Below are 139,878 nucleotides of genomic sequence, written 5' to 3'. Positions count from 1 at the left end.
CTGTTGGAGGTGGGGGGGAGAAATCTGTTTGAGGGTTGTCAGCTGGGGAGATAACTGCTAATTATAAATGGACCACCAGCTAACATCGCAGATATGTCTGGAATGTGTGTATTCAGTAAAATGTGGTTTAAAAAAAAAAAAATACTGTTTGGGTGCCACAAGTTTGCTTAACAGACCTATTCCTTTAACAGGTCTCCGTGTAAGCGGGCTCCATGGAGCACAGATAAGAGATACAGAGAGAAGTATGTGCAAGCGGTCTTTAATGCTTTTTGCCTACACTAAATCTCTGAGTCTGCTCAGCTTTTATTTTTGTTTTTTAGTACATACTAGTCTGCTTGAAATTTCTCTTCTCCCCCCGCTCCCTCCCCCACTTTTTTCCTTTTTTTTTTTTTTTTACTATTTTGGACTTAATTTGGGAAGGTGGGAGGTTAGTTGCAGGGATTTGGATTTGGGCAGGCAGGATATTCTCCCATGACACTCAGCATGGGGAGACACAGATCAATTCCCTATCCTGTGTTCAGCTGGACACTGGGTTATGGTGTGTGTTGATCAAGAAATCCCCTCCTGTTTTGTACTACATAACGCATTCATTTCAGCCACTGAACCTAAATTACTGTTTTGCTTTTCTTTCTTTTTTGATGAAAAGGTAAGAACTCTTTTTCTGTAGGGATGAAGTTAGTTTATCCGTGCTAATGCTTTGATTTTTTCCTTTTTTCTCTCTCTGCCACAGTAGGTAACCAGTTAGGGGCCCTGGTACATCAAAGGTAAGCAGTGGGTTATGTTTTATTATTTATTGATCAATTCTAATTGTTTATTGATCCACCATCTGTAGTAGTGTTAGGAAGTCAGAGGTTGAGAATGTGGAGAAACTGTCAGCTTAGGTTTTCTCTAGGCTGGGATTTCTGCTTACCCTTTAAGGCTGTTTGTTGTGATGAAGAAAGAAGAGTTGATGTGAAACTTGGATTTGGTTCCTGAAAAACTGCAGGACTGAGCAGAATAAATTCTCCTCTCCCTTCCCTTGCCGTGTGGGGGGGGCGAAGAAGGAAAAAGTAAAAAAACCCTCTGGCGTTTTGACAGAAGTTGGAAGTATTAAAAGGGGAAGGTAGTTTGGTTTTTTTTTAATTTTACTTTGGTTGGTGTGATATGACTTGGGGTGACTCCTTTGTCAAAGATGGTTTGGGGAGACTGAAGCCAGTATGAGTTATCATCTAATACAAAAATAAAATTCTCAGTTTTTCTCAAATCCTGCTCTTAAGGAGCTGTCTTGTTTTGAGTAGGAAGGGGAGAGCATTTCTAAAGCTGGATTCACCTTCAGGCTAGTAGTGGTGCGTTTCCATCATAACCAGCTCAGCAGAAGGGACCAGCAATATACACAAAGACTGTAGAACCTTCAACTTTTAATGGTTAGGTTAAAGCTCACGTCCAGCTAGGGCAGCACAGAGAAGGGTGGGCAGCGTTGTCTGCTCTGGTGCCACCTGCCACCTCTCTTGTGCCAGGAGTGATCTTCAGGTAGGGAATTTATTAGGCTGAACAGCCTGACTTTCTTTCTTTCTGGTTTTGGTGGTTGGTTTTCTACTAGGTTAGCTGCTTTGTCCAGCTGCAACCGTTCCTCCAACACAGGGTGGTTCACAAATGATGCAGGAGAGGACATTTTGGCAACAGGCTGGGTTTATTCCAGGTTAAAACAACTGTAATTCTGAACCAACCTGTTCTGTTGCGAGTGTCAATGGCACTGTTTGGTTTTGCGTCTCTGCTGGTGAACCTCAGGACAGTGGAGAGTACTTTATCTGCAGGTTTGCTGATGAAGTCTGCTGTGTATTTTATACCTTCCCTAACTGATCTAAAGCAAAAAATGGGAAGATTTTAATGCACCTCACCACAATACCTGCATTGAACTTACTACGCAGGTGTTTCATTGCTTTTGAGGTTGCTGAACTAATTGTAAATTATGCATATCTAAACCTATGGAGTTTGCAGATTCCATATTCGTTGTGTTGTATTTTCTACGAGACAGAAACAGCTAAGCAAAAAACCAGAGACACATTGCAAAAGTCCAAAGAGTAATAGATATGGAAGTCTCAAGGTAATAAGACTTCAAAGGATAATTGAAGAGAGCTTTTATAAATTCCAAGGAAAAGAGTGATAAGAACAAGCAGGCAAAAAAAATCTGTGCATATCGGAGGGGGCATTTCATATCAGGATTGGCTTTGGTTTGTGTCTCTTGGCAAGAGCATGTCCAAAAGTAGTAGGCAGAGACTGCGACTTGGAGGGTCTAGGCTAAATATTAAAGAAACTTTGCTGTTATTCCGTTAAATCTGTCTGGAGCGAGAATGACAATAAGAGGTTCTTCTGTCAGCTCCATTGAAGATAGTGGAGAGTAGACTGGAAATGTGTCCAGCGTAGGAGAAATTAGGTGACCACAAGAGCTCCCTTCCAAATCAAATGATTTTGACTCTGATGTAGTGTTTACTTGTGTGTGCAAAAGCCTTATGCTGTGCCTGGTTTCCACGGCAGGGACATAGTTGTCTTCCAGATTGTTCTTTCATAGAATCATAGAATCATTTTGGTTGGAAAGGACCTTTAAGATCGAGTCCAACCTTTAACTGAACACTACCAAGTCCACCACTAAACAATATCCCTAAGTCTTTGTAATGACTAATTTTTTTTCTTCCTTTTTTTTTTTTTAGGGCTGTAATAACAGAAGAGTTCAAAGTGCCTGATAAAATGGTTGGATTTAGTAAGTACCTTGGATGCTTTTGATATGTTTCTTAATGTGTTTCTTGGGCACGAATGTTGTTTATTCTGACATGCTCACAAGTTTTTGTGCTTACTAGCCTTGATAAGCCTTGTCTAATGCTGTCTTCATGGGGGCCAGATGATCTGTGTTTAAATCCAGGTGCAAACTGCAGGAAAAAGCTTGGTGTCCTAGTAATAAGAACAAGACTGTGTGGTACAAGTTACTGAGAGTGTTAGTGATTCTCTCCTTTAAATTCCCACTAGCGTAGTATATAAACAAGTCAAAAGTGAATTTATTTCCCCTCACTGAAACATCTTACTTCCTCTGAGTACACAAAACTGTGAGAGTTGAGAGAGGAAAACAACATTTCAATGTTAAAATAAGAGTTGACTCAAGGCAAGTTAAACAGAATTGTAAATCTCTCATACATTTGCTGTGGGGAAACGCAACCAGCATGCATTGCTCAGATGAGAATTTTTCCTAGATTTGCATTCCTGATACTGTTCTCTTTCAAGCTTGATCCTAATTTCTCTTCCTCTTGATGATCGTTACTCTTCCTTTCAATGGCACCTCCTGCTGATGTGTTACTACAGTGATTGCATAGACTCTTCCACTGCTAGATGTCTGTGTATCTCTTCCAATTTCATATGTGGAGAGTAAAAATGAAAATAACAGGCCATGATAATTACTCATTAGTGCGTGATGTTAGTCCTGACTCTAAAGACACTATAAAACTGTAGCTCAAATTCCTGCAAAGGAAACGCTCGCTCTTCTCCTGCCAGACCTCTTAATTTATCAGTGCTGGTACCACACGTGGGGGAACGTTGGAGGGTTGCTGTAGCTCTGTGAGAGGGGAGCTTGCATGGTGTGTTGGTGTGTCATCTCTGGGTTAAATCTAATCCTGGTTCAGGGGCAGACAGATGCAGGAGGGTGGCAAACCCACAGCTGAGAGATGCTTCTGTGGGAGCATCTTGAGCCAGGCATACCTGTTTGACTTGACAGTTTTGCTCTTTTTGCAGTCTGGGAAGGATATGAATGGTGATTGGCACATTGTCTCTCCCCAGCGTGTCTTGTGAAACAACAATGTGCCAACTCCAAGAGTTAAGGGAGATGGGTATTTGTTTTCACTTAAGGTTGATGGAGCATTTCAGTATGTTCTGCCTCAGTGCAGACCAACCAAATAGCATGTCCATTGAAAAGAGGCAGTAAAATATGAATTTTAAAGAAATAAAAGCAAAAGTCTCTGCCTTTTTCAGTACCCCAAATAACTGGTTTATTGGTCCAGGCTGAACAAGATATACTTAAATGACTCTTCTAGCAGCACTCAACGAGTGCCTTATTTCTTGCATGCTGTGTATTTCCATTCCATTGCAAGACAGGCTTTTTTGTTTTGTTTTTGCAAGCAAATAGAGTAACTTTTGGCAGTATTTTAATGTTTTTCTGCTATGATAAATTTGGTCATGCTGTGGATGCCTCTTCTGCAATCCTGGAGTCAAACTGTTCCTTTATAGATAGCTGCAGTGGAGTAAAAGGGGGAAGGTGCTCTGCAGTTACTTGGAAAAACGGTATGTTCTGATGCTTGTTGAACTCATTTCAGTAATCGGCAGGGGAGGAGAGCAGATCTCACGGATTCAGGCAGAGTCTGGCTGCAAAATTCAAATCGCTCCAGGTAAGAGCCTCTTTGTATGGCGGGTGAACAGGTTTTAATGTTGAAGGATGTTGTGTCCATTAGATCAGGCACCTTGCCATGCTCATGGCGTGTTACCGCCGTTAACAACTGATACCTACTAGGCTGACGTGCATGGGAGAGCTGCTGTGGGACTGACCTCCCAACTAGTGTAGGAAACAGGTTTGTCAGGTGGTTTGGGGAATGAAACAATTGAGGAACCATCTTTAACCAACAGATGGATACAGTCAAATGGACAATCCATGCTGTACCTAATTAGACCTGAAATTGCAGCTGTTGAGTTTTGTCCTGGTGGTACCACTTTGCTCAGCTCTGCAGTTTGTCTCTGATTAGTCTGGTCAGCTCCAACTCCTGGCAGAAGACGTTTCAGGAGGATGGCAGTGGCTCTTCCTACAGCTCGCCTTGCATCGAGAAAATGGGACCATCTGTTTGTTCTGTGCTGGTGCCTATTTGCTTTGAGGAAGACGGTGCTACAGTGCTGTACAGGAAACTGTTGATGAATGTAATCTTAAGTTCTTGCCCCTCCCTTTAATTGGTGGGGAAGGCTTTAAAAGAGTGCAGAGATCCAGCAAATCATTTAAAATACGTTGACCCTGGATGTCTTTGAATTCATTAATGTGCTCTCTGTGTGGTGGGTGGAGCGGTGCTTCCATTATTGCTTGATAGTTACTGAAACAGCTACCGTTTAAGTCCATGTATTAAAAGTTTCTTTCTTGTTTCCTTTTTAGACAGTGGTGGGATGCCCGAGAGGCCCTGTGTACTCACCGGGACACCAGAGAGCATTGAGTGAGTTCTGATTTCATTTCTCTCCTTTCTCCTTCTCTCTCTTCTCCCTAATGCTGTGCTCTGTCAGTGGTGCTACTTGGTTAGCCACACCAGCAAATGTTGGCCTAGAGAAACTTGAGGGTCCCTGGAGCATAGAACCTCTTGGTCTGATGCTTTAAACTGTGCACCTCAAAGGCTTTTTTTCCAGTTGCAGTTTGAGACCTCTGCAGAAATTTCCGTGGAATTCCCCTCCGCAGGGCCAGGTTGCTCTTAGGGCACCTAGGATGCAGTTTTCTAACTGCAGCTTTCCAGGATACTGAGCTAAGCTGTTGAAGGACACTTCTCTTCTCCCCTTCGCTTCCCTACTCCTATTGAGATGACCATCCTTCCAGCTGAAGAAGGGCTGCGTGAGGCCTCCAAAGCCTGTTGGTGCCACTCCAGAATAATCTGGAGGTGTTGGTGTTGTTGCAGAGCAGCACGAGGCCCATGGGTGTGCTTGCCTCTGCATCGCTGCCAACAAGAAGCAAAGGACTGAACCAAAGTCTTGAATTCTGATCCCTGCATGGTAGAGACACGTGGCCAGGCAGCAGGGGTTTCTACTCTTTAGACCTATAGAAACTTTAGGGACAGTGTTTCCTCCCTCCCCCTTCCCAGGAGCTGAGTTTGAGACTCTCACAAACCAGTTGAGGACCTCCTGCTGGAACTGGATCCAGGATCCTCAGGCTTACAGGAACACAGTTAACATATGGAGCTGCTCTTTCTCTCCCCAGCCTTTGGGTAGGTGGGTTTTTTAAAATCCATCTGGAAATCTTTGAGTTGCATTTGATAGTGAAAATACATGGGCGCAAAGACTCTCTCTCTAAAGAGAAGGCACTCATCATTCTTCCATTCCTAAGAGATCTAAGGGTACTTAAATCTCCTTATTCTACCATAATACTGCAAGCAGTGAGGCAGAATAAATACGATTGGCAAGCTCACATTATAGGGCAGGCAATGTATTCTTGCTGATATTGAAGTGCTTTTTCCCCTTTAGCAAATGATATTTCAGAAGAAGAGCAAAATATTAAAAAACTGGGATGGCTGATGAGATGCAGGTGGGGGAAAATGGGGGACAGGTATAGTTAAGACTTCATGGTTTTGAAATAAGCAGTTGAATGTAGTCATGTCCAAGCCTGTCTTTAAATAAAATATAAATAATTTTTTTAAAATAAAAGTAAGAATACTCAATTTATGAAACAGAACAAGGTGTTGAGGACATGTAATTAGGTGAAATTTAATTTACTTTTGTGCTAAAATTCTTGTCAAGTTGATTGTTTGAACTATTTTTTCAGGCTACTTGTAGAAAAAGAAAATGAAGTGAGGAAACCGATCTAGATGTCAGACTTCTTTGTGAGGGGTTTTGTGTGAGGAGTGTTCCCATTAGTATATCCAGTGGCAACTAATAGGGTTAATTTCCAGATGACCCCTTCTCATCTGAAATGCGTTGTGTATTAACTGTTGTGTTCTCTATATTGTCACTTAAAGAACTTTATGCAAAAAATGAAGATAGATGAATAAAATCTCTTAAGACTCTTCCAGAATATTTGAAGTGGGCTTCCAGAAATTCCGCTTTTTGCCTTGTTTTGTGAGGAAAGTCAAGAGAAAGCTGATCTGTGTGCAGCCTCAGGTCACCGCTCCCTGAACTGTCTTGGGTGAATGTCTGTTTGTGAGGGATGACTTTGTACTGTTTCTTCAAATATTCAGAGAGAAGGCAGTCCTCCTAGGGTGCCTGATATGGCTTGGTGTGAGGTGGAGAGAGGGGAAGATGCTGCTTTAGACTGAATAGGGAACCAGTGCCTTTCTTCTACCTACTTTGAGAAGGGTTGTGGGAGAAGGGCAGGAAAGAGATGTGGTACTAGGAGCCTTCAAGATGAAGGGAAGCCTTGTCAGATACCTCTGACGTGCTAAATATTTTAGAGAAGGTATCTTTAATCTCCCAAATGCTTCTTTGTGTCTGTCTCTTCTCGCCAGGAGTAGAAGAACCCAGTCTTTCACTGGTTGCTGCTGCAGTATCCTTGCCTCGCTTCACAGTGTAGCTTCAACACCTACTGCTTGGGGCAGAGGCTGTGTTAGAACAGTGTTCTGGTGCTGCTGGTAAGAGCGGGCAGAGAAGAGCAAGGCATTTGCCTGTGACTGATCAGAGAGCGGTTAACCAATGTGCTGTGTTGGTGTCAGAGCAGTGTGTGGTTTTTGTCTTGACCAAGGAGAATAGAGCTTGAGTTTTGCCAAATAGTGAGTATATATGTTACAAAAGTTTAGAACATAGAGTATCTTCATCCAAAATAAGCACTCCAAATGCTATAGCTCAGCTGTTACCCTTAAATTCCAAAGAGGTCAGAGCATGCTGCTGCTCTTCCTTCTCTCTTCCCCTTTCAAAAATCAGACTGCTTATAAGTAATCATGGTAGGGGAAACTATACATCAGAGTTGAAAATAAAGCAAGCATTGTGCTAACTGTGGTTTCCTTCATCTTTTCACTTCTTCTCCTTTCCCCAATCGCTTCCCATTCCGATGGTTCCTGGTCTCTTGGTCACATGGAACAATGTTGTCTAATGGTTGTTTCCCTCGATTCTTTTCCAAAGACAAGCAAAACGGCTACTGGGGCAGATTGTAGATCGCTGTCGGAACGGACCTGGTTTTCACAACGATGTTGATGGCAACAGTACGATTCAGGAGATTTTGATCCCGGCATCCAAAGTGGGTCTAGTCATCGGCAAAGGAGGTGAAACAATAAAACAGTTGCAGGTGCGCAAGATGCATTTACTTTAGGGCTCTCTTCCCTACTGCAGCTTCTCTAGATCAACAAGAGCGTGCTGAAATGGAGAGCCTTAAATGCTCTAACCTTCTACAGCAGGGACTACTCTTCTGCCTTCGGAGAGCTGGACTCAGATCCAATCTTATGTTAAAAAAGAAGTAGGTTTGGCCCCAGCTACGCATGTCGTGGAGTTTTACCAGAACTGTGGAAGAAACTCATGTGCTTTAGATAACATTTGGCGCGTGCTGTTCAGGAGGGGATCCTTGTAGCCAAGAAAAGGCTATCTCTAGTCTGCTGCTGCAGTAGTTTTTAATGCCAGCCATGCTGTTGTAGAGTGCTGTGCTTCTCTTTTGTTGCTGATCGGTGATAAAGCTGGCACATGTCTTCCTTTTTTTTCCTCATCCCACCCCTTTCTAATTAAAAGTGTTGTGTTATGTATAAATCTATGTTCCTAGACATTGTTTATTCCTCCGTCTGGTACAAGTGCTTTTTAAAGAATAGAGGGTTTCAGAAAAGCACCTAGGTCCAAAATGTAGTTTTTGAGTGCCCTGATTAAGCCTCTGTCATCCAATAGTTTTAAGGCTGATCACTTAATAACTATTATATGCAGACAGCTAAAGATTTTGGAAAGGGCTGAAAAATCAATTGTTGAGCTAGAGTTCTCTTTTTGCAAGGGATTCAGCTATTTGAGAACTTCAGGAGTAGCACACTTTCTGGCAGTCCTTTACACTCTAGGACTATTACTGAATTTGTACTATAAGTACCTGTGAAGAGCTAAAGTAGCGTTCTGTAAAGCTGCTGATTTGACCTACGTAGTGTTTAGTAACCGAAATATAGTCCCTTGTTTGAGGGACTCTGCTTAGCAAAGTGCTCTGTGCTTTTTCTTCAGGAGCGAACAGGGGTGAAAATGATCATGATCCAAGACGGCCCGTTGCCTACTGGAGCAGATAAACCTCTCCGTATTACTGGAGATGCATTTAAAGTACAGGTATGTAATAAAAGTAAGCAGTTGCCCTAGAGAATTGAGGAGAAATTTAAACTTTAGAGTATTTGTGAGCATCTAATGGAGTTGAATCCCAACTGGAAGTGCAGTGATCCTTGCTGGTTTTGTTTGTTCTATAAGGTTGAAGTTTGAGTAGAGCAAGTTAAAACACCAGACTAGCAAGTGTTGGCTTGTTTATAGCGTAACCCAGGAGCTCTCACTCCACATAGATATTACACATGGGTAGGAGAAGAGCTGAGGAGGAAGGTTTGGAGAAAGTAGCTTTGAAATGCTTTCCAGTCCATGAAACAAAAATCATAGCTATATGTTACTTGAGCAAATGGGTTCTTTGTGACTAACTTAACCACACGTTTGAGAGAGTTTTGTGGAAGGTTCATTATCTCAGACAGCCAATTGACGCAGGTAATTAAAAAAAAAATCCCATGACAACTCCTGAAACCAAGGGGTTTGCTTAATATTGGTACCTCAGTCTCCTTGTGTCAGGGTTCTACAGATATGTTCATACCTGCGGTTCAAAGCAAAAACCCATGATCAGCCAGAGTCTGGAATATTGCAGCATGGTGGCAATGCTTGATTTGAAGAATTAAAGTTTAGCTGTGGCATGTTCCACTTCTCAGCAAGTGCATTTCATACCTTGCTAAGTACTTAAATGTAGCTTGGCATTCCTGTATCTAATAAAAATAGTTCTGTTTCATAGGATCTCCCTAATCATTGCTGCAACAGTTGATGTTGCTCAGGGATAATATGTTTGGGTTGTAGTTTTCAAACTTCTTATTGCAAGTGGGCTTTTAGATTTAAATGTTTGGGTTTTTTCCAAAATCCTTACACTTATTGTGGAGGTATAGATATGCAAAAAGGAGTTTAATGGCAGTCTTGCTACTTTTAACAAAATCACACTTTTAAGTGCTGCTACTTCCCAGGTGGTTTCTTCTGCCTTGCAAGATTTGCTGTTGTCACGTCTTCCGTGCTGTAAATCGTGCCAAGCAATCATGGAGACTGCGTAGGCTGGAAGATCTTTGAGGCACTTAGAAAAGTTGAGCACGCTTAGAAAGCACTTAAGAAGCTCGATGAATCCTTGGGTTGGTGGGATTCTCTGGATGCTGCAACAGTGTTTTTTAACTGTGTTAAATTCCTATGAAATCTCTTAATTGCCCTTATTTCTGTCTTGGCATCTCTGGTCTTTAGTTTTTTCCTTCTGAAAAAATACCACGGGGGCTTGGAAAATATGTAAAAATGTGAAAGGAGTCAGATTCACCAGTGTCCGTCAACCTTGGAAACAGAAACAAAATGTCAAAAGCTTTACTGGTAATACAGAGAAACAAAGGCTTTGGGTTTGACATGTAGGCTTTTTTTTTTTTGATGGTGGCTACTGTTGGCTTATTTCCAAGGTACCCTTTTACTAGCTGGGCTACATGCAAGCTTGTGAATGGCTTTGAGGGCTGCAAGTAGGTAGGAAGAATATTCGTTTGTCTCAGAAAATGTCTTGCTGGATTGCTGCAGACTTGGGCTTAACTTTTCTGTGTGTCAGTAAGGTTACTACTGCCCACCTGCCTTCTTGGTGCGTGCTCTCAGGCTCTTAGTGGACATGTTCTCTCTATGCTACCACAGCTTCTACCTTACTATATTTGTTTCAGTTCTGCCCAGTAGGAAAGGGCCTTCCCTTCCTTTAATTTAAAAACCAACCGAACAAAAAAACCCATCAAAGATATTAGCTAATAAGGGCCTTTTTGAAAGACTGAAGGAAGCAATTGCACACAAGAAACTGCCACCTTGCACACTTGGCAGGTTTTGTCAGATGTGGAAGATGCCATTGAGAACAGATCTCCATTGACTATGGTAAAGAAATTCTGAATCAGAAATGCTATTTCTGTTAAGCAGACGGAGATCGCTTTGCCTGAAGCGTGACCATTAGCCACTGTTGAGGCCCTAACACCAAGATGGCAAGCAGAATCATTTTAAGCTAACTGTAACTTCTTTCCCCATGTAGCAAGCGAGGGAAATGGTACTGGAGATCATCCGAGAGAAAGATCAGGCAGACTTCCGAGGCGTACGCAATGATTTCAGTTCTAGAATGGGAGGAGGCAGCATAGAGGTATGTTTTCTTCACGAGTACTCTGCTAACCTCCCCGTGGGATGGGTAGTGGGTGGAAGTCATCAAATTGCACATGTAACCTGTAAGCTTATTTTTAAATGCGTTGTGTTCTGTTGCCAGAAGAGTGAGTCTGGCTGCAAAGGAGTTCTCATGGACTCCCAGATGGCACTTTTCTAATTGTACTGCATTCTTGTAGTGCAGAGTTCATTTATCAGGGAAGGGATTTGTGGCCACATGTTTGTTTTTCTTAAGGGATATGGTTCTGTAGCCTGGAGCTGCTTAACGTGGCCTGTCCTTGTAGTTAAGAGCATCTCCTTGTAAAATCAGAGTAATTCAGTCCAGTTCTCTGAGCTTTCATACTGCTTTGCCTTTCCCATCAGGTCTCTGTGCCCAGGTTTGCTGTTGGAATTGTGATAGGAAGAAATGGCGAAATGATCAAAAAGATTCAGAATGATGCTGGAGTTAGGATTCAATTTAAACCAGGTTTGTGTGAGGATGAACAGCTGTTACTTTCTGACCAGCATTCCAGTTTGGGATTGCTAAAGTGAACCTGATCTGAGGTTACAGCAGCTAGGCTTTCCTAATTTAAAGGTTCATTGTGTCTCTTTCTGAAACCCGTTTAAATATGATGTGCTCGTGCACTCTCTGTTTTTCAGAGAGTAGGAGTATATACACCTCATTTGCAAACATTAGATGTCACAACAGTCACGTCTTGAGTGGTAATTATACGGATAAACAAAAGAACAATAACACAACCCCTTTTATTTCCTGTTAAAGAATTCTCCTTCAGGACATTAAAGCCTTTGGGGATCAGGAGTTGATTAATTCTAAGTAACTTTCTCTGGGTCCTTGGCTGTCTGATCACCTATCAAAGCTGCCTTTTGTCCTCTTAAAATTATACCAATCTCTTTCATGGCTTTTTGACATTTGAAAGTGTTGCCTTTTGAATGTTGTTCCTTCTGCAGTGTGGGTTGGGTTTTGTCTTCTTTCAGTCCATGGAAGAGGGGCTGAAGATGGAAGGAAGGGGTAGTTATGTTACATGAAAATGCTGCTAGCAATGGTGGTGCTAGAAGGAAGCTTTTGTTGGCGGGTAAATGTTGTCTTCTTTTAATTTACTCTTTGCCACCTCTCTTCACAGATGATGGGATTAGTTCTGAAAGAGTCGCACAGGTCATGGGGCTTCCCGATAGGTGTCAACATGCAGCACACATCATCAGTGAACTCATTCTCACGGCACAGGTGGGTTCTGGAGCCTCTTGGGAGGAAAGTGCTTGTATGGGAATGTAGCTGTATGGATGCCACCATCTGAAGAACAGCGGTGTTAAATTTTCCCTCTGGTAGGCCACACATGCTGCTGCCTAGGGCAGAACTGCTATGTTTGGTTTTTTGTTTATTTGTTTTTTTTAATGTGATATGGGCTGAGTGAGCTATGGGAAGGTCTCCTATTCTCAGGCAGTATTATGAGACCTCATTGTAGCTCCACGTTTACCCCCCAGGTTTAGTTCTTAAGTTATTTGAAACTGGTGACCTGGTGGAATGGAGTCCAGCAGTACTGTGAGACAGTGACTGGAGGCCCTGCTCAGTAGGGCTGAGTAACGCTGACGCAGCAGAGCATTAACAGTGTTCGGTGATGCTTCAGCTTCAGACTCCAGCCCTCTGCTCTAGTGGCTGTGGGAGGCAGGGGAAGGCAATGAATGCTCACGTATGCGGTCACTGTGCTCTAAGAAAGACACCAACATATTGCATTGCCCAAGAGCAAGAAGTACAAAGATGGGTGAAGTAGTAGGGCAGACTCACAGAGGAGGTTGTATATTCCCTTTTTAATATGAGAAGTAAAGATGTTGGACCATTCCAGACCAGATACCTGAGCATAATTTCTCCATCAAGGGTAGGTCTTGATATCTCTTCTTGCCCTGAGATCTGGTTTGAATATTTGATTCCATGTTTTTTTTAATTATCCACTTAAATTTTGAGGTCTGTCATGATAGCCTCTGGCCCGTGACCTTTGCTTTTGGAGAAATCAGTTACCCAAAATAGGTATGGCCTTTAAGTGTCTTTGAACTTAAAAGCTTCCTTTGGAAGTTTTGGAAAGCGTGCATTTCAGCTGAGTAATTCCAGCAGTTCTTTAAAGAATGACACAAGAAATTTCGAGTTTGGAAGCAGCTTCTGTGTGTGTCAGTGCCAAGATCTATTGGTTGCTCTAAGGAAAGCCCCCATTACAAACTAAAAGTCCTTTAGTAGTTGCTTGTTTATTGGTTTGTTTCAGCAGATATAAAGGCATGCATTTAAAAAATATAAATATCTTCCTGAGTCAGGAAGGCAACTGTAACCTACGTTACTTGGCATTTCTTTAAAGTGCTTCAAAATCATGAATGTGAAACTGAAGTCCAAGAATATCTTAATTCAATGCCATTGATTATCATGCAGTTTAACTTACCTTGCTGTATTTTATTTTTAATGTGCATTGGGGCCAGCAAAAAAAACACTGATACAAATTTTTTGCCTTCCAAGGAACGAGATGGCTTTGGAAGTTTGGCTGTTGCCCGAGGAAGAGGTCGTGGCCGTGGGGACTGGAGCGTTGGAACACCTGGGGGCATGCAGGAAATAACCTACACTGTGCCAGCCGATAAGTGTGGTCTCGTTATAGGCAAAGGTGGGTCCGGTGACACTAAATACGAGAGCTTGCAATCTTTCTCTCTTGGGATGGTCACATTCTTGCTGCCTGACAGTGAGGCTTTGGAGTTTTCTGTAATTGCAGGTATTTAGCGGCCAGTGAATGCAGCGTAGGAATAAGCTGTAAGCGCTTGTGGTTGTTTCTTTGTGGTGCTCTCACTCATAATTGTACTCTCCAGGCCCTTGTTCACAATATGTAAGAGAGGCTCTTCATGCAGAGCTGTCAAGTAAGCTTGTTATAACAAGCAGCTGGCTGAGAAAAGGCAGGTTCATTTGTGGATGCTTTTTATAGAGATTTCCTTTAAACGACAGTTTATCAGGGACAAGCAGAACAGTCATTTCATCATGCTGGATTTCTGTGAGTGCCATGTGATAAAATGGAAGGTCTCTGAATGTGGTAATAACAGTAGCTGCTTCCAGCCACGTACCTGAAGTGTCTGATGAATAAAGTGAAGTAGCAGGATTTGCCTGTATCTGAGCTTGCATCTGAGCATGTCACAGAGCAGGCTGGTGTCCCTCATCTTGCTCAGATGAGTATGTTCACTGCCATGGAGGCTGCTTGGCTGCCTTAGCCATTGAATGTCTCCATGGTAAGAAGATGGACAAGGAGTCACTGGCCCAAGACAGTTACGAAACCAGAGCATCAGCAGCAGTCTCAGTTTGTCATAGAGCATGAGCTACACATCAGATAATGGCAGTACTTAGATTACAGCCAGGAGTAGAAAAGCTCTCTCACTCTGAATTGTTGCAATGCTTCTGAGTTAATACACTGACATAGCAAAGGAGTTGTGTTTAATTTTTCTGTCTGCTTATTTCAGAAGTAATGACATATGCCTTAGTGAGTATTTAAGTAATCACAGTTGGCTTTTAGCCTCAGCAGAGATGAGGTGAATAGAACAGGAACAGATTAGCTACAGTGGTAAAGGGGGCAGAGACTGAGAGCATTGTGCCATGTTTCAGTGACATTTATTTTACTGCCATCCTGTTGGGCAGGAGTGAGCTTGCGATGAAACGTGTTGTGGCCTCTTTCCCCTGCTGCATCTCACTTGTTTCCTTCTATGTGCCTAGCCCCTATAGCACCCTGAACTCCTGCCTTAATGGGTGACGAGGGACACGGGCATGTCAGCAGTGTATCTGCGGCCATGTTCAGGTGTTGTTCTTTGCCATAAACCTGTTCGCAAACCTGAAAACTTTTTTCAATATGAAAGAACATCTGCTCTCCCCATTATGCAGAGATTACAGAGTGATTGTCCTTGATTTCACTGAACAGTCCAGTTGGGCAAAAGATCAAGCAAAGCAAATTTTAAGCCCACAAGTGAGAGTTATATGTATGGAAAAATCAAATTATAATGAAGCTTTATTGCTGTATCCATTAGTCATCCGTAATAAAGGAACAGAAAAGGTCACTTGTTGTTCAGCAGTGCGCTGAAGTGGAGCGTTTGTGACTACAGAGAGCAGTGTGTGCTGAAAAGATAAATGCAGGTAGCAGAGTTGGATGTCCTAGCACTCAAGCGCAGGGCCTGGCACGGGCTCACGGTGGGGGTGAAGGGTAGCTTTTTACCTTTGTTTCCACAACAGCAAAATAGAGATTCTTACCCGGCCAGATCAGAAGCTTTCTGGAGTGACTAATTACTAGTTGTATGGTGATTTGAGTGCTTGTAGCTTTGTAATACCACCTTGTAATCGGTGTTCTTGCAGTGCCTATGCTCTTAGTCTATGGCAGCCTTCATTTTTGTCAAGTGAGTGATGGCTGTAGCATTGCCTTTCGGGGCCTGGACCAGGATGGCTGCACTACACTCACCATATGTTGATGCAAGGCACCTGATTCTTCTTATTTCCTCTCCCAGTGCCCATGGGGCAGTGTTGGGGAAGAGGGGATGTTAGTGGGGTTTTCTTAACAGTGACCAATTGTAAAACCTTTGCTCCCACCCTGTAGTTTCTGAGCAGTTTTCAGCAGGTTTTGTGTGTTTGTTTTTTCCCCTGTGATACAGGATTTGGCTGTTCGCCTTCTCTGTAAAATCTGTCCGAGTCCTCTGGGCGCACACAGCTTGGTCTCTGAGGTTAGCACCCAAGCAATGGATATCTTGGGCCCCCGGGTGTAGTGTGTGCAATATGGCCAGGTAACTGCTGCTGTGCTTCCAGCTCAATGTCACCACTTGAGAAGCAAAGAAAAAAAGGGAGATGAGGAAGTTTCTCAGCTGAATTTCTGTAGCGTATATGACAGAAGATCTAGGGCCCTTTTCTCATGGGCATCACTTCAGCTTGGGAGCATGAGCCTTTCTGAGCTGGCAAAAAGTGCTTGGCTCCCTGCAATTCCTGTGTGTAGCTTTTTCCTCTAGAGGGTGGGTAGGTGCAGCTTTTCTATTCTGAAAGACTCGAGGAAGGGTGGAGACGAGCGCCATACACATGTCAAGGGCTTTCTCTGTTTGGTGGTGCTTGGAAACAAACCACAGCCTCTCTGGGCCCCCGCTGGATTTCCATGATAAATACAGCAATATTGACAGATAACGTGGCCGGCCTGGCTCTTGTCAGCTCTGCCTTTTAACGGGTTTGATTAATTGCTTTACGATTTCACGTCCAGCTGGGGGGCCACTCTTGGATCGCTTCTGCCCCCCATCAGGTAGAAGAATGGAGCAGGCTGCTGAATGCAGCTATAGACAGCCACCATGTGCCGAGCGGGTCACCTCATTATGGGGGAAGAGGAACTTCTTCCGGCACTGGGCAGCACCATGTTGGCTGCGTCACTTCATTTGCATGCTCTGGAGGCAGAATTGGGATAGCTTGGATAAGAAGGAGCACTTTGGCATGTACCAGACTGGATGGTAAGGAGAAGGGCACCAAGTCCTAGTACAGGGCGTAGGAGCTTGCAGCCTCTGACCAAACCTGGAGAGCCAACTAAATATGACCTAGGAGGGAGCTGATGTGGAAACAGCCCCAACAACTACCAACTTAGTGCTGAATGCTAAGTGAGGAAATGATTTGAAATCTATATTCTCCTCAGTTCTAGTTTGATGAGACTGCTTCAAATTTTAATCCCCTTTTGGAAAGAAACCTGGTCTGCTGTGCAAGGGGCAACCCATTGTTATGCCTCTGTCGCCCAGTGAAAAAGTTCTCCCACTCCTTCATGATCCAAAGTGTGTTGGCTGAAAGTGTCCTGTGTTTTTGTTAATCAGATGAAGTGGCTGTTCATTCAGATCTCACCTCAATATGTAAAAACCAGAGCTTCAAACAAGTCTGCATCAGACAAAAGCATTACATAAAAAAAAACTTCTTGGTTTTGAAACTTCATCTTACCGCTTTCCCATGCTTGACTGAAAATAAGTGGCTTGGCTTTTGGCTGCACAGTACAATCCCTGTTGTCTGCCCAGGGATGTGACACGATTATCTTTTGTTAAATGCATCTTCAAAAATTCATTTAGAAAGAGTTAATTGCCCTTTGGCAACTTTTCCTCCTCCCTTCCCCAAGAAGGCTTTAAAATGTTAAAAAGGTCACGAGTCCATTACAATGAAATGAACAAGTGTCTTCAACATCCACAGTTTGTTTTGAAGTTGTGTTGGATGTATAGAGATGGAAATGCGAGCAAAATTGAGGAGGTTATTTTTGGACACTCTTTTTAATTAAAACCAAACAAAAATCTCCAGTTAGTTTCCTTTGCTTTGTTTCCTGCTTTGGGCTGGTGACTTTTGGTTTGTGATTTAAAAGTTGTAAAACCCCTTCCTTCCCCACACCCTTTAATTTCTCCAGTTGAGTGGAGCTGGTCTGTAAGTTGTGTGAGCTTCCAAAAGAAGAATTGAACCATTGTAACATTGGCTGAGGCTTTTGTTAAGCAAATTTCATTAAGAGACCGGGACCTAGCAGGTCTTGGGGAAATCGGATCTGCTTTGGCTGGCCCTGCCGCATCCTGCTCGAAGCACTCCCATGCTCTGGTGTATCCAGATGGCAAACTAGCCAGATATGTTCACTGCATGCACAACTAGCTCTGAAATAGCAGAAGAATCCTCTTGGAATCCTGCGCTGCCGCGGTTGTGTGGAGGGATGCGTACACCGCGGTGCGAATGGGCAGCGCGGTAAGCAGAGGCTTCTTTAAGGGAATAAACAGGATGTGTTTGTGTTGAGCAGGATGTAATTGTGAGAAGGCTTGAGCTTTGTTTGTAAGCTACAAGGTATGTGGCTGGTGGCTTTTTGCCTTAGTGGAATGAAATGTCTAGTGATGGAAAAAAAAAAAAGCCTCATGGAAGGAAAAAAAAGCATGTTTCAGTTGCAGGTGACTTTCTTTTCTTGAGGATTGTGGACAACTGTGCAAACCCACCAGAATTCAGTCAGTAAGCTTTTTGCTCACAGTTTCAGCTCACATGTTATGAGGCGGTTGGAAAGAGCAACATGAGCTCAAGTACTGTGGCTGCTATTGCCATCCCCAGCCCACCTCCCTTGAGGCACGCAGAAGGTAGTTGAAACTATTCCATTACCAGAACCTGACTTTGTTATGCTTTTATGGAAGGAGATGCTGAATATCCCTTCTTATGTCTTGGTTTTCTTTTCTTCAGGTGGTGAGAACATCAAGAGCATAAATCAGCAATCAGGAGCCCATGTGGAGCTCCAGAGAAACCCACCTCCGAACACAGACCCTGGTGTACGAATATTCACAATCAGAGGAGTTCCCCAGCAGATTGAACTCGCTAGACATCTCATAGATGAGAAAGTTGGTGTAAGTTCCATCTCTGTTGATCTTGGTCTGTCTCAGACATGGCATTTTCACTCTTAGGTACATGTAGGCCTCAACTTACAGGATGGCACAGAATACACACATTTAACGTTATTTAGCTTCAAAACTATTTGCCTGTTAGCAGCTGTCTTGAAGTTTGGTGGCCCTCCAGCATCTATTCGACTAATTTTTGCTGTGGTCCCAGAAGGATCTGACTGTTTGCTGACATAATCAAGGGTAGTGTGCAGCTGTATGAGAGGGAAGAACAGCAATAGTAAGGTATGAGAAGGCTGTCAGAGGAGATCTTTTTGAAGGGAAGACAATAGTGTCACTGCCTGAGAATGACACAGTTCTGGCATCATCATCCTGAAAGTAACACTCAGCTTCTTGCTCCAGTAAATCCAGGATGACTTTTACCTTCCACTTAATGCAGTGCTGTGGTATTGAAGCTTAATCATGTCAGGCTGGAGTACTACTGAAGGGGGAGATTTGGGTAAAAGAAAGTGCGGAAAATACTGAACTGGGGCATGATAAAGCTGAAAAGCAACCTTTATGCTGAGTTGCCTAAGAGGAGAAGGCTTGACACCAACCTCAGGATCCAAGCTATTCAAAGGAAAACTTCCAACTGTGCCGTAGTCCTGTTAGCCCCTTTGTGGGCTGGCCAGAGTTGCTTTTGAAGCTGGGCTCCTGGAGTGTGCTGTCAGTCCTGAGAACTTCGTCCTTGGAGAATTAGTCATTTCTTTCAGGTGCTGGGGTTTAGTGGAATGTGTCCCAGGCTGTCTTCTCCCCTTTCTTACTGCTCATACTAGCTGCATCCACCCTGTGCTTAGAGCTGGCATTAAATATTTGTGGATTCTGTGACAGGGTACCAGCATGGGTGGACCTGGAGGATTTGGTCAAAGTCCATTCAGCCAAGCACCCGCTACACCTCATCAAAAGTAAGCTTCTCCATCTCATCACGGGTGGGCTGTGGGGAATGATTGGGAGCATAAAAGCATTGGGAGGAGGGTGGAGGGCCCTGAAGGGATGATGTGTAAGTGGAGCCTTTTAAAGATGGAGCATTCAGAAGCAAAAAGCAAGTGAGATGAAACCTTTAAGCTTGATTGCAGGAAGGATTTTAGCTATTAAATTATAATCAAGGTAGTATTGGCATCTCCAAAATTCCTGTCTCTAATACAGTGAGAGCATGGAAAGAAGCCTAAACTGCATAGATGACAAGGAGTGCTGTTCAGTATGATGTACCTTCATCTTGGCTTCGTGAACAGACCAGTATCAAGACAGTTAGCAGTCACACCTACACAGCGTTTCCTTTTGTTCCCATGTTCGTCTGTTTGCTCAGCAGTTGCTGACTATAAGTAACAATTTTGCTTCCGTGGGCAACTGCATGTATATGGTCTGTTACATATTTTATTGGCTACTTCAGTGTGCCTTTTTGTCCTCCGCAGTGGTCCTCAGGCGTTCATGACGCAGGGTTGGGGCAGTACCTACCAGACGTGGCAGCAGCCTGGACAGCAAGTCCCAAGTAAGTGTCTAGGACCTGGGCTGGAGAAGGGGTGGTGTTCCCTTTGCGATTGCTGCTTCCTTTCTGCAAAACACGGCTTCACCCATGAGACCACTTGTGTGAAAAGAGCAAAATAATTTCCTGAGCAGAAGAGGTGTGTGGAGGCATGCTGTGGTGTTTGAGCTCAGAATAAGCTGAAGTCCACTGAAAACTGTAACTGTTTTTGTGCACTGAACTGCTTACTGCCTGTTTCTGCTCTTTGTGTAGAAACTCGGTCCTTGCTGTCTGTTCCTCTCTAACAAAAAACATTTCTGCCTTAGACTCTCTTCTGCCAGGCAAGCACTTGCCAGCCTCACTTCCCACTAACAGGCACGCCACGTCTGGTGGTGAACCCTGCCATCTCTTTGTTCTGGACCTTATCAGTTCTTGCTTATTATCTTTTTTTAAAAAATGTTCCTTATGAGCTCTTTACACTGTTCAACTCCCAGTCTGGTGGAAAGACTGGGAAGGGAGATGCAGAAAATGGAAGAAAGGATAGGCAGGGCTCCTGTCCTGGTTCATCCACACCAGCTGTAGTAGTGTCCCCGTGTCTCCTTCTGGGAGTTGATGAGAACTGCTCAGCCTACACAGTGCTAAATGCTCAGGATGAGGCCAGCGGGCTAGCTGGCTTTCAAATAAATTAAAAAACCCCTAACAGTGCACACGTGTCCGTAGTTAAGAGTTTGAAAACTGAACCCAGATCACCCCTGCTGCTGGGCTTTCCACTTCAAGCCACCGGCACTGAGTCAGGCTGGCTGTTATTCTTTAAGGTTCAAAGTGTCATTTCTTCCTAAAACCCTGTTCAGTCAAAATTCAGCAGGTTGGAATGGGGAGTCCCCCTTTGCGGAATAATTGAAGTAGCAAATGCTAGTGGTGACATTGGGAACTGCATCATCCTGTGTCCTCGACAGCCAAAGTAATGGTTTGCCCTAAGCAGAGCAGATTCAGTCTGCTTGGTAACCTCAAAGTTCATTTGATGGGCAGTAGTGTCCAACAGACACTTTTCAATGAAAATTTTTCAGGAAATGTGAGTTTTTTAATGGCCTGGTCCTGTGAAATCTAAAGCTAAGCACCAAAAAGTGTGTGTGTGGGGGGGTGATTTTAAAGGGGTTTAATGACAGGTGTGTTTCAGTGCTAAGGCTGATTTAGCTATGAAGTGGGTTATTAACTTCAGTATAAATTCCCACTCTTTGAGGTTCCTGAGGTAGAGGAAACAGAGGAGCAATGCCTGCGGCTGCACTTGTGATTCCCTGTAGCAGTAATCACATTTTAATGTTTATGAAATTTGGAAATCCTCAGTACTGCATTGTTAACTTGGTGCATTTCTAAAACACGTGCTACAGTAGGACATAGGAACCCTGCATGGGAAGTGTGTGTTAAACTCTCAAAAAATGCTGCTGGAAGAGTCCTGCTCCTCAGCAAGTACAGTCTAAAAATCATGATTTTTTCTTTGAACTCTGGAAACTTGTAGAAGGTCAATAGTTGTTGGGTTTTCATGACAGCAAAATGCAATGGTGGGCTTGAAAGGACTTTTTTTTTTGTACAGGAATGGAATAGTATGGTACTGACGAGTATTTTCCCATTAGCTTGCTTTACAGGAAAAATTGTTATTCCAGTGTTTTCCTGTGCACCCCCAAGGGTACTGGACTTCCCTGAGCTTTGGGAAGCAGAGCAGTCAGCGCAGCAGGGAAAGCTCTACAAAAAAAATGTCATTTTTGTCTTCCTGTAAAGCCTTTGAATAAATGCTTGTGAAACGTGCGTTGCTGTTTGCCTCGCAAGATGCCTTTAGAAACTCACCTTAGTAACTGCTCTTCTTCCTCACCTCCCTGAAACATCCTCTTATCCTGCCCACCAGCCACTGGGGAAAAAATCTCCCTTCCTGCAACATATGGTCATGCCTCAAGCTCACATCTCCTGGCTTTGGAGCCTGGTATAAGATGCACAGACACTTTGAATCCCCTGGTTACCGATAGTGTGGCTTGTATCCCACTGGTGACTGCTTTGCAGTGAGTTTGTCAGGTTTCTGGTGGCTCCCAAGAGCAGTGAAGCATCCTGCCTTGCCATTATCCTTCCCCTGTATGAGTTTAGTACCACAAGGCCGTGTTTTGGGGCCAGGTGTGTTAGTTCTGCTGTTGAACCTGATGGAAAACGTTGGCTCTCTAGTTTCGTGTCTACGTAGCATCCTCCACGTTCCTGTTTGTAACCAGGCACACTGGTGCAGTCTTGGTAAGGAGAGAGGACAGACAAGGTAATGCTGTTCTTGAAGCAGCCTTCACCACTTTCTTCTGCTGAAGATCACAAGGGTACCCAGTCAGGCCAGGTGGAGTTCACCAAGGTGTGGGAGGATTATTATAAGAAACTAGGTAAATACCTGCTTTTGCACTTCAAGTTTTCATTCAGAAATAGTCTTGTGCAGGGTCCCTCCCCGAGTGCTGCAGCCTGTTTGTTCACGGCTCTGCTAGCCCTGTCAAAGAGCCGGCTGAGTCCTTCTCTGAGCAGGCTTCCTAGGGACAGAGCCGAGAGTGCCCTCCTTGTGGGAGGAGGGGCAGACCCCCACCCCCTACACATGTATTTAGATTTTAATTACTTCCCCCATCTTAAATAAATTAACTGACTGGGGAAACATTTTGCTGTGAAATGCATTTAGCTGCGTGTCCTTTCAGCCTGCTGCGGACTGTAATTCTCCTAGAAGAAAAGGCATTGAAGGAGGTCCTTTGTTGGCATTAGCAGGTGGACAGTTGAGGCAGCCTTGACCTCTGCCAGAAAAGGTCCTGACTTGCAGCGTTGGTCAAGTCTTTTAACCCGCTTTTATGCCCCTGGACAGGACACTGCTGCCCTGTTCCCTCCACCCACTTCACACTTGCAGTGTATTATTTTCCCCCTTCCCCCCACTTCAAAGCCCCCCTTCGGCCGGCGTCGCGGGGCAGGGCTGCGCGTGGAGTGCGGGCGGATGGGCTGGGGAGGGCTCTCCTCCACGCACATCTCCTCGCCTGCCGTCCCTGCGTGTAGTGGCTCGTGCTCAGCGCTCAGGCTCTCGCTCTGCCTGCCTCTCTCTGCAGTTTTCTGATTGCTGCGTGTTCTGTTCAGGGCTTTTCTTGCTCGCTGTGTGTCTGGCTGAGGGCTCTTTGCTCTAACTGTGACTAAGGGACGTGTGGGCATCCCACCTCTGCACCCAGCTGGCTGGACTCCCCCCCGCAGTCGCACTTAGACATGCTGGATCGAAGGGGTTTTAGTGCTTCGAAGAGGGGGAGTCTGTGCTAGGTGAAGTCCAAGGTTTTGGGGTCTGTGAGGCCTCTCTCAGTGCAGGTGTTGGCACCGCTCAGTGCAGTGTGGGAGCCTGGAGGCCACCCCGCAGAGGGGTGTCATGGCTGCCTCCCTGTTCAGTGCTGGGGGGGCTTTGTGCAGGCTCACGGCTCCCCTCGGGCCTCAGGGCTCTGCAGGCTGTAGCAGTTTGGCTGCCCCGGAACTGTGTGCTGGGGCTGGGGGCACAGAGAGGCACTGCCCACGGGGGCTCCTGCTCTGCTGGTGAGAGGAGGGGTGAAGGATGCAGAGCCCCGAAAACCAAGTGAGATGACTCTAAACATGGCCATTTCCTTGGCAGCTCCATGGCTGGAGGTCGAGGTGACAGGTCTCAGTTCTGTCAGGGGTTTGAACCCTGCAGCCCTGTGCAAGGTGTGAGTGGACTGACAGCCTAGGGTGGCTGATACACAAACCGAGCAGCTCCCAGGCAGTGTGCTTTGGCTTGAGCAGGTCCCCACAGCGGGGAGACTTGGCTTAATGCCCTTTAACAGGGCACACGCAAGATGAAATCAGGAACTTGAGCTTTTCCTCAGTTTTCCCTGAACTGAGGATGCCCAACACTGTAGAAAGGTGGAAGCTGAAGAGTGAAGTCTGGGCAAGTGAGGTAGATCCAGGACCTGTCTAGTGGAAAGGCAGATGTCACTGGCTGGAAACTGTCACCTGTTCCATATTGACGTGCCCCTTGTTGTCATCTTTGCACAGGCCAACAGAGCCAGCAGCAGAACAGCCATCCCGATTACAGCAAAGCATGGGAGGAGTATTTCAAAAAACAGAGTGAGTGAAACAGGATTACTGGAGATGAATCAACTCTTGTTACAAACAGAGTTAACTCTAATCTGATGACCTGTGTCTCCATCCCCTGCCATTATTAGCTTCTAGTCCTCTACAAAACCCCTTTGCTCTTCTCCTGTTGGTGATGGTGCATGTAGTTCTCCCACTGAAAGCTCTCAGTTTTGCTGTCTGCTGTCACGCCTCGGGAGAGGTGCTCCCATTGAACCATAGCCCACAGCAGACCTTGTGTCCATGCTGACAGTTGATCTGCCTGGGGGAAACATAGCGCACAACAAGAGCTGGTGCTGACAAAAATCAGAAAGCTGAAGCTGGGTTGTTGAGAGGGTAGGAGCGCTCTGCTCACATGGAAAAGCGTGGGCCTGGCTTTGTCCACTCTCTTAAGAAGTGCACGATGCTGACTTCTGGATTTGCTTTTGACACTGTGCTGCTGGAGCCTTTGGGCCGAGGATTAAGGGTGCAGGCCATCAGACAGTGTCCCTGCAGCGGGAACTTGTCACTTGGAAGCCAGCTCAAAGCCTGTCCTGTCGTATCCCAGCAGCAGGTAGCCAGTGTCGCTCTTTCAGACGTCTGCAGCTGTTGGAAGGGGGCTGGCTCTTCTTTAAGCTTTACAAAAGGAGATCCTAAGCCTGGGCTTGGTCTTACTGAATTGCTCATCTCTCCCTTTTCCCTTCTTTTCCTCCAGGTCATGCTGCCAGTGCTGCTTCTCAGGCAAGTTCCCAGCCGGACTACACAATGGCTTGGGCAGAGTATTACAGACAGCAGGCTGCCTACTATGGGCAGACACTAGGGCAGGCTCAGGCCCACAGCCAGGTCTGTATTCATGTTCCCTGAACCCCAGTGCTCTTTCCCTTGGGGAGTTGGGTACGTTGGCCTTGCCCTGGTGTGGGGACTCCGCTTTGGGTTCACATGGTGAAGCTGAGGGAGTGATCACAGAAGTGAGAAATTGCTCACTGCTCCCGTCGTGTTGTTTCACCGTCAGAGTCTTATATCCCTGTACGGGGTGAGGGTTTTTTTGGGAGAGGACTGGGAGGTTATTTGTTTCTCCTGGGGCCCTTTCCATATAACCCCCAGGCTGTTTTGTGGCTTTGAGGAATTAAAGTAAAAGGAATGATGGAGCCAGGCCGGCGAGGTGGCACAACACTGGCCCGTCGTGCAGTCTGGGACCGTGTGTGCAGGCTTTGCCTTTCTCTCGCAAGCTTTGTGCTAGGACAGGAGCTGTGCGCTTGCCTGGGGAGGGGGCACCCTGTCCTGAAAGGGAGCGGAAAACTGTTGGAAAATAATTCAGATTAACCAGCAGCCAAGTAAAATCTCACCTCACCTGTCACTCAGACCAGCGGAGGGTTGGGTGGGATTTATCCTGATCGTACCCACAGGGTATGTGAACCCACCGGGTTCGTGTCTTAGTATTTGGCGAGAAGTGTGCGCAGAGCACGCGTACGGTGGAGTGGGCTGAGACGCTTCTCCCCGCTGCATCGGAGCAGGAGCTGGTGTGGATGCAGGCGGCGCGGGCAGCCGGCCCCGTGCGCAGGCAGCTGCAGCCTCCCCGCTGGCCGGCACCGCCGGGGGCGAGCGGGGCGCAGGCATCGCCGCGGGCGCTGGCCAAGGGTGACCCAGAAGCGGTGATAAAAGGGAGTTCTCTTCATTCCTCTCTCAAAGTCGGGCCCTCTGGAGAAGGGAGATCTTGTTCGATGAGAGGCGCGAGCTCCTGGAAGGAGAGCTCAGGGGTGGCGGGCGTTAGAGCTCTCCGATAGCGTCGTTTGAGGTGCAGATCCTGCGTGGCTGGAAGGGGAACCAGAGACCCGTCTGCGCCGGGGGAGGAGGGTGCGAGCTGTGAGAATTTGCTGCCGCTGAGTAACTTTTCCTTTCCCCCCCTCTCTCTAGGAGCAGTAGAACAAGGTCCTCGTGGCAATTTTTTTTTTTTTTCCTTGGAATCATTGTGGAAGAAAACCTTTTTGTAACAGAGGTTTCTAGATTTGCAACATTTTGATGAAGACTTTTCTGTTTGTTTGTGAAACACTAGTTGTAGGATAATCTATACTGAACTTTTCTAAGAATCAGGAACAATTAGTAATGTACTAAACTTATGGACATGCTGGTAATTTTGTTTCCAAATTTGTTTTAAAAAAAAACAAAAAACAAAACCTCCGGGATTCTTTTTGGAGAGAAGCCAGAGAATTTGCAGGCACCAAAACGCACCCCAGAGCTGTGACATTTCAACATGTGGGTTTTTTTGTGTGTTTTTTTTCCTTTTAATTTTCATCTTTTCTGTTGCAACAGAAAGAGTGGCTTGGAAGTCTTAGGTGGTATGTAACAAATCCTAAAAAAAAAAAGAAAAAAAATTTTAAACAGTATTTAAATATTCTTAAATATGTAAATTCATTAAATGTTTTACTTCTAATTTCTTGTATCTTGGCTGTCTTTGATTTTATTGCATTTTTTAAAAACTGAACTATGATATGTATTGTAATTAATTATGTGAATTCTGTTTGCGACAGTTACTGTTTTGCTGTCAGGCAAGTTACGGGCTGGGGGGGGCATTTTGTAGGGTTTGTATAATTTCTAGAGTCTAAAGGGGGTAATATAAAAATGTGTTAATTTTTTTAGCAATACATTTTTTCATGTCTCCATTGCTAGTTGCATTTATGTATCTAAGACCTCCAAGCTTGTTTAAAAAAAAAAAAAAACAAAACAAAAAAAAAAGAAAAAAAACTTTCCTCTATGCTCTCAGAAATATAAATACTGTTATTTTTAATATTAAAATGAATCTGCTATTAGTACCTTTAACAAACACTGTGGAACATAAAACCATATAAAAGGTAGTAACTATTTTTTAATTCCAGGGTGTTTTTTGCTTTTTCATTTCTTTTAAATATTTTCTTATCTAATATTTGTCAAATTACCTAGAGAAATAAATGAATCTAGTATTAACCACAGTATGCGCTAAATAATTTTGATTTAATAAAAGGGATAATATGATTTCCAATGTTTACTGTAGTGTTTCTTGTACAGATAACAGTGTATTTTTAAAGGAAAAAACGGAATTGAAGCTATTTTTTCTTGCATTTTTAATTGCCCTGCGGGACATTCCGTTTTGAAATGTACTGAAGTTACTGTTCTTGGGTTCTTTCCTTATTTTTTCCTTATGCTTGAAATGTCTAACTATAAAGAAACGCGATCGGATAATGTTGAGCATGGTGTTTAAAGAAAACAAAAAGTGTTCTTTTTATTTGACTGACAGTTGCATTTTACACTCTATATAATAAAATTTCCACAAGGTGTCTTGTGGGTCAAGTATTTCCAGTCTGGTTTACTCCGTCCGCTCCCCCTGCGCTCGCCGAGGTCCCCGCGCGCCCCCGGCTCCTCTCCCCTTGAGTGGTTTGGGATGACTCCGTTACATCGACTTGAGCCTTAATTCCAGCGAAACTCTATTAATGTCACGTCAAAGCGTCTCTTGGCACCGTGACGCTGAGGATTTCCACACTGAGGTGCTGTAATTGTGGCTGTTTGGGCCAGAAAGAGCCGTTTTAATGAAGGGAAGATTGCTGTTAGCCAGAGGGACGTGGATGTGCAGCCGTGTAAACGTTTTATTGCCTGTCGAGGAGGCGACAGCCCCTGGTTTTAATACCCTGAACTTGTTGCTCTTCCACAACTTTGTCTTGGCAGCTGAATCTGTCCAGGACTCACCCTCCGCCCTGCAAATGGGGTCGCTGGAGCAGCGCTGGCCCAGGGTGGGAGCGGGATGCGGAGGGACGCGGCTCTGCCACAGTCTTGTCTGTTAGATGTGTTAAGGAGCAGTGACTTTTGGTTGTAGCCAGGCCAAGTTTGGCGATGACTCTCGTCGCTTCGGAGATCTCGTCTTGTAAAACGTGAGTTTTGTCGTCCTCCAACATAAAATAGCTCCGTCCACCCCGCCCCAGCCAGCTGTGGGGGTTTACAGACTGGGAGGGAGGCAGGGAGGGGAGAAGATCCCATCTGCAAAGCAGGGAGCGGGAGGCATGTTGAGAGCCGGAAGAAAAGGAGATGTAGCATCTCTAAATATACCTCCAGAGAATCAAGAGAGACAGTGAAAGATGGGATAGTAAAAGCCACTTGGAAAGAGGGGAGAGGGGGGAAAAAAATGGCTCGAGGAGGGCATAAAGGCTGCTGATGGGAATTGGGAGCGGGCATTACCGAGAAGACTTCCTTCTAATTCATCTTCCAAGCTCTGTGCCAAAACAGCATTTGGCATGGTTCACAGGGAGCAATTGTGTGATAATGAACCCTAAGGTGTCCCTTAATTGAAGACTGAGTATTACAGATTGTGCCAATGGTCGTAAATGGCGCAGGATTGTGGGAGGATGCATTTTCTTAAATGTATCTGTAAGTACAGATGAGTGAGTCTCCCCAGTGAAATACCCATACTATAAATTATGGAAATATCTCTTTCTGATGCAACCTTTTATTGAGGGGGTGGGGCAGTGCAAGAAATAGTTTGCAAGCCTTTGAAATTTGGCCTGTCATTAAGATGGTGCCTGCAAAGCTGAGTTTTCATCAGCAGTCTGGTGTCCTGGAAGGCTGAAGTGCTCGAAACGTTCCCAAGTTCAGCAATTTGTTTTCCATTATTGCTGCCTGCTCGGGGCCGCAGCCATTGTGCTTCTTTCTGGTGTGAGTCCATGATAGGCTGGAGAGGGGCAGGGCGGGAGGCGACGCGACGCCTTGGCACCTCACGAGGGGCTGAGGACCTCCGGGTTCCTCCAAACCCCCCCCCAGCCCTGCTGCCATCCTGCTCTCTGGCTGTCTGGGGGGGCCTGGGGACTGGTGTGATGGTCATCCCACCCCAGGGCCCCTCGCCCTCCACGCTGGGTCTGTAGGCAGCTCCTCGTGTCTCCTGGCTCAGGTGCATTGTGCAGCCCAGAAGCTGCTGTGGTGCCTTCAAGCCGAGTCTGTGGCCTCCAAGAGAGGAACAGAGTCTACTGCTCAGATCTGGGCAAGCTTAATCCCCAAAACGAAGTGGATTAGGCACTGACTGCGTTAGTTTTCATGGCAGGGAGGGTTCATCTGCCCCTGGGGTAAGAATGTTGGACACTGCGAGGTGCAGGGCAGGTTCCCAAGGCAGCAGCATCTGGCACATGGGCCACGTCTGGAGCTTTGGGGTCTCTGAACGACGGTGGGGACGGCACAGCCTCTTCCTCCTCGCCGGGGAACCAGTGCCTGGCACGGGGCCGTGCCTGGGTGTCAGTCCTGGGGTCGGCGGGGAGCTCCTGCGAGGAGACCTTCAGTGTGGGGAACACTCTGCCTCCGGCGTGCGGTGTTTGGGGACAGAGGAACGCGAGTCAAAGGCCATCCCAGGTGAGTGCCCCGGCGGGAGGTCCCCAGCCCCGGCTCCTCAGCTCCTGCTCTTTTCTGTCTTCTACAAATCATGTTCCTTCGTTCAAGCACGATCCCTTTCCCGAGGCCTCAGCTCAGGCGCGCGGAGGCTTCGCTCCCCCCAGCACGAATCCATCACAGTTATATTCAGGGTGCATCTTTCACGGGAGGGTGTGGGCATCTCGGCCCCGTGTCCCACAGACTGCCCGGGCTGTGCGGCACCGGCCCCGCTCGTCAGGCACAGACACTTAGTTCTAAGTAGAAATTTATTGTGGTCCGTCTGCAAACCATTTCAGAGCAGCAGCCCGAAAAAGCACATCCCTGAAGCATCTTGTTGGGCTCACCGTGACCCCGACGCTTCCCTGTGCTGTATATTCAGTCTGCCTGAACAGGCAAAGGCTATTTTGGGGGCAGAGGAGAGACTTGAAGGTAGTCTGAAATACTTCCTTTAATTTTGCATGAATTGAAAACAAACTACGTTATGGACAGTGCGAGATGAACCGAAATGGTTATTGAAAGAGACAAGCAGGCGTGGGACTTGTTTTTTCTTCTCCAAGTATTAAATATTTAATTGCACCAGAGCAACAGTATCCTTACAGTAAGCTGGGGGGGGTGACGGGCGGTCGGAGGGAGAGCTCGTGGTGTTTAACGTGAAGGTTTGTGACGTGAGGCAGACGTTCGCGAGGTCCCACCTGTGCTGTCGCTTCTCCTGCAAACCCGCTCGGTTCGTCGCCCTCTCCGGGGATTTTTGGGGCTGTTGGTGCTTGTCGGGTTGTGGCACGGGGCAAGGAATTAGGCTCGTGCAGTGTCACGTTGGTCCTGTGCAGATAAAGGTGTCGGTGTCCCCTGCCAAGCAACACATGGGTGTTTTATTCCACGACAGGAGCTGTTTCACCTTTGGTTGGCTGGTTTGGAGGTTTTTCCCCTGGCTTTGCTGTGAGTAGCAGCGGTGCAGGGTGCCCATCCCAGGCAGGGCGTTTCCCTGCCCTCTTAGGGCTGGAAAAGACACGAAGGGAATTTTCCACAACGTTTCATGCTGGAAAACAGCAGAAAACAGAGTTATGTGATGTGAAGATGAGTTGCAATAGGCACGGCTCCCTGGTCTGTGGGCGAGAGGAGACAGCAGCCCCCGGAGCTGAGGGCAGCGGGCGAGCGGGCACTGAGCCCCCACCCTTGTCTCGGCGGCACCCCAGTGGGTGCTGGGGATGGAGGGGGACGGTGGGGAGGGACCAGCTGCCCCTGGGACGAGGGGGACGGGGCAGCGGGTCCCCCCTGCCACCTCCCTCCAGGTCTGGGGCACCAGATTCAAGGCAGGTGACCCAAAAAGAGCATCTCTGGGGTTGACGTGGGGGCAGGTACCAACAGCCCCCCCCCGATTATCTTCCCCCCCTGCCCCTTATCACTTGAGCAAATCCTATTTCAAGGCCGCCATGAAGAAGCCTCTGATCTTCGCAGAGGCCAGCTCGCTCCCCTTTAATCCCGGCCAGGCCAGGGCGCAGGTGCTGCTGTCCCAGGGGATTAGATGGTCCCATTCCCTTTGTGCGAGCCATCACTCGCCGGCGGCCAGGTCCTGGTGAGCGGCACCGACCTGCGGGGCTCCTTGTTTGGGCCATTCACCGGGGAATATTAAACTTCGCTGCCGTGGAGTTGTCACACAGGGAGGCAGGGGCTGTTGTTCTGTTTGTTTTGGAGAGAATAGGGCCGGCGAAGGGCAGGAGCCGCGGCCGGGGTCACCCGTGCAGGGCAGCCCCGCTCCCGGCACCCATCCCTGCCCTCCGCCTTGGCCAGGCATGGCCCACGCTGCCTCCCCCAGCGTGCCTGGGCTCATCCCTCCCCTCGTCCCCTGGCCCCGGGGACGCTGCCCAGCCACGGGCCAGGGACGCCAGCGTGGGTCCAAGTCCAGCAGCTGGAGCTGCTGCTGCGGGAGAGACGGTGATGGGATGTGGCAGAGACAGTGGTGGGATGTGGGAGAGGTGATGGTAGGATGTGGGAGAGGTGATGATGGGATGTGGGAGGGACAGTGGTGGGATGAGACTGTCCCCTCCCCAGGTCACTGCCAGGGGGGAGGAAAAGGTGCAGAGACTTTCCTGCTTCTGCAGCCCCAATCCCCCCTGGCTCCCTCCTGCTCTGTGCTGTCAGGGAGGAGCCTTTCATGGCGGGGAGCACCTTTGGCATCCAGCCTGGGTGCGGAGACCACAGAGATGAGGGCAAGCAGGCGGGGCTGTGCCTGGCCCCACAGCCTGGCCCGGCCTCGCCAGGGCCCCTGCGAGCACCCGGCCGCTTCGAGGAGGTTGAACCCCTCAGTGCCTCCTTCATCCCCACCCAACACGGTCGATCGTGGGCAGAAAAGCCATCGCGAGGGCATTTCACACCGAGTGTTTCCCAGCAGCTCAGCGAGGGCCCCGCGGCGCTGGGGCTGCCTCAGTGGGCGCTGGCATCCGGCCACCCCGGGCCACTGGCCCTGCTCGCCGAGCTGCAGCACCGCAAAGGCAGCCGAGGAGTTACAGCCACGATTTGCCACAGTCATGTTTCGTTTCGAGGCTGCCTCATCCCTGCGAAGTGGTGGGACAAAGCTGGGAAGGTGATTTTTTTTTCCTCCTCTGTTTGCTTTTGTGCACCGTGACCCCCCTTGCCAAAATACTCCTGGAAATACCGCTTAAAAAAATGGAATGGGGAAAAAAAAAGGCAAGAAAGCGAGCAAGAGCAGAGGGGCGAGCACGCAGCATCTCTGCTCGGCTCCGCGGCCTCCCGCAGAGTGAAATGGAGGCAAATAATGCCCTAAAGCTCGTTTGCCGAGCAGTGCAATCAGCCCGCCTGGCTCGGAGGGGCTGCAGCCCTCGGTGCCGGAGCGCTTGCCGGGAGGGTCACGGCTTCACCGCACCAAACCCCCCCCAGCCCAGAGCTGCTGGGGACCCACCGAGGGGCTGGCACTGCCTGGGGGCACGCCGAAGCCTCCCCGCTGCTCCTGGCCCCCGCGCAGGAGAGCAGGGACAGGCAGCATGCGATTTGGGGGGGGCGAGGGCCCGTTCAGCTCCATCCCGTGGATGTGGCACTTTGGGGACGGCTGCTCTCCTTCTTTTTTGCTCCTGGGGAGGTGGCAGTGCATCCTCCACACCACCCACCCGCGCGTGCCCTGTGTTGGCACAGGGAAGGGGGGGACGCTGGGGGCTGCCCTGGAGCAAGGTGTGCACCCATGGGGACCCCTCCTCGGTGCCCCAGGCCAGCAGCGGCCCCATTGGCACATGGGGCAACACCCCACGCCACGGGGCAGGGGTGCTGGGTGGGCCCGGAGCAGGGCAGATGGTGGCACAGGGGGGACTCAGCTTATGGGGGGGCACGGGGGCTGGCGAGGGACCCCATGCTGGGGTGGGGGGCAGCCAGCCCGCCGGACCCCGCAGCCCAGATTCTCCCTGGGCATCGCCTCGTCCCCCCACGCCGCCTGCTCCAGGGCAGCCGGTGGCAGCGGGAGCGTTCCCGGGTGCAGGTAACATTTGGGCACATTCCCATAACCGAGTGCCGCCAACTGCGGCGGCGGCAGGGCCCGAGCCCCCTCTCCAGCGCCACTGTTTGCTTTGCAGCCTCCTTAGCCCCTATTGAGGCTTTTCAGCTTCAGCCCCTTCAGGGGGTTTAAGTAGGTAAAACCTGAGGAAGAGGCTATTTTCCTCCCTCCCTTTTGAGCCCTGCCTTGTGCCCAAAAGGCCCCCTTGTTTCACGCGTGCCAGTCACCTGGCTGGGCCCCCAGCCCCTTTCTCTCCCAGCCTCCCCTTTCTTTCTCCTTTCTCTCTTTTGACTTTTCCAGGAGCCCTCGTTCTCCAAACGAGCTTCAGATTGGATCCAGATTGAGGTCCCTTTGTCTTTCAAGGGTTGTACTAAGCTAATTAAATGTGATCCCAACAAATAAACGCAGATCTCCCCATTACATTCAGGCCTGCCTTTCAGGCAGCACCGGGCGGCCCCTCGCCCCCGCCCGCTGCGCGCAGGGTCCCCCTCATTGAGTCCTGGCCATTGAAAGCACTGCCAGGATTTCTTTTGTGCCGGGGGTCTCCGAGCCCTTTTTCCATCAGAAAAGACCCCCAAACAGCAGCTCGGCCTTTGTGAGTTTGCAAGCAAACGCCAAAGAAAAGCCCCCTGAATGCTTTAATAAATGACACATTTAGCAACTTCGGAGGCGCCTGGCTCCTGTGGCAGCCGCAGGGGTGCGATGATTCCCCCTGCCCCGGCTCCATCAGGGGTGTGACGATCCTCCTGCCCCGGCTCCAGCAGGGGTGCGATGATTCCCCCTGCCCCGGTTCCCCCGGCACCATCCGGGGTGCGATGGACCCTCCTGCCCGCCCCCTTCCCTCCGACTCCCGGGGCATTTGCAGCCCGTGGAGGTGCGGGGGATGCAGCCATAGCACCTGCGCCCCTGGGCTCCCGGGCCGGCCCCCGCCGCCTTTCCCGCGGCGCTCGGCGGGGCGCTCGGAGCCGGGGATGGGCTCGGCGGGTCCGGCCGCGCCGGCCGCGGGTACCAGGGCCCCGGGCAGCGGGCAGGGCGCGGCGGGGCGGCGGGGGCCAGGGGCTTTTGTACTCGGACCCCGTGTGTCCCTTCGCCTGCTATTAGCACTGGCAAATCCAAAATCGTCTTTAATGACACACACCCCCCGCAGCCCGGATCGGGGGCTGCGCTGGACTTTTCTCAGCTCAACTAATATCTTTTTAATGACTTTGGGAGAGGGCAGAGCTCTGCCCTAGAGCCTGGATTGCTCCAAACAGATGTTGGGGCAGAGGGAGGGGGATGCTCTTCCCTGCCAGGGACTTTCTTCTAGAGTTCAAACGAGAAGGGAGCTTTCAATCACCGCTAAAAATGTATTTCTCCCCATTGAACAATGGGCTCCTTTCTGCGCCCGCGGGGACTCGGCTGCGATCGCGTTTCTGCCGCCGGGGAGGTGAAACCGCCGGTTTTAGAGCAGAAAAACTCAGCTCCGACAAGAGCTCTTCCCTGCACCGGTTATTTCGTAGCTCCGCACCCCGCCTGCCTTCACCTTCCTTACAGAACAACAACAAAAAAATTATCGTAATAACGACGAAATACTAATAATTTCGCGGCTGCAGCCGCTCCCCCGCCGCGCACGGGAGCCGCCCGGGGATGGTTGCGGGGGAGCCGGGCAGTTTGCGGGGCTGGAGAAACGACCATCGGCTGCGGCGGCCCGGGGCAGCGGCGGCTCCGGTCCCGGCGGCCCCACAAGAGTTAAATTTTAAAGCAAATCAAATTCCCATTGGCCACTGTATATTATCTCAGCAGTCTTCATTTGATACCTCTTTAATACAGAAAGGAGCTTTTCAAACCCCTTTTCTCTCTTTTCTCCCCGCCACTCTTTAAGAGCAATAAATGTTCAACTGCAATAACTATAAATCAATCTCCGCTCTGTTCAAATCCTATTCATGCGAAGGGCTGGAAGAGGGGAGAGAGCTCCCCCCCCTCCCCCCCGCCCCCCAAAAAGCAGCTGCTGGGCTCTAATCTCCTTTCTTGCACTGTCATTCACCCTCATTTTTCCTCCATCACCCCATCCCTGCAATCTTTTCTTGTTTTGCTTTTCTTTTCTCTCTTTGCTGCATTATGATCCCATGTCTCCCCTCATCAGACCCCAACCTTGTCCAGATCCTGACCATCCCCTTGTAGGCTGTGAAAGAAAAGAAGAGTCCATGGATGTCAAATTGGTCTCAAAAAGACCATGAAAGATTGATTTGCTCCACTTTTCTTCTGCCTGACATTATTTCTGAGGGTCCTGAATGGGAAACCAGAAAGTCTGGGACTGGAATAAAGATGTTCTCTCTGTAAGGGGGAGACGGGGGGGAAAAAATGCCCATTTACTCCTGGCCCATCAACCCTGCAAAACAGAGCAAAAGAAAAGAGGACTGTGGCTATTCAAAGTCAGACCAATATGTACACCTCCCAACAATATGCCAATATACTGAGGGCTTCTCTATTAACACCCATGAATATTAAAGTGCTCACTAAACGCTCAGAAGGAACTTTGGGAATATACACATGAAAATACAAGCAGCATTGTGCGGGGCTCAGAACAATGGGGCGGCGATAATGGGCCTTCTCTATTAACAGCCATGAATATTAAACTTGTTTCCTCTTAAATGTTAAAAAGGAGGGATAGCTGCGATATTAAAAAAAAAAAGAGAGAAGCGAGGAGAGGGGGGGCGGTGATACACACCAAAGCACCTTCCTAGAACCGGGAAGAAGCTTTGGGAAACAGCTGGGGATATTTAAAACCACGCAGAAAATAGAAGGATTTTTTTTCCCCCCACCTTTTTCCATCACCTCCGAGCCCCCCGCACCCCGAGCCCCCCGCAGCCCGCACCGGAGCCGCAGGGTTTTTTTTAAGAGCACTTTTTTTTTTTATTTTTTTTGTCCCGGGATAACTTGAGGGTTGATGTGTTTCCTGGGGTGGGGGAAGCAAGGAGCACTCCGAGGGGATCGTTTTGCCCCGGCGGCCGGGGGAGACGTGTGCTGGGAAAGCTTTCCACCTGATGCGTTATATTTAGCAAAGGAGAAATATTCACAAGGCTCCTATAGCCAAAGTCCAGAAAAAAACAAATAAACTTATTTTTATGCATATTAAAACCCAAACCAACCCCTAGCAGGTTATTAACCTCCCCTTTTTAGGGCAGCGCTGCCTCTCTCCGGGCAAACACCCTCAGGAAGCGCAGGTTTGGGTTGATTCCTGACATTTGCGCCTCTTCTTGATTAGGTTAATAGAAATAATTGCACCTGGGTTGTAACATCCCTTTCGCCGGGCAGCCCTGCCAAGGGGAAAAGCCGCCCGACAACCTCACTCTATCAAATACCCACCCGGGGGCTGGGGGGGTGGATTGGGGGGATGTCTGGCTGTACCCGGCTCCTTCTCCGGGCAGGATTTGGACCCAGCGGGGCTGCCCGGGGGTTTGGAGCGCAGGAGCCGGCCTTTATGAGGGCTGGAGGAATTTGGGGGCCCATCCTTCTTCCCCCCCAGCCCAGCCCTTTACAGCCCCTCGCCCCCATGAAAATCAAAAGAACAAGGCTGAGGAGAGGGCTCTAAGCTCCGACACAGCAGGATTGGGTTTAAATCCAGGAAAGATTAACCCTTTGCTGAGCCGGCAAAGCTGCGGGCCCTGAGGGAGGGGAGCACTGAATGGTGGGGACCGCTCTGGTGCCACCTTCCTGGGGGACAAGGGGGGCTCCAGGGGCTCGGTGGGGTGGCGTGGGCACCGTGGCTGGCCAGGGGATATGTTTGGGTGCGGAGGTGGGGATGCTGCGGCGACAGAGCCCCAGAGATGCTGCAGCCTCCCCCCGACGCGGGGGTCCGGCGCCGGGGAGGACACGGCAGGACACGGTTGCCGTTGTGGGGAGGTGAGGGATTCACTCCGGCCCCTTTCACCCGTGGGCACAATTCCCGGCCCTTCCCACCTGCCCCTGGGAAATGCAACGGGGACGCGCGTTTGGGGACCGGCTCGGCTGGTAGTCGCAGCCGGGCGAGCCTGGCCCTGGGTGCAAGCGGGGACTAGACCCGGGGGCGCGCACCCACCCCGCTCTGTGCCTGGGGACCCTCCTCGTGGTTTAGGGGGGCCGCGCCGGCTCCTTGCGGGGCCGCCGGTACCGACCCGCCGGGCCGGGGATGTGGGGGACAGCGGGGAGCCGCGGCGGCTCGAGACCCGCTGCGGGATCCCGGTCCCGTTCACCCGGGGCCGCGGGGGCCAAATACTGCCGAGCAGCGGGGGCTGGCGGCGTCGGGGCCGCCGATTTCGTTGTAGCGCGCAACGGCCCCAAAGCGCCGCGTTTCACCCCCAAAACGAGCTCGGGGGCCAGGCAGGGAGCAGGACCGTGCCCGAGGGCGCGCCCCGTCCGTGGGGCACCGGCGGGGGCATCGCTGCCCGTTTCGTTGCTTTTTTCGCCCTGCCCGGCTTCTGGCCGGGGGTGAGTGCCCAGGTTTGGGTTTGCCTGGGCCGGGGGGTGCGGGGGGCTGAGCCGGTGCGGGGGTGGGTGTGTGGGGAGAGTGCGGGGTGTATGTGTGTGTGTGTGTGTGCTCGCCGTGTCCCTACCTCCCTCCCTCCAGCCACCCCACCCCCGAGGAGGGGAGGGATGGGAAGGAGGAGGCGGGGGGGCTCCGACGGCTCGCCTCGCTCCGGCAGCCCCAGTCTCTCCGCCAACGTCAGGGAGGTCATTAATAACCAATTAGGAGGGTCAATGAAGCTCATATATAGCCGGGCGGGAGCCGCCGAGCGGCACGGAGCCCGGCCCGCCGCCCGCGTCCCGCCGAGCCCGGCCCGCCCGCCGCCTCGCCCCCATGATGGGCTCGGTGCTGCCCGCCGAAGCGCTGGTGCTCAAGCCCGGGCTGAAGCCGCAGGGGCTCTCGCTGGCCGAGGTGATCACCTCCGACATCCTGCACAGCTTCCTCTACGGCCGCTGGAGAAACGTCCTGGGCGAGCAGCTCTTCGAGGAGAAGAGCAGCCCTAAGACCGCCTTCACGGCCGAGGTCCTGGCTCAGTCCTTCTCCGGAGGTGAGTGGAGGCACCGGACCCCCCCCCCCCCCTCCTCTCCATCACCCCGGACCCCCCTATCGGCCCCGGGACCAGTCTCCGGTGCCCGGCGGCGGGATGCGGCTCCCGGCGCCCCGCTCTCCCCAGGCGTGTAATAGCAGTTGACTGGGGGAAAAGGGCTTTAAATTCATTTGGTTAACTTGGGCTTGACCTGAGAAAGTTCCCACTTAAACCGCGGGCTGGGGAGGGGGCCGGGGCCGCCCCGCATTCAGCCGCCCGGGACAATCTCTTTTCTCTCGCCCCGGCATCGCCGGGGCGTCCCGGCTCCCTTTTCCCTCCTCTCGGATTTCTGTTCCTCTCTTAATTTACCATGAAGGCTAATTCCATTTCCATTCACGATATGTCAACCATCTCATCTCCCCATTTTGTAAGAGGAATTCCTGGGCCCTTTTAAACAAGCCCTTGCGCCATTCAGGCACAATGTACCGCTACAGCATTCCTAAAGGACTAATGAATTTAGAATTAGCAATTTCTTTCTAGTTGAGTTTAATGAATGCAGATCACTTTAACAGCATGACAAATTGCTGGATGGGCCGAAATAGACACCATTTAACCTCCTTTCTCAGCCCCGCTCCCTCGCCCAGCCCGGGCTGCTTTTCCCAGGTACCTCCTCAATGCCCCGGGGGGAACCTTGTACCGCTTTGTAGGAGCCCGGGTGGGCGTTTAAAAGGCTCAGCCCCGCGATCCGGGCTGGGGCCGGGGAGAGGTCCCCGCTGCCCCCCTCCCCGGGCACCCCGGCGGCTCCCCGGCCCTTCCCCGCGGCCAGACCGGGGGCGGTGGGACGGGCGGGGGTGGAGGCGGCGGGGCCCCGTTCCGAGCCCTCTCCCGCCGCCCGCAGAGGTGCAGAAGCTGTCCAGCCTGGTGCTGCCCTCGGAGGTGATCATCGCCCAGAGCTCCATCCCCGGGGAAGGGCTCGGCATCTTCTCCAAGACCTGGATCAAGGCCGGCACCGAGATGGGACCGTTCACGGGCAGGGTCATCTCGCCGGAGCACGTGGACCTGTGCAAGAACAACAACCTCATGTGGGAGGTAACGACCCCCCCAGTCCCGGCTGGGACGGGGTGCTGGGCCCGGGGGCTTTGTCCTGTGCTGGTGTGCCGTGAGGCACCCTCCCCGTGCCTTAGTTTCCCCGTTCATGCAAAGACCTGGCTTCCTCCGGGGCAGGTGAAGGGCAAGGCTTCTCCAGCCCTCGGGGTGCAGCCAGCGCTCGGAGGAGCCCCAAAACGCTGTTGTTCGTGTCTCACTCGGCAGGATCACACCCTGCTCTTCCCTGTCGTGGTGAAACACCCAGCTGGCAGCTGCCTGCACCCTGCACGGCGGGCGAAACCAGCTTTGTCCCAACCCCAGTGTGGTTAGCCTGGGTCTGGGGGGATCTGAGCTTCCAGGACATCACGCATTAATGCTCGGCGAGTAGAGAGGGTTTTCCTCATTTTTTTTTTTTTTCACTGAGTGTCAGACTTGCACTTTTAAATTATTAGTAATTATTATTTATTATTATTATTATAATTTTATGCCTAATAGAAACTTGCCTCACCTTTCCTGCCACCCTGCAAAGCATCTTATCCCGAGGGCCAGGTCTGGCAGGCACCTTCCTCCTCCACCCATGGGTACCCCCGCTCCTGCGGGCAGCTGCAGGATGCTGAAGAACCCCTTTGGGGTCGTGCAGCTGGCGGGGCTCTGTCAAGAAGGGGTTTGAGGCAGGGAGCTGGGTTATCCAGGTGGGCACGGGCTGGCCCCGCCAGCGAGAGTAGGGCACCCTTCCTCAGCCCCGCTGTGGGTGCACAGTCGAGCACCATGAGCAGGAAGGGTTCGGGCATCTCCTGGCTGCTGGCCGGGCCTCAGCCCCGAGGCCGTGCTGGCTTTGAGCTTGTCCCCAGCCGGGGGACTTGATCCCAGAGGCAGGAGGTGGAACCACTCGGTCCATTGTGGGCAGCATCGCTACCAACTGCTCTCTTCCCCTCACAGGTCTTCAACGAAGATGGCACGGTGCGGTACTTCATCGATGCCAGCCAGGAGGACCACCGTAGCTGGATGACCTACATCAAATGTGCCCGGAACGAGCAGGAGCAGAACCTGGAGGTGGTTCAGATTGGGAACAGCATCTTCTATAAGGCCATTGAGGTAAGCGGGGCTGGGGGGAGCCAGGCAGCTGCAGGAGGGGAGCAGGGTGCTGGGACCCCCACACCACAGACCCTCCCTTGCTCCTTGGGCCATTGCTGGGGTGTCTGTGGGAGCACAGGGTGGCTTTGTTGTCCCTGGCACCCAGATCCCCTGGGAAAGGCCATTGCAAGGGATTCAGGGAGACCCAAGGGAGTAGCGAATGGCCTTTCTCTTCTCTGTCCCCTTTTGGTGGGCTCATGGGGTGATGTGTGCTGAGCAGAGGGAGAGCAAACACTGCCCAGGCTTGTTTTGGGGTGTAAAGCATGAAAAGAGCTGCAATCCTGGCCCAGCCGGGGCTTCGGACAGGAACGGGGTTTTGAAAAATGGGATTTTGTGCAGAACCTGCTTCTCTGCAGCAGGGAAAAGTTTAGGCGGTTGCTGTGAAAGCCAGATGCTGAGTGCAGGCGGTGCCTGACTCTGCACAGCTTTTTGCCCAGGGGGTCACAAGGATCTCTGGCCACAAACAGAGCATGAGAAGAGGATCGGGGCTGCAGAGGGCAGGGTGCGGTGCTAGTACAGCTGTGCCTCAGGCTTTCCGCAGTGGGCTGTGGGGAAGGGCCTCATCCTGCCCAGCTCATCCACACACTCCTGTATGAAGCGCTGGTGGGAGCAGGGGCAGGCGCTGGATCCCAGGGACATCGCAGGGCACAGGCTACCGTGCCATGGGGCGAAGGCTGGAGGTACCCCCGTCCCACAGCTCCCCACGGGAGACCCTGAGGGAGGTGAGTGTCTGGCTCCCCGGCATTACTGATGTGCCTACAAGTCACACAATGCCAGCGGTGTGACGGCGGGGACCAGCCCTGCTTGTGTACTGTGTCCCCATCACCCGGTGCTGTTGCAGGTGGAGGAAAGTTGTAGCCTGGGGATGTGTCCCTGTGCAGCTGCTTCAGCTTAGAGTCACGAGAGGGATTGTCTCCTGTTCCACCCCAGACCAGCTCCGTGGGGCTGTCCCTCTCCGATATGGGGTCCCGAGTCCCTCATGCTCAGGAGCGCGGGCTCCCACGGCTGCTTGCAGCTGGGAGAGGGTCTTAAGCACGAGTGCCCGCTGGTTCTGTGGGCAGGGGCAGCTCCCAGGTCTATCTGGGCTCCTGCGCTGGCTTACAGAGGAGCAGATGCTCCGATGCTCCACAGCACAAGACCACAGCTCCATCCTGCACTGAGCCAATATCAGGGCTGGGTTTGGGATTGCCGCAGTGGGATGGGAAAGGCGAGTGGGTGGGTAAGAGAACAGGTATTTTCTCCTGCTGCGGGAGAGTCCTGTGTGCCTCCTCGGGGCTCTGCTGCCTTTCCCTGCTCAGCGCAGCAAGAGCCCCAGGTGCTTCTGTGCTGCTCTCCCCACCCCGGCCACCCCTCCATAGGCTCCAGCTGCAGCCAGTTTTAACACCTGATATTCCTGTGGGCAGCTGTGCCTGTTGTGACAGCAGCTTAATTGCTTTTTATTACTGTTCTTAAATGATGCAAAGTAGTAAAATAATTCCAGGTAGCTGTGGTGTAATTGGGAACACAGCCGTGTTTCTCACACCTTGTGCGTGCACAGACAATGGGGCAGGTGAGCCGATATTTGGGGAGGTGCGTGTCGGGGCCCCGTTCAGCCACAGTCAGCCTGCAGGCTCGCTCCCGGGGCTGAAGCAGCGAGCGCCGGGGCAGGATGAGTTTAATTCCCTCAGCACAAGCGGCAAAGTTGAAATGTTGAGAGTGCAGAACCCCGAGTGATGGGGAGATGAAAGTGGGGATGAAGGGTGCCTGCTGTCCCACTGCGGCCATCGTCCTGCTCCCTCCGTGCCGGCGTGGGTCCCTCCGTGCCGGGAGGAGCAGAAGGCGCCGGGGCTTTCCTTATGAGAGGGTGAGGAAGGGAAGCAGGGAGTGTGCGAGGAGCTGGGTCACAAGTTGGAAAGACAGGGTCTTTCATGGGCTCCCCATTCCCCCCTGTGCCAGCGCAAAGCGCCTGCAGGCACGCGTGTGTGCACACACATGCAGTCCAAAACCGATCGCTTGTTCAGACTCGTTGGGGTTTGTGCACCCAACAAGAAAAGGAAAAGTGAGAGAGGATTTTCCTTCTGGGGTTCTCTCGGTGCTCGTTAATCCCCCAGCATGGAGTCACGGGCACACAAATGCAGCATCTCGGACCCGAGCGAGCTCCCTGCTCGCTACCCACCGCTCCTGCCTTGTCGCCTCCCTCACCACAAATCCTGGACCGAGAGTGCAGAGACCAGCTGGAAGAGCTCCGACTCGGGCAGGATCTGACCTTAGCGGTGTCTCTCTCAGCAGCACATGGGTGCTGTCACCCTCCATCCCCTGCACAGCCTCGTTCCCCGCGCCCGCTGCATCCCCTGTCCGGCGGGCACTGGGAGCTGCCTGGCTCCCGGCGCTCTGCACCCACTTCTGCTGCACCGTGACTCCAGCACAACATTGCTCAGGATGCCTTTCTCACCTACCCACCACAAAATCAGATTTATTTGGTGCCTTTTTCACTATTTGCCTTTAATACTTTCATGTGTTTTGCCTGCTCCTGCCCTTACTTGCTGGTTTGTTTTTCCCATCCTCTTCCTCAGCAATTTCAAGTTGCTGCTGCTGGAAAAAAAAAGTGAGGGCAGCAAGTTTTGGCCTTTGATCTGAAGGCTACAAGATTCCTGGGGGGCAATTTAAAATGCTTTGGGGTGTACGCACGTGGGTGCTCACCCACTGCTGCCATACGTGCACCAGCTCCAGCAGAATACAAACATGCATGTACGCACACACGCAATGTGTTTTATCCTTTTGGCGATATTTTATTCTATTTGCTTGTATTTAAAATAGCTCATTTTCTGTTAAGAGAAAATGACACCAAGAAACAGCACCAATTGGGGACGCGAAATGATACCGGCTTCTCTCGCCTCCCAAATTCCTACTGTGCAGCCCCAGTGAGGTCTTTATGCAGAGGGATACTTAAACATATGAAGACAAATTCCCTCTGCTTTCAGGTGCTTAAAATGAGACAAATTTTCAGCGCTCGCGTGATCTAACTTACGATGTGTGTTTCATGTGGATGATGCTTCTCTCGGACTACTCTGTGCATGGAAAGCCGTCCTCTGGAACAGGGGACTTCCCAAGTTCTAAATTAGGTTCTTAACACTAGGGACCAAAGGAAAAATATGAATTTTTTTTTTTTAAAGTGATGTTGTTATTAGCGTTGCCTGAAGCAGCTGCACTGGTTTGACAGCATCCGTCTTCCCGGCCACGGCCGCTGCACGTGGGGAGGCTTGAATGGCGTTTCCCGGCTGCTCGCTCCAGCCGCCCCGGCTGTGTGGGAACATAACGGGAACAACGGGGGAAGGAGAAGTGCCATCGTTTCAGGGAAACGGCAGCGTGGGTGGTGTAAAAGCCCTTCCCTGGCCCTATAGATCTCCTTGGGCTGTTGCAGGCACCAGGGCTTTGGTGTGGGATGCAGGCAGCATCTCGCACCCGAGCTGAGCTCTCCTGTAGCAGCTCCTGAGCTCTCCAGTCCTCAGGCTGACGAACCCCTTGCTGGCACATCTGTATTTTCACCAGCTACGATAAGTCCCAGCGGGGCTGTGTGGGAGATGCTGCCTGTGCCCCACAGCAGGATGGTGACGATGGCTCTGTCTGGAGCTGAAATGCTCTGCAGGGGCACTGAGCTGGGGCTCCCTGTGACAGCTCCCTGATTTGGACTCTCTCACTCATGCCTTGCTGCAGTTCATGGGTCCACAGATGGTTTATTTCTCTCTGTGCCGCCATGTCCCTGTCTCCCCGAGCTGCAGGGACCGCTGGATCCTTCAATCCAGACACCCCAGCTCTGTCTGTGTGCTCTGTAGCTGCTTATTTGCCTGTCACGTTGTTTGTGGTCCAGCCTGGGGGAGATCATGGTGCAGGTCTGTGCCAGTGGTGGATGGTGCTGAGCTGTGCCATCGCCTCCAGTGCTGTAGCCTGGGCCATGCTGTGCCTGCCTGGGGGGTGCTGGGGACTGCTGGCAGGTCCTGGATAGCAGCAGGGTCTCACAGGAGATGGAATATGGCCAGGGTAGGTGTGAAGTGACCAGCCGAGGGTGCACGCGGTTCATCGCCCCTCCTGACACCCCTGTTTGTCTCTTTCTAGATGATTCCTCCAGACCAAGAGCTGCTGGTCTGGTACGGGAACTCCCATAACACCTTCCTGGGCATCCCGGGTGTGCCGGGGCTGGAAGAGGAGCAGAAGAAGAACAAACATGGTAGGTAACATCGGAAACAGCCATGGGTGCAGCATCCCTGCCTGTTCTCTGTTCACCCTGTCCCTAGTCCTGAGGCCATGGGGTGGGCACGGGGCAGGGACATCCCAGGGGTTATGTCAGAGCCCCCAGCTCTCTGGGGACAAACACAAAGACTATGAGACAGATCTGTACAGCTTGAGCAGGTCCCCAGTAATTCAGGGGGTCACCTCCGGGCCGGTTTGCCTGCGGCTATTGCTGGTGTGGTGGCCAGTAGTCGCTGCCCAACCCCGCTGGGCAGGGAGGAGGAGGGCAGGCGTGCGAGTGGGAGGAAGGCAGCCCCGACACACTGCGAAACGCCAAGCGGATGCAGCTGCCTATGTCCCCACTCTGCATTTGGCAGAGCTTTCCCCAAATCACCATCTCGGGAGGCTTTTCTCTCCCTGGGCTGTCATTCTCTGCCTGTCTTGGTGGTTCCTGAGGCGCTCCTCTGCGGGCAGGCAGCAGAGCTCTCGGGCACTTTTGGGGGATGCTGTGTTCAGACCCAGACCCCATCTGTGCTCCCCAGCCCTGCTCGCTGCTCTGAGAGAGCCGGGTCGGAGCCCAGCAGAGCAGGGGGAGAAGCTGGGACCAGCGCAGGCACAGCGTGCTGCTGCTGAAGAGCCCGGGCTGGAGGCCAGGGCAGCGTGGCTGCGGGCTGGGGGCTCCTGCGCTCACCCCCTCCAGCTCTGCTTGCAGTCCAGGGAGGGGAAAAGCCCTTTTTTGTGCCCATTTATAGAGGAGACAGGTCAGCTTGATTGTTCCCCCTCACCTAAATTTGGGTGAGCCCGTTCTCAGCTCTGGCCCCATCCCAAAGCCCTAAGCGCCAGCCTGCGACCCCGCTGTGCCCGGGGTGGGTGTCTCCCCGACAGCGGGCAGGGAGCCAGCGAGGGGGCATGGCGTGGTTATTTAGGGTAGCCAGCACTCTTGGGGTTCGGGGAGGGGGTGAGCTGCCGTGCTGGAGGGCAGCGCCTGACCGTCCCCTGTTGTCCCCAGAGGATTTCCATGCGGTGGAGACGGGGGCCAGCACAACGGGGCGCATGCGCTGCGTCATCTGCCACCGCGGCTTCAACTCCCGCAGCAACCTGCGCTCCCACATGCGCATCCACACCCTGGACAAGCCCTTCGTGTGCCGCTTCTGCAACCGCCGCTTCAGCCAGTCCTCCACCCTCCGCAACCACGTCCGCTTGCACACCGGCGAGCGTCCCTACAAGTGCCAGGTTTGCCAAAGTGCCTACTCCCAGCTCGCCGGGCTGCGGGCACACCAGAAAAGCGCCCGCCATCGCCCCCCCAACGCCTCCCTGCAGGCTCACTCGCCGGCCCTGCCCGTGCCCCATCCTGCATCCCTGGCCCACCACATCCCCACCATGGTGCTGTGAAGTCCCTGGCACGGCAGCGGGGTTTTGGACAGCAAAGACTGATGCTGAGACATGCAATGAACTGGGCGGGTGTTGGTCCTTGGCAGAGCTGGGGGGCAGAGGCAGGGCTGCTTTGTGTATTGAAGGGGGGGGTGCTGGTTTATTGTTGGAGCATCACCGTTTGCAGGGGGTTTGGCAGGCTGTTGGGTGAGCAAGGGACCCCCTGCACCACACGGGATCCTCCCTGGAGAGATGTGGTGTAGGGTGGGCTGCTGGTCCCTGGGGTGGGCAGGGGGAGAGGGGTGAAGGGACACACTGGAGTGTCCTGCGTGGATTTGCCAGTGCACTGGGGGAAGGCTGGGGCAGTGTAAAAGCTGGGCCTGGGTGAGTCATGCCTGGGTTTTACAGATGATTTGATGGAAAGAAAAATTGCTCATAGCCCTCCTCCTCTCCTCCAGCGAGCGCCCAGGGAGACACGTGCCCCGGCGGAAGGCTGGCACAGCCCTGTTGCAACCACCCCATTCATGCGTGTTTACCCCAGGGGTGGCTTTGGCCCTGGTGGCCCTTTCCAAGGGACACATTTCCCTCCTCTGCAGCCCTGATTTAGCAAACCATCGTGTTTCCTCCCCTGAATCCCCTTGCCTGCCCTTCTCCAGCTCGACCCATGCATTGGGGTTTGCCCGACACCTCCGAGCAATGCCATGGGCAGAGGGGACAGGCCACGTGCCGCGGGGACACCCCCAGGATGATGTGCCAGCTGAAAATGCCCATCCACGGGCAGGTTTTGTGAGGGACACTGTGCTCTGCCGGGCTGTGCCTGCTCCAGCCCCGGGAGCACCGTTCCCCACGGCTCCCCACGGCTCCTCGCAGCCGTGAGGGAACATTTCGGCTGTTACTTCCACTGCCCTCTGGGGACAGACAAAACCCATCCCCGGGCCAGCTCTGTCCCCAAGGACAACTCTAAGCGCCCTCTGGAGTCCTGCCACATGTGAGAGGAGGGCTGTGTATCATAATGCTTAAAAGAAGGTATTCTAATATTAATTATAAGTCTAAGATGTATAAAGTTCTCACAAACTGTGTTTTACTTCCAGGAAAAAAAGCAAACAACAGTCACTTTACCTTTGTAAATATTTATGTAAACATTATTTACAAAACTTTGATATTATATATTATTTGATTGTATATGTACACAGTGTAAATACATTTGTACCTCTCTCTTGTATTCTAAATAAAAATTACTTGGAACATTTATCATTTAGAAGATGGATAGTTTGGAGAGCTTTGTTTTGCTCTGTGCCGGGGGAAGGATATAGCGATGGGGATGAGTGAGGCTATAGGCTAGCACAAGGTGAATAAGGAGATGTAGCATCGTTTGTTGGACCAAATAGTGCAATGGGGATAAGAAAAGATCAGCTTTGAGAAAAAACAAACCCTTTCGCAGGTCTGAAAGAGAAGGGGTGAGTGCTGGCTAATTAGGGAGTGCGTGCTATTATTTGGTCTGATACCTCCCTGTCTCCACGTGTAGAGTCTCTATTTGAAACAACAGCTGTTGATATTCTTTGATATTTTTCCATGAATTAATGGTCATATTTCAGCTGTGATGGGCTACTGGTGCAAGTTTTGCTCAAAAGAATAAAAAATTTTATTTTGGTCCTGAGGAAGCAAAGCATTCGCTGAAGGTCATCGCTGTCTTCTTACTGCTTGGTATTTTCTCAGCAGCTCTGAGATCCTAACTGCTGTTTGAATTAAATGAGTAAAACTTCCACATAAACATATTCTTTACCATTGGAACAGCTTTGCCAGGGGAAGGGGTAAATTTCTCATCCCTCGGAGATGTTTGAGTGAAGCCTGAGCACCCTCCTGCCGTACGCCTTCCTGCAGGCCCCAGCTGTGGGCTTGCTGCAGCCGTCCCCGGGTGAAATCCCCTGGCCCGCAGCCTGCTGCCCCCGTCCCAGCCAGCGCCCTTCGGCCTCCCCGCACCGCACTGGCAGGGCTGCGGGCGCAGCTCCAGGAGCCCACCCTTCACCTTGGAAAAGAATTAGAGGATTATCTTCAGAACATGGGGAGGGGAACAACTTGTGTGTGCACACAGGTGCACGGGCACCCCCAGAAACTGGAGGTGCTGCTTCCCTCCGGGGCAAACGCACCCTTTGCCCGCAGCACTGCCCTTCATTTGGGGTGGCCACCCAAAGTGAGGTGGGGAGCCCCAGGCTGGGGACGCAGGGGGAGGCCCATGGGGGCTTGGGCCCCCCTGGTGCGGCAGGGCGGGGTCCCCGGGAGCTGGCCCTGGCTGGGGGCTGCCTGCCCCGCTCAGCCCCACCGCCTGCCCCACCGGGTGCCCTCACTAAACATGGCCCCTCTCTCCCTTTGGTTCCCAACGGAGCGAAGCCCACGACTCCCTTTACTGCCAGGAACCAAAATGGCTGCCCAGACACCTCACCGCCGCCCTCACTCAAGATGGCGGCGCCCGCGCCTCAGGCGCGTCCCCGCCAGCAGCTAACATGGCGGGCGGAAGGAGCGTGTGGACGGGGTCGCCGGCGCTGCGCCGCCCGCACTCAAGATGGCGGCCATCACTATGCGGCTGCCGGTGGCTCGCGGGGTGGTGGGGCCGGGCGTGCCCCGGGGCGGCGAGAAGCACCTGGTGGCCCCGGGGGACACGATCACCACGGACACGGGCTACATGAGGTGGGGGCAGCGGCGGAGGGGAGGCGGTGGCGGGGGCGCTGGCCGGCCGGCCTCGGGCTGGCCGGCCTGGGGCTCTCCTCAGGCGGCCGCTCTCTCCACAGGGGCCACGGCACCTACGTGGAGGAGGAGAAGCTCATCGCCTCGGTGGCCGGCACCGTGGAGCGGGTGAACAAGCTGGTGTGCGTGAAAGCGCTGAAGACCAGGTGAGTGTGGCCGCCTGCTCCACGCAGGGAGTGTGAGGCCGTGTCCGTGCCACGCGAGGGCCGTGGCTGGGCAGGGTGAGGTGTTTGACGGGCCGCTCTCTCTGTCCCGCTCCCAGGTTCAACGGCGAAGTTGGCGATGTCGTGGTTGGGAGGATCACGGAGGTAAAGCTGGGGTTTCCTGCCGTGCCGTGGAGGAGGAGGAGGAGGAGGGTGGCTCGCTGGCCAGCCGCCACACTGGCGTGGCTTGGTCCGATCCGGAGCGCTTCTGACGTTCCTAAAAGCACATTAGTGTCTGTGCGTGGAGGCACTGTGAGCGCGTGGGCTTTAAACAAGATGAGGCTGGAAGCGGTCAGCAGAGCTGTCTTCTCCTGCAGGCTCGGCTGGCTGCAGGACCTCCCGCTCTGCTGAAGAGCTTCTGTTCATTTTTTGAGCATATATCAACAGATACATTTTTTTCTTCTCCAGGTTCAGCAGAAGCGATGGAAAGTGGAAACCAACTCCAGGCTAGATTCAGTCTTGTTGTTGTCGTCTATGAATTTACCTGGTGGGGAACTGGTGAGTGTAGTTCACGCAGAGCAGTGCCAGAGCCCCGTCGTCTTCTGCTTCCACGGCAGAAGCTGAGGCGCTGGGAAACTCTGGAGCCCTTCCCACTGTTAGCACAAGGGTAGTGTTGGGTTTTGTGGGTGGGTCTGTAGTGCTCTGATGTCTTTAACTCTCAGTGTTATTTGGACATCAACACTTCAGTGATCTGAAGTGTGTGCTAGTTTGCCTGCTTTTCCTTTGGTGACCAGATTGCGTTCTGCATGGCAGCCTAAAGTCCCCCCGCACTGTAGGTATTAACTGATGTTTTCTCATTCTGAGCTACACGTAACTTTTCTTGCATTGTGCGTTTCAGAGAAGGCGATCAGCAGAAGATGAGCTTGCGATGAGGAACTACCTGCAGGAAGGGGACCTCATCAGTGTATCCTTCCACTGCTTGTGCTCAGACAGAAGAGCCAAGGGCGTGGGGAGAACAGCCAGACCTCGGCTAGCCTGGCTGGCAGCGAGAGCTCCCCGCCGGGGCCATCCAGCGGCTGGTGGCACTGGGCAGCATTGGGGACCTTGTTTCCTTAAGTGGCGCTGACAGGCAGAGGTCCAGTCTGTATTTTCTGATGGGGCTCTATCATTGCACACCCGGAGTCTGAAATACGGGAAGGTGAGTTGTTCAAAAGCACTCGGTCTTGGCCTAATTCTGCTCCAGTTGACTTGTATAAGGCCTTTTGGAGGGATTTTTAAGAAAAAAGCTCTGGAGTACAGCAGGGTGTTGTTATAACCCATCCTGCAGGTTAGGAAGAATCTTGGCTCCTACCTAGGAGCACTGAGCAGAGTTTCCCCAAAGCACAGGGAGTGCCCTTGAGTTGCCCCTTGAGCTGCTGCTCTCCCTGCCCACAATTACAGCCTGTGAGTCCTGTTTCCCCCACTAGCCGCTTGCGAATTAAACCCTGGGGAGAAAAATCTTCTGACTCAAACTTCATCACTCCTCTTCTGCAGGCCATTGCCCCTGTGACTTGCTTCTCTCTCCAGGGCTCTATTCTGGGCTTTGTGCTGTTGGCATTTATCTTTGGTTTTGTGCGTTGAAATAAGCCAAGGGGCCATTGGAGCGTAGGCTGCAGTTTGGGATTACCAGACCAAGGGTATTAGCACTTAAAAGGTGAAAGTGAAGTGTGCTTATTGCACAAAGGGTGAAGGACAGTGACTGGATTAAGAGGGAAAGTGTTCTGCTAAATTGGGCCTCTCACTTCTCATTTTTCTGCAGGGATGGTTGAAGTGTAGTTACAATCAAGATATTAACATTTGTGGTAAGCACTTGGAGTATTCTTTATCTTCAAAGCACTGCACAGGCATTAGCTAGTCCTCCCAGCACGCCCAGGGGCAGGCAGGTTTTATATTCACTGTTCCAGAGGAAAAGGTGTTAAAATTGACTGGCTCCTAGACCAGGAGTGGAGCGCATGTTGGTCACTTAATGGTATATACAGTGGCTCATGTCTCTCATGCTGATTCTCATGGGCTCTTCTTCAGCTTGGCCAGGGTGTGCTCGTTCAGGTCTCGCCCTCCCTTGTGAAACGCCAGAAGACTCACTTCCACAACTTGCCCTGTGGTGCATCTGTGATCCTCGGCAACAACGGTTTCATCTGGATCTACCCAACTCCACAGAAGAAAGATGAAGAGGCAGGGGGCTTCACCACCAACTTGGAGGTGAGGGTTTGGGGAAGATGAACCTTCTCCTACCAACGATGTTTTGTTAGTCTAACATAGTCAGAGGCACATGAATAACCTGAGACTTTCCAGGTTTGGTATGAGGTGGCAAAGCTTTTTTACGGTAGGCTTGCATTATTTCGCTGTGTATTCATCTCTTTTCCTCTGTCCTTCCTCAGCCCGTTTCCTTGTCTGACCGGGAGGTGATCTCACGGCTCCGAAACTGCATTGTGGCTCTGGTTACTCAGAAGCTGATGCTCTTTGACACCAGCATCCTGTATTGCTATGAAGCATCCCTTCCTCATCAGGTACAGAAAGCAGTGGCGGTTACTTTATTCCACACTGTGGGGAGGGAGTGGAAAGGCCACATCAGTTGCTGCTGAAGTCAGTACGTTAGGTGGTAGGGCTTCCTTTCACCTTTCCAAAGCATCCTGTAGTGACAACGTGACCTTCCCCCCTTCTGCATAACATAAATTGCCTTGCATATTTTTCAGGGGTAGTTTGAAGGGTTCTGCCTCTGTCAAAGTCCAATTATTCCCGTAGAGGAATAGGTCCATTTTCTGATAGAGGTGTATCCCTTGCTGGGATTATGGACCTTCTGTGATCACTGTGAAAACAGTGTTAAATTTGGGTTTGTGTGAGGGCACGGTGCACTTTAAGAACAAATGAAAAAGCAAGTATCGTACAGGGATCAGTCTTCTGTTTGTATCTACATCCTGCACTGCTGGAAGGCTCCCTCAGTTTGACTTCTTGCTGTACAGCTTTTCTCTGTGACTTCTTCCAGCACAGTCACTGGCAATTCTCTTCTCATAAGTGGATAAGATCTGAATTGTCTTCTGCTTTCACGCACTACAGCAGCCTACTCAGCTAGATGGGATGTTCTTTTGAGCTATACTTCTGTTTAAGTAATCTCTCCCCTTCCCAAATACTGGTGTGTGTCCTTCAGGAGAGATTAGGAGTTGTCAGTAGCATCTCCTTTGATTTCTTACAGTCTCTGTAAGAATTGCAAACTCTGGCCAAGTTGACTTTGCCTTGGACCCTCTGCCATGATGGTCTTGTTTGACCACAACCCTCTGAACGCACTTGCTGCTCATTGCTGTGTGCTAGGGACCCTCGTCCCCACAGAATGTGCAAGAGTAGTAGTTGCTTTTTGGTGCCAATGTCATTCTTCTTTCCACTCCAGATCAAGGACATTCTCAAACCAGAGGTGATGGAGGAGATCGTTCTGGAAACCCGACAGAGGTTGCTGGATCTGGAGGGATAGGACACGTGGCCAGAAGCAGTCATTTCAAGTCCCAGTATGGCAGCTTTTGATTCTCAGTATTTCTTTTCAGTGTTCTAGTCCCCAACATTCATTCCACACTTGAGAAACCACCAAATTTCCTCATTTCAACTCCTAGGATACCTCCTGAACCCTTTTAGCACAATAGTACTAAATAGTACTTAAGTACAATAGCCTTCTAGTGCAGCAGCCTGAAAAATTGATACCTGACCTTTATGAAGATGGAGATGCACCTGGGACACAGGTCATAGCACTTCTTGCTGTGTCTAGTGCCCCTGAACTTTGTGCAGAATGATAGAGAGGAAAGAATGTGTTTTGTGATGTTTCTCACTCCCTAAAGGCTTTCTAAATGGTTTTGATTTTCCTTTACTGTGATAGAGATCTGCCAGTCTGTCCTCTGAGAGCTTTTGCTTTTCTCTTGAAGACTGCAGATCACAGGTACAAGTCTTTAGAGGACAGGAGTATCCACACCCTTGCTAACCACATTTTGGGTCTGGCTGTTCATGGCTTCTGTGTCTCAAGGACATGATGGATGTGGCATGATGTGGCTGTCCACATGAGCCAGGAGCCATGGGCGAGCAGTGCCTTCTCAGTCTGTGTGCATCCTGCTGGTCCCTTTTATATGCCTGACGTGGTAAACTCCTCCTCTGAGGAGGCTTCAGTATTGTTTTCTATTAAATATTTTACATTTCAATAAATTTTTCAAAACAGATCAGTCACTCAGGAGTGTTTGCATTAGCTTGTCTTTCTCCAGAATGAATTGGGTCTAGCTTGAGAGCTATGGTTGGCTGAAGTTTCCTTGTGCCAGGGCACTCAGAGTTGTTGCAATGTCCTGTTATCTCCTTTTCAGCTGTTGCTTCTTATCCCATTCAAGCAGGACTTGACTTTCCTCTTCAGCATATCTTCTGTGCAGGGTTCCACCGTAAGCAGATTGCCTGGCATTGTTCACAGTGGGCTGTCAACATTGCTTCCCTGCAGGATCCCATGGAGAGGAGTCAGGCAGCAGTTGTGCCTGGGGAATGACAGAGAGCCCAGTATGACGTTGGTGAAGATCCTCAGGCCTGTGGTTAGAGGTGGGCATGCCAAACCAGACGTTGGCAGTCAGTCACTTTCCTTCTTTGTGCAGAATGGATGTGATGCTTTCCTTAGAGCATCCTCTCAGATCTCTGGTGCTGTATTAATTAGAGCTGTTTGTATTATATATGTGTTGTGTGTATATATTGTGTTTGTATAGTATCACAGCTGCTTACACCACAGTGCTGTAATTCTTCAAAAGGATGAGAAAGCAAAATGTCTGCCTTAATTGTCCCTGAATCTAATTCTAACGTTGCAAATTCTCACGCTTGTCCCAGGCAAAAGGAAAAATTGTTTGCTCAATGTTTTCCTGGGAACTAGAAACATCCTTCGTTGCTTATCATCTAGTTCAGAGTGCTCTGCCTGCAGCCTGCAGCAGGCACTAGGTGGCAGCTTCGGGTCGTGTTTGTAGCATTTACCTTCCCCAGCAGCTCTGCCTCATTGCCCTGCCTAACAGCAAAGGCTGGATGTCTGCCACCAGTGCTGCCACCTAAATACGAGAGCATTATGGAGCTCAGTGGCTAAGGACAAGCAAGGACATGGGTAATCCGTTCTGCTGCTGCACAACTCAACCTTCTGCCTGTGCTGCCTCTCTGAAATGGGACCTAACTTCTAGGGAATATCGGTGGAATGCTCCACACAAGGCTCAGGAATTGTTATTTTTGAGTTTTATGAGGATTCCCTAACAAGTGTTGCAAAAATCACATCCTCGAGATGACTTGGGAAATTAGAAAACTAAAGCTTGATGGTGACACTTTCAGGTCTGTGTGTGAGGCTGGTAGCAGCATTATCCATATCTGCGTGGACAGGAACTGTGCAAAAAGGCTAAAAGCTTTAGCAGCCTCTGCATCTTTTAATTAGATAAGTACCTCTTTTTTCCCTACCTAATTGCTGTCATTTAGCAGCTGTTTATCTTATTACCATATGGGGAGATTCAGGGATTTCTGCTGTGAGGCTTCTAGGTATAAGCAGATTGGGGATATACAAGCAATGATATAAAGTATCTGATGTTCCCTTTTTTAAAAGCATTTTTGAAAGCTGATGGAGAGTTCTGTTGTTAATCCAGCAGATCTCTGCATCTCTGCCACTTAAATTTAAAGAACTCTGTGTCAGTTGAAAAGGGGTGAAGAGACTGTACTTCACTACCCCCTAGAGAGATTTGATATTTGGAAATGGTTTTGCTGAACTGGTACACAAATGCAAAATACTTCTCTATTCTCAAGCAGGTCAGAAAGGGGTTGAGGGGGTTATGAGGCTCTTGAAAGTGCTGTTGGTAATGTGGTGGAAATGTGCTGAGGAAGTGCATTCTGGAGGAGGTTAATTTAGAGTTGGATCATGCTCATGAGTACCAAGCATGAGCTGTCAGACCTGCAAGGTGAGACAGTGCCAGGCTCTTATAACAAAGGTCTTAGGAAAAGGGCGTTGGTGTCTGCAGCAGCCTGTGTGGGCTGTACAGCTGAGTGATTACCTTCACCCCCCACACCTTATTTTTTTTTCTTCTACATAGCAGTCTTTAAAACTATGTGCTCTATTTCCAGGCTTCTTATGCTAGCCCTCTTTCCACATCGTGAACCTTTTTTGGTTATTTATGCTTAATAAATGAGTGTACAACCGGAAAAACAACGAGCTCAAGATCTGGACTGCTTCAGCTCTGAGCTTTCTGATTTCTTCTGCTTGCTACAGCATTCCTGATATTTTGGCCTTGGGGATGTATTACATGGGGGACAGTACGTGACTCATCCAGCTCCCGTGCTCCCGGATACCTGGCAGTTTTGTTTTTGAGCCAGAGAACAAGAGCAGCAGCTGGTAAGGTCTGGTTATGGATCTTTTCTGATGTGTGGGGGCAACTGAAGGTCCCGGTATTTTCCTTCCTGGCCACGAGGAGACATTGCGGTTCTTTGTGAATTCAGTCAGTGTTTTGCCAAGCCCAGACCTAAATTCTGTAACAAGGCTTCAGCGAGGGCATTGCTGGCAGTTCTGCAACCCCATCAAGCACAGCGTTGCAAGCCATCAGGTAACAAGAGAAGGGAGTGAGAACCTTGCATGGGAAGGGAGAAACTTCCTGAGCAGTTTCAAAGGCATCTAAGAAAGGTACGAGGCCAGCTGCCATTTACTGCTGATTTGGCTGAATCCCTGTGACTTTTTGCTCTCTTGACAAATGTTGGGGGCCACCAGTGCTCATCCATCTCGAAAGCAACTGGATGTGCTGCTGGGGCTCACGGTTCCCGTATGGAGAGGCTTCAGGTATCACTGTTCAGTCATGACCCACAATATGGCAAAGGACTTTTCCCCAGTGCCCAGCAGAGATGAGTGAGGAGTCAGACGGGGCCTGGGGGAGGCTCTGGCATCTCAGGTAGGTGGGGGACCTGGGGCCCCTTTTTCTGTAGGCAGGTCTGCAGGGGAGAATGGGCAGGCTATATAGAAAATGCCTTTGAAATGGGAAGTGCTCGAGATGTAAAGGAGGACTCCAGCAAAAGCAGTGTCCTCTTGAATTCTTGAAATAGGCTGTGGAATTTTGCTAGGCAACTTCTAAGCACGAAGGGTGAAAAGCAAGAAACTATGGCTTCTCTGGCTTAAGAACAAAACCATAGTCAAAAACGGGGTGGGAAAAACCTAGTAAGTGTTCATTTTTATATGAAGAACTAAAATGCCCATGCAGGCATTAAAACATCTTAGACCAATCAGATGTCTTTGGTCACCCGTGTCTGATGGCGTGGAGACTGTTTGTAAACGCGCTGTAGCACCTGCCTGTGCTGCTTACTTCAGGATTAATGCACAGACATGCTTGAAAGTGGAGCTAATAAATAGTGCCCTTGCTGGTGAGTGCTGCCTGCAGAAATGAGAACACAAAATCACTCGTCTGTAGAAATAATTCTCCTGTTTCTTGGTGGCAGTGTTTGATTCATGTACTAATATGAAGAATGGCAGCTCCTCCTGTTACTCCCAGTAATAACCATTGGGATTTTAAATTGTGCTAATGGGTTATTAATCCAATTACTGCTGCTTATTACGTTACTCCTCTATCATCCGCATGCAGTTTTGCTGTTCAGTTGGGGTGAAGGGTGTAAATACAAAGCTTTGAGCAGACCCTAGAAGATACTGAAACCCCACTGAGATTATAGGCAGTCTTGAAATGGTTGTCTCAGGTTCCTGAGGACCACTAATTAATATGCTAAGGTTTATTATTTGGTAAAGAGGTTGAAGCTTCAAGATATAGTTATGGAGGAAGCATCACTGCAGCTGTTGGGTGTAAGAATCCACACTTAATTGAGAGTAAACAGAAAAAGTACTAGGATTTCTTTTATGAAATATATGGGATGTACACCAGCCACATGCAAGGCTCGATTGAAAGAAACTGTAGATTTTTTAAAAAATCTGTTCTGCATTCACACAATCTTTCTGTCTCTGTCTTCTCTAATAATTTCTGAACCCACTGGTCGTTAACAGGAGACAATCATGTTCACAAAAACTGGCAGCAGGGTCACGGACAGAAAATATAATACCCTTCAGGAAGGGAAAGAGGGCAGAAATCTTGCAATGATATTTGGGAGTGACCCGCTGGCCCATCTGCCTGCGTATAGCCCCAGATTAACTACAGCACTACTTTGGGAAACGGGAAATGCTTTTGGAGCAACTGCTGAGTGGAAGGAGGTTGGGGATTGCTGGCAAAGAACCTGCTCCACTTTGCTGCTTATGATTGCAAAGCATCAGAAGGAATACCTGACTGTTGACCTGAATGATAAATTCACCTAGTCTGTTAAATAAAAAGTAAGTACATTCATCTGCATAGATCTCAGGCAGGGAGAAGTGTATATACATCCTGTCCAGAACAAAAGGTATTTGCAATTACCTTTGCGTATTTTGATCAAGGTTTTTTGAGTATCACAGACCTGTGGTAGCCTTCTGGAATTCACTCTGCATCAGCCCTGCCATGGCAGGAGAGATTATCCAGGGTGCTCCAGTCACACCCAGAAGGGAATAACTTTTTCAGTAAAAGATGGTTGGTATTGTCTTTTCTAACAAATTTCTCTTGGGCTGCTTGGTCTGCATTGACAAGACAGCTCTGTTTCCTCAGTTTCCTCCAATCTGTAGGAGCTGAGCAGGGGTTAGACCCACCGCAGTGCGAAGCCGATCTTCATTACTGAGACAGATAAACCTGGAGAAATTCTGCTGAGTTCAAGAGATGTGACCCTGGCTTTGTCTCAACATAATGTACCAGAATTTCTCTCTCCTGCGTGTGTGTAGCACAAACAGCCTCAGTACCTGCAATTTGAGTCACTGATGGAGAAATGCAATAAAAATGGTTTGTGATCAGTCTCCTGGCTAAGAATTAGTGATGTAGGAACAGACTGGCACAGCAGAGGTGGAGGATCCCATAGGGCCGTATCAAGTGCTACATTTCAGATGCTATTGTTGGAAGATGAAAAATACATGTCTGCCAGGGACCTTGAATATGGCGTAGGAGACATGGAGTGTGTTTGGATTTGTCACAAGGGAAGAGTCAGTATAAACAAGCCGCTCTGTGTCCAGATGGTTACCCTGAGCAGGAGGCTACTGCACAAAACTGCATTTGTGTGTTCTCCCGTTGTTGAGTGGGAGCCACTGCAGACCTTTGACCAAAACACCCTGACCTCAAGCTGCTGCCTCAACCCTCTTCTATTCCCAAGGTGAACTGGAGAACATACGAGAAACTAAATATCTTCAGCGTCACCGTCTGTGCTGTTTAGCTCAGGGAACGCTCATGCTGCACATGTAAAGGCACCACAGGGCAGGCTGAAGAATTTGGGGGTTTAACTTCATCTTTGTAGCAAATGGTGCACTGAAGTACATCAATAAAATATTTATTGTCACATTCATTGGCCTCTGTGGCTGTTTTTGGTATCAGGTTCTGCATATGCTCTGACAGCATTAAATAGGGAAGTCCTTTGTGCAAGCAGGGTGACTGATCCCAGGTTGTGGAAAAGCTGATGGTTGGGCACACAGCTGACCCCGTAAGGATCTCCTCTTCCCTGTCCCTCTCTCTAACAAATCCAGGGTCCGGAGCTGGCCAGGGGCCTCGAGACCCATGGACAGGGTGGTTCTCTAGCTGGCTGGAGGGCCAGCCATCTCTCATTGTCAGAGCTAGGGGAAAACAACTTGGGTGGCCCTTGCAAAGGGGTAAAGGATTTGACATGAGCTTTCTGGGTCCTTGGTTAGTGTTTGCTAGTGATGTTATACCAGCAAATCCCTCTTCCACCTGTCATTTCTGCCATCTTCCTCTTCATCCCACTCCCCTCGTGGCTCCCCTTCAATCTTCCTCATCTTCCCCTTTGTGCCCTCTCCATCCACCTCATCTTGCTGTCAGATCCCTTCATGGCACCCCCATTTCCTTCATGGCTTCACCCTGGAGACACCTTCGTGTCCCCCTGTTCCCCCATCCTCCCCCATTCCCCTCACGGCTCCCCCCCCCCGCGATGCCTCCCCATGGCTCCCCTCACCCTCTCCTTCACGCCCCCCTCTCCTCACGGTCCCCCCAACCCCTGCTCGCTCCCTCATTCCCCTCAGAGGTTCCCCCCATCTCCTCAGGTGCTTCCCCCTCACGGACCCCACCGCCCCGGCTCCCCTCACTGCCCCACGCCGCTCCATTACCCGCCGGCCGGGTCCCGTCATGGCGCCGGGCCGGGGCGGTCGCCTGGAGCGGGCAGCGGCCGGGCCGGTCGGGAGGCGGGGGCGGTGGAGGAGGAGGAGGGGCCGGAAGGGGATGTGACCGCCCGCCCCGCCGGCTGGGGACGGGGCTGCGCCGCGCCGGGGGTTCCGGGATCTCCCTCGCCGCCTGCAGCCGCCCCCCGCCAGTCTCGCTCCGCACCGCGGGTGCCCCCGGCGGCAGCCCCCGGGCTCCCTGCGGCCCTTCGTCCCCCTGCTACTGACCGGCCTGGCGGGGCCCCCCCCGGGCGTGCGGCCGCCCGGCCCCGCCGCCCCCCGTTCGGCCCCCGCCGCGCCCGGGCCGGGCTCGGCTCCGCTCCCGCTGCCCGCCCGGGCCTTGCCCGCCGCCGGCCTCCCCCGCGGGGATGCAGCCGGCCCGGTCCCCCCCGCTTGACCTCTTCTGGCTGCTGTGCAGGAACCGGCCTCCCGGAGCGCGTCCCCGGCCTCGCACCCCGTCCCCGGCACCGGGCTCCGTCTGAGGCGGGCAGCAGGCCGGGAGGGCGGCCACCTGCGCCGGCCCCGCGGCCCCAGCGTTGCTTCGACGCCACCATGGCCCCCCAGGCCCCGCCGGCCCGCTTCGCCTCCGCCGGTGTGCGGGAGAGGTAGCGGCGGTGCGGGAGGCCCGAGGCTCGCGATGGAAGGCGGCGAGGCGTTGTGAGGCTGGACCCCAGGAGCCCCCCGACCCGTCCCCTCGCCCCAAGGAGCGTGTGAAGCCCACCAGGCCCAGAGCCGCCTCTGCTGCGCCTTGCCAGCTGACATGGTTTCAGCGTACTTGATCCTGCTAGACGTCAATGATACTTGAAGCCAAATACGTGGCTCTTTGGCCTTTGCTAACTCAATGCTATGCAAAAGAAAAGGAGAAAAAAAAAAAGAAACCTTGACACTGGTTGCAGTGGGAATGGCTGTTTCCTGCCCTGGGTGAGCCTACATGTGGTTTCTTGCTTGTGAGATGAACTAATTCTCCTTTACGCCGTGGAAGACACTCTACATATGGCAACCTGAAACTTTGGTAACGCTTGGTCATTACTAAGCAGTTGGAACTTGTTTTTTGCATAAAGTCACCTAAGGAGCCTTGTTACCATCTTCAAAAGCACTGGAGGAATCTGCGCTTGTCTTAATTCTTCACCTCAAGTGACTTTATCACACAGTGAGTGCAACCAGCGCACCCACCTAAAATACGTTCTCCTTCAAAGCTCCTTCCCAGCCTGGAAGATCAGGGATCATAGACTTCTTCAAAAACTTCTCGTCCTGGGAAAGGCTGCCCATAGTTACTTTATGGGGCAGCAGCCTGGAAAAGTTCTTGGGGACCAAAGGAGGCCAAGTCTGCCTGCCCTGCACTTTATCAAAGGAGCAGGGAAGAAGGAGTCATCGAGGCATGGGGGCCCACACTGTAATGTCTTCGTTGAACATGGTAAGAGGTTTCTATTGGTATTTCTTTTGGTTTCATTTTGATTTGCTGAGCTAGATGCAATATAGATTTATTCAAGGGCACGGTGCAGATACAGAGAAACTGTACTTTATGGAATTATTTTGTTTTCTCTCCTTTGCTTCTTAATGCAAATCTTCTGTGATTGTTTATTAAGAAAATACTTGGGTCAGGTTGCTTGAAACCTGAGGAGAGGTTATTGTGTAGCTACATGTGAAATACAAGGAAGTAACATTTTAACATTGTACAAGTTTCTCATTTCTGCCTTAGGTATGTTCTGGTTTACAGTCTGGGGAAGTGTTTCATCCTTTTCGAGTTGTTTGTTCATAGATACAGACCAGCCACAGCTGATGGTGATGCTATGGTCAGTGACAAGCGTTCTTTAATTATCATTACAAAAGGGACTCTCTTACTTGGGGAAAAAAGAAAAAAAAAAAAAAAAAAAAGACTTCTTTTGGAAAGTTTGTGGGTACTGCTGTTATGAAAACTGGCTGGAATGAAACAGTTTCTTGTTAATTTGCTTAATGCATTTACAGCACTTTTGGTTAGTGGTTTCCCGTTGCTGGTTAAGCCTTTGTCTGGTGCTGTGATGGATTTAAGTGCTGGAGGCTGAAAGTGGCCAGGTTAGGGGTACAGCAACGCTGTCACTTGCTTATCTTCTGCACATTAAGAGGGGACTGAGAAACTCGGGAAAGCAACCAGATGAAAAGCTCAGCAGGACTCAGAGGTAGGTTTAGTGGCTGTTTCAAATGTTGCCTTTTTTTTTTTTTTAAAAAAAAAAAAAAACACAAAGAAATTGTAAACAGAAGGCGTCTCCACAAAAGTAAGGCACAGAAATGGATTGTTTTGCTGAAAGTTTTTTGAATAATCCTTGATTTTGCACAAAGCTTTTTGAAATTCTAATATTCTTTGAGAAGACATGCTATTGGTCCCTGTCTTCAGCTGGAGAATGGGATTTTGACAAAGCTTCTTCAGCAGTTTTGTCCTCTCGAGGAAGCTTATCTCTGACCCAAACAAAACTGCATCTGTAATCTTCGTATAACTGAAAATTGGAATGTTTACCATGTCTGAGAACACAATCTAGTTAGTGGAAAAGTTTTGATTCAGTTTTGTTTTAGCTGGGCTTTGCTTTCAAACTTTCTCTCATTCTGTGTTTCTAGAAGGGCCCAGGAAATCCTGTGCAGTGTTCAGCAAAGACACAGGCAGAGAACCCATGTATGTGCTACTGTGTTGAAATACTGGTTTGCGTTATGTCAATGTTATTTCTTTTAATTTCCCATACAATGTTTGTGCACAGAGGAAACGGAAGGTAATTAAGGGAAGGTTAGAGAATGTAAGGGCTAACTTGGCCCTCTGATGATAAAGTTGCTGCTGGATTTTTCCAAGCCATGCTTTCAGTCCTGTGATACACCTGCTCCTCCACCCCCAGTGTGGTTGCTGCTTTTACTACTTTGGACAGAGTTTCAAGGTCAGATGAGATACAGCAAGAGCGCTAACTGCAAGCAGTACAATATTCCAACTACCTTCGGTGTTTTGATGTAGCAGAAGAGCCAGAAACGCTCCTTTTTGATCATCTAACAGGGATAGGCAGATGGTAACTTCTTGCCAGTATGACCTGAGGTCAGAAGATCCTAGTGCATTTGCAAAGAAAAATAGCATCTATAATGTCCATATACCATATGTCCACAAGAGACCTCAGTGTCTTGATTTAGAAAAGAATAAACTTGAAAGGGGACATCAAGGCCAGTACATCTGTTAAGAGAACTGCAAAAGATCAGCCTCGCGTATCCACATGAGGAAAAGTTTCTTCCTTTGAGTGTATGAAATGGTTCTTCGAAGTGCAGGCAGTAGAAGGCTGTACCACCCTTGCTTGTTATTCAGCTCCGTTTTGAGTTTGGGCTGCTCCTATCCTGAAAAATGCTATCTTAAAATATCTGGAAAAATACAGAGGGAACAAAGTTCAGTTTAGAAAGTTCTTCATTTCCCTCTATTTTTTTTGAATTTATAAAGTGTCTTTGAAATATATAGTCTGAGATACTTTATAATTAACGGACAGAATAGTATTTAATGTTTTCAGTCCTACTTAGATATGGTGCCATAGGTTGTAGCTCATAAAAATAGATTGGTGTTTTTTCAGGGCTTAAATTTTTGCACGTTTGTCTTTCAGTACTTTCATTTCACAGTTTCTTCTAAATGCCAAACACTGTATCTGGTTTCTCTGTCGCACTGTGGGAACTCGTTTGTCCCAGGAAAATCATGTTTCTTGCTTTTCATAACTAAGAAATGCTTAAGGAGAAATTCCGGGGTGGGCTGCTTAAAGCAAACCCCGAGAGATAGTCGAACTCTTAAAGGTACTTGTTTGAAGTTCTTGTATATTAAAATCCCTGATAAAACAAACAAGCAAACAAAAGCAGTGGAGTTGGTGGTAGCATGACTTCCCTGTTATGGTTGTGTTTTTGTAAAGCTTATTTCATGACCCGGTGTCAGTGGGACCACTACCTGCCACGTTCTACTGAGGCTCATTCAGCAGACACTTCAAAGTGATTTTCAGAGCACTGAAGATCTGAATTGCTTTAGCGGTATTGAATCTTAGCTGAAAGGGGTAGTGAATATTATCAGATACTAACAGTGTAAGGCAAAATAACTTTAAGGGAATTCCATTTCTCAGTCGTTGCACTCTCCCTAGCACTCAAAGCAACGTGAGAGGCTCCTGAAAAGCAAGGAGGCAACTGGCCAGAAATCAGCTCTGCTGGCGGTCAAATGTGCTGTGAGAATAATGCAGAAAGGCTCTAAATTTTGTCATGAGTTGACAATTGAGGAGTGCGTTAAGGGGGGGGAAAAAAATCTATGGGCAAGTTTTGAGCTTCTTTCTTTGTATTGCTGCTTTCTCCACTAAGGGTGTTTTACAAGCAGGAGTTCATGCTGGTGTGGTTACCCTGGGCAGCAGAGCAGCATGTGATGGGATTTTACAGATTTCATCTTGCGCAGATCACTGCATCTCTTAGATTGCTTGCAAGCTTGAAATTGAGAGAAAGTATAAAGGCACTGCTTGCCTCTGTGCTTTTCTCGGCTGAGAAATGAGTCTATAGTCACTGCTTTTTGGGAGTATCCAACTGAGAGAAAAGCTGTGGTCAATGGACAGTTAATGGGAGAGACTTTGTCAATGCATTTAAAGTTTGCACACTAGTGTATCTTGTGCCTTTCCAGAACATTAATCTCAGCAAAACTCAAACTTCTGAGAAGAAAGGTGTATCCCCACAGGGCTCAACTCCGATCCCGGAGTTGGCAGTAGTTAACTGGAGTGATCGGCAAACACCACACCTTCTCTAACTGTCTCGGATAGGCGTTGCCGTGCTGAACCATGAGCAGATTCCCTGAAGCATCTTGGTAGAACAGTATCTCCAAGCAGAAGCAGCACCTGAAGGCTTAAAAAATGTATTCTAATCATTAGACCTGTGATGCTGAGGTGAAGAAGAGGTGCTAGGATGACTCTTCAGCGAGGTGGTGGATTTGGTCCACAGCTTTGAATTTCATTTACTGTCATGATGCTGCTTGGTCAGCAGCAGAGCAGTGTTCTGAGAGGTGAAATCCTGAGTGGTGTCTCCACTTGTGCAAGGCCGAAGGGTTGAGTTTTAGATATACTCTTTGCTGTGTAAATTGTGACAGTGGCTGGGAATGGGGACCATCTTTCCATGGGCATGTTGATGGGAATTTGAGTGTGATTTTTGGATTTCACAATGCAAAACGATGGTAAATAATATATTGAAATATAGGTCTTTCAAATTATGCTACAGTTTGATGTACATATTTGCTGTCGTTGGTGCCAGTTTTGCTGTGGCAGTCAGAGAAATAATTTGGGAGGAAGAAGAAACCTTCTGAAGAGGTTTAGAGTATGAGACTTTCTTATATGCTGCTTCTCGTTACATTTAATGTATCACTGATAGATATCAACTTGGTCTTATAACTTTTTAATTGTTTTGTGTTTGAGACATTCTGCCAAGTGATACAGCTATGGCTAACTGTAAAGTTGGTAGAAAGAAAAGGAGCTTCTCTTTTTGAATCTGTGTTACACCTTTACACTACCAGGGAGTGATAGTTGTTCAGCTTGGAGCTTTATTTTAAGTTTCTTTAGAATATAGTTGATAAAGCACTCGCGCAATAATGTTCTTTTCTTAGTCTCTCGCAGTGATAAACTGTGGTCTTTCTGATAGTTTCTCTTCCAGCAGACAAGTGATAGGGAAGCTTAAACGAGCTGTTTACCGTACCGTAAAGAGAGATGCACTCCAGGAACTGGATCCATTTTTCTTATGCCTTTGGTGCTGAATATAGCTGAAGTCAGCCTACTGCAGTCCCTTTCATATTGGATCTGAACTTTTTTTCTTACAAGGGTGCTGAAAGTTTTAGTGCTTTAATTAGGAAGTAATTGTACAAAACAGATCCATAGCATAAGCTTGCCACAGCTGCCAGTTGGAGACATGCCCTATGACATTCCCTATTAGAAAAAAACAATGAAAAGTATATTTTCCTATATTATTGATTAAAAATCAATTTTTAAGGTCTTTAGGTTTAATGATCTATCTTGTTTTACGCTGTAAAATTTCATGTTTCGACTGTTTGGATTGTGAAAATGAGTAAATTACTTTATAATTGCTTTCTTCCTCAGGACTTCATGATTGACCAGCATATATGAGTATATACAACAATATATACTGTTATATTTGTGTTTATTATTTTTATGAAATGCCGATTGTTTTCATATCATGTAGGAAAATGCATAATTCCAAGAAGTTTTTTTTTTGTTGTTGTTGTAAAATGTTATTAATAACTGTACAGCTTTGTAATTTACTTTTATCAGCTGGGTGGTCCAGAGCAGGTTGTGATCAAGCAATAGTATATGATTTTGTACTCATTATCCTACAGGTGAGCTCAATATATCTTCTTTATATGCAATATACATTTATTAGATAGTCAATTGCCCATACATGGAAATGATTTAAATAAGATTCCTTCCATACTAGAACTCTGTTTCTTGAAACCCATGTAGTTACAAACCCTCCATTTCTCTCTTCCCATTGTTCCTTAGGGCATTTTTATATTCTGTCTCTGCTTCACCAACTGCAAAACCTGAGACTTGAAAGAAACTGCTTTACTGCTCCTGATTCCGCTTCAGACCATTCACCTGAAATTGTATCGTTAGCGTCGGCCTAATAGGGGCCCATTATTTAGAGCCTGCCTTCAGTGTCTCAGCTCTGCATTCTAAACTGACAAAACTTTCTTCGTTGTTAGGCTGGAGATTTGGCAGCTCCCAAACTTTAATTTCCATCTCTATTAGGAGAGACTTATCCCCAGCTTTTGAGATCATTGCTTATGTATCCGACTTTGTGCTTCAGTATTAGTCTGGTTAATGCTGACATCTGCTGCACACCAAACGCAGATTTGTTTACTGCCTCTGACTATATCCCTTTTCATCATACAAAGCTCTTGCTATATATTTTTCCTGCTCCAATTATCAAATACCAGTAGGTTTCGCTAAGAAGCTCCTCCACAAAACTTGATCTAGGGTTGGAATATGTTAGGAAAGAGACCTAAGACTTGCTAAACTGCTTTTCCACATGCTGAGGTGGAGGATAATGATGGGGAAAGGCTAATCCTTTTCCTGGGCAAAAGTAGTTCTGTTTTGTGCACTGACTAATCTTTGATAACTTGACGTGTTTAAGCAGTTCATCTCCATGTTGAATAGGTAGTGGTTACTTGCATGCTAGACTTTCATTAATAGATTGTGCTGGTTCTGCATTCTTATTTACACATTTTAGTGGGAAGTTTCTGTGAGAAGATGAGGACAGAGAAGCAAGAGAAAGCTGCAGGGTATTAGAATAGAAGTCATTGCTTGTAAGCAATCATCTCATCTCATTCAGCACACTTGAACATTTACCAACAAATTTGCAGTATTTGGAATTGAAGAGTTTAAATCTTAAGCTTGAAATTGAAGAGTTCACACAGTCCCATTGCTGAGAGGTGAGAATCCTGAGTTTCATCCCCAGAGCTCTCTGCGACGGGCTCTGTGGCACGTGGCAAATCATGAGGGCGCAGGAAGGTGAAAATGGCCTTGGAAAAGTCTTGTCCTGCTGATTATCATTTTAGGGTGGGGATGCTGTTGTGTTGGGTCTTGGAACAATAGGGTTGTGTTTCCAGCTGCGCTTATAGAAACTCTGATAAAGCAGCCAAGAAATAAATGGGTGAGATTGTCAGTCCTGGGCAGTTGCGCTGTGTTTACTCGTGTGGATGCGACTGTAACCAGTATCGTGGCGAGGTGTCGGATAAGGAATGCTGTTAACTGATACCAGGCAGTCTGAGTGCATGGCTGCAGTATTTGGTCCAGCTTTTAACATCCAGCTGATACCAGTGGTGTGTTCAGTAAAGGTGCCTTCAGCCTCGCTCCCTGTTTGGAGTATTTTAGCATCCCCAGGTTTCCCACAACATGACTGCAGCTCCATCGGTGTACTCGATCCACACCGTAAGGTTTAAAACAGGTATTGCCGTGGTCCTGTGTGGGAGTGGACGTTCGGTATGTTACAGGTGTCCTCTCTTTCAGCTATATAAAATGCTCTGATTGATTTGCATTCATGCAGACTGAAGGAAGTGTTTAAAATACTACTGTCCTTCTGTAGTTATTGTTGGAGATGGACTTTGCTTTCCTTTTCTTTTTGGCAGGGGGAGGAGGCTGCCTTCTCTCTGCAATGTCTGTTGATAGCTGTATAAAGAGCGCTAGTGTCTTCACCCAGCAGTGTTTTGTAATTTCAGGCATACTGTGCCATTCTTGCGAGAAGTAGTAAGTCTCCTTATAAAAAGGTCTGTTGTGAATCGCAGGAGTCCATTACTGTAGGGACGTGCAGCGCAGTTTCAGCAGAAGGGAGAGGGACTCTTGTTGCTTTGCTTTTGTTGACTGGTTTATCAGTCAGCTCTTATCTTGCTCTGTGCTGGTTGAAGATCAATCTAAACAACCTGTAGAGGTTATTAATCTGCTTGCTAGAGTATCTGTTTATCAGTTTAAAGAGGAATCTTGGACAGAAAGGGGAATGAACACCTAGACAATTTTAGTAAGTAAAGCTGCCCAAGGCAGTGTCTTTCCTTAGTTCTTAACTTTGTTCTTTCTTTAAACTTGCATGTTTAATCCCAGTTCTGCACTTCAATATTAAGCATAACTTTCTGTGACGTGGCTGGAAGTTGCACTGCCCTGATGGCAACATTTGATACGAATCTGCTCAAATGGTGTGTTATGCTCTGGGGGGAGTCCCGAAAATGTATCCTGGACACCAGCTTGCTTTAGTTTTTGCCTAAAGTACCATCTGAAGTTAGTGTTGAAACTGGATTGAGGTTTTTTTGTTCTTTCCCAGCGTTTCTTCCTTGCTATTACCAGTTAGGTTGTGAAAAGCATGAGCTTGCTTTTCAGTGGAGTGATTGCTGCTAATTTACACAGATGCAAGCGAGATCATCATTCTTTCATGAGTGAGGAGTCTGCCTGATTTATGTTGTGTCATCTCTGTGCTCAGTTTTTACCCAATGAATAGAATTTCACAACAGATTATTAATCATTAAGACTTTGGTTTCATTGTGTGTATTAAAGAATCAATATTGCCAGGCATTGCCTGCCTTGAGAAGCTTCTTGTCCATTAGTGCTGCTTTTCTAAGGCGTTTTGGTGCATTCATCTTTTAGATTGACTTCAGTTCCTACCTCATTCCTACCTTATCAACTCAGTGCTTCTCGTATGCCTTTCCAGGCCTGAGCTGTGTCCAGTCTGCCTCTCTGTAGGCTCATCCTTTGAAGTGCCATCTGACCAGTAGCAAATCCTGTTTGGTCCTGTCTCTCCTTAGAGCTCATAAAATAGTAAAATGCTGAACCTGATTCTGCTGTGGTTTGCACTCCCCATTTGCATTAAAGAGGGAATGGTGGCCTCAGAAGTTGGAAATAATGTGTGATGAAGACTATATTAAATTACATATCCTGCTGCCTGTTAAATGCCTGGTTTTGGGATGGCAGAGCTTGCTGAAGTACAGAATTCCCCCCTTTGCTGACCTGCTGTTTGTTCCCCGTCTGACGTCCGTTGCCATTGGAAGTACGGAGTGACCTGGGCACGTTCCCCGTGTTTCCCGTCACACTGATGCTGTACAGGAGGAAATTTCACTTACTCTACGCATCCAGAATCTACCACCACACACATCAACTCCAACTCATCAGGTTCTTGCAGTGACCCCAATGCGCTGCTCAGCTGCCAGTCCACACCTGGTGTAACCAATGGCTTTTTCATGGCCTTTTTTTTGGTCGGTGTTCCCAGAATAAACCATGTTGTTTTTCCAGAGGCTGAATGTGTGAATGGTAGTGGGCTAAGGACAAGGAAAGTTTAAATAGGAAATTGTTTGGGCTTTCAGGAAACGTTTGCTATTTCGTTTGTGTTCAAGTTGCCCAGTTTCAAAGGCAGCTTTTTAGGTGCTGTCTCATTTAATGAAACTGCTGAAAGGCTGTTCCTGATTTCTCAGTTTTCTCGGGTTCTGGCATGACCACAGTGCGTTATCAACAGGGCTGTTATGCAGTGAACTCGACTGTTTTCGCTTGGATTTTTGTGATACCTTTATAATAAACCTTGAGAAAATGAAGCTGTCATTTGATGCACTGGCCACCAGGTGTCTTCTTTGAATCTTTTTAATAACTTGCTCTGGTTAAAACAAACCCCCTGCAGTCAGAAGAGGCTTGGAATCAAGCAAAAGCTAATGGCAAAAGCCAGGGGCAGAAGTGACAGCCCTGAATTTCAGGAATAGTGGCTCTCAAGTCTTTTTAGTTACTTCTAGAGCCTATAATCTTCCTGAGCTTGCTTGCTGATGAAAAAGAGGTTGGTAGGTGATGTTTGCTTTTGCTGTTAATGGGAAAATCTTGCTCCCTCACCTCCTCAAGCTCTGTTTCAGCCCATTCTTCATTTTTTAAAACAACAGAAATAGTTTGCAGTGCTGTATTCTTTTTTCACTTATTGCTGTCTTCTGCGCTTGATCTCATTCCTCCACCTCTTCTGTTATGCCACACTGACTTTTAAAATTATAGACAGTTTTTATTTCTTTATATGAAATTGTGTGGTCCTCTCAGTATAGAAATTGATTCTGTAAATCCTCTTGTAGCATTGTGTATGGCATTTCTAAACATGAGCTTTTCCTGGCGAGGATGCCCAGGGAACAACTGAAAACAATATTCAGCCTGTTACAGCTATTTACACAGTTGGTGTTGTCTGGATGTCAGAATTGCTATCACAAAGCTAATTGTGGAGTTAAACTTTTATGAAGTCATAACAATGCTAACAAAAGCAAAGCTGTAATCTAGTAATACTCTGTTTCACTCAAATCTCTTTTGGGTGGGAGAATTTTATAATAATGAAGAAGATTTAGTGCATCTAGCAAAATAGTTTAAGCTATAAATATGTATGCTTGAATGGTATTTTATTATTTTTCTTAGCTCTAAGCTCTCTTCATATCCTCTGTAAATCTGACAACACATAATGTTCATTTAAAAGGTGCATTCTAGTTTAGCCAGAATTACTGGAACAGCTATTAGAGCTATTGTTGTCTGGCTGCACCTAATGTTTGCAAATAACTTAGGAAAGCTCAAATGAAAAATTTTGAATTAATGCCAAGCTGTTATTTCTTCTTAAATATATTTAACTTGATGGATTAGAAGATGCATTTAAACTTTTCTGCAATCAAACCTTTACTTATTTTAAGACTACTGATGGATTGCACTAAATGCGTTTGCTATATACACTTTTTTTCCCCAAATGTGTAGCTATTTAATACAAAATAGATGTCCTTTACTGGAAATTAACCGGAGGGAAGACGAAGCCATTCCCATCATTTGATACTGTTGATGTTCATATAGAAGCTGCAATTTCTTTGGCTTCTGTGGATTGTCTGCTATGTCTAAACAGTGCCTCCCACACAGAGGTTTGGATGTCAAGGTGCTATCATGTTTCAGCTATTAAGTAGTAATTATTGTTATGGGGTGATCACATAAGACAGTGTAAGCGTTGCTCAACCCTTCACATGCCATGTCATTAGGAAAAAAATCTGTTGGGGAAACTTCAGTCTAATTAGACCTTGCTGCAAGAATTACTGGTGCTTTTTACCTTGCGCTTGCTAGAGAGTGAGCATACAGCGAGGCTTTGTGTGACGACATGTACGCCACCAGGCGCGTTGTGTGTTTTGTATTGCTCACTAAGTACAACTTGCAGAGGTATTCGAGGAGTTCCTTCTGGAACTGCTGCAGCAATGGGTCTGGAGAGGGCCAAATCCTGTTTACTGGCTGTTACTGGTTAGCAAAATGCACAGTGCTAATAACACCTCTTAAATAAATAGGTAATATTTTTAAGCCAAGCAAAATGATGAATTAGAATAACAAAGATTGGATTTTTGGAGGCAAATACTACTTTAAATGCTAATATAATTATGGTCACTGCAGTTTTGCCTCTGCAAAGCAAAGGTACTGCATGACACTTCGTTGGAGACCTGCCGCAATGTTGATACGCAGACCTCTCCTGAGAGTAATTGCGAACTTCACTGAGCAGTAGCGTGGCTTTGTAATCGTGGGTAAAAACACCGGATTTGAAGAACATTAAATGAAAATAGTGATCAGTGCTGCATTTAGTATCAGGTAGGGATTCAAAGAACCATGGAACGTTAACATGAAATATTTGCATTCCACCCATCGGAATAAATAGCACAAATCCAGTTTTTGTTCTAATTTGATAACTTCGGTTACTTTTCCCCAGAAAAGTGAATATTGCAGTGTGTTGGCCATGTTCACATCGTTTAGTCCTGCATAACTACAGAGGCATTAAAAACATCGAGGTGAAAGACGCAGACACCAAGAGAGCAGATGCTTTCCAGCTCAGACATCTCCCTCATCTGCAACGTTTCCTAATTAGGAAGTGGTGGGCTTCAGCTGGCCTTCAGGACCCGGTGATCTGGAGCCCCTGGTATGAGATACGTTTCATGGCCACCAGATAGTCTTGAATCACCCGGTGTTGAGGGTGCCTCATCACCCTGGTCTCGGTGAGTCACTCAGCGATGGTGGAATGCTGTCTGCCAGTTGATAAAGGGTGGATGTTGTGGCTGAAATGGGGAGATTGCTGGTGAGCCACATCTGAAATAACTATACCGTGTGGTATCTGAAGTGCCTGGTTGGGCTGAAATATTTTGGCTGTTTTACCTTTACATTAGTTTAAATTGCCCTGTGGATGTCACCGTTTTTAAATTCCAAAATTAGAAGGATGGCAGCTCTCCTGTGGTTATGAGGCTTTCGTCTGCTGAAGGTGTATTTCAGAAAGTTGATGTGCTGTTTGTGAAATGCTCCCTAAGGCAAATCAAGCCCTTTGGGGAGGGGGACTGAGGCCTGGAGCGAATCAGACAGGCATTTTACGTTTCAATTATTAATATAGTACTTTTTATGATTCTCAAATTGGAATTGCTAGCAGCTGAATTTTAAAAATGTACTACTTGTAAAAATTTTAGAAGTAAAACTAGCCCCATGCAAGTAAAGGTGCTCTCTTCTACCTCGGCGACCTCTTTACTGCTGTCTTACACAATCACACTTGGATTTGAGTTCTCTTTATCCTTGCTTCAGTGTGTACTGTGGTCGTATCTGTAGCCAGCTGGTGTGGAGGTACCCGTTTGAGCAGCGTGCATGAGGGATGAGTACAGGAGAGCTTTGCAGCCTCCTTTGGAGAGGAAGGTCTTACCTAAGGGGAGATGCATTGAAAAGGTAATTGTAGGGTGCACTCCCGACGTGTAAAGAAATTCTGATTTATTTAAAATGGATACAAATATGCAGTAGAATTAAAAATTATCACAATTATGCCGAAAACAGAGCTGAACAAATGGATTTCTTTAGACTACAGCAAAATGGAAGAGAGTAGGTTGGGCACTTTCCCTTGCCCCTCTCTCCCCATCAAAAAAGTGTTGTTTTTTTTTTTAAAAAAAATCTGACTGTAATACTTTAGGCAAAGTGCTATGAAAAAAAGAGTGGGGGGGAAGAAGTTCTGTGGGTGAGCTTTTCCCAAGAAGTTCTATCAGTGCACCTAAACCCTGACACTATTGCTGTGGCCCAGCTGTTTATCAAAGCTGTGTGACTGCAGGTCCTGCCCAAACGAAGCCCCACCAGAGCCAGGGACTTTGGTGCTGGCAGCTGCTTGTGTTCATCCCCTTGATTCATCCCCTTGCATGATGCAGCACCTCTGAGTTCTCTTGAGGACAAATCCCCTGTCCTGACTCTTGATTTCAGAGGCTAACGCATCAATCTGAGCATCCCGAGTTTGCTGCTGCGGTGAGAGAATGGCTTTTAGCCCGGGATCATACCTGGGACGTTTTATGAAAGGTCTGGCTGGAGGAGCTGGCCTTGCCAGGGGTCAGCCTGGGGGCGTTTTATGAGATGCACAAGTAAAAGCAGATAAGGTGGTTGGAGGGAGGAGGATGATGGAAATAAATGTGCACGGTTTCTCCAAGGCTCCTCTGCCGCTTCCTGCTGCGGGGGTGGTTATGAGCCAGCCTGGATGACAGAGCTCCTGTTATTTTGAAACGTAGCGTACCGCAGATAAACCGCGACAAGGACCTTCGTTCCTACTTTCCCTTATGCCACCTACGCTTTTCCTCCCACATCTGGCTCTTGCACATAGTAGAAATGAAAACTCTTGCTACGAAAACCAAACCAAGTAAAACAAAAAAAGACAAAAGCCCATCACATGCAGCTTTTTCTTTCTGCCTGGCATCAACTAGTCTTACGTTTGAAAGAATATTTGAGATTTTATTTTTTTTTCCCAGTCATTTCCCCTCAGTACAAGGATTGTTCTTGGATAAGCGAAATATATATTTTCACGCTGGGTAATTGAGGTTTGTGTAGGTAGTGATTCCAGGGATGCGCCAGCGCCGAGGCAGATGAAATGCTGCATTCTTCCTTGTAGCAGGGAGCAGCAGTGCACATCACGGGGGGTAGTTAAAAAGTACCTGCTTGGTTTGTTCATAAGGCGAAAACCAGATCCTTTGTCGTTCTTTATCATCATAAAGCTGCAACTTCTTGCTCTATAAACCCATACAAATAGGTAATAAGACTTATTCATAGGAGTGGGTTAAGAAAAGGGTGGAAGTGCTTGAAGGTACTCAGGGATGGGATAATTTGTGTTTGGTTTCAATTAGAAGCGCTGCCTTTTGTGCAGGTAATAGTGCCGAGACACAGAATGCTGCACACATTCATTCTGCTTTGGTTTTTCATTGGGGTGGGGGAAGATGAAACTCTTCTTGTATAACGCTCTCTAGCAGATTCCTATCCGATAGCCACCCGTCCTTTGCAAATTTGTGTAGTATATCCCCTGACATTTCACACTCGTCTTGTAGCTGCTCACCTTTTGTCTTCCAGTGTGCTAAAGCTGATTTTTTGTTTTGTTTTGTTGTTTGTTTTTTTTTTTTTGTCTCTACCAAGTTGTTGCTTTTTCTCTTGGAGAAACAACTGTCAGTCTTCAAATTGGATGCTCTGGCAGGTTGGCTGATTGTTTTATATTCTGTCAGACTATGAAAATCCTGCTGTTGAGCTGAAGGAACTGAAATTCTTGTTTAGACAAGAAAATCGTAGTTTCTTACTGCCTGCTAGAAAAGCTGTTGGCCTATACTTGGCAGGTGACCTGCCAAGGTTTTAAAAAAGAAAAATTGGATTTTATCCTCTTTTTTTTCCTAGTTTTAAGATGGCCAAAGCTGGCATGAAAAATGGTGGTTTTCTGAGAGGGGCCTTGTCTGCCCTAAGCAGCAAAAAAAGAACAAACCTGACCTTGTTTTTCTTCTTGGGTCAACTTTTAAGCTCTTGGATATACTAGCTCGCTATTGAAAATAGTATTTCTTTCTTTCTGCCCCTTTATGTAAAGGGAAATATATGCCTTGCTCACTCAGTTTGCTATTTTGACATCTTCCTTCTGGAGTGCTGTGTTCCTTCCTGCTGCATTTGGGGAAGATGGTGCTTAGAGACTGATCACGTCCTTTTGGGGCAGCTGTACTTGAAACGCCGGTGGCACCCGGGTAGGTTGATGTGCAGACATCCCTGCTCTGCTCTGCCACCGCAGCCTGTGACTCGTAAGCTATTGCTCTAATCACAGCAGTGTTGTAATATCAGATTGCTGCTACTTTAATTAAACATACAAGTTCGTGTAACTAATGTGCAAAACCTCCAGCTGCTTAGTGGAAACAAAAAATCAGACCTGTCCTTGGGAAACTTGCTTTTCAGCTTTCTTGGTGAGGCTGATCAAAGTTTTTACCCAAACTCATTTGTATGACTGCATCATACTGCCTGAGTAGTGGACAGAAGGCTGTTGTGCATTATAATAAAAAGCTTTGTTTTGGAAACCTGTGTTTTTCTCTTAGATTGCCATTACATGGGATGGGTCTTTGATTTCCACTTTGTTCTCGCCAGTTGTTGAGGTCTGACCTGGAGCTTGCTGGGAGGCTGGCGGTGCCATTGCAGCACTTTGGTGCAGGACAAACACTCAACGACTTCCAGTTCAGACACCTTCTTTCTTGTTCAGCCTGCTGATTTTTAATTATTTTAACAAACAGTGGCAGAAATTGAAGAAATAACGCACAGGTCCACCTCTCGGCAATTTCCCTTCTTCCATCAGCCTTGACCAAAACGGAGATGGGAAAGAAGAAACATAATTGTAGCAAAATGTTATGTGTCTCTTTCATACCGTAAACCCAGTACTTTAGGAGAGATTGTACTGCTGGACTCAATAGTCCCGACACATTATCCTCCCATTTTTCCTATGTTGTCCCTTTCCTGCAAATAATATTTTCATAAGATGCTGTCTGAATTAATGTCTTTTCTTTTTATATGAACAGTTGTCTTTCTAGTGTTGTAAAATAATCCTTCCAGCTGAGACTGAGTTCATCGTTCAGCATCCGTGTTCAAAGAAAACATCTTCAGGATTACAAAAGCTAAAAGCCGGGAGAGGCCATCTTGCTGTTGCGATCCTTGGGGCTTTGAGATTTTGGTTCATAGCACTTGGTATTTTTTTTGCCTCATGTCTAGGGACATTTTATCATCCTCCTCTTTCCTGTTCCAAGCAATTACCATTTATTTTATCTTCAAGCAGCAGCCTGTGGCAATAAATTTTAGGAAATTCCTTCCCGCCCTTTATTAAGCCCTACATAATAGCTTCCGCTACTCACTCGTACATTCATTAAGAAGAATTAAATGAGTGCTGGTGGCCATTAGCAGAGCGTTTAATAACCTCTCGGAGGGAAGGTGCAGCAGATTGGAATAAATGAACAGGAGCAAAAACAAATGAAATAACTTCATAGAATATGCTCAACTAATTTGTTCTTAAAAAAGCGACTTATTTACATGAATGTAGCACGTTCGAAGGTGCCGGTTTGAGACCCCTGGCAGAAGAGTCCCCAGTTCAGAAGATCCGCAGGCGGTGACAGCGAGCACTTGGCTGTGGTGCCTGGTGGAAGGGCTGTGGGCTTTTTAGGGAGAGAGAGGGCATTTTAGTGTGTCCTGCCCACTGCCCCAGCTGCTGACACTGTCAGCAAGGCTGATGGCTGTGCTTACAGATTGCAGTGAGGACATCTGTCCTGTAGGAACCAGGCCATAACTAATAGCTTATCTCATCTGCTATCAGCCACACAGCACTCTGCGGGTGCTAGTGACGGCTGATCCCTGCCGGGCTGGCTTGCGTGAAAAACTGAGACCTGTCACCAGTAAGCAAATTACCCCCTCCTCCATCGGTCCTTAACTTCTGTTTTAAAGAAGATTCACTCTCAGCTGACATTTGGCGTAGGAGGGAGTCTAAATACCCCTAAACGTCTTTTCTAAAATAAAGATAATTTAGCAGGTATCATTGCAAGCAATTTGCTTAGGAGATCTCAACTTGCAAAGCAGCAGGACTCCTGATAGACCTGGAGCTGCACGTTACAGCATGCCGAGTGGCTGAGAGGCTTTGCCACTAGCTCTAGTCCTTTCCACTGTTTACAGTATTTTAATGTCCGTGTGCATAGTCTATCTGTGCAGACGAAGGAGAGTCGCTGTGGGTTAAAGTGCTCTTTTAATAGTTTGCGAGGGTGCTTAGCTGGATATGTGCTTCCCCTTGTCTTGATGGAAAATAACCAGAGCTTTGAGATGACACCAGCTCCTGTCTCACCAGTCTGCTCCTGGGTGTAAATTGTGACAACTGGGCACACCGCCTTAAACACCGTACACACGTTGGACTTCCAGTGTCATAGTAAGTGTATCTCAGCCTTGCTCAGTAGCCTTTAGTGCTCGAGGATCTAATCCTGCCACGTTGTTTTAGCACACTTCAAAGCTTCAGATGGATTTTTACTTGAAAAATAGAAGAATTCTAGTAAATAAAAAATGGGAAGACTGTACAGTAGTAGTTTTTATGGCTAGTGTTTCATAACAGAAATGCTGACAACCTTAATTTAGTTTCACTGTTACCTGTTTTAGAGGTAAAAATACCGTGACTCAAATGTTATGCAGGTATTGTGGGTGACAGATTTTTGTTGAGATTTTGTCAGGTTTTTTTGCTGTAGTCATTTCTGATCTCATTTGAGGAGTTCAACGACTTGAAAACAATGACATGGTAATTGCTGTTATTGAACCAAAGATGCAGGTTAAGACTTTTGCCTGGTTCACTACATTTGATTGATACTTTAATTTGTTTTTTTGGCAGATGAAAGATAATGAGAATCAGTTTGCAGTTGGAAATATTTGCACTGGAGAACCCCTAATTTTTTTTATTATTATTTTTTTCCCTACTGTCTAGTACATATGCAAGTTTCCTGTTTTAAATTATTCATTATATTTTAAGCATCAACAGTATACAAATGAAGCGAATCTGCCCAAATCATTTCAATACGTGATATGCTGCTAATATGCTCTGAGTATCTTATTCTAATCTCTGTGCCAGATAATAGCTCAGATAATAGCTTTCAGACACGTTGTAAATAACATTGGAGAGAGATGGTACGGACATTTGTTTTTAATGTACAAATGTATATATGAACCTGGTTATTTGCATTGCTTTTTAAATGGCCTAATCACCTTGCATCTAAGGGAAGAAGTAACTGGGAGAGGGCAAGATTTTGATTGAGCAGATTGGGTTTGGATCTAACTCGTGCTGTGATACACGGACAACAAAGTGTTACTTGTGGCAGAACTGAGCCTACAGCTTAGAAAAGAGCAGGATGAAATACTGATGATGAGCTAATGTGTTCTTCTGGGGTCACTCCCCTGCGAGTAAATAGCAGCGTTGGTAATTCTTGCTATTTCCTTGCAAGTTTGCAGTGTTTCACAGTTGAGCCTTGCCTTCTGAAGGCAGGCAGTAAAAGCATTAAACACAACTGACGAGCCCTCCTACCTCCATCTACAGTTCTTCCTTCTCCCCCCACCGCTTTCCTTGTGGTGTGAGCTGGTGGTACTGGAACAGATCTTTCTCCATTTTAATTATGCTGAAAGCTTTTGTCCCAGATTTGAGAAACTTAGTTAAAGGGACAATGTAAATTGCAAATAGTTACCCTCGTGCTAATAAAAACTAAACATTGTAATAATATCTTTATCAGTTTGAAACAATTCCCCCATCCTTTCCTCCTCTCAAGTAATATAAACCATTCGGCGCTCTGACATTTGATCGGGAGTTCAGGCAGCCGCAGAGGCGAGCGGCAGCTTGCTAATGGATTTCTGATTGTTCTCCTGGTCCGTTCTCCTCCTGATGAATGGTGCAGAGTCGGCTCATGCAGTCAGGGGAACTGATAAAAAACACTTTGCCAGCATGTCATTACCTTTCTCCGGGAGAGGAAAAGAGCAGATTCCCTCTGCGGTCCCAATGGCTCGCTATCCTGCTCAATTAGAGAGAGTTATATCGAGGAGCAGCCTCCCTGTTTGAAGCTAAATTAGTTTTACAGCTTATGTTAGGTCTTTCCTGGGCGGCTGGTGGAATCCCTGCTTGCTCTGGGGAGGTTTGAGCAGGCTTTCCTACCGCTGTGTCACTTTGCGAATGCCTTAAAGCACTGACATTACGTAGCTGACTGATGTAGGGTTTCTTGTGGGGAGGTGTGTGTTGGGTGGGGGGGTGTTTCTCTGCCTCCTGGACAAAACACCTTTTTATGCCGGATCTCTACATTTCAGGCAAATACAGCCTGGGGTCAACACACAGAGTCCCCCTCCAGAAGTGCCTTCAATGGGGCTATTATGCAAGGAGCTCTTAAATGGATTGTGACTGTTGGTTTAGTAATTCAGTTTATACGGGTTTGGGATGCCTATTCTAGGACTTGTGGGTGCTAATGCGAAAATTCAGGATGATCTTTTTATTTCAGTTGTTATGGGATAACAAGCATCTTGAAAATAAAATAACAATGTAGAAAAACCCCTTAATCTTTGGAGTGATTCATTGAAATGTTTTTATCAGCTTAAAAAGAGCGTTTGCAGCCCCTTTACCATCCCTAACAACTTTAACCAGCTCATTCCTTTCCTTGGAAGGATTGATTCCCTTCCCACTACTCCTGGTGAGCTGTGAAAGTGAATTTCAAGCTTTGTAATTAAGATATCTTGAGTTATTTCTGATTTGTCAACATGACTAATGAAAGGGATTATGCGTTACGGCTCCTTTCACTGCTATGCTCTTGCACATGGAGGCATTTTGGGGCCTTTTTGGGTGTAAATCAGCAGTGTGCCTGCCTGCCGACTTCGATGGCTGGAGTAATGGCACAGCTTAGCCCAGTGAGATCCCCTTCAGGCTGTGCACCCATGTGTTTTATTTTCTGGAAAACTTCAGGGTAATTTAGGCATGAGTTTTGAGGTTGTTGAAGACAGCTGGTGATAAACTGTGTTGTAACAGACCTAAATGATAAACATTAATAATGCCTTGCGATAAGTTTTATTCCCATGCATCTGAGAAATACCTGCTGTGTGATTTAGCTTGTAGTTCAGTAGATACATCTTCTCCCCCTCCTAGTTTTAGAAAAAAATAAGTAATGAATTGTTGGCTTATTCAGAGCTGGTTTGTGGCTTAAAAGTCCAGGCTGTCCATTTCTTTGCATCACAATCTCATTATATTCCACATATACCTCTGTTGGCCTAGTTCGGATAAACAGTATTAACTTGTATTAAAACCCAGCCCCTGTATGCATAAACTGTGCTGCCTTTCCCTTGCACAGAGGGGTTGTACCAAGGTGAAGTCCTTTCCATGCAGTCAGTTGTCTCTAGGGAGAGTTGATGTACAGTGTGGGAGCACCCTGTGCTGGGTGGGCTTTCAGAAGCTGGATTTATTGGACTCATCTTCTTGTGAGGAGAGCATCGCTTGCTCAGCACGTGCTGTCTTTTGGTAGGATTGTGAAATGATCACTCCCATAGTGTAAGAAGCTTTTAAGTGAGATCTTCTTGCTCCCCTAGAAAGGAGGCCAGTTTATCTTCTTCTCATGCTGTTACTCCCTTGTTTTGACTGGTATTCTCGCCGTTCCTGTTCCTCCTATTTTCCCGATCTTTCTGCCTCTTTGTTTAACCTCTAGTCACTTCAGAAAATGCAAGCTGGCATGATTTCCTGCAAACCTAGTACGGCTCATGGATCAGTTTCAAAGTCATCGAATCTGGACCTACTGAGTGCTCGTCACAGGAGGGCTCATGTTCAGGACGTAATATCTGACAGTGTCATGTTGCCCAGTCCAGTCCCTGCTGAGATATGCAGCTGGAGCTCTCCTCTCTGCTCTTTTGTTTGACTCCTTGATAAATGCAAGTTGATTATTTTGACTTGTAATAGTTATACCCCTGTGCTGTGGACAGCGTAATACCAGATATCTGTACAGGCTTCCATTATCTCTTCTTTCGTAGTGGAGAAAATGTGAAGAAAAGTGCTTCTTTTTCCCGTGGATCCATAATGCTTCGGTTTAGTAACTGGTTTGGGGCCTTGTTTGCTCTTTGAACTACAGCCATTTGGGCTTTTTCTTTTTTTTTGAAAGGATGCCAGCAAAACGGCATATTCAAATGTTTCCAAACTTTCCCGATTACGTAGAAAATAATCACTGTGCCAGAACCACCAGGAATCTTTCTTATCATACATGGGTTTTTCTTTGATTACAGTCTTGCTGAAGGGCAGTGTTTAGGCAAACATTCCTCTCCGTGTTCCCTGGGATGGGTTGTCAGTTTGTGAGACTTCCAGCAGTCCTGTTTATTCACGTGTGCCTTTGGAAGAGCTGGGCCGCAGCAGGTCGTTTTCTGCCTTTGTTCACTGCTAAGCAATTAGATAATAATTTATGGCTTTGTTTTTGCTTTCAAATCCCTTAAGAAAATGATGACATATTCTTAACCCAAGAACTCCAGCACTGAGATCTCTGCAGCAGAGAGAAGCTGTTCCTCACCTGCGTTAGCACAGCACTGGGGCACTCTGCTGCTGATTGGGCCCTTCGGCTGTTACTTAAAATTAAACGAATAATGAATTTTCCTATTCAACCAGAACTGGGTAAGTGGTAGAAGTGATGTATGTGCTAGATCCCTGCCTGGGAGCAGCAATGTGACTGAAAAATCGAATGCAGTTCAGGCAAGATGGCTGATGTGCACGTGTACGTGACACCGTTAGTACTTTAGGGTCTGTCTGCCCCCCACTAGCAGGTAGTTGCTGTGTGTAACAAGCAATTGAGGTTTTATCCTAACCCAGTAAAATGTTTGTGTTGTGGGTATGGAATTAGTGCCTAGGTTTATTGATTATCTAATAGCGTGGTCTTCGGATGTTTAACCTGTTGAAGGTTAATTAAAAAAAGGAATGGCAAACATAGCAAGCTTATTGTTAATCTAAGTATGACTGGGCAGAAGTAAGAAGTGCTTTGTGTGCTGAAATTGGTTTATAAGCCTTTTCTAGATTGCCTTCCCTCCACCCCCTGCTCTGTGCCTGGCATATTTTTCCCAGCTTGACATAAATATTTGGCTAAGGCTAAAGGGATGAACAGAATTACATACTATCAGCAGAATTAGAGGGGGGGAAAAAAAGTCATTCTGCCAATCACATCATGCGCTGGGTAGAGCAAAGACTTGACTTAATGCATCTTATTGTATTTGGCATATGCTAAGCAGGATGAAGATACAGTGGGTGCAGGTCATCGCCCACTGCGCGTTTCCCAGGCTTCGGGAGAGCCCTCTGTCCGGGAGTCTGAGCAAGCGTGTGCCGGTACCCACTCTGCAATGTGACCTCCACTGCATTCCCCAGGCTCATTCCTGGCATAACTTGGCCTCTCCATCCCCACCCCCTGTCCTGGCTGGTTCATGGTCAGGCTGGAGAACCGTGGTAACCCCAGCAGCATGGCTGCTTCATGGTAGAGCCAGACCTGAGGCACACTTAACTGTTTGCTTGAAGGCTAGAGATCGGCTCCGGGTCTGAGCCCACCATGGCACAACAGAAATGCTGTGACAGGAGGGGCTGGCACGTCGAAAAGGCTCTTGTCCTGTGTCTGGTGTGTACCAGGTGTGCTAAACCTGACAGCCAGCACCGCTGTCCCAGCAACGTAGAGCTCATGTAGCAGGAGAGGTGGAGAACACCTGAAAACCATCTGGCTGAAGCAATGACTGACATTAAATTTTATTTATGTGGAAGAAAATAGATAACTCTGCCTGTGTTGGCTTACCAAGCTTTAGACCTGTGCAGCCTCACCATGTGAAAATGCTTATCCTTGTTGAGGGTAGAGTAACCTCTTCCAAAGTAATTTAACCAGAAAAAGAAATCCATAATGATGCAATAAGTGTCAGATAATGGGTTATGCATCTTTACGTGTGACCCTTGGATGATAGCAAAATGTCTAACAGGCAAGACCTATTGCCTTGGGTTTTCTTCTAGGGTGCGCTCATCAGCCTGAGAACAGCTGTTGGTATGAGACATAATTAAGGTTTAATTGGAGATGTCCATTAGGAGGATAAAGTGAGTAACACTGGGAGAAAATAAAGAGAATAAACTGTGAAGGTTTAAAAGAAGAAGAAAGTTTAAAGAAGAATGAACTGAGAAAGGGAAGCTGATGCAATATTGGTGCAATGGAGGAGCAAAAAAGGGCTGAGGAGCCACGCTGGAGCCAAAGGGCATTGGAAGAGCTGAGCTGGCGGGTCAGATCTCAGAAGTACAATTGCCTGAATTATTCTGGGATGGAAGAGAAGAGGAGCTGAGGAACATCAGGGTATGAATTTGAAGAGCTTGGAAGTGAAAAGGAGTGTTTTTTGGATGACAGAAGCATAAATGGAGAAGGGCAGAAGGCCTGTTGGGGTGAAGTGACAAGTGGGAAAGTGGTTTGCTGGAGGGCCCTGCAGTTCTTGGAGGCTGTATGGTAATGCTCATGCCCCGATGAGTGGGAGTGGGTGTTGAATTACTAGCAAAAATGCCTTTTCTCCAAAATATCATTGTTAATCTCTCTTAGTGTCAGTGCTGCGTTTAAATAGGAGTTTACAGCCCTTGCTTTTGTCATGTCGGAGTTTCAGGGGGTTTTGTTTATGTCGAGCATATTTGCAGTGGCACAAGGTGGGTAAATTGCTTTTCAAGTGGTCTGTGTCCCTGGTGCTGCTCTGGGAGAACAAAACCAAACCCCACAAATCAAAAGCCCTGCAGCCAGTCCAAAAAATATGCTCCTGCAGTTTGTCCTGGTGGATTTGTAGGGGTGGGAAAACCTGAGTGAACACTCCTTATCTTCCCTGTAGCTCTGCAGAAACCGAGGCACTGAGGAGTGCAATGGATTGTCCTTGGCTGTGTCAGTAGTCCAGATTGGGATGAACTGAAGACTGATTGTGGATTGCCTAGGATGTTTTGCTCTATAAATTCTAGCCAAAATGAAAATAGTTCCCTTAAACAAAATATTTAGGCAGACTCTATTTAAACATCCCCTGGAGTTTCCTTTCTTTCAAATCGCATGCCGAAATACGTTTGAAAATTCTGCTGTTGAAAGTGGAAAACTGCACGTTAGCAGTTTCCATTGAATTTTCTAATTGTGAGCATGTGCGTTCAGTGCCTTCAGATTTTCATCACGCCCTTTTGCAGAGTCGCTTCGAACCCTTTATGGAGGGAAGTGCCTTTTCCTAAGAATCCAGGAATGTTTGAAATGCTGAGAACAGATTTAGTATCTTTTGATGAGGAGGTTAGCCTGGTGCTTAGAGCAAAGTCCTGGGAGCTGTAAAAGTGCAGGGCTATTATGCTGGCGGAGCCAACTGCCTTTCCTCTCTCTATGACCTCCAGCAAGTCCTCAGACCTCTTTGCATATCATTCAACCCAGCTGGAAAACCTAAGTAAACAGCAGGAACCTTGCTGGAAGCCAGAAGCCTTGACTGACTGAGTTATTCTGGGGAAATGAAATAAGTCATGAATTAGAATCAGGTAAACAAGATGTAGATTGGATTGTTTTAAAGAGGAAAATAATTCTGTAAATATCCAACACTGCTTTAATTTGGCTTAGTTTGAATGGGTGAAGTGATTGCTCTGTCCTACTTTACAGCAAAGGAAAAAAAAATTATGCTTGCAGTTTCCCTTTTCATCAGACTGTTTACAGAGTCTGCAGAAATAGAGTTAATCAATATTTCTATTAGACACATGCTTGGGCCCCATGCCACAAGCACTCATTTTTAAACCCTTCAATCTTGTATCATTTATGGAGATTGTATTGTCAGAAATGGTGCTGTAAATAATTTATTTTGCTGCCAGTGCTTTTCTAAAGGTCTCTAGGCGTGAGGCAAGATTTCCTCCAGGAGCTGTAAAGCTTCCAGATCAGTTTGCTATGGCAAAGGGATTTTTCTTTTTTTTAGAGAGAGACAAGTAGGATGGTGGAAATGATTGGTTATTTCAGGGAGTGGCTGGCAGCTGTTTCTTGTGCATCATTATTCTAATCTAGATTAGAGCAATTAGTAAGTGAAATCATCGCCATCTCCTCGTTTCATGGGCTGTGTGGAATGAGTCAAGTTTCTCGGTGCACACAACCCCCTGACACCGCATATGTCCCCGTCTGAGTTGGTGCCCCTGAGCGCGGGTTCGGTGTGTACAGCACGGCCAGGACAGTACGTACCCTGGGGACGCGCCGGCCAGCTCGGGTGCTGGAGGTGGCCGAGGGGCAGCGAGCGGTGGGAGCCGAGCCAGCTGCTTTCGGCCCTGCCGGGCTGGGCTGGGGGCTGTAACAGGTAACGCGCTTCAGCGTCGCAGACTGTTTTTCAAATTGTGTTGTGCGGCTACAGCAGAAGTGCGGAGGCTCCAGTTTACATATTTGAATTTTTCCTCTCTCTCAAGCGACGCCGTTTCTAACCGGGCTGTCAGTTGCAGAAGAAATGTGGCACCATCTTCTCTTTGTATCGCTCAGTGCAAATCCTTCGTGGGCTGCCTGGGTCCCCTGTCCTCCGGGCAGCCGGAGAACACTCATCCTCAGCCATCCAGACCGACTGCAGCTGGGTCTTCCAGCCTGGAACAGAAGATTGAAATCTGTCAAATTTCTGTAACCTCTCAGAGACTAGAAACTTTGCTGGTTGAAGAGAAAACCCTATAGCGGGCCTAGATAAACATCAGCTATGTACTGGGAGGCTTGTAGGAAAGTCACTATTTCCAATTTACTCTTGAAAATCTTCCCAGATCTTTAACACTGTTATGGATTTCTGGGTAATGAGAGTGCAAAGAAACTTCCATGTAACTGGCTTGGTTTCCTCCCCAAACAAATCAGAAGGCAAGTATCTAACAGGAAAGCAGGCACAGGTAGCCTAAATTATCTCCACAAGCTTAATTTGCTGAAAGTTTAGACCCAGAGAGCTGATGTAGCTTTAGCAATGGTCTATCAAAGCTCTTTGTAAAGCACTGACAGCCAGCTGTCCTGAGATTACTCGGTATCACGTGCTCCATCAGTGTGCCCTGCTAGTCTATATCCAGCAACAACCTGCAAAGGTTGGTTGTTGCTGATGTAAATCTTCATGATTCCTGGAAATGCCCTTGCCTGCCCTTACCTTCAGCTATGTGTAGAGAAATCAACGACTTCCAATGAATTAAGACTATAAGCAATTTAAAAGAGAAACTCTGGGCTTTGCTTGGCAGGGATAACAAAGAGCACAGCCCGGCTCCTGTTGTATTGCAGATGGCGATTCACAGGTATGGGATGGAGCAAACAGATCCTGAACTTCCTACGTGGATTGTGGTGCGCCTGGTGCAGCTGAGGAGCCTCCGTCCCCATGGGCATGATCTTAGTGCCGTCTGCTAACAGCTTAGCCAGCCAGGCTCCAGCTTGATTAATAGATGAGTCCTCAAATGCCTGTTTTGCGTAGCTGTATGTATTAAAAATTGCTCTTTTTAGTGCTTTGGCAAAACACTAAGTATAACAGTTAAAAATATATCACTTCATGTCAGGGGTAAAACACTGCATTTTGACTCAAGTTGTAGATTAAAGGGGGAGGCTGTGTCTTTTCGTTTTAAACAAGCCACACACACTCTCCTGTGTGCCTCTATTTAGCCCCCAAGGTGGCTGTTTCATATGAAACAGTATCGTAAGACTTTGTTGTCAATGATTTTTGTGCTTCAAAGGAAAGGATCCGAAACTGAATTTATCAGTTTTGATACTGAAAGAAGAAACCTCACAGTATTTGAAGTTTCCTTCTGAGATAATTTTTTTCATGGCTTATTTTGGTTTTGTTGTATGATCTATCCCAAGCATTTCCATCAGCGTGCTTAGACACACAGGGTGTCTTGGGATGGTGAATTTTTTGGTCATGTCACATCAGCCGATGATGTGTTTGTATCTCTGCTTTTCCAAACTCCATGGCGTGGTCCGCTGACCCCAGCACAGCGGTTCGTAGCTCTGCCACTTGGTGACAGTCTTTCAAAATAAAACCATCACTGGTGAAATGAGGGTTTGAACTTACTGACTGGCGTGTGCTTCTCCACAGCAAATCTTGGTAAAATAACTACTAATGTATAATAATTTATTTGTATGTGCAGTAGGGGTGTAGATGCTTAGCTCTCTGATGCCAGTTTGCTTTAGATGCCATGTCGTCAGTTCCCATCCAGTCAGTCCCTGGAACAGTATGCGCTGGTAGGACTTTTTTGTGGAGTAATCAAACGTTGGTGTTATAGAAGAAGATTTTCCATTTTCAGCATGGCGAGACCTCTGTTTCTGAGCTGTGTGACCGGGAGCGCAGGTGCCCGCACACCGCTGGCCAGTTGAGCAAGATTTCTCCCTTAGCGGAGGGCTGGGCTGCAGGTGAGCAGGAGAAATCCGGGCTTCTGCCAACCGCGAGAGCAATCCCCTTATGTTTCCATCTTGCTCAATTCCAGACAAAAGGTCATTCCCAACACAAACTGAGGGATTTTGGGTTTTTTGCAACCTGAGATGCACCAGCCTCTCCTTGGGGTGTACACATCTGCTGGTCTCTGACACTAAGCTGTCTTTATGTCTCTAGCAGCACTATATTCTCTGTCTGGGCAGAGGATACTGTCTGCACTGCTGCTTCAGCCGCTACTTTCAGACAGCATCAGCTCTCAGCTTCTGTTTCTTAATGGTTTGGAGAGGACAGAAGCGGGAGGAGAGGCAGAAATCCTCCATGTTCCTGATTTTGACGTGGCACCAGTGATACAGGTTGGTTTTCATGCCCTATGTTTAAGGTAGGGCATAGTTCCCTACTGTAAATCTTCTGATGCAGAGAGTAATACTCAGAAAACAGACCTTTATTACCGAAGGTGTAGGATGCTTTAGGGTTATCGTAGTGAGCTCAGCGTTTCCAACACAATAAAGTATATTTCTGAGCGCCGTGGATTAGCAGCACCGAGGGCACAGTCTGGCCCTCTTTCAGTAGGCTGGTATCTGGCTTTGGATTGAGTAACTCATTGGTTTGGGACAGTTGGCACATGACCACAGTCAGAGGACAATATATTGGATTATTTAGATGGCTTGATGTGCCAGAGAGCTGAATTTTGACGCCATTCCTTTCAATCTCACTTGAGCCGGTACACTGGAGGAGCAGAGGAGCAGCTTCTTCAGCTCAAAGCTGGTCTGCTCCAGCTGACCCAAAAGAGCACTCGGTCATGTCACCACTGGAGACTCAACCCACTTGGAACCCAGGTCGTGAAGGATAACATGATGCCATTGTTTCTGTGTTGTTCCTCTCTTCTGCATTTCCTGAAATATCAATAAGCTGTTCTGAAGTAATTGACATCGGTTTCTAATCAGCGGTGTCCGCGAAGCAGCGCTCCGTCGCTAGCCGTGATGACGTTGTTTGGCACGAGCGGCTGCCAGGTGAGTGAAAGTCGATCTGGAGTTGTGGAGTGAGTGGAAATAATGTGGCCCGGGACATGTGTATGTAATTTGTTCAGGTGATTCAAGTGAGAGCCATGGCAACTGAGATAAACAGAGGAAAAGATACTGGAAAACCAGCAGCGGCTTCATTTTAATAGCACAGCCTTTATTCCAGACAGCTCAGATGTTTACTATAAGAGCTCCATCTTCCTGCGTGTCTCTTCCTCCCCACCACCCCCATCGCTTTGCATGCACTTAGTCATGAGATTGGATGGCTGCTTGGGTAAAGCACTGCAGGCCAAATTCCACAGCTTCTACTGAAGCAAAAAGCCATCGGCTGTCTTCAAATATGGGCTGCAGAATTTCTCTCCCTGTTTGCACATCCGTGATTCAAAGGGCCCTAATAAAAACGCATCTTATTTGAGTTTCCTGTGGATCGAAATACGCTTTCTGAAAGCGTTACGGATTATTTGGCTAAGTGTGATGCCTGAGCTGGGGATGTCCCTTTGCTAGAGATAAAACTTTGTAAAGTCTGTGCTGTATAAAGGTAACGTCTGAAGTGGAAAGAGCAGAGTAAAGCACACCAGCACCGCTCTTCCCGTGTGAAGTTAGAGTAAAGTTGGCTAATCTGTGGCTGTTGAATAACAAACAGCTCTTGAGAAGATTGAGTACGTCTTCCATGCCAGGGCTCTATCACGTGCTTGGCAGCGGGGCCGTGCTGGTGTGTGGGCTTCTGGGCGACTGAAACCTCAAGCTGCAAGTGGAAACAACCCAGCAAAGGCAGCAGGCGCCTTGTGCTGTGCCGTGGAGAGAGGATTGGGAACGAGGACCTGAGCTCTGTCTCCAAGTAAACGATCCTGATGTCTGTGCTTGCTGGCCAGGGTTGTGTAACCTTGAGTAGGGCTACAGTTGGGTCTGCTTATCCCAAATCCCACCCCCCAGGGGAGCTGCTGGTGATTCACCTCTCTGAATCATAATTCCTGACAGTTTTCTAATCGCTGTCCTTACTGCGTCCTTGCTTCACAGGCTGCAAATCCAGCCTGATTGGGAGAGACAAGCTTTCAAGCAGTTTAAAAGCTGGCCAATTTCCGACACCCATACATCAATCCCCCATCAGAGTTATATCTTTGTGGCTTGTTGTTTCTTTTTCTCTGTTGCTTTAAGAGTGAACTAAGAGACTCAAAAATTTAGAAAAAGACATTTAGTTAGCTGTAGAAATGTGATTAAATATCCAGTAATTTGATTGTGAGAAGCAGCATGCCCTGTATACAGTTTTCAGTTCACAGTTTAAAACTGAGTGTATGTATCTGTTTAGAAAATCTGCTCTTTTGGTCATGAATTGGCAGGATCCTCAGTTCTCTGTCGTTCCAAGATACTGCAAATACCAATTAAAAATAAATCTAAATCTAAATGAAGTTGTTTGAGTATGCTTACACTCTAGAATACCTTTTTAACATATGGTTCAATATAAAACTCCCAATGTCTATACAGCAAATGCTAAGCTGTATGTACTTTTTTTGAATGACTGAAAATAGGGTTTAAAGCTAATTTTGCAAATATCCTCCAGGTCATTGTTTTGCCGTAGGAATAGAGCCAGGGCACTGCTTGCTGAACTCTCTATTAACTAACCATGTAAAGCCAGTCTGCGTTTCTTAGCACATACGTGCTCCAGTCCCTCTGCCTGCTCTTCTGGTGGCTCCAAGCTACCTGTCTGCTCCATATTCTTGGTCACAGGTACTGCAGTGTCTGTGACAACGCTGGCTGTGTTACCCTGCGATGCGAGAACATGAATGTTAGGTGCTGCCTGCACATCCCTTGCCTGCTGAGGTGTGGGTCTGGTGATGCTGCCTTCACGGTGACTGCCTGCCCTGAGCCTGCAAGCCAATAGTCGGGAACCCTCTGCTAGCAAAAGATTTTGCCTGTGTGTTGGGTACTGTAGAGAGTGAAGTGTGAACAGGTTTGTCTTAAACATTTATCTTACTTAATTTGACTTGAAGGGAATAAGCAGGCTCTCTAGCCAGGATGCCTTTTTCCTTAAGGTGTGTATTATCGATGTTAGTGTAGGTGATAAAACAAGACACTCTCATCCTTCTCCCTGAATTTTTCTTCACTTCATTATTCAGTTTTACATTTTTATGTCACTTCCAGTTCTCTTGTCACAGTGAAATCTTTCAGAGTGGATAAAAGCTGAAAGCTGCAAGCAGCAACCAAAATTTTTCAGCTGCCTTTGCTATCAAGCAGCAAAAATAAGTCAGAAGCCCAGAGTTTGTTTTGCTTTTGTTACCATTCCTGTATGAAAAAATGTACATAAAAGGTCTGTCTGCTGCCTTGCAGTGATTGGGGGAGCACGAAGAGCTGAGTGAAGGGATTCAGAAGGAGGAGATACAGAGTGCGGTCTCGAGTCACGGAAGATGCTTTCCCCAGTCCGGTGGCTTTGCGTGCATCTGTCCCTGTGGTGGCTTCAGGTCTCTTCATAGAGTTCACTCACTAGAACAAATGCTCTGCCCGTTTGAGTGTCCCCTAAATGTTCCATCCCAGACTGGATTTTCTCTGTCTTTGCCTGCCTGCCCTTGCTGGAAGGTAGAGTGGAGAAACCAGGAACCAGTGTGGAGAACTTGAGAGGGGTGTTGTATTTGCAGGTGCTTTGAAAGGGTGCAGCTTGAGAGCAGAGGTTGGTACAAACGCTCAACGGCACAACTGGAACCACAAACCGACAGGGAGAAGGGGCTGAGCTGGACGGGTCAGAGGAGGTGGTGGGCCAGCTCTCGTAAGTGTTCAGTCAGGAGCAAACTGTTTTCCACAGGATTTCAGAGTGGAAACTTAAGCTTTCCTAGAAGTATTCCTGAGGAGCAGAAGTGCCAGTGATTAATACATTTACAATAAGGGTAGGAACTGAAGCTTGCTCCCTGTTTCACGGGGGTGATGCCTGCTCAGGAAGAACACCTGATTTATATGGTTCTTTGGTGGCCAGTTTCTGACTGGAAACGTTTGGAGCCTGTTTTGAAGCTGTGCAGAAGAGCGTGCTTGCGTCATACAGAAAATGCAGTGAGTCAGTGGAGTCCTGAGGGAGCTGTAACGGCTCAAACAGAAACTTGGAAAACGAAATGGGGGCGGATTTAAAGATACAGCATTTGTGGCTGCTGCTCTGTTTAGGGACGGTCTGCGTTCGTCCAAGGCATTGGTGATGAAGGGGTTCAGCGAGGACTTTGCTGCTGCAAATACAAGTGGAGCTTTATAAGCGTGATCCACCCGGGGCAGGGTGTGGAACTGGAAGAGGGTGTTAAGCTAGTTCTGCTTGCCATTATACTCAGTATTTTGGTATTCAGGGAATCTCCATGAATTCTTCATTGATATGTGTGTTTTGGTATGTTAATGAATAACTTATTGGGAGGGACAGGAAGGAAGGCAGGCGGGGGGCAGCCTCTTGGTTTGGCCCCCGCTCATCCTTTTCCTCAACGTTTTCAACCGCCTTCAGATTTGGGATGGTTCCTACAGCGTTACAAGCTATGCTATTGCTGCAGTGCAGCTGTGTTGGGATTGCTTTTGGGCAGTTTCATTCTGCCCTGGGAAGACAAGGTCCCGTTAAGGAACCACCGTGTGGTTTGTAAACGTGTGCCCAGACCCTAGCTGGGTTGTGGCTGGGGGATTAGAAGCCCTTGCTGGTGCCACCACCATGGGGAGGTTTGCTGTTAATGGACGCAGCTTTTTTTCTTCATGTCCACCCCCAGCTAGACAAAAGGGATATGGGATACCTCCTTCCTTCAAACCAAGTGTTGATTCACAGGAGGTCGTTTCAGGGATTAGGTGTGCTCTTAAAACACTTTCGGTTCCTATTGCAGGTGAAGTAGCCAAGGTCTGTTTGTGATCCTGTTGGTGTATTGGTTGTTTTATTTGAAAACTTTCTGTGATGCTAACCACCGTAGTATTTGGGCACCTCAAAACGACAGATTAATTAATGTTTATGATATATTTCTGGAGGGAAAAAGTATCCATACAGTGGCATAACAGTGAAGTCAAAGATAATGTCTTGTGCTTCTTATATTCCCTATTGAATGCCTGTTATTTTTGCTTTGGAATTGAGAGCCCGTTTTCCTCATTTACAAGGCCAACAGACTGAGGCCGTTCCTCCCAGCACAGGTAGTAGAACATAGCAAAAAAAACCTGACGAATCTCCCCTCCGGGTAGGCTTTTCCCCTGCTGGGATGGAGCACTTGTAATGCAGCTTCGGGTGCTGAACTTTGTTGATTTTTATCTGAGCATGACAGAGAAAGATGCATCAAAGCTAGCTGTCCCTGACAGGTAAGGTGATCCTCCAAGTGACTTTTCCAAAAATAAAAGAACCAGTTTCTGGAGAGCCAAGTCTGAAGAAAAATGAGAAAACTTCGCTTTTCCCATGTGTTCGGTTTTTTATTGAGCGGGGCAGCTCAGACTCCGGGCTCCCTCGGGAGTCCTGCCAGGGCGGCTCGGTAGCTGCGTTACTTAACAGGGTGCTGAAGCGTTTTGAATGAACGTTCCTGCCTGTCCCACCAGCCTGGGCTCGTCCCGCTCTGCAAAGCTAAAGAAAAGATCTTCCAGCTCCCAGGGTTTGCTGCTGTCTCTCTGTGTTTAGCTCATTTCAAACTCAGATCGTCTGAAGGAGTGCAATGGGATTCCTCGCTGGACCTTCAGTTCCTCTGTCTCTGCTAATTCGCTCTGAATATACCCATTCCTCGTGTTTGCTTCCATTGGGTGCATGGTGACCTGCGTATTATTCTGTGTGTATAGGCTATTCTGACAATATTATCAGGAATATGAAAATGCTTTGTGACTACAATGTGCATGCACTTCAGTGTTATCGTTTAGCTTTAACTCTCTTGCTGTAGCTATTCTATTCAGACCATGAAAGCTTCATTAGTTCGTTTTGATGGAAGAGTGATACGGTCCCCAGCAATGCTTATGCAAAAAGATGACGCATTTATATCTTTAGAGTTGAATTTAAACATCTATAAAATTTCAGACTTAAGCAAGTAATTGCATTACAGTTTGGCAAGTTCTGTGAAGGATTTTTTTTACACCTAAGGCCATGTTTCAAACCTGTGACCTCATTCCCATAAAGCAAAGCTATTTCATTACATCATAGCTGTGCAATTTCACTTTTGATAGCTGACATTTGCATTTATGTTGGATCCATTAAATATTTGTTTGCTTAAAAAGCTGCCAGGCATTAACATGTTAGCATGTAAATGTTAATAAAAAAAAATGAAAATTGGTATTCTTTTGGCCTTCTTGCTGACAGTTTTGTTGAAAACAAATGAGTCGTAGTTTTCCCTTCCATCATCACCCTCTGCTCGGTTTCCAGAAAAAATGATTAATGATTTTTTTGCCTTTGCAGCTGCAATATTTGATTGCAGCCTGACTTCACTAGTGATACATATGGAAATATTTCTGCAGTTAATTGGACGTTATCAAAGCCATAGCAGGTGACTAAGACCGTACTCAGATGTAGCTGTTCTCCCTCTGTTGCAGTGAGCAGGATCTCGGAGGGCGGCTTCCCCTCCGTGGCACTTTCCTCCTTTGTATTAGTGGTTTAATTTACATTGTCTAAGTAAATACTTGAAAAGCTTCGTGTCTAAGATCTGCTGCCATTCATTTTGCTTTGAGGCACTGTGGTTTCCATGCTGCTCTGATTAAAGTTGGATAAGTTCAGATAACTTGGATGAGACTTGGATGAATCCTTTGAGATGGGAAAGGATCAACATATATTTGAAACAGTACAACGTGTCAGTCTCTTACAAGGTGCCTGTCTGCAGACTTCATATAAATGTTGAATATTTTAGCTTAATATTTATTATCCTTAGCAATGGCCAACTGTCTTTGAATCCTATTGAATTCCAGCACTAACTTCCCCCGCAGATATGAGTTAAAACACTTCTTTGATCACTCTGTAACTTTAAATTGCCTTTTTTTCCTTCCCTGAACCTCTTCTGTCACCTATCTTTTGCCAGCAAGTCTTGTGAAAGCAGCATCCCTTGTGATTCAGATCAACTGACTGTCTGGCACCCGGGACTGACGCAGTGCTAGGGAGGACCCCTCCCGTGGGGAGCGAGGCAGGGACGATTGCCTAACCCCCTGTGCCGGACTGCACGTTGCTCAGTAGTAGGATGCTGGGTGAATGGGATTGAGAAGACGTTCCTCTGAGCACCAAGATTAATTGTAATGTTTTCTTGGCACCATAGGCTCTGGAGCTGTAGAGTTAAATTCCTCCCTCAAGCTGCCCCCCCCTTGGTAACACCTACGTGCCACTGATTATTCATATTAAAAACAAAAACAACAAAGGGATGATTGCCCAAATTTTGGAAAATCGCTATTTTTGCACATTCAGCCTCAGATGGCGTTTGACCCTTAATACAGATGGTTTCACTTAATGTATTTTGTTTAAACAATTCCTGTTCCTGGAAGTGGTTTCAGAATAGGCTGTTCCTCATTGCTGTTCATGTTTGCTTTTTCTTATGATATTATAAGAAGCTTGAAGAGAGCAGATTCAGAAAAGGGCAGTAATCGGTGTTAACACGCATTTGCGGAAGCCTTTGTATTTTCCAATTAAGGTGCTGCAACTTTGTTGACTCCTCACAGCTTTCAAGACTGAAGTGGTTTGGAGCACTGTTGTCAGGCTGTAGAGCTCAGGGCATTTCTGTTATTGCTCCGTCTGTGTTAGAGACCTTGGGGAGCCCCAGCACATTTATGTGGAACAGCTTGTCAGCCCAGATATCTGCTTTCCCCTGGTTTTCCCCATGGAACAAGCTGCTTGGTGCTCTGACACACGAAAACCTTCTCTTTCTCTTGAATATAAACGAAGCGTTTCTGTACGAGGGGAAAAAAAATTGTCTGTTATCCTTGGATCTAGCTCCTTTTCATGTCTGTTATAATTTCTGCATGTGCAGGCTTTTCACAGATCGTGCAGGATGTGTTGTTGATACTGAACACGTCCTGGGCGAGCTGTGAAAAGCGTGCATCAAGTTCAGCATCAGGAGTCTTTATACCCTGTCCTCTGCCATAGCCACGCTGCTGCGGGGCAGCTCCACTTGATGGAAAGAATGTGAGTGCCCTCGAAGTACATGAGAAATGTGTTCTGTAAACTGGAAAGTGGCGCATTGGGTGTGTTACTGAATGTTTCACATCCCTGTAGTACCTTCTAACAGCGGAGCTCAAGGCTGGGACCTGATGTGCAGTTAGCTTGTCCAGAAGCCAGGTGGCATGAAAAATCTTTTTACATTTGGCAAAAATGGAGTCACGAGTCGGGTAATTGGTTTATCTACAATTACAGGAGAAATCTAAAGAAGAGTTGGAAATAAAACTGTGGCATGTCTGTTCCTAGAGCGTGTGATTAAGCAGAATGGTTAATTTTCCTTTCATTTATTTCTTTTTTCCCTAAAATTATTTTCACCTTAAAATCCAGACCCCGTTTGAGGGGTTGACAGCGTAAGCAAAAGTGAACCAAGCTATTATCAGCTCTTTCCAAAGCAATAACCTGCTAATCCTCCCGACGGCGTTGTGACATCCTTTATATAACACTTCAGGTGCAATTAAAAAATGAGAGATCACATAGTCTGTGGGATTTTTCCCCTGTGCTTTTTCTTGCTCTTATAAATGCTGTGTTACAGGGCTTAAAATCCTTTTGCATTACCTCCTTGGTATCTTCTATTACCCATGCAATATGAAATGATGCATTGGCTTCCACCCGCCCCTTGACTCCAGAGCTGCTGGAGATTTCTAGTCCTGTTTCTTTCTCGAAACCTTCCTCTGCTTTGAGATTAATTTAAAAATAGGTTCTCCTGGCACCCTAACTGCACTGCGTGTTGGAGGGAGGGATTAGGGGAACACAGCAGCTCTTTCACCCTGTGAAAATCCTCTGGCCATGTTCCAGGCAAGACTTGCAAAGACTGAGCTGAACCAAGAGAAGGGAAGAAATTGGGACTTGTGGCCTAACAAAAACCAGTTGGCTTTTGCTCTGTGTTTTCCCACCTCTTGTTGGTTCAAGCCAGAGCCTTCCTTCCCCTTTAGTGGTACGTGTTCTAGGCTGCTTTTGTTTGTTCCCTTATTTTGTAGACTTTAGTCTTTATTCTTGCAATAACTTGATGTAACGTATCTAACTTGGCTGGGCAGGCAGAGGAACTTGCATAGAGAGTCTTGAGTACCCCGTGGACTAGTGAAGTGAAGTCTGGGCTTTCTGCGCTACATTTCAGGTATCATCCAGGTAAACCCACATTTTTATATCAGATACCATCTGGTAAAGTCAAACGAAGGAGTGTCAAATGAAAGAGTATTCTACCTGGGCAATATATGGTATTTTCTGTTCCTCTTGCAACATGTTGGGAGAGAGATGCAATTTCAGAAAGTGTTGGATATTGTTTATTTTTACTGGGAGTGTTGCATGACTTTGCCTTCATGGAGAAAGCAAGAACAAGATAATACAGTGAGAGCTTGTACTAGAGGCTCACAATCTGCAGAAATAACATGGAGTGTACCTCATCTGTGTATCACTGACACGAGACCTCAATATGGACTGGAGCTCCATCAGAAACAGGAAAAGCTGTGAATTTAATTACAGGGCGGTGGTATCTTCTGCCTGGAACTTTGTGGAACAAACCAGAATCAGGAGAGGCTTACAGAGGAGCTACAGAGGAACTTCTTACTCCAGAAAGGGTTCCTCACACAGCTGTATTTTCAGGGTGTTGTCTCTTGCAGCAGTGTTGTGTATCTGGGTATCTGTCAGCTCTCTAGGGATTTGAGGCACTGCCTTCCTCAGATCCAGACTGGAGCGTGGCCAGTTACTCCAGGCTGGCTGAAGTACTTCCATTTCAGGTGGAAGCAGGTCTCCTGGCGCAGAATGACTCTGTGGTCCGTTTGATGGTCTCTGAATGATTAATGAAATGCATCTATATCTGTCCACTCCTAAATTCACATTTATTTCTTTTGGATTTGTTTGTAGACCTTTCAGTGGGGAAGGTTGGTAAGATTAAGCTGCCTGTACAACTCAGTAAAGTGCCAGTACAGATGATTTTCTCAGTATGTTGGATTAAGAAACAGCTCTCCTGGCCCCTTCATGATGCCAGTACTGTTGTTTGTGTGAACATGTAGTGAGGAGAATCCTCACATTCTTGAACTGGGTTGCCACACAGTTGTGTGAGCACCAGTGCCAATAAAAGGGAGAAGATGGGAAAGGTGGGACCAAGGCACTGTGGATTTAGATGGGGTTAACTGGCTGAGGACCCATGATCTCTTCCCAACTAATCTCAATGTTTGCCCGTAGCACTTTCCTGCTTCCTGCCCCCCTCGTGCTCCATTGTGCAAATCTTCAGAGCGGTGGCAGGTATTTTACTTAATTATTTTTTTTGTTTAATCATTCGTGCGAGTCTTCAAAATCTGCTTCTTTCCCTGTGAACAGTGAAGTGACTCAGCTGAGCCTGAAATGCAAGATGGGGCAGCTCTAGGGCCAGCGTGGAGCAGGGTCGGATAGCTTAGAGGGTGCCGACTGTTGCTATTCATTTATGCTTCTGCACTTCTCTTTATGTTCTGTCTGGTGTGCGGGCAGACAGAATCTACAGTCTTTATTCACGCCAACAGCTGTAAACCTCAAACCACATGTAATATATCTGCTCTGTGAATGGCTCTGATTAATGATGGACAGGTAGGGTGGAGAGCGAATGAAGAGAAAGGAGCTTTGGATTTCCCACAATGCGCGGAGAGGCAGTTTGGGGTTACTGGAGATCAGTAGCGCTGATTTATTTTTTACACCTTTCTTTATCTTCTCGCCTCGTTTGCCTGGAAAGGCAGAAAGCATGGAGGTATTCCCCAGTCTCATGCCATTTTCTAAATCTAAATGCAAATATGGCAAGTATTATACTCTACGCATACCAAGGAAACTCATTCCGAAAGGATTTAATTCAAGAAACTTTGCGCCGATGAATTCAGCATCGGGTTTTTGCTTTATCTTAATGGTGCAACCCAGAGGGAATGTAACCTAGCTTTTCCAAAAAAAAATCAAATTAAAATGCTTCTTTCAATGTGTTTTTGTGTTTGGTAATTGAAAAACAGTGTTTTAAACCCTTGTGAAAGTTTAGCACTAGGTCTGGCGCTTGAACTGCATCTGTCTATGCTCAGCAGTGCATGAATAAAATGGATACCTCTTTTTCTGCATCCTTGCTCCAGTTTGACCAGGACAGAGGGGTACATATAAATTTTTACACTTGCCTTTCTTAACAGTGAAATAGGTTATTTCTGTCTGAAGTCTGTGCCTGTTGGCCCCAGTCTTCACAAGAGAAAATACGGGTCCTGCCTTTATGTCACAGTCCCAGCAGGATTCTTGAAACTTCTTATATTATGGCCTGAGAACAAAATAAAATGCTGAACTGCTTGGAGGGAACCATTGCTGCAGGCAGTTCTAATTAACTGGAAGCTTTTCCTTTCTGGGAGCGTATATTTAATTTCTTATACTGGGAATAATAAGGAATTAGTGCTGTGGAGCACCAGGCACTTCACCTGCGTATCTGAGGGAGGCTGTGAATAGATAGTGAGCGTGGTAACTACTGTAATTCAGATCAAGTTATTGTAGATTCTTTTATATAGCATCTTTCATACTTATATAGATGGTTTTTTTTATTTATATAGTTACAAAGGGCTTCTACTTTCTCAAAATAATATGTACTCCCTTGTGGATGAATTAGCGAAGTCTTGAATTCCTGGTTGGAAGGCACTGTTTTTTGGGTTTTGTTGTTGGTTTTGTGTTTTTGTTTTTTTTTTTTTTAATTAAAAGAAAAGTGCACTCATTACAGTGTCTGGAAATGTGTGTGCTGTGATCCTGTAAAGGTTTCTGTCCATCGATAAAGATACTGTTCAAAGCCAGAACCCTGTTTAGGATTAGATCCCTAGAGAAAAGTGATCCTTGCAGTTGAATTTATCCAAGTCTCCTGTTGGTATGTGTGTGACTTGAAATGTTCTGCAGTTCAGAAAATGATCTTAATTTTTGCTGAATTCATTAAGAAACAGCTTAGGTAGGGGAGGACTAGAGGGGCAATATATTGCTGGTAGGGAGCCCTCGTTTACTCTGAAATAGCTGTGAAAATGTTAATATCACTGTGAGACCTCCTTTGTGTGATCAACTTCAGGGCAAAGGAGTTGAATTGCTACCAGGTTTGATGGATTATTTGTTTATGGATGGATTATTATTTGTGGCTGCTATGCATGATTTTTTTTTCTTTGCTTTTCCAGTACTTTGGTGATTCCTATACCTGAGGCAGCAGCAAGTCTGCTGGACACGTTCAGAGAGCTGTGCCCCAAGTTAAACTCTCCACTCGGGAGAGAAAATGCAGGTTGGGTGGAGAGAGCAAGTGGATGAAGGAAGTTTCAGCTGTTCCAGTAATATTAACTCAACTGCTGATGCACAAAAGGCTTTTCGTCTTGGCCAGAGTGAAGGTGTTCAGTCCAGGTCCACGTTCCCACAACGCGAATGACAAGATGTGGGTAACAACCAAGCGTGTGCGTTCACGGGCACTTGAGCTGCGGAGATAGTGCTGGGTAAACCTGGCCTCCTCCCGGCCCTGCTGGGTCGAAGGCAGCAGCCGCTCAGTAATAACTTGTTTTCTTTTCTTCTTCTCCCCTTCCACCCCCTCCTCATGTGTAATCTGATCGCTTAGGCCTGGTCTTCTGCTTTGGCAGATTGTTCAGCGCTTGAATGGAAGAAGTTAACCACTTAGTTACTGTCGGGACTAAAACACGTTTTACTGGTCCTCCTGGCTCTTCCTGCGGACGTGCTCAGAATTACACAAGATACCCCGTGAAGTCATCAGCTTTGAGCTCCCCGGTTTAACCTCTTCTTTTAACTTTACTTTTTAATCTGCATTTCCTTGCCTTTTCATTTGAAAGAAATACGGAAATGCTCCCACTCAAGATCTGAGTCAGTATTTGGCAAAGAAACTTCCCTAAAATTTATTTTCTGATACTTTCCAAGTATGTATCTGTTCTGATTGTGTCCTGGCTGGCTGTAAGCCCTCTCTTCTCTGGTCTGGCAGAAAATACGGAACTTCAGTAGGATCCCTGAGCTGATGGGACTCTACCTATCGCACAGAAACTCTCAGTCCCCGCTCCCTCTTTCCCAACCTTAATAAACTGCCCAGACAATGGAAGTTAAGTAATTACAGTAAGTAGGCGTTTGTGTGATTTTTATGTCTTTAAGGTAAGCTGCTATTTTTTTTCAGATCTGAGAAGTGCAAGATGCTTCTTTTTCTTTGCCTGCAGATGTTTCAAAAAGCGTTTAATGGAAGAGGCCCAAAAGTTTTTCAGTGATTTGTGAAGAGCCCCTTTGGACTTGAATTTAACCTTGCAGACTTCAACTGCTAATACCCCACGCAATTCCCTGTGGAGCTCACAACCCATCTTGCTTTTTCACATGAGTATGGTGAAGAGAGACCACCATTGCAGGAATTTAGTAGTACCCTCTGCCTTGCTACTGCCTCAAAAAAAAAGGATTCTGCCCTGTTGCTTGAAAGGAATTTCAAATAGTTGAACATCCCATCGCTGAAATCCCAGCACTTCTCAGCCGCCTCCTTCACTCATGAAAATTGCAAATAACAAACATCTGTTCGATCAAGGAGAAAAAACAACAAATGCACATGCTTTGTTGCAAAATCTTCTGGTTTTCTGTTGCTGTGTACAGTGGACTTTTTGTAACCTGGCTTTTTTTTAAAGTTTCTTCCTGTGAGAGTGGGACTTGCTAAGTCCAAGTGCCAGAAGTGTTACTATTTCATTGTATGTGCGGGTATCTCTCTGTGCTCTTGCAGGGACATTCAGGCTGGTCTGTATGGTTTCTGAAGGAAGGAAAACACTCTCTGCCCTCAGGTGTTAACTAGCTTTTGTTCAAGTTCATGTGTGGGGTTTTTTTTTATTTATAATAATGCCTATTGTAGAGTGGTCAGAATAGTAGCACGAGGCTTTTGTTTTTAACATGCTATTTTAACTAGCTGTTGTAAACATGTCAGCTGAAAAGAGCTTCCATGGAAAGGTACAAGACTGGTCTCTATAAAAACGTTTTGTACATGAACTGGAAAAGGAAAGGCAGAGAAGTCTACCTAAAAAGCTGAAAGAAAACAGACACCGATGGCGTGGTTCTGAGGTAAGGCAGTGCTGGAGAAGCTGGGGTGGCTTTACATGGATCACTGAAGGCATGAAGGTTCATCTGAGCGAGGTATCTGGGCAGAGCAGTAAAACCACCGGAGTCCTGTCTGGGTATACTTCATTAATGCCAATGATCTTACTGATTCCTAGTGATCACCAAAATAAGTGGTAGTCAGAGATCCTTCAGCATCTTGGTTGCTTAGGCTTTCTTCTTAGGTGCGTGAACAAACTTGAAAGGTTTTAATGGGCTAATGGAGTCATTCAATGTGCAAACACCACCAAGGGCTTTTCTCACCCTCTGCCTGTTAGGTGGCGGGTATTACAAATAAATCCCAAAAGAAATTGCCTTTTTGTGTAGTGCTGTCATTGCCAAGTAAGCATTGCTGAGTATCCTGGAAGGCTTGTTTTCACTTGGTTTGGAGTAGTTACAAGGTGTCAAACAATTATTAAGATTAAGAGGTGACTGACTCAAGAGACAGTTATTTGAATCTGAGGTGGCTTTGCACGGCTGGGTGTGGGATGTGGGCTCAGCTCTAACCCTGCCAATCTGGGACTCGCATTCTGCCCTGCTTTCTTTGGCATACCATAGCAAAGCTCTCACACCTTAACGTGCACGACCCGCTGAAGTTCATTGCAAACAGCTTTACAAGACTCCACCGGACAGTGTTTTGTGCTGCACGTGCCAAGAAGGTAGAGTATAGTAGCCAGGATTTTAAAGGTCCTAGTCTTCTCCATCTAATACACACCACTATCTTCCCAAAAGTTTGGCACATGGTATCTAAGACTGGATGGAGTCGTTTCATGGGGGAGGATCTGAAAACCCAAAGGAAAACTGGAATCTGTCAGGCAAAGCTGGACCAGCCCCCAGGAAAACAGGCAATACCACATTTGCTGTCGGATCAAAGCCCAGCTTCCCTACAGCTGTGTCTATAGCACATGCTGTGGTCATTCATGGAGTTCAACGTAGGCTTCTTTGATCATTTTCATATACACATACATTTTTAATCAGGTGATGGTATTAGAATGTGTTATTTCACTATGTGAAGGATGTCATCAGAAGAGAGCTGTATGGCAGTGCTCTGTGGCATGGACCTATTTTTAATCATAAAGACAGTGACCCGTGAATGCCCAAAATCACGTGTAACCTTATCACGTTAGTCTTTTAACACCTGTGGGGAAATTCTCTGCTTCATTTACAGAAGAGCAAGATAAGGCACAGGTAACTCGTAATTGTAAGCAAGGATCTGCTCTTTCTGATTCTTTTGAAGCAAGAATCTGCTCCTTTGCTTTAACCACCAGTTTGTGGTACTTCTGTTTCAAGTGACTTTTTCCATCCCAAACCAGCTGAACGTGCCTATCAGAAAATACCCAGTGTTTGGGCCTTCAAACTCTGTTATCTTTCTATGTTTCAGAAAAGGATTTGAAAATAAAATTCAGCTCTGCTCTTAAATGGGTGATGAGCACTCAAGCTGTTTTTAATGGTATCGCAACAAAATTCACTCCAGCTGCTAACGTCGTGGGATCATGCCAAAACTCACTTTCTGCTCACGGAGTCCAGTCCTTTCATGGCCACTGTCGTGCCTGTGTGTGATCGTTCTCTTTTGGAAAAATCTGTCCTCAAATTTTGGGTAGCTTTAAGAAAGGAAAGAATAAAGAGCTGTCTGCTAGAAGAAGCTCAAACATGAAGGCAGTTGGCTAAATAGGTTTATGCTCTTGTGTGAGCATGAACAATAAAGGCTAATGGATCCTGGATTGCATTAGCAAGAGCAGAGCCAGCAGGTCGAAGGAAGTGATTATTTCCCTCTTTTTGGCGCTTGTGAAGCCACATCTGGAGCACGGCGCCCAGCTCCCTTCTTCCCTGTAGCAGACGATGACAAACTGGAGGGGGTCTGGCGGGGGCTGGAGCAGGCGGTTTTCCCCGGGGCCGAGGGAGCTGCCTCCACCCGGTCAGGAAGAGGGGGCTGAGGGGGTCCCAGTGCTCTTGTAACCACCCAACTGGTGGCTGGAGAGACTCTTCTCAGAGGTGCACAGCAAAAGAAGAAGCAAGGCTTACAACTTGCAGCAAGGCAAATCTGGATAGATACAAGAGGATAAGAAGTGTTTCACGCTTCCCAGCAGACTCGGTTAAAGTTTAGCGGCAAAAAGCCTGTAACAACCTGATCTAGACAGATAGCTGCCCTCCGAGCAGGAGGTGGAACTGGAGACCTTCCAAGTCTGCTCCCAACCAAAACTGTTTTGCTGTTCTGCAACTGAGAGCCTGAGTTGAAGGTTGCATTAGTCCCTCTGTAGCCCAAAAGTCTGCATGCTTTTCATGACTGATTTTATTCGAAGATGTGTGTGTGACAAACAAACATGAAAGGGATTAATAGATGTGAGCCATAAGAGTAGCAGTTGGTGTGATGCTACCACTATAGCTTTTATTTCTGTATCACCCGTTAATTTCACAGCATGCAGGAGAGGCAGAGGGTATTTGCTCTAAAGTATTTACAGCCTGGTTTGCCATGAGACAAAAGAGGAAATGTTGAAGGATGAAGTTTGTAGCAGAGGGGCCACACAAGCTTGTCTGTGTGGAAACAGAAAGGGAATTAATTTGTTTATCTACAGAGGAAGTTATCCCAGGATAGCTCTTTGTGTTTAACTCCCCGAGTGGATGTGTTTCTCCTACAGTGAAGTTCCACTGCAAGCGGGTTAATTTAATTTGAGATGAGGCATTCTTCTTCTGGAATAAGAACCCCAGGAGTTCATCAGGAATGTAATCCCCATTAATTCTGCTGGTGCTCGTTGTATTAACCTTGATTGTAACGGCTGGGTGGTGTTCATGGGGGGCAGCCTCTGTGCTGCCGGGGAATGCTGTGGGGATTCTGCATTCCTACAGCTGCGGCCGCAGGAGAAGCGGGGCAGGGATGCTCCTCACATGGGAAAGAAGTTGCGTGCAATATGCCTGGTCTGCTCTTACAATGTTACTGCATCCCAGTTCCCTAAACATGACACTGGGCTAAACACGCGATGATGGAGCTCCTCCGGTGATTTATATAACCTTTCTCCTCCAAATCTGCTTTTAACTCCTTTTTTTTTTTCTTTCCTCCCACCCCCCAGCGCGGTTCAGCACAAGTTCTCTGTTGCAGTCTCATCTGAACTTAGGCAGGCAGGGAACAAGTAGATAGGTGTTGGTTTCTCTTGCTTCCATAAAATGGCAATCCTCCTCCAGAAGCAGAGGGAGGAAAGGAGAGCGAGGGGAGAGCCACATCGTTGGCTTTCCAATGCACGTGCAGGCTGCCAGAGGTGGGGGATTGACTCTGTAGCCTCATCTCTTCTCTGGACTGTCTACAATGAGGAAATGTTTAAGTTTTCTTGCTGGTTTCTGGTTTATTAAATGGGGATCTCCATGTTCATAATTTCTGAGAAAAAATGTGAAACCGCTTTGAACATCACGCTGTCCTTACCGTGATTATTTCTCTGCTAGAAATGATGTGACTTGTGGTATTTAAAAAAGCGCAGATGCTATTATTGCAGTTCAGTATGGGTTGAGAGACCAAGGATTTATTTCAAGCTGTCTTTCACACGTACACCCCATGGATCAAAAGTCTGAGGCAAAGTAATGCTGTAAAATAGTGTTTAAAGAGTCTGAGTGATGTTTGCTGGTTTGGAGGCATGGTCCTCAGATGCTGGAAACATGCAGAATTTCCCCTGAAGTATTAAATGTTTGAAAACATTGGAGAGCAAAAGAGTGCTAGCTAGTGAGTAACCTTGCCAAAACAAACTGTCAGATGTGGAGGGAAGTTTTCAGGGACAAAAATGAAGATTTGCTCTTTTGTTGATCCTGTGTGTGACACACCAAGCGCCCCACGCGTTGCAGTGGAGTTTGTGACAGGGGTGGCTTCCCAGGCTGTTTTCCCAACTCACTCTCTGATGAACCTGGCACCCTTGAGCACCCCTTGCTCCGAGCAGCCAAAGCGCCCCAAGATTTGGGAAATGAAAGGGGATTTTTCAGTGGAAAAAAATGCAATTGTGTACACACACAGAATTTTTTATCTTCTTTATAAAGATATATATATATATATAGAATGTATATACATACAGAATATAAATATATGTAACCGAAGTGATGGTGGTTTTAGAAAGGAGACACACAATAATGCTGGAAAGTAATGTATCAAAAATGCATCAAAGTGGAGAGCAGGAATTAACACATAGCCTTGAGAAACCTGCAAGGGAAATGCACAGTCTGTAGGGGAAAAGAACAGTAGGTAGTGGGAGAGTGGAAACTTCTGGCCCCTTGTGCAAGAGGAGCAGGATCCTGTGAGTGTAACTGCACCAGCTGAGAGTTGGATCCGTTTGCCTGTGACTATCACAGCGATGCTACGGATGCGTCTTCTGGGCAGGACCTCCAGCTCCCCTGCGGGTTTTGCATGGGTTTATGAACGGGCATAGCTCTGAGTTTGCTTCTCCCTGTTACCAGGCGCAGTATTTAAAGTTTCCTTAATACCCTGTGAACTGACACGCTCTGAAGGCTTTTGCCTCTTGCCTGCAGTTCACTCGCTCTAACAGAGCCATGCACAAAGCACCACAAGCACCAAAGCAGCAGCGTTATTCCTTAATCCTGCCTTCCCCCTTCCCAACCCAAGGAGGGCTCTCCGGGCTGGGGAAACTTGTTGATTTTCTCTCTGGCATTGGGAGAGGAGGCAGGCAGGAGGAGGGTTAAGGAGCGAGGGCGTTGCTCGCCTGCCTGATGTCATGGAGGCAGGCAGGGCTGAAGGGGGCCCTTTGTTGGCAGCGCAGCCCTGCCTGCACCCAGCACCCGGCAGCATGCGGGCAGCTGCCCCAGAGTGCGGGCAGGAGTGACTCTGCCCAACTTGGTTGGCTTTGCTTTTCTTTCTTCTTTTTTATTTTCTTTTTTTTTTTTTTTTATTTTTTCCTTCCTCCTCCTCCTCTCTCCCGCCAAAAGAGTTGGGAAGGAGGGAAGATGGCTGGAGTTAACTCCCCGGGAGAGGAGATGCAGGGCCCCAGGATTTTCCGCCTCTCCGGCTCGCCCTTGTAATGGTTTTCAGAGCGCTGGATTTCTTAGACTTTTCCTGGATATTTTGGCTTAGACTTTTCCTGGATACTTTGTTTTCGACTTTTCCTGGATTTTTTTAGACTCTTACCAGATTTTTTTTAGACTTTTTTTAGACTTTTACTGGATAACTGGACAGTGCGAGAAGACGCTGAAAGGAGGGAGGAGGGGGGAAGGGAAAGCAGACAGCCAAAGCCAGACTCTAACAAATGAAAATGTTGGAGATTTGCTTGAAATTGGTGGGTTGCAAATCGAAGAAAGGACTTTCTTCCTCCTCTAGCTGCTATCTGGAAGGTGAGTACCCAAGGGGGCCGGTGTCAGGCCGTACCCCACCGCCATCCCAAACACGAGTTTTATCCCTTCCTTGCAAGTTGGGGCCAGGCTTGGGGGGGTTCATTTGATCCTGGCCAGCTTTAGGCTGGGCTTTTGCATGCAGGGGTAAGGGAACCGGGCCGTGTACACGGCACCCAGACCCCAGGTGACTTTCATTAACTGCAGTATACAAAGGGAGCGCGGCTCTACCATTTATGGTTGTAAAATGTCAAGTGGTCTTATTGCCGAGCCCATAAACAAAGCCGTATCTTCAGGCCTCGGCTTTATTTTTGTTCACCCGGAGAAGGATCTCCCTTATTTTGGATGTGAGAAGAGGATGGTAAAACCAACTCCAGGCTCAGGAAGAAAATTTAGATGAGTCCATCAGTAAAATATTTTCAGCATGTGCTAATACATAATCTCTCAGTTAATTTTGGTTAGCCCCTTGTAAGTTTGCTTTCCACAGGCATTCATTTAACAGAGTTTTCTTGCGTGTTTGCTTCTAAAAGGTGATTTTTGAGTCACACTCATGGTGATTTGTAGACACTGAGGTGTTAAACATATGGATCTGACTAGTTTAGATTGAAAGCCTGGGTGACAGAGGCACCATGCTGGGCTGGGGGACTTTGGGCTGAGGTCTTGCTTTGCTTAGCATGACCTGGAGCAAGTTCTTCACCCTGCTGTGGCTTCACACCCTACCTGTGGAGCAGCGTTTCGGGTCCCTGCGTGCAGCCCTGGCCCCTTCGCTGTGCTAGCGGGGCTGTGTCCATCCTGCTGGGGCGGTCTGGGCTTCTTCAGCTTCTTTTGTGTTGCTGGATGTTGCTTCAGTAAAAATAATCGGCATGCCAGGAGAGGACTGTGCTAACTCATCAAATCAGAGGCACGAAAGGCAGCAGCTGATCTCCCCGGGGCCTATCGCAAGTCGCTGTTGCTCAGCTCTCGAATATTCAGTGGAAAAATGGTCCTTGGAAATTCATAGGTTAGGAATCTCAAAATCTACAAATGGCTTCTCGTGGCAAACCCATTTGAAGAAGTTTCGGATCAAGAGTCTGTACTCATCAGATTCATTTAGTGGGTCTGAAGGATTTTCTGTTGTCTAAAATCAAAGAATAGTTTCCAGAGGACTTTTTTTTTCATTTATTTAAAGTTTTAGAAACCTAATGGTGGGTGGGTGCGTCTGAAAAGTTTTGATCTTTCCTGTGCAACTGAATTCTTCGGTGATCTTTAAGGTCTGTAAAACCTCTGTTTGTGTCCCCTTCCTCTGGTATAGCTCAGACCAGGCCAGGCTGTGTGTTGAGGAGGAGCTCGGAGCCGTGCTGGGCCTCTCCTTTCTGTGCAGCTGGATCTTTCAACACCGCCCTGGGAGAATAGGCAGAGGGTTTGGGGCCTCTCTTCCCTGCAGAAGTGAATGCTAAAGGATGATGTTACAAGGGTGTTACCCTCACTGTTTTTGCAAGTTTTCCCTTTTGTGTGTGTGCTACAACCTCTCCCCCCTCCCCAATTTGCAATGCAGTTGCATAATAGGGTTAGAGCCTGGTTTGTCTCGCACCGCATAGGCAGTATCCAGTTAACAACATGATTATTGACACAATAAATATTGTAGTATTTCCACCTTCAGCTTCCCTGAGACTGTGGCTACATATTTATTTTATATGATGGGATGGGAAATGAGCAATTGAAACAACTTTTAAACAACGTTCTGTCAAAGTAGCTCAGTTTCATTTCTCAGCTCAGCACGGGGCAAAAGCGAAGCAGCATCCAAAAGGCACGTTAAAGGTGAACAAATGTGACAACTCCAACTTTAATGCAGTGACAGTCAATTAGGACTAATGCAGTGACAGTCAATTAGGACATCGGTGGCCCAGGACCCGCCATAATGGACTGTAGGTCTCTTGGAAAGCAGGGTGAGAAGTGAGAATCCATACTCATCTGGAGAGAGAGGTGGTAAAAAAAAAAAAAAGCAGGTTTTTGTGTTATTCCTTTCTAAAGCTGAACGTCCCCACGTGGCATCCCTAGGCAGCTTTCTTACTAAAATTATTGTGACGTTGAAAGCCCTGTTGAAGATTCTTCAAAAGAGTAGTGGTGGCTTGTCCCAAACCCCTGTACTCCAAGGGCACGAGTGAAAATATGCTTGCATTATTACCCTTAAAAATATAAGAGGGTTTTGCATATGGATTTGTTAATTTTGATGGCAGCCACTTAAGCTTGCAGTCCTACGAAGGCCAGACTGACTGAGAAGGGGGCAGGCTTGTGTCAAGGGCCACAAACTAGGGACCGTTGCTCCCGGGTCTCCAGGAGCAGCGTGTGATGGCCTGTCCATTCCCATGTGCATCCCACAGCCTCTCTGAAGCTTCTGAAAGGATTAAGGAGATGATGGTGATATCATTGGAGGATTTAACTCTGCTCTTGTTATCTTAGTTGTATGGGAAGCTGTTGAGGACGTGAGGGGAAAGCTGAAAGTTTCTTTACTATAGTAGACTATGAAACATAACTGCTTAAAGGGTGAAAGGTCCATTATTTACATGGAAAACCAGTCACAGCCAGGAGGATCGACTAAATTTTGCCTAATTGAATTGTTTCTTTTGGCTTTCATGTGTTAACAAAACCATGACAGTGTTTGGTTGATGAATAGCACGGGACTGGAACAAAATCAAATCTGTTTGTTGTATTTTTAAACACACTTCTTGAAAATATTGTATTGAGGTTGGGTTTGATGTAAAGCTGGTTTAGAGTCAGGCACATGTGTAGGTGTGTATGTCTTTTGACCAAGAATTTTTTTTTTTTTTCATGGTGGTTCTCTTCTGAAAGGCTTTTATGCTCTGTTAGTTTGCAGGAACGAGGAATGTTTGTAGAGTCCTCTTTGTGGTGGTGTGGAGGGCTGGCAGGTTCTCCATCCCATTGCCGGGCGCTTTGCTGAAAAAGTTGAGACCTTTTCTTAACTTGATCAAAAATAAGTTTAAACTGGTTCTAACGATTACTGAAATTTCATATTGATGTTTGAGCTGGCCATTTTTGCCCTAGATTCTATTCCCACTAGTAAATATTATTCTAAAATGTGAGAGATCTGAAGTTCTGTCATCTGCTTTCTCCTTTCTGCCTTTGCCAAACTGAATAATTCCTCACCCACTTCACACCAAGAAAGGGTAAAGAGTGGAAGGGAAGAGGCACAGCACGTACTGCTGCCAATCTGATCTGGAAACCAGAACGTGTCCATGTCCCAAATAGGGGCTGAAATAGTCTTGCTGCCTTTTTGGGCTTGCTCTGCCACCGAAAGGCAGAAGCCTTGTTTAAAGTCTGTCAATGTGCTCTGTAAAGTTTGAGCACTTTTGGGGGCACTAGTGAAGTCCTTTGTTTTCTAACTGAAGTGATTTCTGTCCTGCCAGCTGTCCGACTGTCTCTATTTTTTTTAAAGTTTTTTTTCAGCGTGTCTTGTTACAGTGAGAGCAGAGGAGCCTGGGGAGGAGCAGCAGCCCGTAGCTGTTGCCCCATTCCTGGAGAGTTTCTTTTTTTATGCGTTTGGGCACGTATTGAGCCAGACCCAAATCTGCAATGCCAGTGACTCCTCCTGCCCCGGTGCCGCTGGGATCAGCAGGCAGGTCTTCGGTCAGTCTGTTAGGAAAAGCGAGTGCATTACGACAGCGTTGCTCCCTCCCAGGCAAGAGCCTTCTGTTTGCTTCCTCTCTTCCTTAGCTATTTTCTGCTCCTCACCTCTTGCCCTCTCATCTACCATCACTCAGTAGAGTTCTTGCTCTTAAATGTGTTTCTGGCTTTGTAATGGCTTGCTAGTTATGTGCTTGCTCCAGCAGTTCTCACCTCTCCCATCCTTATTAAAAAATCTGGCTGATGGTGCTTGCTACCGTCTCCCATGGGTTGTGGTGAGGGAAGGCTTATCATTTTGTAGGAAGAGCTGTGGCTGTCTGCAAACCTAAAACTGATCATCCACAGACGCGTTCGTCCTTCCCTGAGCGGTCTGGGGCTGCTTAGTAAAATAGGGAATATAACAGTAAATCTCCATGATTCTTGCTTGGTGCTTTCCCTCTCTCAGAAACACAAACTTCACTAATTCTGCTCCCTGAGTAAGGAAACCAAAACAAACATTGTAAAGGTAAAGTTTTCAGAAATATGCAAGCGTCATTGAAATTCACTTGGATCTCATTCCTTTCCTCTTCCTCTTGCAGAGGTTACAATCTAAGGTCAGGCAGCAGCTTTAGTAGCAGATTTGGGAATAAAATCCAAATTTCTGCCATACCCACTATTCCACTCCATACATCTCCAAGTGTGATTAGCTGGCTGGAGAAAGATGGTATTTAGTATGTCACTAGTGGGTTATAAATGGAATAAACTCAGTGAATGAACTGGAGTGGAACCTGCAGGCTAATTTAAGAGTGAACTTTCAAAAAAACCAAAAATGCTATAACCAAACAAACCAGCCAACCAAAAAACAACAAAAGCCCCAAGATGATGGAATCATCTCTTGGAGGAGTGGGAGAAGCCACATCATCAGGGGTGCTTAGTGTTAGCCAAGATAAAACACCACAGTTGGCGGTGAGGGCCTGTTTGTGCATGGGCAATGAAGCCAGAGCCATGGGTGGCCTTTTTCTCTCATGTTTGCATTCAGCAGACGTGGTTTGCAGTATTTGGAGTGCCAGAGGTTGGTGGTGACCGTGTGAGAAGGGGTGCAGCCTGCCTGTGGGATGGAGGCACCTCCTGGGGGGTGGAAATAGGGTGGCACAACTGGGGAGACTGGCCCAGCACAGTGAGAGTGGGTCTGGTTGAGAGAGGCTGGATCTGGTTTTGCACTTCTTCATCTCTGTGTAGAAATACACGGGATTTAAAAAGTGATCATTTGTCCTCATGCTGGCTGTAGGAACATGGACTTTCCAAATATCAGCCAAGAGCAGAAGCGACAGCGATAGCCTTTGTTGCAGAAGGTCATATGGGCCTGTGCTGTGGAGTGGGTGACAGGAGAGGCTGGGCATGATCTCACTGAAGGGACGAGTCTGAAATAAAACACAAAACCTTTGCTCTTTTTGGAAGGATCTGGTTTACAGATTTTTATTTTTTTAAAATCCATATTCCATCAGGCGTAGGGAATCCGTGAGGGCCACTAAGGAAATACTGGGACAGAGAGGCAGCTGCTCCATCATATGTGCTCAGAGCTGGGAACATTTGGATGTATTAAATCTGCATAGCTCTTCTGCCATTTATCATCATTTCTTCCAGGGGAAAAGGAGAGTAGGGGGAATGTAGGGAAAGGAGAAGCTTTAGATAGCATGTGCTGTACCTCCAAAGAGATTACTAGATGTGTTCTGCGCTCCCTCACTCTAGAAACCTCGTGGAAAAAATGCCAGCACAGTTTGTAAGGCCACAGGATGTTTGTTTTGTAGGGAGACAGGAGGTCTCTTCCTTCCCTCGGGACTTCCCTCGCAGTCAGCTGTGGAGGAGCTGAGTGTAATTCTGTGCTGCTGCCTGTTTTCCAACCCTTCCCTTAAATTTCTAAGGAAATTTGCTTGCGTTGGTCTAGACCAGAATTGTTCATATCTGAGAACTTCTTACACAGTCCCTAACAATGATTCATGACTTCGTATAAACAGTAATTAGCAGGAGATAGTTACTCTTATGAAACCTTTTAGTGTGCAAACGTAAATATCTCCTGGTAAAAACTTAAGTTAGGGGGGAAATAAACACATTCTTATGGCCAGTGCCTCAAAATAAAAGCTGCTGTTGTCCTATTTCAAAGTCTGCTCCACTTTAATTAAGAGTTGTCATTTAGTTGGTGTTAGTGGAGAACTGAATTACAGCGTTGCCTCGGGACTCCTCCCAGGAATCCAGGTGCCATCTGGAGCACAGTGTGATCAAAGTAATAAATTACTGTCTCGCTGGGACGCAGCAGAAGACAAAGTGGATGCGTGGAAGGAATCACAGCACAGAGATAACAGATTGAATTACGCTCGCTTCCTGCCCCATCACCGCACCAGGATACTCTCCTGTAGGTGTAGCAGCCAAGCTGATTTATTGGGAGGAATCTGGCACATTGAAGAGCTCAGCAGTGCTGTAAAATTGTAGTTAAAACCAGCAGTATGATGTGAAGAAGCTGTGGTATGTTGAAAAAGACCCTCTCTACGTATGAACAGCGATGTCTAATTCCTGCTCTGAAGGGCTGTGATGTCTGGGCACATTTACCAGGGAATAACTCAGAGGGGTAAGTGCTGCTGACAGCCGGCTGTACGTGGCTCCCAGATGGACACGTCCTGTCTGCTTCTCTCGCTTCATGGTTTTGTGTCCTGAGTCTGCTGACAGCCTCCTCTTGGGGCCCAGACCTTTAAAAGTGTGTTTTGTCACGGTCTATCAAGCTTCCGCTACACTCGGGTCACCACAACTCTGCTCTTTCCTTTACGCTCTTGTGTTGACTCGGGGCCTTATCCTCCCATTCTTGCTGCCCTTCAAGCTTCATTCAATCACCATCTTCCTCACCCTGGTTCTTAACTTGGGGTTCATACCTTCTGGAAATGCCAACCCTAACCCAACCCAAGAGTTGGGTCTTGCACCTCCCCATCGTGCTCTCCTGCACGGCAGAGTTCACACGCTGTGTTCACCTCCGTCGGGGAGCCAGCGGCTGAGTCGTCTTGGAGGATACGGAGGATACCAGCCTGTCTGTGCGCAGCACCCTGTGCGTTCACTGCGGGACTCGTGTGTTTTTCCAGCTTAGCAAATTCTCATACGTTTATTTGACAGCCCTTGCTCTTGCTGGTCCTTCGGTTTGCAGACAGTTACCACTGAGTCAGAGTTTGTAGGAATGTCACCGAGCAGAACCAGCCTTCCTTGACTTTCACACTGCAGCTTGTGGGTGTTTTTGGTGTTTGACACAGTGTTGTCTCATGGTCTGAATCGAAGCGCATACCTTGGCACCCGTGTGTAATGAGTCAGTCCCAGCATCTCCGCGGCCTGGGCACGAGGGAGGGATTCTTGCAGAGTGCTTGGCTTTCCTCCCGCATCCCCATCCGTGGCCGTGCGTGAGCCGTCCTTCGCTGGGCTGCGATTGCGCTGGAGTTGGAGGGGAGCCTGCCTTGGATTTCCTGCCTTCCTGTCGAATCAGTCCCCCGTGGGGGAGGCATTTTCCTTCCTAACGGAGGTTACAGTCCATCCCACCGTGCAGCGTGTACTGGTTTGTACCATATTTGGGGGAGAGCATCACAGTGTTGCTCCTCGCTGAGGTTGTGTATCTGCTACTTGCAGCTCTCTGCTGTCTGTCTGTTCCAGGTGTTTACTGATGGTGTAACTCCTTGGAGTATCTCCAGTCACTGCAGCGCCCTGTGTTTGATAAGGGAGCTTAATGGGCTTGACAGGATCAAAGCGTTTTCATGGTAAAATGATTATAGCTTAATTTTCTGAAAGTGGATTTTCTGTTTCTTTTTTCATTGTCCCTCTTGAAGCAAACCCAGGGTGTTAAAATGTATTCTGCTGCAGGAGACAGGAGGGGGAGGCAAGGATGTCAAGGTGCTTTAAAAAACCACCCAACACACCACCACCTTTTCTGACTGTGGAATCAGTTTAGAAAGCAGAATTATTTGACCTCTCTGATTCACTATAAAAATATATCTCCCTGCAGATATGGTTTGGCTAGGAGAACAGGCCCAACAGTGTGTGTACTTGCTGTCTTGCTCTCTGCCCACATATATGATACTACCTTTTCCAAAGAACACAGTAGTACTCGTGTTCATAAATAATCAACCAGAGAGCCTTTACCAGTGGTGATCTGACCAGCACATCAAGGACGCCAGATTGTCTGTGGGTGAATAGTGGCACTTTCACCATCAAAGCTTAGAAAATAATGGGATTTGTTACTGTTCGTAGGGCTGGGGTTTAGGTTTTTTTTTTTAGCGTTTCCCCATTGGGAAATGTATTTTGGACCTGTGTTAAAAGCATATTTTGGTGCCCCTTGCTAGTGAGTATTACAGGTATAAAGAGAGAACTGTGCTCCCGGGTGACCTGATAACATAGAAAACACTTGGCCTGGGATTTCTCCCTCCCAAGCCCTGCTGCGTTCGCCTGTGCAGAAGAGGGATTCGGCAGTGAGGGGGGGAGCAGGCGGGGGTGATGCTGAGTAACGAAGAGCAATTTCGTGGCGCGCGGGGCTGGGTGCGATAGTGCCGTGTTTCCTGTCCCCACGGCCGCCCTGACGCCGTGGTTTGTGTGTGGTGCTGTGACCTCACTCAACGAACTCATCCAGATGGAAAATAACCCTTCAAAAAACCAAGATTTTCACAACTGATTGTCCTTGGTTTGTGCCAGCACAGCCACTCGCGGGGCTGCCAGCACAGCTGGGGGTGGCACGTTAGAGTGCAGGGGCAAAACTACCTGGAGCATCCCTGCCCCAAACTCTTGAATCCCGGTCTGGAGGGGAGGGTTCGCAGGAGCAACTGCAGTAAAATTCCCTGATGTACTTGGCCTTGCTTGATGCTTACTGAGTATTACAGGCCTAATGTGCTGCAGTGTACAAAAACCTTTGGCGGTTGGTTTTCACTCACCTGTGAAGCTCAGTTTTTAGGAATTGCTCTTTTCTGGAGGTGTCTCAGGGTTCCTAAAAATGTCGAAAGCTCATTGAGCGAGGTGTGCTCGCTGCTGTGCTGGGGTTTGAAGAGTGGCAGGTAGAAGAGAGGGCAACAAAAAAAGCACAGCCTTGGACTCAAATAAGGAGAGAAATGATTAAAAATACTGTGAAGAATGGAAGGATGTATCTCATTCTTAAGTACTATGTCTTATAAATCTTGCCCTGCCTGGCTTTCTGTGCTGCACGTTCTGGCGATTTCATTTATAGGATAATTAAGGGATTTACCTTTTAAAGGTCTTGGGTTTGTTTTCAAATCTAACCATTCCAGCAGTTAGGCATGAGCCAAAGGATTTACAAGCAGCAAACAGCCTACGTGAGCAGCATTTACTGCAGGGAGGGCGAGGGGCTTTCCTTCTCCTGCGTGCCGTGGGAGGCAGGAGCTGGGGGCTCGGGGCAGGCTGGGCGATGGCTCTGGAACGAGGGTGTCCTGCCTGTGTGGCAGGAGATCTGCATTAAAGACCTGTCCGTATCTGTCCTCTGACGCATGAGGAGCCCACACGTCAAGAAACAATGCAAATGAGAGAATCGGAGCGCGTGCGTTAACCAGACGGCTTTGATCAGCAAAAATGAACCTGCTTTTTCCTCTCTCTCTCTCTCTTCCTCCTCCAGAAGCCCTTCAGAGGCCGGTAGTGTCGGACTTTGAGCCCCAGGGTCTGAGTGAAGCAGCTCGCTGGAACTCCAAGGAAAACCTTCTGTCCTGTCCTAGTGAAAATGACCCCCATCTCTTTGTTGCACTGTATGATTTTGTGGCGAGTGGGGACAACACTCTCAGCATAACTAAAGGTAAGGTGGCTGGGCAGAACGTTACTGGGGTGTGTGAGAAGGCGTAGAAAGAAAAGTCACTGTGGAGTGACTGAGTTATATACTAAACCCTATGGAATTTTTTTTACTGTGGGAATTCTTCTTAAACAAATACAAATATTTCACAGTGTCGTAACCTTTTAAAAGGTTAAAACTGTCTGAAGTTTTTGCATTGGGCAAGAAACTGTTTTCCAAAACTAAGGTCTCCATTAGGAGCAAGAATTTGAACTGAGAAATGATTTTAGAGGCTGGCCTCTGTCATTTTCAGAGTTCTCCAAAACACAATCCCTGTATGAAAAATGACTGTACAGATACAGTGTTTTCTTACTCAGTCCTTCTGTTCCTTATGTGTACTCCAAGTCACAACTGCTTACCTTGCTAATTGAAATTATTTTTTTATTGTTTATCCACTCCTGTTCTCTCCTAGCCCCATCAAGCCAACTCAGTTCAAATAAAATTTGCTGGATTCATTTTTTTAAGCTCAAGCTGTATCAGAGCTGGTGGAGAACTGCATGAGAGCCTAACAAAGTCCTGAAGCATGCATGTGACTTTATTTGGCTTTGAGGGGTCCACTCAAGCTTAAAGAAACCCACATGCTCCCTGCTCAGTCAGATACCTATCCTTCTAGGAGATTATTTAATGATCTGTTAGCCAGAACGAACCTATCTTTGTCCTCAGCTCCCAGGTTTGTCATGTCTAAATACATTTTCTTCTTGCACTAAGGTGAAAAGCTCCGTGTCCTGGGCTACAATCATAATGGGGAATGGTGCGAGGCCCAGACGAAGAACGGACAAGGCTGGGTGCCCAGCAACTACATCACCCCAGTGAATAGTTTGGAGAAGCATTCCTGGTATCACGGACCAGTGTCACGTAACGCTGCTGAGTACCTTCTGAGTAGTGGCATCAACGGCAGCTTTCTTGTGCGAGAGAGCGAGAGCAGTCCAGGACAGCGATCTATTTCACTGCGATACGAGGGAAGGGTGTACCACTACAGAATAAACACTGCATCCGATGGAAAGGTAGGCTGCAGGCTGGTCAAACCATGAAAGAAAACCTTGCTGGTATACTATGTCCACTGACTGCACAAGGTCAAGTAGTAGCAATTGAACTGAGCAATTCTGAACCCTGATCACAACGTTCATCACCTGTAGTTACAATAAACCGTGAGATTCTGACACGGCTGTGAGAAAACAGTTTTACTCCTTTAGCAAACTTCTGGTGAAGTATAATACAGCGCAGTAGTGGAACACTTTAAGGTAGGAGATACTAGAGTTACATTAGAGCTGAATGCAATAGATATCGTTAATAAGAGATTCTGAGGATGAATTCTTGTCCCATACGTTCAAAAGATAATCTCTTTGACTGCCAGATCAGAAAAGTCAGCGCCTGTTACTAATAATCCTGTAAATATTAGGGACAGAATGCTTTTTGAGCTATTCTGCAGTATTTTTAACTACTGTTTTGGTTTCTCTACAGTATTTCAGTGTGATCGTTGGAGACGGGGTAGGCACTTTCACTTTTATATGGGCCCTGTCTCTAGTTTCTTCCTTTTTTTTCCCCCTAGATCATTGTGTGCTGTAGCAGTGTTGCAATGCCGTGCTTTGTGGATGCTGCAGAGAAATGTTAGCATAAAAGTGTAGTTTTCCCCAGATTTTTGTTTGAATTTCATGGAAACATTTCTACTGGCATTGGATTTTGGAAAATCTTGGTTTTTAATAAAGCTATTTTAAGCAATGTCTCTTTAGATCCTGGGCAGAAGTTAAAGTGTGGGTCTGGAGCATGGCTGCTGAGGCTCCTCTTGCCAGCATCTAGTAGATGACAGATTCTGTGCCATTAAAGTACTTCAAAAGAAAAAAAAAATCAAGTATAGTAGTGGCCCACTGTGGCGAATTTTCCTTTGTCCTGCAAGAGCTTTAGTCTTCTTACAGCAATGTTGACAGCAAAATCTTTAATATGAAAACACAGGGAATCATAGTGTTTCCTATTTATCAGACTTATCACTCTAAAACCTTTAGTAAGATAAACAGATTTTATTCAGTAATGAAATACTTTGTCTGCTTTAGCAAACAGATTGTAATTGAGATGATTCTGACCATGTTATTTAAGGCAATGTATTTCCGAGTTATGGCACTTTGATTCTTCCTTTTTCCTCCCGTGTACACACACTCTGTGGTCAAAATCGGCACTGGGAAATGCTGCCGTGCAGCGTACTTGGAGGACTGCATGGCAATCTGGAGTACTGTTCCTCCTCCTGCCTCTTTAGTTGATACTCCTTGGATTCACGTTGATGCTGGCAGATGAGCAATGTTCACACGTGAACATTTTGAACCCAGGCCTCCTTCAGTTGGGGTAAATAAGCGTGTGTCCGTGATGCAATAGCCCATGTTCTCCATTTTAGCTGTAAAAGAGTTTGGCATATGAAGGCTTACATCCCAGCAGAGCTGGTTTTTTATCCCAAAAAACAGTTCTGTAGAGCTACAGTAATCTGTTCAGGTCTATGTTGGCAATGTTAACTGTTCGTTTTCCACAGAGTTGCTTGACTTGGTGTTTTTGAGAAAAGGTTCAGGTCAGCACAATTCACTAAAGCAGATCTGCAGCTGATGGTGGTTGGAAATACAAAATGAAGAAGCGGCAGTGACCAAGAGCGGTGGCTCCCGGGCTTTGGTTGTTCGTGCAGGGGCGAGCAAAGAGGTAGCCACAGCCCTCCCTGCTGCCAGTGTCCTGGCAGAGGGAGCGGTTTGCCACCTCCACGCATCAGGCGCTGCGGTTTGCAGCCTGGTGTGTTAAACCACATCGGTTTCAATTTGTGTTGGTGAGCCGGGCAGTGGATTGCCACAGCTTAGCGGGAGACGTGCTGCCTGCTCTGCTGCTTCTGCTGCTGGGCTGGGGAATGCTGTACTCGTCCAACGCCCTGTTCCCAGCTGTAAAAGCTGAGGAGCTAGGAGGAGAAACAGCCAATATCCCTGATTTTCCCTGTGCAACATGGAGACTGCTGGAGCGGGTCCTCTGCCCTGAGCTGCTTGTGTCGCACTCTATTACCCACTTTGCGGCAGAGCGTGGCTCTGCCAAAGGAAAGCTCTTACTTGAACCCCCTGAGCACCTGGGGCCTTCCCAGCCTGCAGTATCATTAGTCAGCCTGGCCGGGGCGTTTAGTGTCTGCAAGTGCTGCAGTAAGGATGGATGGCTTTGATGGGATCATGTCCTGTGACTGAGAGAGCACACTAGGAGGAGAAAGAGGTATTAGAGAAACGTGTGGAGCAACTGCATCGCACAGCCCTACCCAGGCTTTTCCTGGGGAAAACTGGAGAGTCTAGGAAGAAGATCAGAGATGTGTATGTCTTAATTTTAACACCGTTCATACTGAATGCATTAGGGTTCAACAACTTAAAAAAAAAAAAAAAGAAAATCCTCAGGGAATTTTTTCTTTATTTTCCAGTTTAATGCATCATATTCTTCTGGACCACCTTTGAATGTTGGTGTTTTGTTCTGTTTTTTTAAGGAAGGCACTAGAAGTGACCTTTCTTGATTTGGCTGGCACGGTGCAGCTAGTCATCTGGTAAACCACTTCCATGGTACAGAGGACTTGGTTTTCCTGACTTGATAGTACTTGAGGCAAAGCCTCCTGTTGAGTAACCCAACTGAATAAACAGCGTTGTCCAGCCAGTTCTTTAAATCCTGCTATAGTCAGCATTAAGGATGCAGGACGTGTGTTCTTCTTGAGTCTCTTGGAGCCTGCAGTGGCTGAACTGGATGCAGACTTGCTCCTTTACCATGGATCTTCATGGATTTTTTTGTGTGGATGTTCAGTTTTGTCTGCTCACTGGGGAGGGGGAATCCCATCAGGTTAAGGGTGCGTTGGAAGGTTAGCATGGGCCAGTTTAACCACCCTTATAAAATATACTAGCCATGAAAAAGTGGTCTGGTGGCAGAAGCTGCAGATGCACAGCTAACTTGTACAAGCAGAGCCCCTTGGAACAGGACCGGTGGTACAGTTTGACTGACAATATACAAAAATTGCCCAAATAATGTGTCAACAACATAGCCAGGGAGCAAACTGTGTGAGTCCTTACGTAACCTCACGCGCTGCAGAAACGCCGAGTCTGTTACCTCTGTATGAGTACAGTTCACAGCACCAGGCCATTTTCTTGGGGGAAATTATCCAGCAAGCAGCTTGAGTTAAGGCTTGGTGATGGGGGCCAGTGGAGAAGGGAGGCTGCAGTGAATAGTCAGGCACGTATGCGGCTCGCTGGGCTGTATCAGCAGCGTGCCGTTCATAGCTGCTCCTTGCTTCATCATCTTGGGATACATGCTTCACATTCCAGATGAAGATTTAAACACAGCATAACTGATTTCCAGTAGTGCTGATGGGAAGCACGGCCTTCAGGAGTCAGTGTTGAGATGTAATCACTGAGAGGTCAGAAAAACCCTGCCTACAGAATGAGCACATTTAGGGGGTGGATGTGGGTTTTAAAGTAAATGGAAAACTTGATGTGTGTTAAGGGATGGAGTGTTGTCTTGGCCTGGACAGTGTGACCCTCTTCTATTCTCTATCCTGATGTGGGTTTGCTGTGAAACCTTTGATCATTTATTTAACTTCTTTCTCCGTCTGTAACAAGATCATACACAATCTGTCACACAAAATACAGAGATCTCTAATTTCCCTGAGATTTTGAGATGATGAGATATAAGCCATCATAAAAGCATGGGCAGCTTCCTTCTCCGTACTTCTCTAATACTTCCAAGTGATCCTGGAGTTCAGCGTAATTTTCTACATCCATGCTTCTATATTTTAGTCCTCAGTGTACATGTGAACTGCTAGTACCACTGCTAGTACTACAAGTCGCTCCCAAGCAGGTATGGCTGGTTTTAAACTGTGGTTGTACTGGCTAATGCCTGGTGGTCCAAGCCATGCAGCTGTAAGAGCCTCTCTTATGGGGTCACTCATCTGTTCTCAGAAGATCTGTTTTTAAGGTGGTTTCACCTCTTCGACCATGGAAGGTGGTTTGAGTTTTGTTTTTCTTTTAATCATAGTGTTGAAAGGAGTTTTGGTCCAGTTACTTTACCACACTAACCCTCATTTTGGGTTTGATACAGTAAACAGATGCCTGCAAAGGAGGAGTGTCCATACACTCTGGTCCAAAGGCTCTACTCAAGTTTGAGGGTTTGTTCCCCACCCTGCAGGCTTTTTTTTGTCCTCTTGCAAATGCATCTGCTTTTTCTGTTGGACATGCTTGTTGCTGGAGCTTCACAGATGCATTTTCTTTTTCCATCCAAAAATTCTTTCTAGGTAGAAGAAGCAGTTTTTGACCTGAAGTCTGGTATTTCGCAGACAGAAGGCCACTGCACATGCACGGATAAACTGAGTGCCCATCCAGCGAGTCAGAAGCTGATTGTAGAGTTTGATCGTAGCTATCAACATGTAATGTGCACAGTAGGACCAGTGCATCACACTCATTACACAGTGCATGGACTGGACAAAAATCTGGGAGGCTAACACAGTGCTGCTCTTCCTCTGAGGCTGTCCCTTGCCAGACCTTGGTCCTTTGTGAGAAATGGAGCTCTGCCATCTTCTGTGTGCTGCGTCTAGCATACGCTGTTGCACTTTGATACAAAGATTTCTCCCTCTCCTCCAGGTGTTATCAGCATAATTTCTTTAAAAATTAAAGTTCTAGCATTTGTCACCTTGCCGAGCAGAAGACTGGGCTTGAGGGTGAAAACTGGAAATGCAAAGCTCTGGTGGTAGGAAGTCACTTGTCCGGTATCTTTAGTAGGCTTTTAGGCTTAAAATGGATCTTCTGTATAAACATTAAAAGGTAAGAAATATAGGTTGCCATGCCACACAGCAGGTTCTCGTTCAGTGGTAATGACTTCTGTGTTATTGATCGATGCCCATCACAAGAAGGGAGCGGACCAGCTGTCCAACTTCATTCAAAATACTGCGCAGACACTTATACCAAAAGCGGGGAAGCCACCAGTTTGCTAGTGACACTTCAAGGAGAATTTAGGCAGGTGAAAGTGTCATAACCCAAATAGTAATAATGGCATCAAGACACCGAGGTTGACAACTCCCTGCTCTGCAGGAAATGTCCCACAGTCTTTACTGACCAGCCTTTTGAAAAAAGACATTTCAAGCAACGGCATACCAATGGAATGATATTTGCAGTTGTTCCTTCCATAGTTTCAGTGAAGTGCATGTATTTTCTCCTGAATCCATGCATTTCCCATGTAAGTGTTGATTGTTCTCAGGTCTCAACTTCTGAGAACTAGTTGCAGAGCTGGTGGAGCTCATAGTACTGCAGATTGATTAGAAGTGATGTAACACTTTGCGTTCACAATTTTGTAATGTAGTTTCTATGTATGAATGCTCCCATGTGTGATATGTGAATGAGCTTTCTCTTTCTCTTTGGTCCCTAGCTGTATGTCTCTTCAGAGAGCCGCTTCAACACCTTAGCAGAGTTGGTCCATCACCATTCAACTGTCGCAGATGGGCTCATCACCACTTTGCACTACCCGGCGCCCAAACGCAATAAGCCCACCATTTATGGCGTGTCTCCAAACTACGACAAATGGGAGATAGAGCGAACTGACATCACGATGAAACACAAGCTTGGTGGCGGGCAGTATGGAGAGGTGTATGAAGGAGTCTGGAAGAAGTACAACCTTACAGTGGCTGTGAAGACTCTAAAGGTAGGACTCAAATCTCTGAGCGTTCCCATTCATCTCCATTCAGCAGGAAGCAGTTCGGGCTGGCTGCCTGCCCTCAGCCCTGGTTAGGCAGTTGGGGTCGGTGACGGCCCTTCCTTTGTGTGCTGTAGGCTTGGACTAGAGTGTTTTTGAAAGTGCTTGATCCTATTATGGTTTTATGTGATACCTGAAACGCTTGTATCTAAACAAAGGAGGACATTAACAGCACAATTTTTACTTTAGAACGGATGAAACCTTAGAAAAGTAAACAGTGCCATGATGTCTTGCGTTCAGGGTGTGGCAGAGGTGAACTGTTCATGGATGAACACACTAACACAAGCTGGTGTATTAGGAAAATTGTGTATTGTGAGTCAGTCAATGTAAAATTCAAAGGCTGGGCTTCAGGGAGGCTTTACACGCTTTTTTTTCTTCCTTATGTGGCATCTTTCCCAAAAGACAAGCTCGCTGTGTACCTGGAAGTCTTAAGCAATTATTTGCAGATGCTTCTTATCAAAATATATGCTTTTTCCTCCTCTTGTATCCAAACTAAAATATATTAAAATTCGTAAGTGGCTTTAATGAAGAACTGGATAATCAGTTTTGTTTCTGGCTCTGCTTGCTGATTTCTGTGTCTTGGTTTCCTTGTCTCTTGAAATGCAAATAATGCTCTGTGAGTTCATAAGGTCATTGCTTAATTCATTTATGTTTATAAAAGTGTCTTGAGATCTTCTGGCACCATCCACACACATTGCATTTGATTGCTTAATAAGAGTTTATGCTAACTTGACACCATGTTCTCTCTCCTCGAATGGGGATGTGGTTTGGTCTTGCAGAAACAAACAGAACGGGATTTTTTGTTTGTTTCTTTCTTTTTGTTTTTTTGCAATGGAAATTTTGAAGTGGAGAGAACTGTGGAGATGCTTTAGTGTCAGGGGAAGAACATTTCCTTGGTTTGGGGAGAAGATTTCTTCCTTACTCTCTGAGCAGCAGCTACCTCAGTATGACTTTCTGGGTTGCCATGGTTGCAGAAAGTATTTTCATTTTGGCCTTTTTTATACTCTGGAGATCCCTGTTCCTGCTCCCAGCAGAGGAGAGTCCCGGTGCCTGCTTGTACAGGGAGCGAGTGACACCTAGTGTTACCCTGCCCGGGTCCAGCGTGCTGGGGACCGCAGGGGCATCGCAGTGCGGGTGGAGCTGGGATGCGACCAGGTTGAACAAAATGCCTGTTCATCGTGAGCAGGAGAGCCCCGTTTCCAGGAACATTGCTTTCTCTAACATCTCCTTTTCTGCTCCTGGCTGCAGTGTGCGGATACCCGACGTCTTCAGATTTCTCATTTTGCTCCAGACTGTAGTTGTTGCTTTCTTTCTTTTCTCTATAAAACCCACCAACAAAGGCAAATTGCATGTTACCCCATAAAATCTGTTTGTGCATATGGAGAAACCTTAATACAGACCATGGCTGTTTCAAATACATCAAATAAATATTTAATGAAACGTGGCTAAAAGTGGTTCATAAGATCATCCAATCCCCCTGCTGGCAATCCTGCTCTGGCAGGGGGATTGGACTAGATGATCTTTCGAGGTCCCTTCCAATCCCTAACATTCTGTGATTCTGTGATTCTGTGATAATGTAGTATGAAGCAGCATGTTCCACTGGGGAATGTAAGAATAACCAAGAAGAGAGCTGAGAAACACTTCAATGTGCAATTATGCACACTAAACCCATCCTTAAAAGCAAATTTATAATCTACCTTCCTTAAATCCATCAGTCTACTGCCTGACAGATGGGATTATAGCTTTCTTCAAAGTTTTGGGAAACATTTTAAAATCACATTTATATCCCAGTTCTGCTGGGGGAAACAAGCCCTCCGCAGCTTCTGCACAAACATTCAAATGACTCACTTCATTTTCCTCGGAGAGAATATTTTTCAAAACTTTATATGGCTCTTGTTCCTCCCCCATCTACTCCAGATATCTCTATAAGAAAGATAAAGGGGAGGGAAAAGTAAAAGAGAAAAAAAAAAAAATCGTTCCAGCTTCTTTTTAAGCAGCGATGCTTACAAACACCCATTTGTTGTTCAGTTTTCTCTCAAGTGTCTAAACATAGCTCATAGCTGGCACAAAACTCTAGATCAGGCAAGAAGGCAATCGAAGCAGCACACGCTGTTCCTCACTTGCATTTAGCTGTGAAGTGTTAGACAATGTCTTGGTGTTTAGATGTTTCCCATTGAAATGTATCATTGGAAGCTCAGTGTGTTGCACAGGACACATCAATATTTATAAGGGTCTGTTATCATAACACAACATGCTCTGAATTTGTGTTTTTACACCTGATGTTCATGGAAAGGGGCACGAGGTGGGCAGTGCCTGTGGTCACTGGGAGCGGAGCTTTGTGACCTGCATGGCAGATTGCCTCTTCTTTTTTTTCTTTTCCTTCTTTATTAAAATTTTTTCCCCAGCAGAGACACCTGTGTTTTAAGTTAGGCAACGTGCCACCCTGGTGTCCCTTAGTGCCATGGCATGGTCCTGTGCTCTGCTAGGAAAATGCTGTATAGCCAGAGCTGTTTTATTTCTTCCGTGGTTTTGTACAGTGGAGGATGGTTGAGCTTGGTCTTTGCCTAAGATCAGCTTTTTCAGAGAGATCATTGTTACAGTAGTTCTCTGTACGTGTCCTTCCAATTAATTTGGTCGCTGCGAGGTAAGAGATTTAAAGCAGTGGAACAGCTATGCAGAGGAGCGACCTTTCAGAGTTTGTATAGCATGCATGAGATAAATGCGTATTTAGGGTACTTCTGCAACCTGGATTATTAACCTGGTTTCCTTTGCCAAAGAAAACAGTTTAAGGTTCTGCTCACAAGGACCTTTGGGCTATTAGTTTTGACAGAGTGTGTTCAGCAAATCAGAGCTGCCAATCAAGCTAACTGGCAATGAACAGTAAATGATTGAATGAAACTGTTTGAAGAAGGTTCTCGTTGCTAACTGCCAAGCAGGGAGCTGGCTGGATCTTACAGTGGCAGCTCACTGTTATCGTTCTCACCAGCAGCAGTAAATCCTTTCCAATCCTTCCTTAAAACACTTCGTCCATGTAGCCTGTCAACATTAATCCACCAATGAAAAAAAATATAGATATAGAAAGAAACAGTGCTTTAGGAATAGGGCTGTATTTTTTTGCACCGCTTTGAAATGACCTTCTGGCCATTTGGGGCATATTTACTTCAGAAAATATGTCTTTTGAGCAAGATTCTATCTTCCCTGGTTTTGTGTTGTGCCAAGCAACTTTATGGCGTTCACCAAATAGGTAGTGACACGTCTGCCCAGAATGGTTACGTCATGGGTCAGGCTCTAAATGCCAGAAATGAAATCTGTGAAACCTCAGGCTTTCAGTTGTGGAGGGGCTGCCACCGGTCATGCCTCCCTGTCTGAAAGGGGCGATTTCTCGCTCCTACCCAGTGCAACTGGGGGCCCGCAGTTCAGCAGCTTCTCAAGCATTTGATTGTGGCGTACCCTTCCTTTTATGTTTGTTCGTGTTTCTTTTCTTTTCTGTACTTTTTATTTCATGTTATCTTTTTTTTTTTTATTAGGAACAAGCACATTTTTCCTTTTCAACTCCTGAGATCCTGTGAGAGGCCCTTCACAAAAGGGATATGGATTTTCTTGCCCCAGAAAGCTCTGTTAGAATAAGAATGATAAAAATAAATATTTTTTTAAATTCTACAAAAAACCCCAGTGTTCCTAACTCTTTGGCATTGTGATGTGGCTACAGGGAAAAATTACATTGAAAGAACTGTGGCTTATGTTGTCAGTTTGCAGTTCTTTTTGTGTCCTCATACAAAAATCTGTTCCTCCTTTGTGCACGCTGTCCTTTCCAAAGCTTTACCATTGTTCTGCAGGAGGATACTATGGAAGTGGAAGAGTTCTTGAAAGAAGCCGCAGTAATGAAGGAGATCAAGCATCCCAACTTGGTGCAATTATTAGGTAAGTGATAAATACCAAGCAGAGGGATTTGAACTAAACCCTTGTGCAGTGATATGGATGTTAAGGAGCAGATAAGCTGCTTACCATACCAAGGCTTTAAATACAGACACTTATTGTCTGGCAAAATTCACAATTTGTACCACTAATACGTGATTTTTAATGATCTCGTCTCTCTAATGTTTAAGTTGCCAGAGCCTGAAGCAGGAAATTAAAACCCTCCATTAACCAATTCCAAGCAGAACTCATTCTTTCTGTGAGCCCTGTATTACTACCTTCTAGAGGTATAAATTGCCCTGGAGGACAAAACCTGAAGATTGACTGATATTCTCAAACATTCATTATAAACTTTACATTGGTCCCTAGGGGTGTGCACACGGGAACCTCCTTTCTACATCATCACGGAGTTCATGACGTATGGGAATCTGCTGGATTATCTGCGGGAGTGTAACCGGCAGGAGGTGAACGCTGTGGTGCTGCTGTACATGGCAACTCAGATCTCCTCAGCCATGGAGTACCTGGAGAAGAAAAACTTCATTCACAGGTAGGAAGGACACTGAGCACCCCTGAATCTCGAGCACAGAAACACCCCTTGATTTATTTTCCTGCCTTTCAGATTATCACGCCATTGACTTCAGATGCAGTTGGTGTCCTGTATTTAACACACTGGTGCATTGTGTTCTGATACAGTACATTAACCTCTCTGTAGGATGGTCTCCTAATTGTTTTTCTCTCAGTGTTTTTCTCTTACCTTTGAAGTAGATGCAGGTGAAAGGCATACAAGTACTTTTATGTTTGGGACAAGGGCCTTAAATGTAAACGCTTCCCAAAGTAACAGTCTCTTAATGGACCAGATAAGCTACTGCTCTTCCTTGATTCTAACAGCCATTAAAAACTGCTGCAGTTGATGGTGGTGGATGTGTGCAGATGCTCACAGCAAAGCCACCCTCTTAGTGCCTTCTTATCCCATGTTCTTTCTGGTTTGTTTCACTTTTTTTTCCATCCTCTGTGAGGATTGTTTCCCACTATTGTCCAGATTGCCTATTCACTTTAATAAGCATCTCTGCAGTCTTAAAAGTCTCGGAGACTCTGACCTTTCCGTGTGCTGCAATTATGGCTAGAGCTTTGCATTCTTCATCTGTAGAAATGGCCTCCTGGCAATATAATGACACATCCTGTGCGAAGGTTTGAGAGTTGCTGAGCTTTATACAAGATGTTCTCTGTGCCATAGCGTGACCTTTCCTGCCCAATTAACTGGAATATGAAATTAGCACGTGTTTTTTCATAGAGACAAATATGAAGATCGTGTGTAAAGTGCTAGGTGCTCCTCTAAGTCATGCGTTGCCTTTGCTGCCTGAAAGGCCTGTTTAAATGCTTCTGTCAGTCAATAAAGTGTACGGTGATGCTGCAAATTAAAATTTCCAGTCTTTGATTTGCTCTGTTGAAAGTATTTCACCCCTTCAGCCTGTAGGAAGGACTGCTTTGTGTGAATCCTATTTGTCTGCTCTCCCATTCATTTCATTTCCTCTTATTTCTGATGACCCATTTATCTAAAATAAATAGTAGCATTTTTCCTTATCAGCCACCCCCATACCCACCTACCCGATTATTTTAAGAGTGTTGTCACAATTCACATCCATAGATTCAGATGCTGGGCTGAGACCTCATTTAGTGAATCAGGAAGGAGGAGGAATTTGATTATGAAGAGGAGCTTTTATTTAGACACACTTTGTAGTAATCAGCATTGATAAGAAGGTATATTCAAAAACACTGTGAAAATTTAATGGGCATATAGTGAGATGTGCTTTTTTAATTTCTGATTGAGGAGAACAAGCAAAAGAAACAGCAGTGTCTGCCTTGTATCTAAAGATCTCACTCGAGCTTTCTGGTAGAATCAATTTTTAGTTCAATGTGACATAATCTGGAAAAGTGTTTTTCAAAAAACCTAATATTGGGAGAAATGCACTTCTGTGCTTTACATTTTGATGCTCATGAAGCTTTTCCAAGGGTGCTAACAGCATACACAAGCCAGGGAAGTGACAAATGCAACGTGCACATCTCTCACCTGCCAGGTTGGAGGCAGGTGAAAAAAATGTGGAGAAAAAGCTTAATTTGCTTATTAGCCAGTCCTTTAAAAATGTGAGTCTCAATAGCAGAGGCTACCACAGGTTTGAAAAGGCCAAAACATGGTATGAAAAAGTTGTGTTGTAAAATGTGGGGGGAAAGAAGAGCATAGCTGGGAGTTAAACCTGGTGCTTGGGCGAGGGCTGGAAAATGAGTTCTGGAGAGCGCCTGCTGTTGGCTGGGGTGACCGAAGTGCTGGAGAGGTGGGCAAGAAGTGAGACATTGCGACTTCTTTTATTCAGCGCTCATCCTCAGCTATTGATAACTTGAGCACTGACATTTCTTTAGATTATTTTTATCCTGAGGGTGGCAGCTTTTATTGAAAGTGAGGGGGCTTCTTGAAGCTTTCACTTCAAATTTAAAAAAAAAAAAGTTTGGATGACAGTCTCAGAAAGCTGGAACGGAAGATAACTTTCCCTCTTACATATATGCGCATAACTACATAATATCTGTGTAATACTCTGATCAAAATAATCACGTGCAGGCCCGGGTTTCTTTGGGAACAGCAGGTTTCCTTGCTATTGCTAGAAGAGAGACGGTAAAGACTTCTCATTGCCTATTTTTGTTCTTGTTTTTAGGGACCTTGCTGCCAGAAACTGCCTTGTAGGGGAGAACCACTTGGTGAAGGTGGCAGACTTTGGCCTGAGCAGGCTCATGACAGGCGACACGTACACTGCCCACGCCGGAGCAAAATTCCCCATCAAGTGGACTGCACCAGAAAGCCTGGCCTACAACAAGTTCTCCATTAAATCTGACGTCTGGGGTAAGAATTTGCATGTACAAATTAATGCAGATTATAGTCGTCTTTTCCAGGGCCGTGAAATGAGGACATTGTGAAGCATTTCAGGAGCAAGCACATTCCCTGGTTTGAGCCATATTGTTCTAGGAGCTTGTTAGAGTTCAGAAACTGATCTCTGCTAAGTCAGTCTTTGAGTGGAGCACTGAGGATGCTGACCTGACTTTTATATGCTTGAATCGTTGGCAAGTATGAAAATAAAGAATACTGTAGTGTTTATGGAAATGTATGAAATGGGGCTGGAGGGCACCAATGCTACTGACTTGATAGAGTTCTGGCACAGAACTATGAAGTGATATATTGTTATATAGCCAGGAACTTTCTAACTACTTCAGGGAGGAAAGTGAGAATCTGGTTCATTTTATGTTAAAAAAAAAATTCTGTGTGTATCTGTCTAGTGATAGCTCCAAGCTCGTCTTTCTGCATTTTAAAAGAATAATCTTTGGAATGAGATGAGGAGAAACAGAGGGAAAATTTGATGACAAATGGTTATTGAAGAGCCCTGAGGTGCTGGTGATAAGAGTAGGCTTAGCTAAATAGAGCTACATTCTATCAAATCTGACCGCAGAAAATCTCATTGTACTTTTTATCAGCTTTTCTTTGGGTTTTATATCTCTGCCATAGCTGTTGGTCCAATTCTCAAAAGTGCCCAGTGACATGAGATAGAAGTCTGTGGGACGTGGTCCCAAAGGCACTTGGAAAATGTTATCCTGAGCATCTTCTATATATAAACCAACAGATAGTAGTGAAGCAGCGATGAAGGTTTCTGGAGTTTTGGGGGAACTGTTCAGAGAAAGGCTTTATTTTGAAGAAACTTTTAGGTAGATGGCTGATGCAAAATGTTTATATAGATGGGGGCGAAAAACCCAAAACAGCTTCCCAAGGAGTTGACCAAGGTGTTCCTTCTGCTTTGGACTTGCACGTGGTGGTGTTGGCTGGTGCCCAGGTATCTGCCAAGGTCTCAAGAATGCTGCTGTATCACTGTGGTGGCTGCAGGATCCCTGTTGCATTTAAATAGTAGAGTATTCAGGGAGTAAAGATCCAAAAGGAGTACTGGGTATCTTTAATTAGGGTTTGTGTAACCTTGTGTAGTGAGAGTTGGAGCAGTGGACTTTGGGACCTGATTAGAGCAAGCCGGCCGTCCCCGGAGGCCATGGCTGCTGCTGGGCACGGCAGAGTTTAGACGCTTTCACCTCACTGCCTCAAGACAGCAATCAAAGAAAATTGTGCACAGAAATGTCTAATGTAAATTGCCTTTGGTGGCGTTACCATGTAATGTGATGTGATTTCCTTACTTATGCAGAATTGTAATCGCTTTCTCTTCAGGTTAAGAACAGAATAGGGTGACTGAACTAATTACATGCAGGTTGTTGAACTGGTGTTGAGTCTATTCTGCATGCCTGACTCCTGGGTTAGCTGCCTGACCCTGGTGCTGACCTGCATCCCCACCGACTTCTGGGTCTTGAATGCCCTGCCTGTTTCAAGACACTTTTTGTGCTCTCCCTTTTCCTGTTCAGCTTTCCCCGGGACCAAAATGTCTCACCCTCACTCTGTCTTGTTGGTAACAACTGTTGAAATTTTCCTCTCACTGCTGCCTCCCAGGTTTCCTCTCTAGACCATGCTACAGCTAAACAAGGGCACCCCAAAACCACTGAGCTATTAAAATGTGCGAGTCCTCTAGGGAGAGGCTGCAGACGAGAGGAGCTGTCAAATTGAGGGAGAGACTGCAGTGCAGCAGTGAAACGGTTTCAGCTAATCCACTGTGAAGTCTCTTAATTGTGCCTTTAATAGGACTTGAAGGATCTCAAGGCATTCGGGTTTGAGACAACTGATACATTGAAAATTAGTCTAATTCTACCCTGTCATATCACAGGAGACTTGACTGTGCTGACGAAGAGGCTTGTTACGCTTCTTTAACATTTAAGCTGCTGCTGAGCATGGGATCTGAGCCACCCAAAGCTGGTTTAAGTGTGCAGCTAGTGACTACTCCCACTAAACCTCCTCTCAAATTTAAGATGAAAACAAAGCTTATTGATTTTTTTTTCTCTTTTTCTTTTTTTCTTTCTCCACTGCAGCCTTTGGTGTTCTGCTGTGGGAAATTGCAACCTATGGTATGTCCCCTTACCCTGGGATTGACCTGTCTCAAGTCTATGAGCTGTTGGAGAAAGACTACCGTATGGAGCGCCCCGAAGGCTGTCCTGAGAAAGTTTATGAGCTCATGAGAGCATGTAAGTGTTCCTCAGCCCTGCAAATGCTGCTTTTTAGCTCTGCAGAGGTGCAGTAACAGTGCCAGGATCTGGCCACATCCAGCAAGGCACGGGAAGCCCCTGCCAGTTCCAGGGAAGGTGCAATGCTGTGTAGAAGCGTTCGGTTAGAACTGCTTTCCCCCAGAGGATGAATGCGCTGTGAAACCAGCCGTTCCTCTCTACTGGGAGCACACCGGCCTGGGGAAGAGATTTGTTGTTCATCTCAATGTTTTCTTTGTCTCCTTTTTCCTGACAACTTAAAGAAAAGCTTGTGCTCTAAGGATGAAGCGGGAGCTTCATTAGGCTTCTTACGGGACTGACTGTTACTCTTCCACTGTGGCCTTTTGGTACGTGACTTAGTGTGATACATTTTTTTCCAGCGGTGCTCAGCACCTACTGTTACATACTGACATGGAAACCTGATTTAAAGGGTGCTGGGTGTCTGCAACCATCCCTGAGCCAAAGTGGTTGCAGACACCCAGCACCCTACAATCAGATTTCTGTATCAGTATTTTATCTTGCTTATTTTATAAAAAGGGAACTGGTGTAGCTAGCTCCTCCTGGTGCAGTGTACTCCATGTCTAGTGCTGGTGGGAAGTTTTGAGTGATGTTGCTCTTTTTTCAGGCTGGCAGTGGAGCCCTTCTGATAGACCCTCCTTTGCTGAGATCCATCAGGCCTTTGAAACGATGTTTCAGGAGTCCAGCATATCGGATGGTAGGTCTGAGTCCCTTTTGGACCAGCGATTCCCGGGATGAGAAAAGGGCCAACTGTATCCTTAACTCTGCATGTTGTTTATAGGCTGCTTTGCAGTGAAACTCAGCCCTAGGTTATACTGCCTGGTGTAAATGGTGTAGAAAGCAGAGGGGCGTTTACGTGTGGGCTTTTTTCTGGGCGTGCGTCTGATTTTAAAGGGCCAAACAACCTCAAGGAACCTCTGCTTCATGTTGTTTGCTTTTCTTTTGTGCTATTAACTCTGAACAGTGCAATAGTTCTTTATCTTCTGTTGACCGTAGTGATTGTTTTTCTTCTGTGTGTTGCAGAGGTGGAGAAGGAATTGGGAAAGAAGGGCATGAGGAGTGTAGTGAGCAATTTCCTCCAGGCTCCAGAGTTACCAACCAAAACACGAACATCGAGGAGAGCTGCTGAAAGCAAAGATACCAATGAGGGCTTGGAGACTGCACATGCTCGAGGCCAGGGGGAATGTGGTAGGTTTTAATTGAAGTCATTATTCCTTCAGGAAATACAGAGGAAAACAAAATGCATGTCCAACTCCAGGTCTTCGCCTAGGCAAAGCTGTGTCTAATAACACATGCCATCTTTCTGTACCAGTATTGTGTTTGTGGGTGGCAGGCTGCTGAGTTTGCTTTCCTGGGTTCAGAACTCCTGTTATTATTTTTTGCAAAGGTAGATTGTTAGTCTTGGGACCAGATACACACAGCAGCTGGGAGTGTGAATCCTGACCTGGCTGAGGGATTGGCACTGTACCTGCCATTGCTTAGAGAAGCCTGAGGAGTTCTTTTAACTTAATGGCTGTTGCCTGCAGCTCCCTATAGACCAGAGCCTGAGCACAGAGCTCTCTGATCGTATCCTCTTCCCACTCCCTGGTAGGAGCTATCAGTGGGATCTCCCACTGCATCTGAGTGCTGGGTAATCTGCTGTGTTGAAGCCACTTTACACTACCACGCTGCATAATTTAAAGCAGGACGATTGCTCGGGTTTAGCAAGCCCATAAGGGAGGTTTCTTCACTGTTCCATCCTACCAGGTTTGTGCTTGCAGCACTGAGCAGTATTACTCTTGGCAGGTACCAAATATAATTTCAGCAAGGGACAATGAGGTATTTACAGAATCTTCTATGAAATTAAACTCTCTTTCAATCGGTTTCTTGAACAACTTTATTCCATTCTGAGGTAATAAAAGCAGTGATAAAATACTGAGTATATACGGTAGATTTGTGTCTAGTTCACTTGAAAAATAAGGTAAAACAACATACAGTGGTTTTCTCCAACTCCTGTTGAGGGTGCCTTCTCTGTTCATGTGACAGACCTTTTCTGTGTAATGTGAAGTTCACCTAGTAGTACATATTTCAGTAGCAGATGTAGGTACATCTAGTCAGAGAGGTGGAAGAAAAGAAGGGATGTAAAATGTTGGAAAAAGAAAGTATCAATGAGTTAGAAAGGAATGTTGTTACCATATATAGGAAATAAAATTGCCTAGTGTTACAAGCTTTGAAGTAAAATAACTTCATTTAAATACTTAAGGGCTTTGAGAGATTCAAATGCAGCAGGAATAATGTGATTTTAATATTATGCTGGGAATCATTTTGTTCTTTATTGTGAAAGAAAATATTTCGCATTAAAGTTTTATTGCAGTTTCCCCTTCAATTTTCAGTGTTTCCATAGCAAGCCCAGTGGCTAGAAGCCGATCCTCCGTGCAAGCTGCTAGTTTTCTCTGGACCTCTGCAGCTCCACTGTGTCTAGGCACAGTAAGACCACGGCCTCCCAGAGTGCTGTGAGAGCTCTTCTGGTTGTCCAGGTCCCTATAAGCTGGTGTATGGGAATGGTTTACCTGCACATGGTGCTGTGGAAGCATGCTGCCTTCCCAAAGTACACAACTGGTTTTCTTCAAATTCTCCCTCCTCAACCAAAATCCCTTCATCAACCAAGATCCTGCCCATAGCATGATGATCACTGATACGTGACTAAGCATCACCCTTCTTTTCCGCTATGAGCCTGCTTCATCTCCCTTCTTACTGCGAGTCGAGCTGTAAATGTATGTGCTGCCCTGAAGGCGTTCCTCCTTTGATAGGATGGCTCTGAGTGCCTGGCCTGGGAATGAGACCCCCTGTCAGTCAGATACAGAGACCTTCAGGACTGTATACGTTTATTATAAACCACTATTCATTTTTAAATACCTCTTGTAAGTGGAGAGAGGGTCTCTCCACCATTTCCTTCTGGAGCAGTGCTGCTGAAGGACACTTACTACCACTTTCCTCCGTTATTGCACAAAGCTGGCCGTCTTCACGGCGGTACAGCCTGAAGCGTGCAGCTGTCGAAGGGCATCTTGATTTCTGCTTGTGCAGAAGTTGTTTCCATTCCCCACAAAGGATGACATGGGGAAGCAGGTCAGGAGTATCAGAATCTAAATGAACAAAGAGACTGGGGATGGAGGTGGGTTACAGAGATGTCTTATTAATTCAGAGGGTCGGCTATTCAAAAGACAGCAAGAGCACAGGGACTAAAGCAAAGGCCTCTTAATATTTATCTTCTTCACAGTGTGAAGTTTAGGCAAGTCTCCAGATGTGAGGGTGGAAATCTGAACATAAACACTTTGTGTTTGTATGTTGCTGTTTAAATCAGATTTAAATCAGAAGCCTACAGGGAAGGTGGTTTGGCAGCTGAGTCCTGTAGAGGCCACCTCAGAAATTAATGTATGCAGGATTAGGGACCACGTTCAGTCCAGGCTCGAGCGTGGCTGTACTTGCTTTACTTCTGGTCTGAAGTTGTCTCTCCTTCCAGAACCTGCACCTTTTGGAGGTGCTGCAGTGGTTTGATCCTGGCAGAAACCCCATTATTCTGGCTGTTGAAGTAATGCTCAGCAGACTCTCCTCTTTCCTTTGCAGACCCTCTGGATCATGAACCTGCTATTTCTCCCTTGCTCCCACGGAAGGAGAGGGTGGCCCTGGAGAGCAGTTTGAATGAAGATGAGAGGCTGCTTCCAAAAGACAAAAAGCACAACCTCTTCAGTGCCCTTATCAAGAAGAAGAAGAAGACTGCCCCTACCCCTCCGAAACGCAGCAGTTCCTTCAGAGAGATGGACGGCCACTCGGACCGCAGGGCGGGCGGGGAGGAGGAGTGCAGGGATGCTGGCAATGGAGCTTTCATTGCACCCCCCCCAGACGCAGCCGACCCCTCCAAGTTTCAGAGCCCAAGCAATGGGGCTGGTGTCACCAACGGGGTTGTCGCTGGGAACTCTGGATTTTTGTCTCCCCATTTACGGAAGAAATCCAGCACGATGAGCAGCAGTCGAGGGGTGGCTGGTGAAGAGGAGAGTAGTTCCAACTCCAGCAAGCGTTTCTTAAGGTCCTGCTCAGCCTCCTGTGTGCCCCACGGAGCAAAGGACACAGAGTGGAAATCTGTGACTCTGCCTCGGGATCTGCAGTCCACAGGGCGCCAGTTTGATTCCTCCACTTTTGGGGGGCACAAAAGTGAAAAGCCAGCACTGCCTCGGAAGCGGGCAAACGAGGCCAAGACTGATGTTGCTGTCAGGGGAACAGTGACCCCTCCTCCACGGCTGCTTAAGAAAAATGAAGAGACCACTGATGATGTGTTCAAAGATGCAGAGTCGAGCCCTGGCTCCAGCCCTCCCACTCTGACACCAAAACTTGGCCGTAGGCAACCTGCTGCCCCTCCTTCCTCCAGCATGCTCCACAAGGATGATGGAGTCAAATCCAGTGCCTTAGGTACCACTGTGACGATGGACCAAGGTTCTGCTGCCAAACCCAACCCCGCTGGGTTAGTGGGTGCCAGCAAGGCTTCCTCTGAGGAGCCACGACTGAGGAGGCTCAAGCAGACCTCAGAGTCGGCAGGGAAGGACAAAGGGAAGTTGTCAAAGCTGAAACCAGCCCCTCCGCTTCCGCTGTCTTCATCCTCCGTTGGCAAGCCTGGGAAGGTATCTCACAGTCCCAGCCACGAAGCAGCAGCAGATGTGGTGTCTGGGCCGAAATCCAAACAGTTGACTCAGGTTGGAGATGCTGCGAGCGGTGATGCTGTCAAGCCAAACCAGTCAGGGGAAGGTGTGAAAAAGCTGGGGATCCCCTCTGTACCAAAGCCACAGTCCTCTACAAAGCTGCTGATGAGCACAGCAACCCCAGCTGCCTCTTCCTCATCTGTACCCTCTGCCCCCGGCGGGGACCAGCCATCATCTACAGCCTTCATCCCTCTCATTTCCACCAGGGTCTCGCTGCGGAAGACCAGGCAGCCCCCAGAGAGGATTGCTAGCGGCACCATCACTAAAGGGGTGGTGTTGGAAAGCACTGAGGCTCTGCGGATCGCCATCAGCAAGAACTCTGAGCAAATGGCAAGCCACAGTGCTGTCTTGGAGGCGGGCAAGAACCTCTACACCTTCTGCGTGAGCTATGTGGACTCCATTCAGCAGATGAGGAACAAATTTGCCTTTCGGGAGGCCATCAATAAGCTGGAGAATAACCTAAGGGAGCTTCAGATCTGCCCAGCAACAGCTGGCAGTGGTCCTGCAGCCACCCAGGACTTTAGCAAACTTCTCAGTTCAGTGAAAGAAATCAGCGACATTGTTCAGAGGTAGCAGAAACTAGGTTAAAAAAAAAAAACCCACAAAAACAAAACTCACAATGGGCCAAAGCCAACTGTGGAGAGAGTAACATGGGTGGACTGACAAAGGAGCGGGGCGTTCAGGTTAGGGCTGTGCAAAAGACCCAGACTGTGAACGGATGCCCCAGCTCCAAAGGGCAGGGCTGTGTTCAAGAGGCATTTTCCACCCTCTTCACTCAGATTCCCTGTGTTTCATATACTCACGATCATCCTTATCTGTGGAGTTCTTGCCTTGTGGACTACAAGTCTAAATGCTGATGTCACACCATGCCTTTTTATTAATATTTTATTGTTCTGGACAGACAGTTAAGACTGAAGCCAGACTGATGGACACTGAGATGCCATCCTCCTCAGGAGGACTTTCTACTGCATTTTCATCCCCTCCCTCTGCCCCACTGTACACCAGGATGAGTGTTTGAATAGCAATATACCCACTGCGTTCCTTGGGAGAGCTGCAGCACACACCCCTGGCCTGAGCCTGTCATTTACCTGACATTAATGCAACAGATTTGGCGCTTGGGAGGGAAGGGGGGAAAATGATTAATGTAAGTTTTTTTTAAATGACAGAACGCTACAAGTGCTGTTTACCCAAATTCTTCCTCTGATTCCACCTGCTGCCCTTGGTTTCTGTGTTTTCAGCAATTTCTTGACGTTGTTGAGCCCAAATGAATTGCTCGGGTTCAGAATGTTGCAGACAGCACCCGCTGATGTAGTGGCACAGGAGCCTGTTTGCAGATCTCCCTTGGTAGCACAAAAGGACTGCAGAAGGTCTGGAGAAGGACGTTGCTGTCGCGCTCTCATGATATCTGACATTGACCGAGCTGGCGTTTGGGATGGAGGGTTGCAGAGCAGGTCGGGGAGCAGTAGGCTGGTGCTGAGCAAGGCATCACTCCCTGAAAGGGGGTTGCAGCTGGGGGAGATGCAGCTTAGGATGAGTTCAGAGGTGCCGCTGTGCCTCCAGCAGTTGGTTCAGCTGAGCTTGCGCATCGCAGATGGGCGAGAACTGTCTCTGTAGTTGAATTTCCAGCCTTTTTTGTTCTGCGGGTGGAGATGGGACGTGGCTTTGAGGGGCTGTGGTGCTTCCCTTCCTGTGCCAGTGCTAGCTCCCCGTGAAGAGCTCGAATGCCAGTACTTTGGGGTTAAAACCATCACTACCTTCATGCCGGGGTGGTTCCATCCAGCATCAAACAAGGATCTGTGAAGACTGCAGACGCTTCTCTTGGGTGCATCTCCCGAGGAAGCTGCCACAAAAACGCTGACAGCAGGACTCCTGGGCTTCCTTTCCAAGGTCCTGTGACCTTCCCAACTAATGCAACACGACTGGGAACTAACTGTGACTTGTGACAATAGTGAAAAAACAAGGTTTAGGGCTATTAACAGTGCAATTTAACTCCTTTTAACAGTTCCAAACAAGAGAAAAAAAAACATTTTCTGTGTCCAGTTCCCCTGTAACTCTTGTGACCCCTTTTTTGTGTATCTTAAACACTAATTGCCTTCAATTGTATTTTATTCTGTTCTCTTTGGAACTGTTTGTTTTGTATATGATTTCTAGTAGTTCACTCGTGTGTTCACGCCACTTCTCGCCCTCACGAACAGCCATGACTTAACACATGACAAATGTTCAAAAGGAAATACACCCTTCTGCCACCAGCTGCCTTTAAAAATGTAAGGAAAAAAAAAACCACCCAACCCTTGGACTGTCTCTTTCCTGGAGGTACTGTTTTTACTTTGATAACATATTGTGCCACTATATTATACATTTGTATCTCGTTATTACACACTTTTGTAGACTTGTCTTTTTTACAGTGTGTAAATAGCTCTGTCCTTCATCTCTGTGATACTTAAGGGGGTTGTTTCCCCTTTAATTTGGTCCAGTACAGATTGTGTCTGTATGTGACTTTCAGTTCTTCCTCCTCTCTTTCTCTTATTTTTCTTTTTTTTTTTTCTGATTTATTTTTTATTCCAGTCTCTCTTGCGTAGTATATTTAAAAATAAATGAATGTTGAGGAAAAGTCGTGTTTGTGTGTTAGCGAGGCTTTTCAAGCCCAGTTACCTCCCCTTAGACTCTGCGTCTGAACAGAGGGGTTCCCTGTTCGGGTGGCTCAGGGGACCCTTCGGCACAGCGGGCTGCCCAGAGCCAGGCAGCAGCACCTCTCTGCGTCCTGTTGATCTGGCTCTGAAAAGTCAGGAGAGAGAAAAGATGCACAGAATAAAGACTGTGTCATCACCTCCTTTGAAGCAAAGACTTTGCTGTGGTCTTCAATGAGATTTAGATCAGAGATTTGACTTGAAACTTCTCTTCCTGTTAATTGTTTGTATTCTGTAATTCACCTGGTGGTGTTTTTCCTCCCTCCTCTGCTACGAAGTGACCTGTGAGTTTCTCTCCTCAAGACGGTTCTGGCTGCTCCCTTGTCTCTAGTCGTGCGCTGGCTGAAGCACGCCGGACGCGATGCTCTGAGCACAGACCTGAAGCCAAGAGCTTCCCACCCATCTCCCTCCAGACGCTGGCACGCCGTAGGGCCGCAGTGCTCGCTTTGCAGGTTTTCTGTCTAAAAATTGGAAATACTGTTGTTCCCAAAAGCCTGTCTTTGTTTTCTGGTTTTGGACTACCTTCGGCCTTCCCAGCAAATCTTGAGGGAGGGATGTATCCAGGTACCGAGTAGCCTCTGAAATGAGGCACTGCCTTGATTAATGAAGATGCTAAAGAGCAGAAAAGGATGAGAAGGAAACAAGGGCAGACGCAAGCGAGCGGCGTGCCCAAGGTCCCGCAGTTGCTCAGTGATATTTTAGGGTTATAACCTCTCACGCAATTTCTAATCGCTTTGACAAGTCCCTGGTGAAACCTGTCAGTCCTGGCTCGGGGAACCACTCGCTCGTGGGCCGTGGCAACAAGGCTCAGCAGAAACTTTGCCTGCTGTGACAGCGATTGCATTGGGCCGCTTCTAAATGAGCGTGATGGCAAGGAGAGGGGAGGGTGCTGTTGGCAAGTATAAATGTAACGAGCCTGCGCTCGGCAAGGCTCAGGCTGCTTTCAGCAAAGTGGTGGTGTCCGGTGAACGTGCATGCAAAGCTGCCAGGGGTTCCTGGTGGTTTTGTGATGATGACCCTGGCAAAGATTAATGTCCAGGCTGCTCTTTGTGTACATCGCGAGCATAAAGATTGCATACGGTGAATA

The 139,878-nt window shown here is 47.0% G+C and overlaps 4 protein-coding genes across 7 annotated transcripts in view; all 4 read left to right on the top strand.

Moving 5' to 3' along the window:
• FUBP3 (far upstream element binding protein 3) overlaps positions 1–27,379 on the top strand; it is a 40,406-nt gene extending 13,027 nt beyond the window's left edge. The window contains exons 3-19 of one of the 3 annotated variants that reach the window (XM_068413704.1): positions 192–242; positions 734–764; positions 2,688–2,737; positions 4,335–4,406; positions 5,153–5,210; positions 7,810–7,972; positions 8,872–8,970; positions 10,973–11,077; positions 11,458–11,560; positions 12,216–12,316; positions 13,589–13,730; positions 18,296–18,456; positions 19,318–19,391; positions 19,899–19,975; positions 23,996–24,067; positions 24,768–24,895; positions 25,967–27,379. In XM_068413704.1, the coding sequence (XP_068269805.1) occupies positions 192–242; positions 734–764; positions 2,688–2,737; positions 4,335–4,406; positions 5,153–5,210; positions 7,810–7,972; positions 8,872–8,970; positions 10,973–11,077; positions 11,458–11,560; positions 12,216–12,316; positions 13,589–13,730; positions 18,296–18,456; positions 19,318–19,391; positions 19,899–19,975; positions 23,996–24,067; positions 24,768–24,895; positions 25,967–25,975 (1,496 nt within the window). In that variant the 3' untranslated portion in view covers positions 25,976–27,379. Of the gene's footprint in view, positions 1–191; positions 243–730; positions 765–2,687; positions 2,738–4,334; positions 4,407–5,152; positions 5,211–7,809; positions 7,973–8,871; positions 8,971–10,972; positions 11,078–11,457; positions 11,561–12,215; positions 12,317–13,588; positions 13,731–18,295; positions 18,457–19,317; positions 19,392–19,898; positions 19,976–23,995; positions 24,068–24,767; positions 24,896–25,966 lie in introns of all 3 variants that reach the window. The other 2 variants (XM_068413702.1, XM_068413705.1) reach the window with 2 other exon arrangements.
• Positions 27,380–37,746: 10,367 nt separating this feature from the next.
• On the top strand, positions 37,747–45,757 carry PRDM12 (PR/SET domain 12). The gene is made up of 5 exons (XM_068414135.1): positions 37,747–37,960; positions 38,838–39,028; positions 39,965–40,120; positions 44,252–44,363; positions 45,375–45,757. The coding sequence occupies exons 1-5, from the start codon at positions 37,747–37,749 to the stop codon at positions 45,755–45,757; spliced, it is 1,056 nt and encodes a 351-aa protein (XP_068270236.1).
• A 2,509-nt stretch (positions 45,758–48,266) lies between these two features.
• Positions 48,267–52,853, top strand: EXOSC2 (exosome component 2). Its single transcript, XM_068413982.1, has 9 exons — positions 48,267–48,421; positions 48,523–48,624; positions 48,741–48,786; positions 49,090–49,179; positions 49,520–49,585; positions 49,751–49,819; positions 50,683–50,859; positions 51,039–51,167; positions 52,043–52,853. The coding sequence occupies exons 1-9, from the start codon at positions 48,297–48,299 to the stop codon at positions 52,121–52,123; spliced, it is 885 nt and encodes a 294-aa protein (XP_068270083.1). The 5' UTR covers positions 48,267–48,296; the 3' UTR covers positions 52,124–52,853.
• Positions 52,854–59,252: 6,399 nt separating this feature from the next.
• ABL1 (ABL proto-oncogene 1, non-receptor tyrosine kinase) lies at positions 59,253–138,715 on the top strand. 2 transcript variants are annotated; one of them, XM_068413847.1, is made up of 11 exons: positions 59,253–60,308; positions 115,343–115,516; positions 116,258–116,553; positions 121,949–122,221; positions 126,109–126,193; positions 126,557–126,734; positions 128,893–129,077; positions 131,186–131,338; positions 131,982–132,071; positions 132,398–132,562; positions 134,978–138,715. In XM_068413847.1, the coding sequence occupies exons 1-11, from the start codon at positions 60,173–60,175 to the stop codon at positions 136,675–136,677; spliced, it is 3,435 nt and encodes a 1,144-aa protein (XP_068269948.1). In that variant the 5' UTR covers positions 59,253–60,172; the 3' UTR covers positions 136,678–138,715. The 2 variants fall into 2 exon arrangements, with proteins under 2 accessions (XP_068269948.1, XP_068269949.1); XM_068413848.1 differs by lacking the exon at positions 59,253–60,308 and adding an exon at positions 105,599–106,104.
• The last annotated feature ends 1,163 nt before the right edge of the window (positions 138,716–139,878 follow it).

Source organism: Nyctibius grandis, chromosome 16, assembly GCF_013368605.1.
Source record: "Nyctibius grandis isolate bNycGra1 chromosome 16, bNycGra1.pri, whole genome shotgun sequence".
NCBI lineage: Eukaryota > Metazoa > Chordata > Aves > Nyctibiiformes > Nyctibiidae > Nyctibius > Nyctibius grandis.
The sequence above is the reverse complement of the archived record's forward strand: the minus strand, read 5'-3'. Positions and strand labels throughout refer to the sequence as shown.

Excerpts from the sequence above, each read along its gene's own strand:
- PRDM12 (XM_068414135.1), top strand. The coding sequence starts at position 37,747 with ATGATGGGCTCGGTGCTGCCCGCCGAAGCGCTGGTGCTCAAGCCCGGG. Across the intron at positions 39,029-39,964 it reads ACAACAACCTCATGTGGGAG|GTCTTCAACGAAGATGGCAC; the intron begins GTAACGACCCCC and ends TTCCCCTCACAG. Across the intron at positions 40,121-44,251 it reads TCTTCTATAAGGCCATTGAG|ATGATTCCTCCAGACCAAGA; the intron begins GTAAGCGGGGCT and ends GTCTCTTTCTAG.
- EXOSC2 (XM_068413982.1), top strand. The coding sequence starts at position 48,297 with ATGGCGGCCATCACTATGCGGCTGCCGGTGGCTCGCGGGGTGGTGGGG. Across the intron at positions 48,787-49,089 it reads TGGTTGGGAGGATCACGGAG|GTTCAGCAGAAGCGATGGAA; the intron begins GTAAAGCTGGGG and ends TTTCTTCTCCAG. Across the intron at positions 51,168-52,042 it reads AAGCATCCCTTCCTCATCAG|ATCAAGGACATTCTCAAACC; the intron begins GTACAGAAAGCA and ends TTTCCACTCCAG.
- ABL1 (XM_068413847.1), top strand. The coding sequence starts at position 60,173 with ATGGGGCAGCAGCCTGGAAAAGTTCTTGGGGACCAAAGGAGGCCAAGT. Across the intron at positions 122,222-126,108 it reads TGGCTGTGAAGACTCTAAAG|GAGGATACTATGGAAGTGGA; the intron begins GTAGGACTCAAA and ends ATTGTTCTGCAG. Across the intron at positions 126,194-126,556 it reads CAACTTGGTGCAATTATTAG|GGGTGTGCACACGGGAACCT; the intron begins GTAAGTGATAAA and ends ATTGGTCCCTAG.